The 144179-nt window shown below is 48.0% G+C and overlaps 2 pseudogenes; both read left to right on the top strand.

Annotated features, from left to right (window-relative positions):
* Positions 1 to 7070: 7070 nt before the first annotated feature.
* LOC149343987 (uncharacterized) lies at positions 7071 to 10204 on the top strand (annotated as a pseudogene).
* A 38977-nt stretch (positions 10205 to 49181) lies between these two features.
* LOC149343986 (uncharacterized) lies at positions 49182 to 121866 on the top strand (annotated as a pseudogene).
* The last annotated feature ends 22313 nt before the right edge of the window (positions 121867 to 144179 follow it).

The following is a 144179-nucleotide window of genomic DNA, read 5'->3' as shown; positions in this document are numbered from 1 at the left end:
AACTTCCAATCATGTTGTGCTCTCAACATGATTGGTTCTCAAGGGCATGGCCAGCCCTCCGGCTTCAACAAGGTAAAACCACCCTCTCCACCACAAAATAAAAACAAACACAAATAGACGTTCGTGCCAGCACGTGCGCGAATCGATACCGCGGGGCGGGGAACACCCTACTTCCATGCGCGTTCGCGAGCGGCCGCGTTCCGAAAAAGGAGACGCTTTGCTTTGAGCGCCCCAGCCGCGTTCCTATGACCCCGCGTACAGTAACGATCCCTTACACGCCCTTCCCAAGATTCTACAAAGGGCTAAAATGGCACTTTTAGAATTACAAACAAAAGGGATCGGTGTCTGACACGAAACTACCCTTCGGGTGACATAACAAACAAAACGTACACATTCAAATGCGCGTTTCACACCTGTAAAACCAGCGCATTCACCGAAGTCCAAGCTGTCGCGCTGCGACCAGTTGCACCAACAAAACCAAAAACAACAAAATGCACACGGGCACCAACACAACATCACGCAAAATGCACACTTAAATACACACAGTGGCATGCCTGCCGTGCGCCGTAACACAGCGTCCAAGTTGGTACGTTGCACCCAGTTCACCAGCATGCACACCCGCGTCCTGCTCGACACACACACCGACACTCGCAACTAGAGCGTTCAGTAGCACTCGCACGACGTCCGTAAGTGGCCACATGAGCCTCCTTAGTCGCACCGAGCGTCCTTGTGTGCGTTCGAGCCACTACGCGTCTCAACACAACGCCTAACTGCCACTCGGCTCATTAGGCTGGTGCGACAGCGGGGCGAGAGCTCGAAAGCCGGCGCCCTCCAGGATCAAAAACGTCGTGGTACTCAATGGATCCAAATCCCTGACCACGCGACGCCCTTGAGGGCACGCTCTCTCCGGCGCGCCAGTACAAGCCGCGTCCTGCGTAAGGAGCATAGCTCCTGGCGTCGCCGACTTTCGGCGTGAAAGCCATGCACCTGCCTCTCTCTACTTTGCCTCTCTGTGAGCCATTTGCCCTGTTCCTGCTCGGACGAACATTGACGTTGCCGTTGCCTGCTTGATAGCCATTTGCCGGCTTCGTGGCATCGTCTAACTCCAAGGCTACATGAGCTCCCTCGCAGTCGATTGACCCGAGCTTGCCTTCTGGCAAGTCGCCACGCATTTCCCTGTCCTCAGATGACCTGATCGGACACACATCGGGTGCGTTCAACAACTGCGCGGCGCTTTGCCCGGTCGGCCGAGCAGGCTCACCTCCGCTCTCTGCCTCGGATGAAAGGCTCTTGCCATCAGCAACGCTACGGGGCTCTTCATGCCCTATGGCCGACACAGTGTGCCGTTCTAGCAACGTTAGCCTTTCTCCTGTCACTAGCTCCGTGTCACAGATCGAAATCTCATCCATAGAGCCTGCAGGAATTAGATCACTCTCCTGCTTGGTTTCGGACAATTTGGTCTCGATTGGCCCTAGACCATCAGAATTGGGCTGCTCTTTTTCTTTGCTAGCCGCCCGCAGTGGCGGAAAAGCTGTGGTATTTCCGCGTCCTTCAGGAATCCTGGTTTCACTTCCTGAACCTTTCGCGGCGTTTCCTAACAAAGATGCGTTCCCGCATACCAGCTGATTGCTTTCAGCGTCCTCACTGCTGTTTCCCTGACCTGTGCATGACAAGCATATTCCTTTGTCTTCCAGCATAGGCGGCCTCACCTCTCGGGAATCGGAGCAGTTCTCCCTGGCGGATTGACTGGCTCTTCTACTCTCCTTGATCTGAGAGATCTCGAGCTCTACCTGCTGGCGTCTTGCTTCTATAACCTTCAAGACATACTTAACATCCTGAGGTTCTTCCTCGCGAAGCAGCGCCTTTCCGCCATTTACTCTCGCAAGTTGAGCCTGAAGGTCCGCTAAGCGCGCCTTCGCTAACTTAACCTGGTACCTCACATCGAGTGAGGGCCGGCATGGATAGCCCTCCATACCGCCGTCTGTACTCCTCAACTGCCCTACCGGCTCGAACACAGAGACGTGAACAATGCGACCAAGGAAACTCACGGTTTCGATGCGTCGATCCGCATTGCCAGCTCCTTGACGTCGCAGTCCACCGCCACTTGCACCGGACGCTGCGATGAGCTGTCGCACGCCGCTGGTCCTGTGCACGTTGTCACTTGCTGCGACCCGCCGGTGACCGTCGAGTTCTCGACGCTCTGCCTTCCTTGACCGGACGCAGTCCCGCGTCGCTGGTCCGCTGCCGTGGCCCTTGCCGTTGTCTCTCCGCAGGTCCTTTTTCGAACGCTGCTGTTGCCTGACCGTCGCCTTTATCCCTGAGTTCAATCTTCTTCCTGCGCCGTCTTCCGATGGCCGCAGGATCCTCGTCGACTGCGCCAGTAAAGATCACACAGGTTCTTTCGTCTTCCTTATTGCACCAGAGGTGCCCCGCCAGAGACGGGTTGGTTTCAACTCGAAGACTGAAGCTCTTCGCACCAGGGGTGCCCGTCAGAGACGGTCTTGTGCTCAGTTGAGACGCAGGGGTAAGGCGAACACTTCAACTTTTATGTACAGTATTTACAATAGATACAAGTTCAGGCACTAGAGACAAATTAACGGCACAAAGATACAACACAACAAAAAGGTGGAACTGGCTAATCACTAGGGGAGGCCCCTACTCGGCATAGCCGAAGATGCGTAGCATCTCACCTTAGCCCAGAACCCCGCTTCCAGCTCCGGGGCCCGGTTTTAAAGCCTTAAAGGCCCAGCCCACATTCGGTAACTTCCAATCATGTTGTGCTCTCAACATGATTGGTTCTCAAGGGCATGGCCAGCCCTCCGGCTTCAACAAGGTAAAACCACCCTCTCCACCACAAAATAAAAACAAACACAAATAGACGTTCGTGCCAGCACGTGCGCGAATCGATACCGCGGGGCGGGGAACACCCTACTTCCATGCGCGTTCGCGAGCGGCCGCGTTCCGAAAAAGGAGACGCTTTGCTTTGAGCGCCCCAGCCGCGTTCCTATGACCCCGCGTACAGTAACGATCCCTTACACGCATCAATGTGCTCCCTTTGATAACGTGAATACTTCCTGCAACACAGCCACGCTGCGGAAGTATGCTCGGCAATGTTTTTTTAGCGCCCGAAGCGCGGCTCTATGCAGGCGCGGCCGCGGAGCTGCCGCAGCCCCGCAGTCCCCAAAGAAACGCCCGCACCGCGGCGCTCCAGTCGGCGGAAAATGGCCGCGCCCAGGAGCGGCTCTGGATTCTGGTCTATAGTCACCGCAGGAGATTTTAATTCGCACCAGCTTCTTTGGTCATGGATGGCCACGCATGCAGTGCGCTGCTGCAATTGCGGAGCTGTAACCATTACGCGAGGAACTTATCGTTCAGTAATAGATTTAACATTAGTTACTCGTGGTGTTCGCGTATCTGCATGGTCAACAGAGGACTCGGGTACATCTAGTGACCACTTTCCAATAACTTTTAACATTCCATCATCTCCGCTCAGAAAAGGTGGGGCGATAATAAAATTTGTAAATTCCATTTCGTACAAAAATTAATGTCTGCCTCACTTCCCTCTAAGTTAGTTTGACTCGAGCAGAAAGAGCTCAGCAGACCATTTACTTTCTGCAAGATTCTGTTGAGCATTCTGTATTCTCCGTGTGCACTTCAGCCCTTGACAGACAGCCGCCTCCATGGTGGACGGAGGAATGTGAGAGAGCTTATCGTCATCGCAAAGCTGCCTGGAAAAGCCTTTCTTATAATCAGGAGCCCAGCTAATTGGATAAATTATAAGTTTTTCTCTGCATCTTTCAAACTAACTGTCAAAAAAGCCAAAGGGGAATATAATCAAAATTTAAAGACGTATCTCTCAAGTCCCCAGAATAGGAAGGCTCTATTATGGAGGATTCATGGCGCACAATGAGAACTCTCTGGCCACCAACCGCACTAAGTCTAATAGTGTTGTCTCCTCAGGAGGCTAAGCAAAACCTTGAACGTATCGCTCAGGGGCTGGCTTTGCGTTTCCAGATGCAGAAAACAGAACCTTTACTCACCCTCGCCCGAAGCTCAGACTATACTGAGGTTGATCTGTCGGAGCTCCTGCCAATTGTTTCTTCAAAGCAGTCTGCCGCCCCGGGATCTGATGGGGTTACTGTGGGTGTGTTGAAGGCTTTAGCGCAAGACTTCACCACTCACCTTCTAGGTATCGTTAACGCATCATTGCAAAAAACGTGGATTCCACAGAGTTGGATGATTGCGAAAATAATTCTGCTCTTGAAGAGTGCCGAGAATGGATTTTAATTAGACAATATACGGCCAATTGCTTTAACCTCAAATTTAGTCAAGTTGATCGAAAGAGTATATACATAGTCGCCTCACAAAGCATGTTAATGCCGTAAACGGCCTCAGCTCTGCGCAGATTGGCTTTCGTCGCGATTGTTCCATATGGACCGCGCATGTGGATCTAGGAAGCCGAATCAGACTTTCAATGCGCAGGAGGGAAGTTTCGGCCTTGGTGACACTAGATGTTGCTAAGGCTTATGACAGCGTGGAACACACGGTCCTTCTTAACAAAGTTGGACAGCTACAGCCAGCGCATTACATTTATGCACATGGATTTGTGAATTTTTAAAAGATCCAGAGGTGTGCCGCAAGGATCTGTTCTGTCACCGCTGCTTTTTAACATATTGCTTTGGGACATCCCATTCATCCTAACATTACAGTTTTTGTATACGCAGACGATATAGCTTTTTTCGCCTCAGAAAAGAATATCCATGCTCTTTACAAGTCTTTACAGGCTTACCTGACATTTATCACTTAATGTCAGCAAGTGTGGCATGCTGGTATTTCCTCCAGACACCCCTTTGTACATCTCGCTAGTCTACCGTTCCACCCAGATTCCGCAGGTGGAGTCGGTTAAATACCTAGGTGTTACTTACGACCCAAGTTCGGATTGGAGCCAGCATATTAACAATAATGTTATTATTAAAGGCGAACGTGCTCTACCGGCTCACACGCGTAGGCAATAAAACGTTTGGCATGCGTCGTGACACCTTACTGTTCCTCTATAAGGCTTTGAGACCAACCAATTCTGGAATTCGGCTGTGTCTTGTTCTCTGGTAGCGCAAGCTACAAGCTGCAGCCCTTAGCCTTACTGGGAAGGCGTGCCCTACGGCTATGCCTAGGCCTCCCAAAATCAGCTTCAAATGCTCTCCTTTATCTGGAAGCCCGTATTCCCGATCTATATTCCCGCTTCCAACTAGTCACGGTGCGCACTTTCCTCAGGTCCTTTGACCCGGCCCCCGGTGTTAATACTCCAAATTTTCCATCCGACCCACACCTGTTTTTCTCTATTCATTGGCCACGTAATCAGATTCCGCAAGCTAAGTTCACGCAGAACCTGTTGGCCCCGCTTCAGGTCGCTCTGACCGCCTTGCAACGAGTTGTTGACACGCAGGCTGATCCCGTCTTCTATTATGACTATACCTTTGCGTCCGATGCGAAACACATGCCCGCAAATATCCTCAATGGTCTTCTTTCTGACAGTTTCTGGCTCTTGGTTTGGCCCTTCTTAAAATTCCGAGCAATGTAGCACGGGTACTTACTTATCCTTGCAGACTGCCTTTCAGTTTTAGTCTCTCTCCAAACTTCCGGCACCTCTCTATTGATGCGTTCCCTTAGATTTTTTGTTCCGCGCACAGTAAGGGAGGTCCGCTTTGTCTGGGTGCCTGGTCATTCGGGTATCTATTTCAACGCGGTGGCTGATTTACTGGCAAGGTCAGCTCTCACTGCTCCTGTAATCTGTCCCATACCTCACCTCCTACTGTTGGAGACCTCCTGTTTCCAGCGGTTCCAACATATATCAGCCAGCTTGGGTGATCCGGCTGTGTGAAGTGTCCATGACACTTTTGCGATGCAGAATCCCCCACCTCAACTTGTACTTATGCAGATGGGGGTTCGCTACGACAAACCTTTGTAACATATGTGCAGAAGTTGAAACACTAGACCACTTTCTCCTCTCCTGCCGGCGGTTCGCATTTCAGAGAAAACAGTATTTGGAGGTCCCTCTTTCGATGTTAGGACTCCCTTTGTCTCTGCCAGTTCTACTCTCGTTTGGTGCGACCGCCACGGGATTCTCGTTAAGCAATATTTGCGGCTACCTTCATGATTACATCATTGCAACTAGTCGCTTACCCTGTTAACTCCATATAAAATTCCACCGCATGTCCAAAAGCGTACTTTATTTTATTCCTGCTATATTTATTTTGTTTATTTATTGAAAAATTTTAACAATTCTTATATTTTTTCTCATTTCAATCATTCTACTATTCTAGTTAGTTTTTTTTTCGCCGCGCATATACCACCGCCGTACCTTGGCCAATCCCCCTGCGTGGGTATGTGCCATTTTCATTGGAAGAAGAACAAGGTTGCCATCGTGCAGGTCGTGTTGTTCTTGATCGCCCCGCTTCCTCGCCGACCTCGACGCCATCCCCGACGTCCTCCTTCTACATTTGGTGGAGGTGCGGCCTGATCTCCTTCCCTCACGTATAAGCAAGACGAGCTCGCATGCCTGAAGACGAACACCCACCGGCCGCCCCGATGGCTCAGCCGGTTGTCTGCTCTGGCTCCTTACGCCAGCGCGACCCTGCGCTCTTTAGCGGGACTGACGACACAGACTGCGATGATTGGCTTGCTTCATATGAGCGAGTGAGTTCATACAATATGTGGGACGATGCCACTAGGTTAACAAATGTCCTCTTTTATTTGACCGGCATTGCCAACTTGTGGTATCGTAATTATGAAGCCGATATCACGACATGGGACTAATTCAAGGCTAATCTTACAACCGTGTTTGGTCGTCCTGCTGTACGCAAGTTCCGCGCCGAACAACGCCTGCACTATCGATCACAGCTGCTCGGCGAAACAGTTACAAGTTTGACGCCGAGACAACAAAGATGAAGTAAAGATGAGAGAAGCGGGCGGAAGAAAACGGGGAAGTGTGAATAAAACAAAGGCTAGGCTATCGAGCGGATGCTCAGCTCAGCGCGTCTCAGTTTCAGTCTTTACAATGGCGCAGTCGACCAATGTCGGACCCGGCCAGGACCTCCCGACCCGCCGCTTCTCTTTCGAAGCGGCCGGGCAGTCACACGGCCGGCTCCCTCGGCGCCTGGGACCCCTTATTCCGGCCGAGAACGGCGTCCATGCCTCCTAGGCCGATCACCAGGGAGGAAGTGTTCGCTGCCATGAAGGTATGCACGAGCAACACGGGAGCAGGCAAGATCCAGAACGCACTCATACGCAACCTCTGCGACGAGGCGGTCGACCAACTGACCACCTTCCTCAGCGGCCACTGGGCCGCAGGAACGGTTCCTGAAGAGTGGAAGCATGCAGAGGTCGTAATGATCCCCAAACCGGGTAAGAAACTCCAGATCGAAAATCTCCGACTTATCTCACTCACCTTCCTGCCTAGGCAAGCTCCACGAGCGAGTCGTTATTCGGAGGCTCGAAAGCTACATTGGAAGACGAAGACCTGTACCCCCACAGTATGTTCGGCTTCCGAGCCCACCTCTCCACCCAGGACATCCTCTTACAACTCAAAGAGGAAGTCCTCACCAACGTCCCGAGCGTAGGCGAGAGAACGCGGTTGTGGCCTTTGACAATGTTAGCCACACAGCTGTAATGGGAGGACTCGACAACCTCCACTGCGGCGAGAAGATTCACAGCTACGTGAAGGCCTTTCTCTCTAACCGGACCCCCAACAAAGGCCCACCAAAAGGGTCCGTCATCTCGCCACTACTTTTCAATGTGGCCATGATCGGACTCGCGAGACAACTCGGGAAGATTGAAGGCATACAGCACGCAATATACGCTGACGACGTCACGGTCTTGGTTACCACTGGGTCGCTCGGCCAGAAAGAACGACTGCAAGCAGCGGCTACGAGTCTTGGGAATGTGGCTGCAGAGCAATCAGCGATGCGGCTTTCTTAGGCGACTGGGGCTAGGCGAAACTGCGGAAATCGAGAATCGTACTGCGAGCATACCGGACGCAATTCGCCAGACGCTAAAGGTTTCGCTCCCTTCCCCGGAACATGGGCCCCAACCTGCATGCGGCCCGTAGGGCAGTTCGGGCGAGGTATGTACAACAAAACCTAGCTACAAAATCCACAACGGTATACACGAACGCGCCTCCCCGTATTCAGGAAGCTCACATAACATGGCGGTAGATATTGATTCCAACCTAGAGGAATTAGCTAGCGCCTCAGTCAGGGATTGCACGGTAACCGAAGGGGAGGAGCTGGCCGTAGCTCTAGCGGCGGTAGCCGGTTATCGAAGCAACACGTCCCTTACCATCCTTACAGATTCGAGAGAAGCGTGCCGTAACTACATGAACGGCCGCATAGGTCGCTCCGCGCTCCGGCTCCTCCAGAGCGCGACCCCACAAAAAGTCACACATAGCATTTACAGGGTACCAGGACACACTGACATAGCGGGGAACGAACGCGCCGACGAGGTAGCTCGAGGGTATCGAGCGTCCTCCCAATCGGACGATCTACTCGACCTAGTCGGCCCTACGTACTCAGACATTCTCAACTACTATAAGGGGTACGGATCCGCTATCCGCCGCCTCATCCTGATCTAAATCAACTAGATCACGTGGGAATGCAGTAAGAACGACAGCTTTCGTAAAGAACCGAGTGCAGAAGAGTGGGAGAGCCGCTCTCCAGCGGCGGTCTGGGTTGCCAACAAGGTCTGATCCAGCACGCCCAACGAGCAGTGAAGCTCAGCGGTGCTCTGGAATAAGGCACCGACCCTGTGAGAACAAGGAAGATGGACCTGTTCTTTCTCGTCTGCTACTAGCACAACACCTTTCTACAGCAATAAACGTCTTTTCTACCTATCTACCTTCTCGGCGGATTCGGCCTTGACCCTCCTTCCCGAAGCCCTCTCCACCCTCCGGGAGAGGGCTTCGGGAAGCCCTCTCCCGGAGGGTGGAGAGGGACTGCAGCGCTCGGCCGCAATTCGCTGTCCTCTGGATACACAGTACCGCCGGTACAAATTCCGGAGTTCAATGGATTTTATAACGACGCCGAAGACGCCGTTATAACGACGCCGTCTTCGCGGAAGACCATCTCCGCGCTTGGCACCAGTACGAAGGTTACCGCTACACCACTTGGTCGGCCTGGCCCTCTGGCCGGCCTTCTTGCCGCGTATACACCCCTGGCCAGTGAGCACGACGCCAAACTCACGACGATAAGAGCGCAGCGCCGTCTTCTTCAGGCCTGCAACATCGAGTGGCCCGCGTCTGCAGCCAAACAGTACATTGTCGACGGGCTTCACGATGCCACCCACGCATCGATTATGTCCACGTCTACCGAGCGGCCTCCTTGCATGACACCGCCTGGCGTCGCGGGACCGTTGCTGCCGCCGGAACATGTGCCGCAGCACCACAGCAACGCCGCGGTTGCTTTTCGTGCGGACAACACGGCCACAAGGATTCTCCTTGTGCTGCCCGCCCACGCACACAATTCAAGAATCACCCTCTTCCCTCCCTGCCGGTGCATGTCGATGGCATCGGGAAGTTGACCGCACTGGTTGACACTGGCGCTCAGCGAACGGCATCGCTTGAACGTCATGCACCGGGCCCAATGAGTCAGTGGGACCTCGTATCCTCTGCAAGGCTTGGGGGAAGCGCTGTTCCCGTTGGTGCAGTCGATATCTGCATCCGGACTGAGGCTGGCAGCAAGGTCCTGGTGGGCGTCCCGGTGTTTGCGGGCTTGCCTGTTGCTCTCATCTTGGGCGCAGACTACCTCATGTCCGCGGACGTGGCTCTGAATCGAAAACGGCGAAGTGCAACTGCGCTCGTGCCGTACCGTCCCTGGCCCGCCCGTGGACGCCAAACGTGAGCCTTCCGGTCCTAAAAACCTTGAGTGCCCTGCTCCAACGGCACAAGGCCATTTTCGCGGAGACTAGTGCACAGCTTCCTGGCACTGATTTTATTGTCCACCGCATACGAACCGACAATCACCCGTCTATAACTATTCCGCTGCGGCGCTACGCAGAGCGTGAGCGAACGGTCATCGCTTACCAGGTACGCGACATGCTGGCTGCTGGGGTCGTAATACCCTCTCCTCGATCAAGCCCTTGGGCAGCGGCTGTTGTTCTCGCACGCAAGAAAAACGGCACTCTGAGGTTTTGCGTCGACTACAGAGCTCAATAAGCACGCGATCCCAGACTCTTATCCGCTTTCCCGTATCGACGACACGATTGACGCCGTCCGACACGCGAAATACTTTTATATCAACGTCGCCGAAGAGGATAAACAGAAGACTGCTTTTCGCCTGGTAATGGCTGCGTTATTCTAATGCGCCGTAAAGGTACTCAGTGAACGAAAAGAAATGCGGGCAGCTCATTTCACCCGAACTTGTAAAGCAGTCGCATCCAGGCGTGTGGATGAAACATTGATTGCATTATCAAATCCGGTAATAAACCTTAATAATCCAGTAATAATAATAAAGACGAGAATATCGTCGATCATTTTCACAACACCCGACTGGCCTTCCAGGATACGGGACATCTGTCGCTGAAAGTACTCCGGTGCAGACGCGATCCCAAACGGGAGCCGGAGTAACCAGTATTCGCAGGCGCGCGGAATCACAGGCGCTCATCAGTGTAATTCCAGGTGACGTGCAGTAACCACGCAGGTGTACGTGCTCGCTGTCGTACACAAAGCTGCCTTGGCGCAGGGCTTATTCTTGAAGAGATCTTACACCATTCAAATAGAATTCCATTTACCTGCATATATATAGGAAGCAGATTCTATAGGATAAAATAAGCTTCCATGAGTTGGCCTGTATTCGCTGCTCAATCTTGCTGAAAATGACGATTGTGTGTCAATTAGAAAATGCATCCTATTCCACTTAAATCCGATGGCGGAATTCTACTATGATGCTGCGAAATAAAGTTGGGGTCTTGAACGCAGTGTTATTTGGACCCATCATCACCGAGTGCGCTGGTACTTGGACCACTGTCCCTCTCCATTCGGTGCTTTTAAATGGGGGGCGCAGCTAGCACCATACTGAAGCGTCAGCGTCAATTTCCCTGTGGACATACAGAAAGAGAAGTATATAGAGTTTGGAGCCCTCATGTAAACCAACACCTCGCCGAACTTGCGAAGTCTGCTGGATGTTTGATAATAGCCTACCTAACTTCTCCCTCTTCGTTTAAAAAAATCACTCTCTTATTCGTTATTCCATTCAAGCTATTTCCCTGTGTTCACGTCTGGGGAACGTGACGAAAGTGAACATTGAAATCCGTACGTTTATACCAAAAACGTGTGCTCCATATTTTTGAGAAAGTATACAGGGCCTATTGGAATGTTGCAGACTAAAGCGCTCATTCTTAAGTTTGATGTATTTTCTTCCGGCAAATAAGGTATGCCTTTTAAGATTGGCGTAGCAAATATGCAAAACAAAATTCGCACTATTCACAGAACTGTGACGACAAGTTACGATATATAAGAATCTAGGTTATCAGGTGACATATGTTACACAGCAATGCTCCCAGTTTGAATTTCGCAGTTTAACAACCATCGATCGCATCAAGGCGGGAATGTCGTGTCAATTTCATTTCCTGCTGAAAAAGTGAGGCAACCTTGATGAATGTATTTTCTTGTTCATTTTGCCACATTAGGACCCTTAGACATATTTTGCGAAATATCAGTGAAATTAATATGTAATAGAAGCATAAAAAAATAAAACTCTGTATTCTGTTAGTCGCCTCTCGAGGTGTGCTCAGTCAGAGGAGCTTGGTTGATCTACACATCGTGAGCATTGGCAACATCGACGCGGTCCTTGGAGTGATTGAAGAGATGATGACCAATAATGCCAATCTGTCAAGGATAAGCGCCACTTGTCTTCTGTTCTCTTAGAAGTAGTGTTATCAGGCTGTTGGGCACAGGCCTCGTCAGGCAAAGATGCCTACTGACTGTGTCTACCAGGTGCTGAATGTTTGCATCATCGTCAGGCAAAAGATGCATGTGCTGCAAATAAAAACTGAATCAATGACTGACTTGCTGTGGGTTACAGATATCTCCACCACCTACAAGAGTCGACGATGTACCCTCCAATTTGGGAATGGGCCCCTCATGCACGGTCAGGATTATGACTTCCGTTAATATCTGAGAATGGCGACGCTGGTGGCCTCATTCGAGAAGAAACGCGTTTCCACTTCCTCACGAAGGGAGGGCACGACTTGCATCTAAGATCTGTGAATCGCGGCGTTCGTGACCCCTCGTGCAGCCGCATTTCCACATGCTTCAACATAAAGCGCTACGTGCGACTCATCCACCAAAACAGGCTTGGCTCTTCCCACCAATCTACATGACTCGTAGATGGCAGGTGCCATACGCGTGCCAAAGATTTCGGCTTCCTATGAAAACAGGGAATGGCGACGTTTGTGACTTCCTTCCACTTGGCGCAGAAGGGAGGCCACGGCTCCTCCAGTTCAACAACTGATAATGGCGAATATCGGCTGCTTTGAGAAGACTTGTGTTCCCACTTTCTCTAAAGAAGAGGCGAGCGTGCAGCTGCGCCACATAGAATGCATTGAATTACTCTTCACTGTTTATATAGCTGGTTTATAAAAGCGGCTGGTGGCTGGAGTCCAAGGCCGACGACCAAGGCGAGCAGAAAGGCGGCGATGCTTCAGGGACAAGATGACGATGTACCCAGCACCTCCACAAAATGATACGTGGTGGCAAGTTAGCAGCAGTTAGTAGTGGATCAAGAACGCTACCGAGGAGCTGCGGTGCACACAAGGGCTAACAAAATAGGCTTGATGGCTGGTGAGCGGCCTACCAAACCAAACCACACGATCGCACTGTGAATGTTTAATGACACATCACCGACTACGGCTCTGAACTTAACTAGAACCTTTAACTATGTCAGGGACGTAAGACCACAGGAGGAGATATTAGCAACCATGCTTCCTTCATATTGCTGCGTTTCCACCAGCAGCTGCTGGGGGGCTGTTCTTTGCAAGTCTCGTGCACCTGCGAGTAAAAGAGGCAGAGAAGAATGGTACAGCAAAACAGCGCTGACGGACGGGACGGAATGAGACAGACACATGCGCTGTCTCATCTTCTTCCGTCCCGTCCGTCAGCGCTGTTTTGTCGTACCATTCAACATGAACCAACCAGCCCGAATCAGCCCTCTCTTTGAAGGCAGAGAAGCTCGGCCACGGCCTACTCTGGGTGCTGGTTACGAGCCCCATGGCTACGTAACACTCGTGGAGGTGGATTTGAGATCCCGTGCCTCGGACGCCTCCTCGAAGCGGTTCATCGAGTCCCGACCGACTGCCGCTAGTGTCTACGCCCATACATCGCAGCAGCCGCCGCCTTCACGACCTCGCCCGAGAGTTCGGGCTCCTTCCCGAAGCGGCGCCCACCGACCGCCCCATTGAGCTTCCTCTTATAGCGCCGGCGAGTTCCCCTCATCTAACCCTTCAGCAGCCCCGTGTGCCGACCAGTTTCCATGGCGCTCTTGCTGAAGACGTAGACCACTGGTTCGAAAGCAGACATCTGGCGCTCACACCTCGCCAGCGATCGCTCTGCTTCCACAGCGGCGAGGCCGGCCACCTGTATCGGCGCTGCCCCTACCGCGAACTCGGGCTTCAGGGATTTTGACGTCACGCCCTGCGTACACGGTTCCGTGGGCGACCTCGGCAAATCGAGGAATACCTTGCTGCCGGCAAATTTCACCGAGCGGCCGCCCACGGTCACCCTCTCCCGTCCGCTACTCGTCACCTAGCCGTCGTACTTTCAGCGATACGTTGAGGGGCGGTCGGCAAGCCCACGCAGGGGAATCTGAAGGCGGCGACCTCAGTGGGGCAGGTTGCTGAGCACATCAGTCTGCCAGACAATCAGCGACTACGTCACCGGACTGCCGCTATAACGCCACGTTCTATGAGACGGTTTTTCCGTTGCTCCCTCGCCTCCGTCGCGGCAGCAGCTGACGGAGGGACCGTCGAGCTCTACGTTTCCGTCGAGCAGCGGCGCTGGAGCCCCGCCCCACAGAGAACGCGCCAGTCACAGCGCGAGCTCGCTTCACGTGACCCACCGCTTGTTTGCTGCGACCAAGAGATGGCGCTGGCGCGCGTCGCGGCTTATCGCGGCTTATCGCGGCTTCGGCGGCGGCGGCGATGCGTGGGTGCGCGGGCACGAAGAGCCGGTGTCTGGCGCCTCTTTGGATTAGAACACCATTCCGTCACTTGCGGCCGTGGTTTCCGCCTCCGTCGCCCCCTGCTGTGCCCGGCGGTTCTCAAGCACTTTAATCCTTCTTTTGACGGCCGCTGCTCATTCTGTGGGGAGGTGGCCGACACCTTCCACATGGTTTGGTTTGGGCATGCAGAAAAAATCCTCTCCCCCCAATCACCCCTTCCCCTACCCGAGAGGACTGGGAGGCGGCCCTGCTCAGCTGCCAGGAACTATCGGCCCAACAGGCCCTGGTTCGGCGGACTTGTGTAGCGGTCTCGACCAACGGGATACCGGAATGAGGGACTCCGCCTAGTGTTGTAAGGGGTGAGACCCATTAGGGGCCTCTCCCCGAGCACCTCTCTGTACATTACTAAATAAATGCTTTTCTCCTCCTCCTCCTCCTCCCCCGCGCCGTAGAGGAGGCCGGCTGTGATGAGGTCTTATAGTAGATACAGCAGACTTCTCAATAATGAGTAAGAATTTCTGGCCTGGACCCCAAATTCTTACTGCAAGAAATGTTAGGTGGCTGTTTCGGCTACTTCAGAGATATCTATTTAGCGTGCCGCTTTCTCGGAGTCCGTTTCTCTCCTGTTATCTCATTAGTGCGTTTCATGTAGCTTTACGGAAAATCTGACCAACACAGACAGAGTTCTTTTGGGCTGGGAAGTTAAACAGCCAAAGAAAAAGGTTTCATATTTGTGTGGGTGAGCAATGACAAGGTCTTCTGCGCAAGATAGAAGGAAGTGCAGCGATTTGTGTTTTTCGGGTTTTTGCGTGTCCCCTGTAACCCAACTTAATTCAGATCTCACCTGCACGTTTCACCCGTGAGGGCAGAACTCCCAGCCAATCTTGGTTTGGATGTAGCCGAGTCAGTTGATGTAGTTTATATTTCATCCTTCAACTATTTTAGTGCCGACGCCATTGCTCGCACTTAGGCGTCGTGTATTTATCAGAAGCCGGTTTTTTGGCAGGCAGCTCACCAGCCTACCGAGTGGTGGACAGGTGGGGGCAGCCTGCCCTGCGTGCCCGGCGGCCGCTCAATTAATCGTGAGAGGATGTTCGCGAAGACCAACCTCGATAGCAACCGAAGTCGCATCGATGGGAGCACCTGCCAAAGAAGAGCAGTGGCGCGTCTTGACTTTGCGTACCACTCCTGGTGCAGTGGTGCACTCCCATGGATCTATGGACAGTGCCCAGTTCCGCATATATGGACATTAAACCAATTATCGCTATCCGAACAACTGCCATCCATGAACACTCGATCTGAACAACGAACCCGAAGTGAAAATCGAAGCCAAGGTGAACCATTACTGGCTATATTAACATCGCTGGCTATATTAACATCGACCTGTATAAAAACCACCAGAAACCAGTTGTACTAGGTTACTTCCGCACTCTTGCCGACCAACTTTTCGGTTCTACGATAGCCTGTCTCACTCGTGTAGATATATCTAAATGAGGCGCCTTCACGTCTTGACGACGTAAACGTTCGGTTGAAGAAATGTCTGCTCTTATGTCGCCGAACGAAAGGTGGCACTGTTTTTGATAGATGTCGTTTAGTGTTTAGCAAGATCGTACGGAAGAGTAGCACTAAGAATACCAATGAAAATAAGAAACTTACAAAACCACTGATATATAGTCGTAGATATTGCATGCATAAACGCGTTAATTGGTCCTTACGACTGGGATATGTTTCTGGCTATAGCGTTCGTGGCAGTAGAGTTCGTATTTTGTCGCCATTTTTAAGTAAATGGTTAGGTTATGTGAAAAAAGGATGGTCATGACTGAAAGGAGATGATGCTCTTGGTTACCTTGCCCGTTCTTTCTGCAGTCGCTGAATGAGAGTTCTCTCGGATGCGCTGTCTCATCACTTTTAAAAACGACAAGCACGGCACACGCTATACAATAAGCTTGCAATTGCGTTTGTGCGTTGCTTCCCGCAAGCGGTTCAAGATATCCGGAGCCAACTCTTCCAAAATGTGGTCTTTTATCAATGAACTCAGAGCCCGTCCTTCGACATGTGCACAGGCCACTACAGTTAGAAACTTTCATACCACACCATTTTTGAGGAGTTCGTCGTTTTTGTCATTAAATGGTCAATGAAAAGGGTGTTGAAGGTTGGCTATAAAATGCTTGCAGTACGTAGAGTACAGGCCACTGAGCGTTCATGCCGCGTAGAAGACCTCAAAATTGTGCCGATAATTTACAATAAACTTTTAAGAACTCCCGCTTCCGCGCCTCGGGGCAACCAGCAGTGCCGAGCTTTTGCCCTATTCCGCTCCGCATTGCATCGCGTAGTGCTCTTTACGTCAGTAGCGGAATACGATCATTGGATTGCCGCGCCAGCGCAGTCCAATGCCAAACCAGCTTAGGAGGCGTTGGCTCCACCCCCCGGGGAATTCCCCAGCGCGTCGTCGGTCAGCGGAGGGTCCGAGTGCGTGGAGCCGGCGGACCGACATTTCCGCGTGCAAAAAGTGACGAGAGGAGAAGGAAACGCGCGCAAATGCAGAAATTCAAATTCTGACCACAAATAACTCAGCGTCCACAAAACGCGTCTATAAATGTTTTGCTGGGGGACATTTATTTGTCACGCTGCGTCCTTTAGAATCCCGGGCATGTAGCATCTTTGTTGAGACCGCTTTCACAGCCCCTTTAACTGTATGCAAAACTGTTTGCTCGTCTTGGAGAACAAAATAATTTTGCTTTAATCAATATTTTATCTTTGTTCAGCTATGGTTTGTCTCGTAATACGAATGCAAGTTTGTATGTGTTTCTCAAAATGCCCAGCTTTCAACTTGTATTCTCACTGAGAGACGTGTTAAGATATATATGGTTGAAAGACTTGTATACTGTATAGATGTGCAGGACTGCTTGCTATATACGCGCGAATGATATTTATTGGCGAACTCGCACTTGATACAATCATCATACACCCGTAGCTGTTACGTACCGAGAATTATCGATGAACTTCCCGAAATATTTACTTGTATACGGCAGTAAGGTTGTCATTGTTGAATTGTGCACACAATATTCCCCCTTTTGTCTCCTTGTCGTTTCTATGCAGAGATGACTAAGGGCTGTCTTTTCATTCTCTCATTCGTGCCACTAATGCAGGGCGCTGCCAATCAAGCCAACCTGTGATTATGACAGGGCCGAACTTGTACCTGTGAGAAACGATACTGAAAGGTATTATGAGTACTATTACTGAAGACGTAAGGTCCAAGTATCCTTCGGGAATAAAGCGACGACTGCGTCGTTCTCAAGAGCGCTTTCTTCAACTCGACGGCATCCTCCTGGTTTAACAAGAGTCAAACCACTGCCAAATTTTCTGGGCTCCTGTCTCTAGGATATCTTTCAGCATATTTTTTAGTTCATGAATCCCTCTTTCACGGAGTCCGTATAATAACGTAACAGGCGGGCTTGACGTCCCGTCTGTTCTCCGCCAGGTAGTTGCGTGCAGTGACCCGAACGTTCCACGCGCGCTACCTCGGACGATGAACAGCTGGACGCCCCCACTCCAGCTGTTTTGTGTATGTGTCGTGCGCGCGTGATGGACCAGCGATCGCCCAGATCTCCACGCGCGTACGACTTGTAAATATATATGTATTTTTAACCTGTAGCCGCGCGCGTATGACGGAGAACGCTCGCGCAGATCTCCACGCGCGTGCGCATTGTAAATATGCATTTTTAACCTTGTAGCCGCGCGCGTATGATGGAGAACGCTCGCGCATATCTCCACGCGCGTGCGCATTGTATATATGTATATTTTATTCCTTGTAGATATGTAAATAGATTCGTTGAAAGTGTACTCCTCCCCCTGTCCTTTCTACTGTCCCCTGACCACTTTTCTTTCACTTATACTCGCTGCCTGCTATCCTTTATTTCGCTGCCCCAGCTCAGATGCTTCCCGTCGCGATAGCAGATGCCGGGGCAGCAAATATTCTTTTATCTTCCGTATCAAATGCACAATAAAATAACCACTTACTACTACGCTGGATGTCTTTTGGCCGATCAACTGCTTCCGCCTGCTCCACCTTACGCTCTGACTATAAAGCAGTCGCAGTGGCCGTACACTGCCTCCGTGAGGAGAACTCAGACGCTGATTATTCGCTGTCATGGAGCCAAACGGCAGATTCACCACTCAGGTGTCGTGTTCTGCTCACAACGCAACATTGGATGGAGAGAAAAGCACCAATTTTCTTCCTTTAGTGCTGAGCATATTGTCGAATATCTATTACGATCAGAAGAAACGATTACGATGGATGAACTTCAAAACATATATTTAGTTTTACATACTTCTTAGAGTGCCTACCCTGTTTGGCATTGCAGTAGGGGAGAGGAGTATATAAATCACCATTTGACTGCACTAAACTTGCAAATGAAATAAATCTTTACAGTCCCTACAAAAGCCCCCACTAATACTCCGTGGAGCGGATTAAATTACGGGAGCTACTGCTGCGTTTCATGGCGTGGGAACAACGGGCGAAGACAAAGGAAGCAGGGGACGAAGTCCTTCCGCACTCCTCGTGAGAGCAGTTGATTGACGTCTTTTCTGTGCACTCCAGTCTCTTCTTAGAACCGGCTACTATGCGCAGGTTTTTTTAGTCAGCCAATGAAGCGAATAAATTACAGGTTATACTGCGCAATAATTGTTTCACGTCGAAGGCTTGGATCGAGTGTACCAAGAGGGGCGACCTGTTAGAAAAGTCGCCGACCCAGCTACACGAGGTCTGTTAGAAAACTATGCGACCTTTTGCCGAAGAAAAAAAACTGGCATAACTGGAGTGTTGGAAACCTAATTACCTTCACAGTAGTCTCCTTGGGACTCCACATACTTGTCCCAGTGGTGCTGCCATTGTTGGAAGTACTCCGAAAAAGCCCCTTTCGGAATGGAGTTTAGCTCAGCTGTCGTTGCAGCCATAATGTCCTCTCTTGTCTAAAATCGCGCTCCTTTCAATAGCCTCTTGATTTTGGGAAACAGCCAGAAGTCACAGGAGGCCATATCAGGAGAGTAAGGAGTCTGTTAAACTACAGCAGTCTGGTTTTTCGCCTAAAAAATGTGAATTTAGTGCGAGGAATGTGCAGGAGCATTGTCATGATCAATGCGCGAATTTCCTGTTGACCTCAACTTCGGCCTCTTGCGCCTCACAGCACCACGCAGGCGACGAAGGATATCCCTGTAGTATTCGTTTGGTCAATGTTTACTTTGTGGGGTGCGTACGCGTGGTGTACCACACAGAGGGAGTCAAAGAAAGCAGTCAGCATCACTCTTACATTGCTGCGCACTTGGCGGGCCTTCTTTGGTCTTCATGACGTGGAATGCTGCCATTGTGACGACTGGGATTTGGTTTCCGGGTCGTACCTGTACACCCAAGACTCGTCACCAGCGATTATGGTGTTGATGAAGTCGGGGTAACTGTTTGTGGAATCCAGCATATCCTGAGACTTCAACACGAAGCTGCTTTTGCTCCACCGCGAGCAGCTTCGGCGCGAATGTCGCCGCAACTCTCTCCATGGCGAAATTTTCGGTGATAATAGAATGTGCAGAAAAATTGGGGATGTCCACCTCTTCCACAATTTCTCGGATAGTCACACGACGGTCCCGCGTCACCACAGCGTTCACTTCGGCAATGACCTGGCCATTTCGGCATGTTGATGGCCGACCGGAGCGTGGCTCGCTCTGCACCGATGTGCGACCGTCTTTAAACCAATTGTACCACTGCTTAATCTGTGCGCTGCTCATAGCATTGTCACCGAAAGCCGTCTGAATATTTCGAATGGTTTCCACTTGGCTGTCGCCCAGTTTCTGGCAAAATTTGATGCAGTAGCGCTGCTCCTGTCGCTCCGCCATTTTCCTTGCAATAAAAAACCGACGAGAGCACTGCGCACTGCCTCACTCAAACGCTGCGTGCCAGTGACTGAAGCTGTCGGTAGGCGAGAAAAAATTTGTGCATGCGCACGAAGGTTCAAGGTAGGCTGGTGCAAGCGTGCTTGTTTCAAATCCATCAGGTGTTCGTAAAAAAAATAAATTCGGATACTTTTCAACAGACCTCGTATACTCCACATACCGCATCTGCGGTGACCATTTCACCACAGATGACTTCATAGACACCGGGATGCCTTCGCTGAAGAATACGGCCATTCCTACCGTTCAGCCTACAGGAATTTAAAGGCTGATGTCTCATTGTTTCGCATCGCTGCCAATAGAACACAGTGTTCGCTAACATATATCCGCCGCAAAGTTCATCATTGCTCTAATCATTCATTATATCTTTCGTTCCCTTTGCTAGGTTCGATAATTAGTAAATATACGGACTTTATTGTCTAAATGTTGGTCAATGCTTGTAGAAAGTTGCATTTTTTTTTATTGGTCCCGAAGGCAACTGCAGCCTTTTTCGAAGAGACGATTTATGTTCTTGTTAGCGTTTTGTGCATATTTGTTTTGTTTTAGAACAAGAGCGTGCAGGACGAAATGGATTTTTTTTTGCGTGGTGTCAACACCTTGACCAAAAAATCGCAATAATCGCCTTTTACGAACAGTGCGACCTTAGGTGTTGTGTTACTATATATGATGTATTGAATATGTTGTTCTTGTATTTCTGAACAGCCTATGAACCTGTTGCTCAAAGCTGCTGATGTGCAGGAATCGAGCGCACTATACGTGCCTTTTTAACTCTTTACTTGCGTCTATCTGTCCACAACTCCTGTAGTGTTGTTCGCACGGGTTATGTTTTGAATGACAAACCCGCAGAGCGTATGTGCAGTATTTTTTTGTTCGTGAAATGGTTCCACTGGCATTACCATAAGTTCTTTCTTGTTGCTCTTTGTATTGTTATGTATTTTATAAAAAGTGTGTGATACAGTATTTCTTTCTGTACAGTTCAAATAGTAAGCAAGAAAAAATAAACTATGTGTGAAACTACTCCCTTCTATGTCTGAACCAGAAAGAGGCGACTCAATGATGGCACCAAGTTAAAGTAAGAACAGCTCTGAATTGAATTATTCCAAACTGCATGAACTAATTCAGCTTGCCTAGGTTATTCGAGAAGCTTGGTGGTATTTCTAGTAAACGCCTGCGATCCTCTGCGATCCGAGAGCCTTAGAAATGAAATATTAAAGCCCTTGTTCTCCACTTAGACGATGCAGTTGAACATTTTAATAGCAAGGTATATCAGCATCTAAAGCACTGCTATCGAAACCGAAACAGAGCTGAAGCACGGGCCTAAAATCTCAGAGGACGAAATTACCGGTCTGCCCACCCGCTCCGCGCACTGGCGGCAGTGTAGTAGCTCGGCCGCAGGGCCCTACGGGAGTGTCTGCTCTTTGCGTTACTATGTTTCTCTATGCTCTTACGATATCCCCTCTGTGTCTAATTTCGAGCCTTCCAGTCGAGCTGCAGACTTATCCGTCATTATCACCGGCATGATCAGAAAATCGCTTCCATCGTCTGAGCGAATCGAATCGTATTACAGACTATTCTTGCCCAGTATGCGTCGGTATTTAATTTCACTCAGCTAGCCACTTCACCGTCGCTTCCAGTTTCTTGCACGCAACACCAGATTACCACTGGTACCGCTCAACAAATCAGAGAGAAGCGTTACCGCGTGTCCCAAGCTGAACGAATGATGATCAGCGAGAAAGAGCTAGATGTGTTACAGAAAGGCGTAACCTGGAAGTCCGTGGACTGCTCCTGTTACACTGGTGCGCAAGAAAGATAACTCCTGGCGCTTTTGCGTAGGCTACCGTTGGTTTCAAGAAGAAGGACCTCTACCCGCTCCCGCGTATTCACGATGCAATGGACTGTCTTCAATCGGCGTCGTAGTAGTAGTAGTAAAAACATTTATTTTTTTTTTTTCAAAAGGAAGAGTTAGGGAGTAGGGGGATGGGGATAGATAGATGTGGAGCTACAGTGGTCGGTCTTCCCTAGTCCAGGATACCGTTGGCCTCCACCGCTGCCTTGGCCCTCGTCACCAGCATAAGCTGAGTGCTCGGGTCGGAGTCAGCCAGGAGGGCCTCCCACTGCTCTAGACTAGGGCTATTTACCTTTGGTAGTAAAGGGCTTTTTTCGCAGCCCCAGGTGGCGTGGTATGTTGTGGCGTAGCCCCCACACCACACGCACTCTTTCGCGTATCTGTTCGGCCACATTTTGTGATACATGGCTCTGCTTGGGTACGTGTCTGTTTGTAGTCGTCTGAGCGTGGTGGCCTGCTCTCTGTCGAGGATATCCGCCGGAGCCGAGTACTTCTTGCGCGCTCCCAACAACGCCTTCATTGCCTCCCCGTAAGATTCTGGCGTGCTGAAGGGTTCCACCGGCAAACCCGCCCTCCGGTTCGTGAACCCTCGGACAACGGTGTCTGCCATGAGATTTCCCTCAACCCCAGTGTCAGGGACCCAAATGATGGTGTGCTGAATGTTTGTGTTGTTTGATCCATGTCTGTGTTGTTTTTGTTCGAAGAGGATACTCGCGGCTTTTCGGCCGATCCTACCATCTCTGTACGCCCTTGCTGCAGCCTGAGAATCCGTGGCTATCCAGTAACTCAGTCCCTGCCGATTGGCTTCAGTCAGGGCTAGAGCTATGGCGATCTCTTCCGCTGCTTGTGTTGTCCTTGTGCGCACTGATGCACCAGTAACTATATTCCCATTGGCGTTCACTACTGCTACCGCCCTAGCGTTTTCCTTCGTTCTGTACTTGGACGCGTCAACATACAGAACCATCTGTTTCTTCTTTAGGAACCTGTCCAACTCCAATGATCTTGCCGCCCGTCTTCCTTCGTGGTTCTTCGGGTCCATGTTTCTGGGCACTGGTTTAACCAAGAAAGTGCTCCTAATTTGGCTGTCAATGTCTGTCTTGTCTTCGCCCTCGTCTTCTGCCGGGTATCCTAGCTTGATCAGTAGTGCGCGGCCAGCGGCTGTTCTTTTAAGTCTTTCCATTTGAAATCTGAGCATGGTTTCGCTGTGCTACTAATAAGTGCCGTACACCCCCATGTTCATCAGCTTCTCTGTCGAGGCGCAGGTCATGACGCCTAAGGCTTGCTTATACGCCCTTCTGATGCATGTTTCCATTTTGTTCTTTTCCCCTTTGTTAGGTTGTAGGTACGGAAGCGCGTACGTCATCCTCGGTATGATGAGCGCAGAAGTGATCCGTAACGCATCTCGCTCCTTCACCCCTTTTCTCTTGTTCGTAATCCGGCTTAACATCCTGCATATCTGCTTCGTGGAGTGTTCCAAGAGCTGGATGGTATGGTCTCGTTTGCCTTTCTCCTGCAGCCACATTCCCAAGATGCGAAGCTTATTTGTCCTTCTTACGGGTTGTCCATCTATCTCTAATTCTATCGTTCCCCTGTCCTCTTTATTTTTTGTGAAGTCTAATAAATTCTGATTTTTCTGGGGAGCACTGCATCCCGCTAAATAAAGCAAATTGACCGATCTCATCCGCCGCTCTTTGCAGTATTTCTTGCTTGTTTCCCGTCGATCCTTTTGTCGTCCACACTGTGATGTCGTCCGCATAAACTGAATGTTCTACATCTTTGATGTCTTTCAGTCTCCTAGTTAATCCAATCATTGCTATGTTAAAGAGCAAAGGTGAGATGATGGATCCTTGTGGCGTCCCTCTGTTTGGCGTCGTCTTCTTTTCTGACCTAATGTTGTTGATGCCGATCGTTGCTGTTCTGTTAGTCGTACTTCTAGTCAGTTGACCTGCGCTCTGGGTATTAGCAGATCCCCATGCATCCATCGGAGCAGAGAAGAAGACAGCATTGGTTACGCCCGAAGGACTGTATGAATTCAATTCATGCCCTTTGAGCTATGCAAATTGCCGGCTACTTTCGAGCGGTTGATGGGCACGATAATGCTTGGGCTTCAGTGAGAGGTATAGGTTTGTTACCAGGGTGATGTGATATTTAGGGAAAGACCTTTCGCAATCATAATGAAAAACCAGGTATGGTGCTGCCCTGAGTCGCACGAGATGCACTGACCTTGACCTCCATGGAATTCCACTTTGGTGAACGGCAAACCTTCGTCCTCTGGTTTCTTGTCGACAAGGACGGTATCTAGCCCTGCCCATAGCAGATAGCTGCCGTATGGCATTTCACACAACCACGCTCCTTGAAACATCTTAGAAGCTTTATGGGCGTCTGCTCCTATTTCCGCTGCTTCATCAACTCGTTCATCCCTCGAATCCCATCCTTTATCAAGACGTCCCGTTTGTATGGCCGTCGGCATGTTTGTCTGCCTTCCAGCAGCTGAAGTTTTTCCTCACACCTGCACCTGTTCTGCGCCACTTCGACTTGGCGGCGCCGACTGCACATCAACGTCAGTCGTGTGCGCATCGGCGCTGTGCTTAGCCAGTTCCACAACGGCGCCCAGCACGTGGTCGCAGATGCAAGTCGCACTTGGATAAAATTAGAAGACAACTATACCGCGACAAAAGTCTAGTGTCTCGCAGACGTCTTGGCTGTGGAATAGTTTCGGCCATAACTACATAGATCTGAATTTAAAATTGTTACTCGTTGTGTTGGCTTGTTCGCCCTTGCGATCCTTCTGGTCGACTCTCGCGCTGGGCCTTAAGCCTAAAAGAATGACTTGACTGAGGTATAAGATGCTGATGCCGACTGCTTGTCCCGTTTCCCTCTACCGGACACGGCGAGTTGCGAAGCGGACTTCGATGACTGTTTATCTTCTGTCTTCGCCAAGCTCCTCAGCCTCGAGACTTTTCAGCAAGAACGCAAGGATCCTAGTTTCCAACTGTTGCTCGATCTCAAGCCCGTAGTCTGCTCCTGTTACGCCGCTAGTCATATCGAAGGCGCGCTCTTTAAGAAGAACTATTCACTGAAGGATGCACGTCTGCTTTCCACTGTCCCTTGCAGTCCTCGTGGCGTTGTCCTGCACGCCATGCATGACGATATTGCTAGCGGTCACAAAGGGTTTTCTCGTACATTCCACACAAAGCGGGATAGCTTTTACTGTCCTGAACTTTACAACTCAGCAGTACGTAGTAGGCTGTATGTATTGTCAATGATTTAAGCATCGCATTTCCTCGCCCGCCGACTTGTTGTCACAGGTCAGATGGCCTCACATTATATTTGATTAGATCGGAGTTGACTTGTTTGGTCCCCTTCCCAAGTCTACCACGGGGCAACTGTGGATTATTGTTTGCCTCGACTACTTGACTCGCTGCGTGGAGACAGCTTCTCGTGTGTCTGCCAAAGCAGCAGACGTCTCGTCCTTTTTGCTTCTCGGTCATCCTTCGCCACGCAGCCCCGCGTGTCGTAATTAGCGACCGCGGGCGTCATCTCACTACCGACGTTGTGGAAGGACTCATATGGCTCTGCAACTGGGACAATCGGCATTCGACGTTCAATCATCTACAAACGAATGGTCTGAAGGACCGCATCAAACGCTCCCTCACGAACGTGTTGTCCATGTATGTACCGGCTGACCGTAAGAACTGGGACACCGCGGTGCCGTTTGTGACGCTTTCAACGCAAATACATTACGCCACTGGACACTATTCTGATCCGTCCCTTTCGCAGACCCTTTGCCGTTCGAAGGAAGCGCGACGACCAGCTCGCCTCCGAACGCTCAGGACACAAGTTGGCACCATCGCCCGTTACGACATTGGACACACTGCGGTATATCCAGGTGACATTTGGCTCTGGACTTCGCTGAGTCGACAGCGCCCCTTTTTTTGTTCTCGGTCCTCATTGACGTGAAATAAACAATCGCCAGTCACCCCAGTTAACTGCCGCTCTAGCAAGGCCCAGATTGTTCATGTGGTCCGTCTCAAACGCTGCCGTCACAACGCTGACCAATTCCCTCGAGAACGAGCTTCGACTGCCCCGGGCGAAGGGTCGCGCCGCGCTGCGGCGCTGCCGTACTGCAGTGCAGTGGATTGAAGATGATGGACTCGATAGCCGCCACACTGTGCGGTGAAAGCCCGCCTGATGCCGACTTTTCACACAGGGTTGCCAGAATAGACTTAAGAATCGGTCAAATTTAGCGGGAAATTTTTTTTAAACTCGTAAACGGAGATGAAAAACCTCGTACACAAAAGAAAATTCGAAAGCAATCAAATAACAAGAATTGTTGGCAAAAAGAGCTGAAAAAAAGGAAAATCAGGGAATAACTTGTGAAGATGACTAGAGACAAGGAGAGAGATAGGGAGAAGAGGAAAAACAAAAAGGCAAAGAACACCCATCAGGAGGTCTGTCTCTTCGAAGCCAGAAGAGAACACCCCTCTCTTACATAGTCGGAAAAGGAGGGAAAATGAGAACGAAAACACACCCACAGCAGATGCGTGGAATAGTTATTTCCAAGAGGAACGGGGGGGAACAGTCACCAAGAGTAGACCTCCCTCCGTCGCCCACCCTCGGTGAGGTATATGACGATCAAGACACGGACTTTTCTCTCCTTGTCTCAGAGTATTCATCTCCGCAAAGCAAACCGGCGGAGAAAAGGATCAAGCGCCCTCCGTCGGCCACCCTTGGTGAGGTACATGACGATCAAGACACGGACTTTCCTCTCCTTGTCTCAGAGTATTCATCTCCGCAAAGCAAACCGGCGGAGAAAAGGATCAAGCGCCCTCCGTCGCCCACCCTCGGTGAGGTACATGACGATCAAGACACGGACTTTCCTCTCCTTGTCTCAGAGTATTCATCTCCGCAAAGCGAACCGGCGGAGAAAAGGACCACCCTAACCAGGATGGGAAAGATTGATGTCTCAATCTTTAAGGCACTCACGCAGTCGTCAGTAATTAATACCGGCAATGAGGAAGCAGAAAAACACATCAATGAGTTGTTGACAAACGTCACAAAGCGTGAGATGCTCCTCTTGGAGTCCACTCACGAGGTTGAAGCCCTGAAGGGTCAAATCAAAGGATTAAGGGAACGACACCTCATGGAGAAGGGACCCAATCCGACGGGTTCGTCGTGGAGAGAAGTGGTGGAAAAGGGGACGCATCAATCAGCCCCTCACACCGGTGATTTTAAGAATGCGAATGTACCACCACGAAGCGAAGCAGTTATCCTGCACTCAGAGGAGTTAAATCCCAACGGAGTCGCAGAGCTTGTTCGTAGGAACATGGACCCATGTGCCCTGGGACTGAGGGACGTGACTATGAGACCCTTCAGAGCAGGACTTGTAATTTAATCTGGTTCCAGAGAGACCATCAAGAAGATAGAAGAGGAAGTGGGCAAATGCGAGGCCATTAGGAAAAAGGCACAGCTACGACGACCTAAAACAAAGCTCCCACAGGTGAAGATTGTAGGAATCCCTAAGGAGATTTCAACACCAGAAATAATCCCGAGGATTATTGTCCAGAACGACATGCAATGTGCCGAGGATGATGCCAAAGTTGTCTATGAAAGAGATGGCAAATTGGGAAAAACAGTAGTGTTGGAATTAACAAAGAAAGGCTTCGAAGCCTTCAATGGACGTAGAGACGTGAACATACAGTGGACAAAGTGTCCTCTCTACGCTGCAACCTACGTACCAAGGTGTAAGTGCTGTGCACGCATTGGGCACACAGAACGAGTGTGCAACAACTCACGAAGGTGCATTGATTGCGAACAAGACCATCACGTCAGGCAGTGTAATGAGACGGTATTTTTCTGCGGGGCTTGTGAGGACCCTAGTAGTGCGAGGGAAGAATGCCAGCATTCTTTCTGGAGCTTTACCTGTCCTACATTCCTGGCGGCATAGCGGCATAGGCAGCTGAAACCAGAGCTCTAGTCGAGAACCTTCAGCAGAAGAATTCAAAACAGGCAACATGGCTCACAACTAAAATTCTCCAAATAAATTTAGCTAGGGCATTTAAAGGTGCAAAACACTTAAGAAATTTTCAAATTCAATTTCAACAAGATATTTCATTAATTCAAGAACCATACACATTACAAAATCAAGTAATAGGATTTATGGTGCTTGGTTATGGTGCTCGGCTGCTGACCCAAAAGACGCGGGTTCGATCCCGGCCGCGGCGGCTAGAATTTCTTTGGAGGAGAAATTCTAGAGGCCCGTGTACTGTGCGATGTCCGTGCACGTTAAAGAACCCCAGGTGGTCGAAACTTCCGGAGCCCTCCACTACGGCGTCTCTCAGAGCCTTAGTCGCTTTTGGACGTTAAACCCCATAAACCAATCCAAAATTTTAGCAGGACCTATTAATCCAAAATCAGCCATAGCAGTACACAATGAAAAAAATTCGGTATTTCCCATTAAAACAGGAACAAAACATGGTGGCAGCAAAACTGAACCTCGGTAGTTATCAAGTTTTAATAATAAATTGCTACATACCACCAAGTCAAGAACTAGAGAATACACTTAGTAGCATAAAGGTCTTACGGGACTTTCCCTTTACATATACCCTTATAGTAGGGGATTTTAATGCGAAAAATTCGGAATGGGGAGGAGATAAACATTAAACATTAAACAATTTATTCTTAATTAACGAAAAGCAAAGCCTCCCAACTTTTGAAACCACTAACGGCAAAAGTTGGATTGATTTGACTATGACATCAACGTCCTTGGAATCGCAATTAAAGAACTGGGAAGTACTAGAAGATTATTCGGGCAGTGACCACAAGTACATAGGCTTTGAAATGTTTTCGGAAAAAAAAGACTCACAAAAAAGGGGCGAACTTAATCCTTGATGCTCTTGGAAAGGGTAACTGGATAACAGATAAAGGAAGAGAAACTATCCACACCAAGGAACAGTTGAACAGCATAGTTAAAGGGTATTTTCTGAGAAGGTGGGACGTTTAACGAAACAATTCTCTATGGTGATTAAAAATAGAACAGAAAGAGCCAAGGCCTGGTGGAAGCCAGAATTGGAGATAGAAAGAAAAAAGTAAACGCACACAGAAGACGTTTCCAAAGAGCCCAAGGAAAAATGAGAAATCTTCAAGAAAATATACAAGGAGGCCGTAAAGAAATATTAAAAGAATCTGGATGAAGCAAAAGACAAATCGTGGAAAGAGTTATGTGCACAGGCAGGCAGCAACCCCTTCACGTTACCCTATAAAATTCCTGCTAAAAAAATAAAAACAGCAGTCGTAATACCTAGTGTTTTAACGGATTCAGGAGCAGTTACAAAGTTGGAAGAGGAGGCAGTAGAATTCATTCTTAAGACTCTATACGAAGTCGAGGAGGAATTTCCGAGAGGACAGAGAGGGACTTTGGGAGATGCACTTATGAGAGAGCATGCCCAGGAACCCAGGGTAGTCATTAACGAGGAGGAGGGCCATTTAGACCGAAGTCGTGATTTGGATTTCACTGAAGAGGAGGGCGATTATGTTGTAGCGACACTTAAAAAATTCATCGCACCAGGACCTGACAATTTAAGTACATACTTTATCCAAGAACTGTATAATAAGCAAAAACAGTTCTTCATTAACATTTAACTCGGCACTCAGATTAGGAGTCATTCCGGAAAGTTGGAAAATATCAAGAATAATTTTAATTCCCAAAAACAGAGATAAATTCCATATTCGGAAAAGTACTAGAGAAATTACTGAACTATAGAGCATATTATTTTCTAACTAGCAACAACCTTTTACCACTAAGACAGTATGGGTTTAAACATAAAACCTCTGCAACGATAGCATTAATACACATTAAAGAAATTATAAAAAGAGAGAAAGAAAGCTTTAAGAAAAATAATTATATTGATACGTGGCGGCTAGAAGCAGCAATAGAAACAGCAGAGGTAACTGCTACGCAAGGGACCGACGGCTTGGAGTAGTCTCACAGCACACAAGCTCGCACCTCAGCGTCGTCTTCGTAACAAAACCACTTCGTCGTCCTCCCAGCGTCCGTAGCAATATCATTGGATATAAAAAACGCATTTAACCAAATCAATGAAGAAAACATAAAACCAATACTTCAAAAATTCAAATTTCCTAACAACATCAAGGAGCTAATTCTAGATACTTTAAGGAATAGAACAATAAAGTATGAAACCCAGAACATTAACTTACAATATGACCTCAAAAAGGAATCCCCACAGGGCTCCCCATTAAGCCCATTACTTATACTATAACAGTGAGTGCTCCTCAGGGAGGAGTGCTCAGTCCAACGTTGTTCAATCTCGTGCTAATTGGCCTTTTCAAACAACTACCGAAGACTGTTTCGATATCCGCCTACGCAGACGATATTTGCATATGGACATCAAGTGTCACGCGTCCCCAAGTGCAAGCAAGATTGCAGCGTTCGGTTTCCATTACGTCTGCGTACTTGCGCCGTCAGGGGCTTGAACTTTCGCCAACTAAAAGCGCAACATTGGCTTTCACACGCAAGTTAATGGCGTGGTATCCGGTCACAATCGACGGGCAAATAGTTCCATACGTAACACATCACAAATTCTTAGGTGTTACGATAGACCGTGACCTGTCCTGGACGAAGCACATTTCTGTGCTCAAGAAAAAGCTCGACAGCTTTGCAAGCATTGTGCAAGCATCACCAGGAAAATGTTGGGGTCCCTCTGAGCGATCTTTACTACACGTGTACCAGGCGCTGGTAGTCGGTCTTCTCAGATACAGTGCACCCGTTCTCTCGGGCGTTCTCTCGGGGGTCAGACTATCAGGCCTGCGTGTGCTTGAAAGCGCGCAGGCTCGTGCTTTAAGAGTATGCTTGGGTTTGCCATGTAAAACTTCTACATGGGGCACAGTTTATGAGGCCCGCGCCTGCCCAGCACAAATTTATTTTCAACAGGAGCCACTTCGTGTGGATTTGCGGCATCTGACCAGGCATCGTCATCACCCCCTGACCAACATTAGTGCGGTGCGTCCAGATGCAGCCTTTTCTAGAGCCCTTTGGATGCAGCGCAATGCGGTGCCTTCGAACTACGCGCCACACCAGATTGCGGAGGTGCCACTTTGGGCAGTACCAAAACCATCTATCTATACGGATAACAATCCCAGGGACAACAAAGAAGACGCACATTCCAACAGTCGGACTGAACAGCTGGCGCTGTCATACATTACATCTATGTATACTAACACCCAGCATGTTTTCGTGGACGGATCCGTGACGACCACTTCTTCAGCTGCAGCGGTGATAGTGCCAGGAAATGCCTCATGTCACCGTTTCAGGCTCATGCACAAAACGTCCTCTACGGCAACCGAATTGGCAGCCATACGAGAAGCCGTCCTTTATATTGGTCACCAGCCAGCGCAGCAATGGACTATATTCTGCGACTCGAGATCGGCATTGCAGGTCGTACAAACTTATCTAAAACCAAGGGCATGCGAGCAGCTGGTTCAGCAGATTGTGCTTTTGTTAGCCGAAGCTTTCCACCGCGGCCCTGTCATAAAGTTTCAATGGATACCGAGCCATTGCGGCATAGCGGGAAACGAGCGTGCTGACGCCGAGGCTCGGATGGCACATAGTGATGGTGCTTTCATTGAGATAGCCTTTTCTAGATCAGACATTGGAGCCTTGTTGGCGCATTTAATGCAAGCGGCAATGCAGTCGCACTGGCATGATTCAAGTCAACAGGACCGCGTCTGCAAGCTTGACGCTGGCTCACGATTACATTTGCCATCTATGGTGGTGCGACGTCATGGGACTTTACTTCACCGGCTACGGCTTGGCGTTGCCTACACCAAACACTATCTTCACAAGATCGGCATCGAAAGTAACCCAAATTGCGCACAGTGCCACACTCCAGAGACTATTGGACACCTTCTTTGCGAGTGCCCGAACTATACTGCTGCAAGAAGAACATTGGAGGCGACCGTGAAACAACTGGACTCTCGCCCTCTCTCTGAGGAAACTCTTCTGGGCGCCAGGACGAGACGTTCTGATTGGTGGCGTGTGATAAAGGCCCTGCTCAACTTTTTGTGTGAAACAGGCCTGGATATTCGTCTGAGACTGCCTGTGCACAACCTACATGGTTAATGACATGTGTCGGTGTTTGTGTTGCAGACACCAGTTTTATGAGTTATGTGTGTCTACTAACCGCGATGCGAGTGCCAGTCAGTGTGGTGTGTGTGAGTGTGTGTGTATACATCACCCGTGAAACTCATTGTATTATGCCATCATCAGCCTTCATTCGCACTTTCCTTTTCCTCCTCTTCCCTTTCCCCTGTGTAGAGTAGGAGGCCAGGGCCATGTTACCACCGGCCGACCTCTCTCCACCTTTCCCTCATTAAAATTCATTTCTCTTTTCTTTTTTATAACAGTGAGTGGGAAATCGCGTTTGGAACTGGAAAGAAATTGTGAAGAGGCCCTTAAACAAACTGCAAAATGGGCGCAAGACAACTGCCTTGGATTTAATTATAGTAAGTGCCAATATTTATTAATAGGGAAAAAAATTACCAGAAAAGACCATCTCAAGTTAAATTAAATAATGTTAGTATTCAAAGAGTAAAGGAAATGAAAAGTAATCTCATTAACATTACAATTATCAAAATTTACGGGGACAAATTGAGGAATGGCTCCAAAATAATTAAGACAGATTTACAAAAGAGCGATCGAGAGAATAATTTTCCATGCATCACCAGTGTGGTACACACAACACTCTCATATGATAAGGAAATTAAAGAGTATTCAGAGATTACCACTATAAAAAATTTGTAAAGCCTATAGGACAACACCAAATGTAGGATTAAACATACTGTGCAAAGTTTTACCAACTCATTTAACGATAGAGAAGGAAAATCACCTTTATAACATTATTAATACACAAGATTTTGAATGAGAGAAAACGCTATTAAGGGAGAAGAAATTGCACAAAGACTGGACAAATGGATAGTCCATCCAGCAAAAAGACAAAAAATATCATTTGGAAAACAAATTGAATGCTCAGACTATCAAATCTTCACGGACGGGTCCGAAACAGAATTAACAGTTGGGGCGGCCTTTGTTGTATACGACCAAAAAGGACAAGTAGTACATTCCCAAGAATTTAAACTACCCAAACAAGCCAATAATTTTATCGCGGAGGCTATAATAGCCATTAAAGAAGCAGTAAGGTATGTAATAAGTATTCAGGGCAAGGATAAACATTACAGATCATTACTGACAGCCTTTCAACACTACAAGGACTCAATAACCCACAATCAGAACCACCACAACATTACTTGTACCTATGTGAGAGCACATAGAGGTATTATAGGTAATGAGATAGCAGATCACCTGGCTAATAAGGCGAGAACACAGGGAATAGAGGTTGCAGTACCAATTACAAGAAGATTCCTTAAAACGGAACTATATTAAGCACAACAAAAATGGGAAATATATTGGCAAAATTTGGAAAAGAGACATTGTTTGTCCCTCCAAAACACAAGCGAATGCTGTCTTCGCACGGCGTAAAGTGCACGGAAGTATACATATCAATGGATCAAAACTGTTATTTGATCATTTCATCAAAGACTGTGAAAAAATGGAATTAAGGAAAAAAATAAATCATGTTCTATCCAATAACAGTGCAAGCAATAAAACAGAAAACGCTAACCTACGATTTCGTCTCCGGACGGAGGGGGGAATAAACCCAATGCTCCTAGTGAGCTCTACTAATCCAAAAATGAGCAATGGATAAGATGAAGCAATATGGTTGCATCAACATATCGGCTCCCTTCGGGTTGAGCAGCCCAAATGTGGGCCTTAGACGCAACAGCTCCCTACGGGTTGAGCGGCCCACCCGGGGCGTGCATGACAACGACACCCTAGGGCTTGAGCGGCCCACTACTGGGCCTAACTGTAATGCTCCCTTCGGATTAAGCGTCCACACCGTGGACAATTAAAGAGCTCCCTACTGGTTGAGGAATGGAAATTACACCGTCTGGCTCTCTTGGGTATGGAACTAATAATCATTCCCTCATGGAGCTTCTATCCTCCAGGTTTCTGCGACATACCCTGTCATGAAAAGTATGATCCAATAAGGGCCAATAAAAAGGGGGAAAAAATCTTTCCCCAAACCCCGAGGAGGCATGTTCTGTGGTTAGCGAAAATTTAGTATAAATTATCTTATTAAAAATATATATATCCTTGCGCTGTTATAGCAAATTGAACAACATTGTTGCACATACATTCAGTATTTAAAGAGTGCAAATAAGAAAATATAATAGTAAATGAAAAATATAGGCTCAAACAAATTAACTTAGAAAATTGATTTTAAGTTTACTTCTTTCTTTTTTTTCTCTTTTTCCCTTTTTTATTCTTTTTGAATACTAAACGAAGGCCGCATCCAATAAAGAAAACAGGATTAAGTACCATTTAAGTATCAAATAAATATTTGACAGTATGTTTATAACGAGATAGAAAAAAAAAGCACATTTTTGAAAAGGGAAAATAAAAGGAAAACAACGAACCATAATAATACGGATAACTCCTAATTTATGCCTCCCAGTATTCTCATTTGCAAAAAGCAAAGGAATGTAATAAGGGAAATACAATACCCAATTTATCAAGTTGAAGGCTGGCTGTGTTCTGCGGTGTGTACTAATTGAAATTTTTTAGTGTAGTTTTTCAGGCGAGCCATCCTGGCAGTCAAGAATCGAGCATACCTGGGTCATGAAGTGGATGCCAGGATGAGCGGGACTGGAGACAGAAGAGTGAAGTCGAAACAAGCTACCCATCGTACTAACACAACTCTATTGTGCGTCAAGAAAACAAATCTCTAAGTCAAGACAACTAACAAACAATAAATAAACACCCGGAGGTTGCCCGGCCCGGCCCCTTTCCGGTCAGTGGTTTCGCTGGCGGTACTACTACTCCTTCTCCTCTTTCTTTCTTTGTCTCTCTTCCTTTCATTCTCCAATCTTTTATACTTTCTTTTCTGAAATGCAAAATATTCTATTGGTTTAAGCCCGTTGTGTCGTATGACGGTGCGGGCAGGGCAGTTTTTCTTATTTCCTTTTTAAGCATAAACTAATATCTGTTCAGCGACGTCCCAGATCCTCACTTCTAAATAAACCCGTGCTCGTCCCCGCAACTTCGTATCGATATCCCTTTTGTGCGAGCACATCATTAAGTAATTTTACTAACGGCAGGCACTAGCCTTAGAGCGAAGGAAATTACATTGATTGCGACACTGTAGCGAAGTGAATTACTGCAACAGCATGAGCTACTGCCGCTCTCCATGCTCGGCTTCCGGCCACATTTATCAGCACAGGACGTGCTCCTTTAAATAAATAGGGAGGTCATCGACCCCCCCTTTCGGGAATCCGGCAGACAGGGCTCTTTTGATTCTGGACCTGAAGGGGTCATTCGACAGTGTTAAAAGCAGTAAAATTCTGGAGAATTCGAACGCCACCAAATGCAGCGAGAGAACATGCAGATATCGAAAAAAATTTTAGCATTAGGAAAGCTTACATCAGACTTGTCAATGAAAAATTCGGGCCCATCAAGAGGGGAGTCCGAGGCACATCTGGCCTTAGAGAAAAAAAAATCCCTTTAGCTCAACTCCGCTGAGCCAGGTTATACGGAGCGAAAGTCTACCGAAGCAGTGGCCGATGCCGACGCGGGGACGTTGGCATCCACTGCTCTTCTCCGCCTAAGATACCCGTGCTCCCTGTGCAGCTGCTTCTTTAGAGGTGCAGCCCCAGTCAAAAGTATACAGCCCAAGGGGTTTGCTTCTAGGCTGTTCAGCGGGGCTCCCTAGAACATCTAGCATTCCAAAGCTTGGGAGGATTGAGCACGCGAACCCATTCCTCTTTCTAAAGGTTACGGTCGCTGACGATGCATGCAGCAGGCGCCGCAAGCAAACTCGTTGGGCCGTATCTTTTTGTAGGGGGGTGCGCCTCCCGTTCATCAGTTTCGTCATCTCGACGAGCCCGCTTTTGCGAACGCGGCTTCGTGACGCCCTCTAATGAAGAGATCGCTAGAACCAGCGCGGCGCCTCCAATGCTCAGTCGAAGAACTCGTCCCGGTGACCGGTTCTGGATCCATGTCTTTGCACTATCTAAACTGGCGAGCGCTAGCTTTTATTCAGCAAGAGCGAATCCCGTGGTTAGTCAAGTCACACAACTGGCAAGAGCGAACGGTCGGTCCAGCGGCGGAACGAGCGGTAACAGCTGCGGCAAGTCATAAGGTACGACGTCATAGCCACACCTGCGGCCAGCCTCCAGTCAAGAGGTCAAATCCAAGCGTCATTTCACCTCTTTGCATGCGAGAAGTGTAGCATCCCGCTCCAAAAGCAAATAAATGGCTGAAACCACACATAGTTAGTCGTCTGTATCTTGAGTGCATAAAAAAATAGAAAAAAAATTGACTTCGAGCTTACTAAAATGTGACACGAAAAGAAATTCAGTAGAAACCATTTTATTGTGTGAGGTAAGTAAAATAAATAATAAGTTCATTTGTTTGCTCAGTTACGTTTTCAGGATAACAAAATACTTCAGGTAGCAGTGGCATTCGAGGACTTCCAGTTCCTGCTGCAGCTTCCCAGTTTTTGCCTGCTCTTCGCAGCAAAGCGGCGAAACGAGGACACTGATCCGAACGAAGCTCAAAGCGTTGGCCAACCCGAAGAGACACTCTCAAAGACCCCGTGAGGACAACAACTCGACAAACCAATCGCACGGCTTGAAAGCTCTTTCAATATAGAAAGTGAAGAAAAACGTCACAGGTGCCATAAATAGAATTGAGGCGCCATGATTCTGCGAAACTTTGTAGGTTGACCTTCTTGCTGCATCCAGAAATGCAGAACTCACCCGTGTGCTGTACGACGTCAGTGCACGTTAAAGATCCTTAGGTGGTCGAAACAAACTACTCCAGTGACCTTCACTACGGCCCCTCTTTCTCCGTCTTATTTTACTCCCTCCTTTATCCTTTCCCTTACGGCGCCGTTCTAGTGTCCACAGATATGTGAGACAGTTACTGCCTCATTTCCTTTCCTAGAAACCAATTCATTTTTTCCAAGCTACCTGCCCGAAATGGCATTTGCGGAGCTGCGGTGAAAATGTGATCCACAATGATAGCTGGTTTTTAAGACTAACGAACATAATTCAGCGAACAACCTTAGTTTCATTATTTTTTACATTCCAGGCACTGAATGGTGAAGTAACGAGGAGGATATGCAATCAGCATTTATTTCTTTATTTATTTGTCACGCTGAGTGTGCCGTGCGGCATAAAACGTTGTGTTAGTGACGAACGGTAGAGTACGTTACAAAAAAGCATGAAGCCCAGTTGCGTGTAAAAAGTCACATAAGCTTCGGGCGTAAATGTTTTTCGTTACCCACACGTTCAAAGTAGTCATTGTTTGCAGACAAGCCTGCCTCTTGAACTCGAGCGCGCACCAGTGAAGTTCGTGGACATGTCCACGGGAAGTGGTGGACATTGGTGTCGGAAGCGGGTGCTTCGCAGTGAGGGCATTTTTGCGGCGCAAGAATCTTATCACTTTGCCACTGTTTGCGAACTGCAGGCTTAAGGGCCACTCCGACACGCAACCGCCTCGGAGAGACCTCCTCCACCCGTGATAGGTTGGGGGGAAGGGGGTAGGTATACGGGGGAATAAGAGCACGTGTACGCTGCCTGAGGGAGGCTGAAGATGTTAGATGTGTCAGAAGTGGATCTGTGGCAAAGAGGCAGGTGGAGTTTGTGGAATGTCAGTCACACGAGATATCATGTCAGGTGCGATGCTGTGGACATCTGTGCGAGCTTGAACCCACTGAATGAGTATAAGCACCGGGTAAGATTTAATGTAAGGCCTGGGAAACCCGAAGGGTACCGCGGACTTTCTTTAGATGCTTCACGGCTTCTTGTGAATGGGTACATAGGTGCACCTGGTCATAAGGAGGGTCGTCAGGTAAAGCTGCTATGGCATTTAATATCGCGTGCAGCTCCAAAGGAAGAGATGATGAAGTTTCAGTAGAGTAGGTTTGTCGGCCGTAGAGTTGCGGGGGTGTCGGGCTTATAAAAGCAGTTGATCCTCCTGAACTCCGACTTCTTATGACGAGCAGGCTTGTTTGATGTGATGTGACAGTAGTCCCATGGAGGAGGTTGAGGCGCGAACATCGGACGAAGAGAAACTTTCCGTGCTCTATTGGTTTGTCTCTGGGTAATTAAATCTTCCAGTGTGTTGAGCTGCGCATACTCCTGCAGTGGACGAATAGGAGTTACTCGGGGAAGGCCAGTAATGACTCGCATGGCTTCGTGGTTGAGTGCTTTAAGTGTGGACCACTGTCGTTTAGTAAGTTATTGGAAATGAGCCTAGTATAGGAGCCGAGGTTGAAAGACAGAACGAACAAGTCGACGAGCTGTATCTGAACGGGTACCTCCAGAGCGATTGGCTATCCTGCGGATGAGGCCAAGTATGTTTATAGCACTCTTGAGCATAGCTGACAGCAAAGCCGTGCCCTTGCCTGAAGCATGAACGTGCAGGCCTAAAACATTGGTATGTTCCACCTCAGGAAGTGGGGCATTGTCAATAGAGCACAAACGGAATTGCTTGGTTATTTGCATGTTTGTGTTTTTGTGTAATTGTGGATTGGCTGTTTGTGTCACATGCTTGACGTCTATAAATACGTGTGCGCGTCGAATTAATTGAGCCTTTTGTGACAATGTATGCTCTCTACGTAATGCTCGCCGGCCCATGGTGCGTGGTTGGGTATAGATTCCCCAATCGTTGCTAATCAGTTGTCGGAAATGAAATGGGGTATTGCCGTGTCGTGAAACGATCTTCCCACATGTTTTAGCCATTAAGAGTTGGCGAAATTTTGCTTGTAACGCCAATTTCAGCTTTTGTGCGTTGTTTCGCAGTGGCCCAGGCCGCTCGTATTTTGGTAATGACATTACAGACTAGTGTCAGGAACTGTTTCGAGGAGATTTTCATGTATGACTTTGAAGAAGATTGACGTCTGTCATAAATGCATCGTATATGGTAGCAGCAAGAGCAAACAGCAAATAGGATTAAGCATTTGTCAGAGCGACGACGGAAAGTGTTTTCACTTCTCATTGAGAATTATTGCCTTCATTGTGTTGGCAAGAAAGTTGTGGAGGATATTGAGGGCATTTTGCAGGGAGTCTTGCTGCACCTGAGCTGAGCGATTTGTGGACCAGAGAGTGATATCGCCTGCATATGCTAGAACCTGCAGATTACGAAGGGTGGAGAGACGGTCTATCAGAGGAATGAATGCGATGTTAAATAGAACTGGTGCTAAAACTGAGCCCTGCGGTACACCCCGATTAGAAATGAAGCGGCCTGTGGGTTTACCATTCACGCGGATAGCAAATGTTCGTTGCGAAAGAAAGGCATGACTTGCTCGACAAAGCTGCAAGGGCATGCCAAGTGATGCCATATTGTTGAGAATGGCTGCGTGGAGAATGTCGTAGGCCTTCGTGATGTCTGATGCCAGGACTGTGCGAACGAGACGGCTGTGAGGTGAGCGACGTATCACGTCGTTGGCAAAGCGGTCAAGACCATCCTGAGCGCCGTATCCTGGTAGGAAACCAATTTGAGGAGACGAATATTTCTGATGATGGTCGAGCCACCAAGAGATCGAGTGGCAAGCAGTTTTTCATAGAGTTTACAAATAGTTGGGGTAAGAGAAATCGGTCGTAGGGCTCCAAGAGTTGTGGGTGGTTTTCCGGCATTTGGTATCGGAACAACCACTGAATGTTTCCAATCGGATGACATTTCACTGGATGTCCAGATTTGGTTAAAAATTCTGAGAAGTGAAGTCAATGCCTCACCTTCCAGATTCCGGAATAAGGCATAAGGTACACCGTCATGACCAGGTGCAGTGTTAGGGCGGATGTCTTCAATGGCAGCTATAAGCTCAGCCATGGTGAACGGGCAGGTGATCTGCCTCATGTTTGGGACTGACTGGAACAGGCGCAGGTGAGCAATCATAATTTGGAAAGAATTGAAGGGCAGCTTGCGAAGCGAATTCATCTGGAGAAAGACGAAGGGCAAGGCGAATACTCTCGGCAGTCTTTAACGGACGGCTTGCGCTGCATGGAATGAAACACACGCCGCAAGTGGCGGTTGCCGACAGAGGTGTTGAGTTGAGAACATCACTCTGTCCAGCGCTCGTGCAGAAGGCGTTTAGAATACCTACGGGCTTTAGCTGTGACCTCTGAGCCGATTGCGGTGTACGCATGTATATATTACATTGTACATGTGTCAGTGTAGTGTTCAGGTGTATGTAACATGCTTATGTGTTTCATCCTCATTCATTAATGTATATATGTACACTCTCTATGTGTGCGTATTAATGGCGCCGATGGCATTATATACACTATGTACAGCCTTTGTCAAAAGTTTGGAGCCCAGGAGGTTTGCTTCTGAGCCTCACTGTGTGGTTCGTGATGCATCTCCAGCGCTCCAAATTTCCTCTGGGTAAGGAGATTTCTGGTTCTGCCTCCTTCAATGGGTAGGACTTCCCAGAATGCTTCAGGAGTCCCGCTGCAAGGCTAAGAAGTAAACCCCCTGGGCTCTAAACTTTTGACAAAGACTGTACATATACGGCGCCGCTGGTGGCGGTAGCGATGACGGCAACCAAATATGCGGCACCTGGCGGACGCCGCTCTCATGTGTAAATATCTCATCTCAGCATGTTTATAGACATATGTAAATAGTTCATTGTGTTTAGGTGTTTATAGTGTTTGTGTTTGTTGTGTATAGTGTTGAGTATGCACCTCCCCAATCAGCAGTTCATTTGGTCTAAACGAAACCGGGAGTTTTCGTTGCTTTGATTGCCCTAGGGTGGATATACAACGATGTCTGCATATTGATGAACACGCGGTTAATCTTTTTATTGTTTTCTTATGGTTCAGTATTGCTGTGCTCATCAAGGTTATTTATGACGATGCTGAGGCCCCGTCCATTCCATCCGCCCGGCCTGCCTCGGCTTTAAAAGCTTGGAAGACGCCATGTTGAGATTCCCGCGCATTAGGCTAAGACTTCCACACATGCAGTGTATGTGTGCCACATTCAGCGGCCCTTCCCCAAGATGGAGACTGGCTGGCAAAGAGGTCCCACGAACAAACGTGGCCTTCGGTCGGTCTCGGTCAGGCCTCTTCACCCTGGCCAGGTCATCCAGTGCACTGCCGTGCTTAAGTTCCGGCTAGCTTTGCAGGTAGACGACTCTCTAAACACATCTGCCGAAACAGGCTCACCCTCGTCACTGACACTGCACAAGCAATGCCTATAAGAAACAGCTTAAGCAGGACACCAGCCCTGACCTTACTCTAACGAAGAACGTTTCACAGGCTGATTGGAGACATATGGGTTTTTAAACCTAGGCAGCGATCACTACATACTGTAGATCATCCGAGCACAATCTACGCGCGCAATTTCGATAAAACCGGGAACAGAATTTGACACAAGACAATCCCTGCTACAAGGCGTTGACGTCCCAAATTAAACGGCCCATGGCCCTCAGCGAAAAGCTTCTCGCTGCATAACTTTTAAGTGAGCCAGTCAGTAGCGGAAGGTTCCACCTATGGGAAGCGTATCAAAGTTACTAAAAACGCTTGCTCAAGCAGATCCATAATCGCGCGCTGAAGCGTAAAATGCCGCACAAGCTACAACTCACAATAGAGCATTCTGCCAACCTGACCTCACAGCAACAAAATCAGCTCTGGAACCGCCTTGACGGCAACACCCGGCCACTCCAGCTCCTAACGCACAGAAAACAGCAAGAAAATTACTCTTACACACTGTCGAGCAGCAGGGCGTGGATCGTGATTCGACCTTCATTGTCACCTACTTCCCAATTTTAAAGCAACAGTCCATCATATACCGGACCTCCAAATCAAGTCGTGGATGTTCCCATAACGGAGGCAGAGGTATGGTGGGCTGCACTACAGCAGCTACGCACCACCTCAGTGCCGGGCCTGGACAGCATTACAAGCAACTCCGCAATTTGGATGCAGGACCAAGAACATCCTTCACCAATTTGTGAACGATAATTGGGAGAGGGGCACCTTACCCCAAGAATGGAAGTCGCCCAGTTATGTTCATACCTAAGCCAAATAAACGTCTTATGCGAACACAGGGATCCTTCTGCGGGCACATAAATGTAAGAGCAGCGGCAAGCTCTGAAGGCTGCATGCTTCCTTCCTCCTCCCTTGGTCGCTTCATTGTAGGGTCACCTACCCACTGTTCGATCACGCCGCTGAGAAGCTATACACTAGGTTTTATCAGAGTAGCACCACGGGCGGGGGCCGCGCTGCTCTTGATGGCGACCTCGCGGTCATGCGCTTCTTAACTGGGAGCTCTCCGGGGAAAACAAAAACTAGCAAAAAACAGCACAGGATAAGAACAACAACAAGATATAAATTCTGCAAGCGTCCTTGCTGATGATGCGGTGATGGCTATACCTTTAATAGATAAAGCAACGCCCAGGGACATTTGGAATAGCAGTCGAAATCAACAAAACGAGCTCAATGTCGGTCGCTCCACAACGACCACGAGATGCAGGCTCAGCGCACAGTGGTTCTCCACTCAGTCGTCCCTTCTTGATGGCCAGTAAAGCCTATCTGGAAGCTATATGGATGTCATGCACCATTTTCGGCGCGAGGGACAGCGGCACTGCGGGATCCTTTGACAGAACGGCTCGGGGAGAGCTAAACTAGACGGTGGCAAATCGATTCGCAGTGAAAGCAATGGCAACATCCGAGCCATAGGGAACTTGTCTTTTCCAATGCGAAGGTTAAGCAAGCGAAACTCGCCGAACAAGCCTTCCGCGAACACTTCTCGGGAAGCAGTTCTCAAGGCGCTCAAGGTCCAAAGTTCTGGGATAGCATTCGGAAAGAAGAATGTTGGAGACAGTTTGGTGTATTTTTTTCTTATCAAGAAATAAAACAATGGACATGAAAGCAATGTACGTGACAGTATAAATTCGTCTCATATTTCACAGACCATCGCGCGAAGCGTCTGCGCCTTCTGCTACGTTTTCATTGGCGGCTCCCACCAACGTTACTAGCTGACTGCAGGTCTGCCAAGATCAGCACCGGTCGTGGGCGAGATGTGTGGAAGAACGAGTTGCTTTGAAAATATTTCAACATTTTAGTATTGTTACCATTATACCTGCGCAGTGAAAGCAACGGCAACATCCGAGACAGAGAGAACGCTTTTGTAATACAAAGGTTAAGCAAGCGAAACTCGCCCCACAAGCCTTCCACGAACAGTTCTCGGGAAGCACTTCTCAAGGCGCTCAAGGTTCAAAGTTCTGGGATAGCATTCGGAAAGAAGAATGTTGGTGACCGTTCGTTTTTATTAATACCAAGAAATAAAACAATGAACAAGAAAGAAATGCAGGTGACTGTAATGAAATTCGTTTCTTTTCGCAAGCGATCGCGCGAAGCGTCTGCGCCTTGCGCTACCATTACGCGGGTATTTCATTCGCGGCTCCCACCAACGTTACTAGTTGGCTGCAGGTCTGTCAAGATCAGCACCGGTGGTGGGCAAGATGTGTGGAAGAACGAGTTGGTTTGTAACCGTGTCAACATTTTAGTATTGTTGCCATTATAACCGCGCTAATTGTTGTATTCTTTGAGTTTCATTATGCTGTATTCTGGTATCACTGAAAATGCAACAATAGCTGCTGCGCGAAGGTGTTAAATGGGCATGAAGCCATGGCACTGCCATCTTTGAAACTGGTCATCTTCCAGATAGGCGTCATTGATCTGAGCTGAAAATATTAGCTTCGTTACTTTCACTCTAAATGCAGCTTCTCTTCGGTGCCTTATGCGAGCATTATTTACCAAAGCAACACCGTTTTTTTTTCGAGAACCTTTCATAGCACCAACAGTTGCCCATCCGGTCCAGCCAGCGCAACCGGTCCTTGGACTGGTCCCCAGTTTTTGGGAGTAATGAAAGAGATCACCACCACCATGACACGGATTGTTCTGACCTACTGAGTTTTATCCGGAAGCAACTTACAAAGACAATCAAAATTTCACAAATTAGTCTTTTTCAGCCAAGCATTGTGTAAAAACCTGCATGAAATATCTGTAAACGCCTGATCAATTCTATATTCCGCTTACACGATCATTATACGAGCATGGAAATAATAATGAGCAAGCTAGTTCGTCGCCTATGTCACTGGGAGTCGACTCATAACAGCCATGAGTTGATTTTGTTCGACGTAAAGGCGGATGCATATCGAATTTCCGTTGGCTTCTTTATGTGCAAGACGTACACGAGGAAAATCCCTTAATATTCGCGTAGGGCAGAGAAATTATTTAAAACTGAACTTCTTGTCTCAGCCGTTTGGGTTTGTTTAAACAGCCAAGCAATGGTTATGACGTCACACGTGAGTGTAGGTGTGTACGTCACGTGTTGCATAAAAACAGAAGTATAATCGTAGGGCAGAGAAATTATTTAAAACTGAACTTCTTGTCTCAGCCGTTTGGGTGTTTAAACAGCCAAGCAATGGTTATGACGTCACACGTGAGTGTGACGTCATAACCATAACGTCATGACGTTATGACGTCATAACGTCATAACCAGCCCGCAATGTTCCCCGCAGTCTCCGCTGGTCTGTAATGTTGTAGTTGTCTGCTGTCTGTCGTGATGCAGCACGGTGTGTCGCGACAGGCCTAAGCGGACGACGACGTCGTCATTGTGCCTGGGGCCAACCGTAAGGTCGTCCACAGTTGGACAGAGGATGCACTTGGCCGGGCGGCGACGTGGGCGATGATTAACTCATCCGGGAGAAGACAGTCTACGCCCCTTTTCTCCTCTTCGTGGAAAGTAGGGATGGCGTTTGCCTCTCAAATTTTCGGCGCAGCCTTGTCTTTTAAGCCGGCCACCTGGGTGTTCGGCGTGGTCTTCGACCTGGACAATAGTTAACGCCGTTTTTATGACCGCCTTAAGTAAACCGAGCAGCTCTTGTACGCCTGGGCGCCTTTCTGCGGCTTGGTGGCCCGCCAGACTCCAGGCTGCGGACCCCCTGTCGTCGTCGGTAGTTCAGTAAAATACTTTAGCAAGGCCAGTTCGTGAACAGCTTCTAGAACTCAAGCGCAACAACGACAGCATACAGAACAGGAGAATGGCGGAACATGCGCTTGAACTCTTGCACTGCATGTTGTAAGAGCAATATGGCTGACTACTGCAGAAGCTAGTGCTTGACTTGGAGACACATATGAAAGGACCCATTGTAGAAGAAGAAAGGTAGTTCAGTAAAACACTTACCGGGGTAATTTGGAGCAAGTTGGTGCATACACGTAAGCACATGTACCCTCCTTCCCCCGTTCTACATGCAGTATTTGTCGCGCTTGAATTCTGGTTTGGTTTGGTTTATGGGGTTTAATTGCTCAGTCCCAAAGCGACTGAGGCTATGAGAGACGCCGTAGTGAAGGGCTCCGGAAATTTCGACCACCTGGGGTTCTTTAACGTGCACTGACATCGCACAGTACACGGGCCTCTAGAATTTCTCCTCCAAAGAAATTCCAGCCGCCGCGGCCGGGATCGAACCCGCGTCTTTCGGGTCAGCAGCCGAGCACCATAGCCACTGAGCCACCGCGGCGGCCGCTTGAATTCTAGAAGCTTCACACAGGACTTGGAAGCTAGCATCGAAGCATCGCGCAAATAGAGGCTGGTGCTCAAGGTCTCCATATGCTGTATCTTCGCCCTTCCCTGAGAGAATGAGAGATTGTTCAGCGTAGCTTTTGATTTTTTAACTGGTGAATTTGGAAAACTATAGACAGTAACATCGAAAAACAACTCTGAAAATTAAAAAAATGTGTAACAAAATGTCAAACAAGCGCGGCAGTAGTTCATTGCAGCCTGAGTAAATTTTTACCACAGTGATAAAAGTTTCAAGGTAAAGAAAGCAACACCTAGTTACTTTTCTGGGGTTATAAGTGACCACTGTAATTGTCTCTGCTTTCCGCACTGGCCCTGTTCGCCACCACTGAAGCTGGTATCACCACTTAAGGGTGGCCTTTAGGCCCTATCGTCCCGCCGACATTAACAGGTGTTTTGCAGCGAGAGCTCCACTTCCCGCATACAAACATTGAAGGTTGTCTTATGGCGTAGATATGACCTTGAAGCGGCGTTAATTAATAAAATACAGAAAAAAATTCGGCGTAGGTGCGAATCAAACCCGGGCATCCGACATGCGAGACAGGCACACTTCCACTCCGCCACTTTTTTTTTCTAAATTCTGTGTGTGTATGCAGGGTGTCCCAGCTAACTTGGACCAAGATTAAAAAAAAACCTATTATTCAGAACTCAAATCGAGTGGATGTTGTTAGGGTTTGTCTAAAGTTACAGGACCATTTTTTTGCTCGTCCTACTCGATTAATTAGACGAGATAAATAAATTTTTTAAACATAGCTTGAAAGGTTCAGCCGGCAGTAGGAAAGTTGTGGAGCTCCACAAATATTGTCCAACCCAGGCACTTCCAAAAATACCACGTGACAGCGCGCTCCGAGCGCCCGACTGCGCAGCAGTTACAGTGCCAATCCGTGCTTTTTGAAAACCATCGATCGCTTCGCACCTTTCGTGCTGCCCACGAAAGAGCTTCGCGTTGCGCTTGGTTCGAAGATAAGAGCCTGTAGGTTCAGGCGGCAGTTGAAAGCATGGCTCCCGTTTCTGCGGCGATAATGGTGCTCTCACGCTAGCAAACGTGTGAATCACATTGGTTTTCACGAAGGAAAAATTGCAAATGGATACAGAAGGTTGCTTTATTTCCTGGCCATTCCTCCTCGGCAGGGCCTTGTGCCATAATGCAGTATTGGCACCTTTTCAGCACGTCCGCTGTAGCGTTCTTGCTGACGCAGGACGGTACTTCGCTGCAGGCCTCAGTAATCTCTGCCTTTAGCGCTTCCGGTGTAGTTATAGCTTTCCGGTACCTGCAGTCTTTCACATATCTCCACAAAAAGAAGTCAAGAGGTGTCAAGTCCGGTGACCTTGCAGGCCAGAGCACTGGTCCATGCCGCTCGATCCACTGGCGTTTGAAGGCTTCGTCAAGCCAGGCTCGGTAAAGGCCTGTGCTGTGAGCTGGTGCACCGTCGTGCTGATACCAAGTTCGCTTTAAAAGCGCAAGGGGAAGATCACAGCAAAAATCTTCGACTGGGCTTTTGAAGATGTCGTTTAGGACCGCTGAACAGTGAGCGTGTTGTCAAAAAATATGGGGCCAATTATTCTTCCGCCAAAGATACCACATCACACACTGAATAACCACTGGTACTGGTGTTTGGTCTCCGCCACCCAGAGTGGGTTCGTATCGCTCCAGTAATGTGCATTATGGGTGTTGGCTTGAGAATTTCTCGAGAACGTTGCCTCATCTGTCCAGAGCACTTTGTCAACAATATCCGGTATTTTTAACTCGGATGGAGGTGATACGGATGCATTTCAGACTTGGCTTGATGACTTTGAAATGCCCACCTCAACACTCACATCACGCACGTTGGCATCAGAGTTTGAAGCCATGAAAGCCAAGATGTCTCCTTCAGCCTCTTCACTGATGGTGGTACCATTTCTGTGCCGCGTCCTCTTCAAGCTACCTGTTTCTTTGAGCGTCAAGTAACTCCTCATAATTGTATTTGCGCTAGGTCTTCCCCCACACTGCAAATTTCGGTAAACGTCGGCAGCTTTCCTCTTGTCGCCCCATGCCACTCCGAAGGCTAAAACCATGTTCGCCTTCTGCTCGCTTGAATACGGCATGCTTTAGGCACTGCAAATTCTTCGAAGCGGTTGCACACGGCACGACAGTAATAGACAGTAGAGCTCACATGCATCCAGCCGTTGGCACAGCTTGGAAAGAAAGAATTATAACAAGTGATGCCCCGTCTGGCAAAGGTTTCCGATATCTGATAATGTTTTGTGTGTATTTTTTTCTATTCCGCATTGACTTGAACACTGAAAAAATCTTTTCTTTGCATCATACCGGAATAAACGCTTAATGACGGCGCTTTCTTCCCAGACATCCGCGAGCGGCTGCTTACGGAGCGCTTTTTCGGAGCGCCGTTGCCAGCCGCTGCGGGTAATATCAGAGCCGAGCAAAAGGTTGAAGCCCTCTCTTAAGCGAAGAGAAGGCGCGAAGCGACCGATGTTTTTTACTAAGCACGGATGAGGGCGCTGTAAATGTGGCGCATTCGGGCGCACGAAGCGCGCTGTCACGTGGCATTTTTTTAGACCTCGCGGGCTTTCGCTTTTCCCGAATAAAAACGGACACGTTAAGTCTATGTCGTTGGATGTGCCTGGGTTGGACATATCTGTGGAGTTCCGGAACTTTCCTATTGGCACCTGAACGTTTCAAACCATTATTAAAAAGTTAATTTATCTCGACTAATTATTCGAGTAGGGTGAGCAAAAAAAATGTTACTGTAACTTTCGACGAACCCTAAAAACATTCATGCGATTTAAGTCCTGAAGAACGGTTAGGTTTTTTTAAATCTTGGTTCAACTTAGCTCCGATATCCCGTATATATATGGATGGTTTCATAGGTTAGTTTGGGTTAGGTTGGGTTAGGCTAGGCTAGCTTTTTTTGTTATTTTTCGGCACTATTTAGATGCAATAATGAAAAAAGAAAACAGTCGTGGCGGAGTGAACACAGTCAATCATTTATTTCTGTTGTCACTCCGCCACGACTGTTCTCTTCTATACTTCATGGAAATAGTACCGAAAAGGAAACCCCATGCATGCTTACACAACAAAACACCAGGCCACCATACCCCTGCATTAACCCACCTTCCAAGCATCAAGTCTGGGAGGCGCATACATGCAGATAGGGGAGCCAGCTAGGCGGCTCTTGCAGAGCAGCATATACTCTCCGCACCAAAGCGCGTTTCTCCAGAAACAGATTGCACGCAAAAAGAAAACGGATACTGTAAGGGTGTGATGTCAATGTCGTTCTTAATTGTTCATTGTGTAAGGAAGACGACGGGCATACGCGCAAGCCGCATTGCCATCGCCTGGTGCACGCTTGCCTGACCTCGGACTGCTGTTAGCCCTGCTCCCGTTGTGAAGCTTCGCTGAACAAATCCCACCTTACATTTGGTGCAGGTGCTCGCCCAGGAACTACGCAGCCTAACGCTACCCCCTACCGCGATGCCTTCGACCCACCAAGCCGTACAAGTGAGCCCGGCCGCCGTCGTCTGTGCTGGTTCTCTCCGCCAGCGGGACCCCGCTATCTTCAGCGGCACGGACGACCATGATGTTGAAGATTGGCTCACATTGTATGAGCGGGTGAGAGCATACAACAAGTGGGACGCGGAAACCAAGCTGACCAATGTGATATTATATCTGACGGGCGTGGCAAATCTGTGGTATCGGAACCACGAGGCGGACATTACATCATGGTCCGTTTTCAAAACGAACTTCTCTGAGGTGTTCGGCCGCCCGCCTGTCAGAAAACTCCGTGCCGAACAGCGCTTGCGTGCGCGGTCGCAGCAGGTAGGAGAGAACTTCACGAGTTACATCGAGGATGTCGTCGACCTGTGCAAGAGGGTGAACGCACAGATGACCGAAGCCGACAAGATCAGGCATATCCTCAAGGGCATAGATGACGACGCCTTTCAGATGTTGTTGGCGCGAGACCTGCGCACCGTCGCCGAAGTCGTCACCCTATGTCAGAGCTTCGACGAACTACGCAAGCAGAGGGCTCTGACATGCGAATACACACGAGCATCGACACGCTTGCTGGCCTGAACGATGCAAGAGACCAGTCATCTCTCCTGCCGCAAATCAAGAGCTTCATCCGTGAAGAAGTTGCTCGGCAGCTCTCGCTTATTTCAAGCCATCACGAGCCATCAGCACACATAACTCCGACCCTGAGGCACGTTATTCAAGTCTGCACGAACAAACGTAGCGTTTAAAACAGGACACAGAAAGATGAGGACAGGACAGGTCCTGTTTTAAACGATACATTTGTTCGTTCAGATTATGTATGACCAACTGGCCCCACAGTGTACACTGTTAAACGTTATTCAAGCACAGGTCGCCGAGGCTCTCCGTTGTTGCGCGACCTCGACCACCTACCTATGCTCCGCATCCTGGTCCTTTTCGAGAACCTGCTACTTTTATTCCACCGCCTGCTCATCTGCAAACCTCCTGGGGCACGCCTGATAACATTCGACCGCCAGCTCAACTGGGCAACTCCTGGCGCACGCCTGACAACCGCCCGATTTGCTACTTCTCACGACCACGTCCTCACGACCACGTTCATAAGTTTCCGGTTACTGGTCCCAGCGACAGTATTCGCCTCCTGCAGAGCCGCCCCTAAGCCGTTCTCTGTCTCCTGAGAGCACCGCCTTCTCTGGACGCCGTTCGCCTTCTCCACGTTGGCGCTCCATCTCTCCGATGCGACGGCGTCCCTCGACCACTCAAGAGCAAAACTAGTTGCCGCAGTTCCTGAGGCGAGAACTGCGCAGTCGTCGAAATTTTAAAGGCCTCGTTTGTCTGCTGCTCATTTAATTGAAGTTTTTGTAGAGGGCTTATCTGTCATGGCGCTTGTCGACACCGTTGCTGCGGTTTCTGTCATGGATGCAGCGCTTGGCCGCTCTTTGAGGAAAGTGAAGATGCCCCTTTCTGGCCTGTCGTTACGAACTGCAAGTGCGCACCTCCTCATCCAGCCGTTAGCAGCGTGTACTCCTCGAGTAGTCATAGAAGACATTTTATATTTGGTCGAGTTCATCGTTCTGCCGTCCTGTTCGCATTCGATAATCTTGGGCTGGGACTTCCTATCGCTCCACGACGCGGTCATCGACTGTGCTCGTGCTCAAGTCGAGCTGTCTACACTGCCGAATCCCGTGCAAGAGACTGAAATTTGTGGTGCCCTGTTTCTGTCAAAGCTTTTGTCGCCGACAGTACCGATATTCCTGCATGTTCTTCCGGGATTGTGCCTCTCTCCTGCGACTGCGTTCGCGATGCCAGTGTTATCTTCACGCCGTCTCCTACCTTTCTACGCTGCCATTGTCTGCCTCTGCCTTATGCCCTGCTCACTTTATCCGCCGGCCTCACCGCACTGTGGGTATTAAACCCGTTTTCCAGCCCCTTCGCACTGCGCCGCGGGGAGTGCGTCGGAACCGTGCAGCTCTTTTATTATATTTTCAACCACCCCGACGCTGCCGCAGAATCACCGCCGGTCGCCATGGACGCCCTCAGCTCACCTACTCCTGCGCTCGCCACGTTGTCGACAGATCTATTTCTTCGCTCTATTGACGCCAGTCTTCTGCCAACTCAGCGAACCCAGCTTCTTGCGCACAACGACTGTGGAGCACCGCATTGACACCGGCGCCCATGACCCTCTGCGCCAGCGCCCATATCGTGTTTCCGCCGCTGAACGACGAGTTCTTGAAGAACAGGTAGACAACATGCTTCAGAGCGGCGTTATTCAGCCTTCCACCAGCCCCTGGGGCTCACCAATTGTCGTCGTCAACAAGGATGGCTCCGTTCGATTTTGCGTCGATTACCGCCGCATTAATAAGATCACACGCAAAGACGTCTACCCTTCGCCCCGTATTGATGACGCTCTGGACTGTCTACAAGGCGCGGAGCTCTCGCGTTTGTGACCCCTGGCGGCCTCTACGAGTTTAACGTAGAGTTTTTGTTCGGCGCTGTTTGGCGGTTACGGTGCCTCCTGTTTGCAGTTTCGCCACGGTGTCGTTTACGCCCAGTTTTACCCCGGGAATCGAACCTCATTTTTCCGCAGAAATCGACCGTCAATAGCCAAGCCAGCACTGCATCGGCTGCCACCATCATCGCACGGTGTCATCGTGCGACAGCCACGGAAGACAGCTGCTAGCCCTAGGCGCCTGCGCAAGACCGGAAAAAGAACCTCGCGACGGCACGGACTACATAAGGAGCAGCGGTGCCACACCCCTGTCATAGGAGCGAGCGACTCAGTCATGTCAACATCGCAATTGTACCTGACCGCAACGTATTTTGCAGGTGCGTAAATCTTTCCTTGCGTTTCTTGCTACACTGAGTCTCTCGCGGCTCGCACTATGGGTGAAAAACAGCCTACTACAATCAAAGAGCTTGCTAAGATCTTAAATTAACTTGCGGCTAATATTGTCAACCTGGGAGATGATGTTACAGAAGTCAAAATATCCGTTCAGTTTATGAGTGACAAGTTTGATGCCATTCAAACTACCCTTACTGAAGTCTGCACAGATCTAAAGGATCTGCGGAAGGGTCATGATGGCCTGAAAAAAGAAAATGAAGAACTGAAGGAGGAATTAGCTGACACTAGAGCAGACCTTATTGAAATGAAACAACAGTAGACAAAAAACAACACTGAAATTAAAGGACTGCCACACAACTCCTCGGAATGTCTTGAGGACACTATCCAACTTCTTGGTGAGCAACTAGGCACTCCGATTGAAAGTTCCGAAATTGATGTTGTACACAGGGTACCCACAACAGAAAAAGGAAACCCAAACGCTATCGTCAGGTTCATCAGTTGCTCTTCTCGAAACAAGGTGCTCTGCTCCAGGCAGCAAAAGAGAAAAGGCTAACTGCAGCAGATTTTGGCTTTGAAGGCACAAATCCGGTCTACATAAACGAACATCTTTGTCCAGAGTACGAGATACTGCTTGGAAAGGCCACTCAGCTGCGCAAAGAAAAGCAGAGGAAATTTTCATGGGTATCGCAGGGCAAGATTCTTGTACGCAAGACTGAAACATCCTCAGTCATTCACATTTCACGAGAAGACGATCTTGCAAAGATTGTATAGATTTCATATTCGTGAATGAACTCTCAGATGTTCTCAGTATAGGAAGTAACTAACTGTAATACTGTCTTTATTATTAGCTCAACATAACTTTCAGTATGATGTGATCGCTTTGACAGAAACATGGCTAAAACCAAATGAACATATTAACTGGATTTACCATGGTCTCTGCTCCTCGCCCTAGCACACATAGAGGAGGCGGTGTGTTGTACGTGAAAGAACAACTTGAATACAAAATTATCTCTTCAGTGGATAATCAGACGCAGCAGGAACATGACATATTAATCATTGAACTAGTTAATGCAATAAACATTGCTGTAATTTACCGGCCTCCTAGTTCTAATGTGGGCAAGTTTCTTGATAGTCTGGAAACAGTTTTTGAACAGTTAGCGCGAAGGAATAAAAAGTGTATGGTGTGTGGTGATATTAACTTAGATTTGCTTGGAAGCTCTAACGATGCTTACAGAACACTTTTTGAGTCTTACGGGTTTTCGAACGTCATAACACACCCTACACGCGTTAGTCAAGCCGCTCCCGAGGAATATGCACCCGTCCCACCATGAGCAGCACTGCAGAGCCCGTGCGAAGGCACTCCATCGAGCGTACGGCTCCGGACGCCTTATGTGTAAACGCTGCCTGCACGGGTGATGAAACGACAGCAGCTTCATCCACCCTCCTGACACTACCTCTACCTCCAGACACCTCCCCAGAGGCTGCAGAGGAAGCCGCCATTGCACTTGCTATCACTCGCACGGAAGCCCGGTATATTTTAAATGACTCGAAAACTGGGATTGTAAATTTTGCTCAAGGCCGAGTTCATGTCTCTGCTTTTGGCATGCTGGACTCGCCCGATGCACCCCTGCCCCGCCAAGTGGAGCTGATATGAGCGCCTGTGCACTCCGGGAATCCTGGAAACGAGGCCGACAACCTTTTAGCCCAAGATTCTTTAAACCGGGCTCAGGTGGCCTCGGATCGAGGATTCACGAAAGACGCTTACACATCCAACACACATGCATACCAGTGGGGACTGGGAACATCCCGGTGCTGTGGCGCCACATGCTCTGGGTCGCTCCGCTCCCGCGTAACATGGACATGCCTTCACATGAACGCAGACGACAAGCGCGAGTTCGCACGCTTGAGAGGCTATATGGATCTAAAGAGGGCGTCTACTACGTGGACATCACAGGGCCGTCGCCCGCGGGTTTCTTCACGGCTGCCGTAGTCCACCGGGGAATGAATGTTGATGGGCTATCACGAGCGGAGGAAGTCGCAATAGCTCTCGCTGCCGCCGATCCAAAATCGAAAACGGTTATCACAGACTCTCGCCGGGCCTGTGAACTTTATCTTGCAGGTGTAATATCACCTCTTGCCTCCCAAATCCTAAGACGCGCTCCCGCCGATCCAACACGCCTAAAAGTGATCATCTGCGTCCTGGCCACTAGGGTCTGCGAGGCAATAAGGCTGCTGATGCGGCCGCCCGAGCGCTCACACACCGGGCTCCTCATCCTAGCTCTCCTGGTTCAGAAGCTCATAAACCGGTTCTGCGGTTCCGCGAAATCGTAATTCATAATTGCGACAGCCACCGTTTCTACCCGGCACCTGCCAAGGGGCTGAGTAAGGCGGAGGAGCGAACTCTGCGGCGCCTGCAGACAGGAACTCTTCTCTGTCCTGCCATAGGAAAACACTTTGATCCGAATCTTTCACATGGTGTGGGCATGTACTCACAATCCTCACCTTCCTTCCCCCTTCCCACACCCCACCCGAGAGGCATGGGAGACTGCCCTCCTCAAATGCTCCACACTGGAGTCCCAAAGGGCTCTAGTAAAGCGGGCGCGAGAAAGGGCCTCGTCGTGCAGTGTCCTGTACTAAGGATACCGTTTTCTGACCCTCAGTCTCTTTGCGTATTCAAGTTTTTCACCACCACCACGCACTCATTCAGCGAGCTGACGCAGGTATACAGAGCCTCACGCTAGCTCTACCCCCCACCCCACCCCTCCCTAGATAACACGCAACCCTCTGGCGCTGCTGACTGCAGACACACAATCCCCTCACCCCTACCTAGCCACTATCTTCCCTCCTTCCCCACTCCTGCTTGCGCCCTATGCCCAGAACTCTTCTTCTCTTCCCTCCACATCCTTTCTGTAAGGCTGACCCTCCCCCGCGGGACCTAGAGAACCAAGACCTGGGAGGACTGGAGACCCTGCTGAGCTCGGAGGACCCCGCCCGTGCAGACCATCGCCACCGGCCGGGCTGCCAGTGTTATGGACCTTAGGAACAGAAACACTCTTGAATGCAGTGGGGCCGTGCGGGGACCCTGGGGCGTGCCCCAAATTCCTGTTACAATAAAGTTTTTCTCTCTATCTCTCTGGTGGCGGTCGTCCCTTCCTGTACGGTGCGGTTCGGGTGCGTTCTAAGGGCAAGGCATTGCGCCGAACGTGTCGTGGCGTTCCTCCTTTCCTGTACGGTGCGGTTTGCGTGTCCACCAAGATGACAGAGAATTACTGTTTAATTTCCTTTCCTCAAAAAGCGTTGCGTTCAAAGGGCAAGGCATCGCACCGAACGGGTGGTGGCGTTCCGTGGACTGACTGGCAGCGCTCCAACACGCTGTGGCGTTCCACTCCTAAAGGCGTAGATTAAATGCTAATTAATGACGCTTAGTCATTAATCAGTAATTCGTCATTATTTCGTCATCAATTATGTGTGAGGTAAATCCAGTGGTGACGTCACCAGTGTCACATAAGCAAACTGCTGCGGAAAACGCTTTCGCCTCTACGCACTTTAGACAGTTTCGAACGCGCTGCATATACATGTGTTATGCCCGTAAACATTTGATGCTGAGGTGGTGGAGTGATCGCGGCTTCGGCCGCTTATCTGCTTTTTCAGCAGCGTCCGCTTTGGCGGGCGCGGTTGTTGCTGCGACGCGCGTCTTTTCTTTTTTCTCTTTCCTCTGACCTCTTGATTCTCCTCTATCTGCACGCGGCAGCGGTGGTGGCTCCGCTCGAGCCAGTACGCAGGCCCGTGCTATTTCCTTTTCACTCTTCTCCCAGTAACAACATTTCATGCTCACTCTCGGTTACCGAAAGACGAAGAAGTCAGGGAGCCATCGGGCTGTGGCTGCTCCTCTCTGCCAATCTTTGTGAATGTTTTGTGATCCGTGTTGAACATTTGTGTTCAAAAAGTTCAGATAACCTGCACTGCAACATCCTGGTATGATTCCGGCGATGGGTGTGGCTCCGCCGGTGCCGCACCCGGTCTCAACACCTGAATGCTCTCGTGACATTCCGTCAGGCCCAGCTCAGCTGGTCATACCAGCAGTGCAAGCCCTACCTGCTGCCTCAAACCTGGTGCCCTGCAGCTACCCTTCTGCTCCAGCTGCATCAGGCCCAGCATATCCAGACTCATGGCCATTGAACCACCGAAGCTTCCAACTTAAGCCGTGATCTGCCGCTACCTTCAGGTCAGGATGATTTTTCTGATTCGTCAGATTTTTCTACCACCATCTACATGAGCACTACTGCGAAGTCCCGAGAAGGGTCTGCGAGGTTAATACATGTGCCTTCAAAGCGTCGTTGCAGCTCAAAGCGTCGTTATCAAGTTGGAAAGACTGGGAGGTCGTGCTCTCGTCTCGGGACCCGCCATCGCAGCTTGCTGCGGTGCTTCGGGGTGCCGATGTCATGGAAAAACACCACATGAACGTTCCGACGCAGAGTGCGGTGGTCCAGGGACCCAAGGGGGATCTAAACACACTTGCCATAATAAAGTTTTTCTCTCTCTCTCTCTCAAAGCGGTTAGTTTTGAGTGTAGACACTCCGAACGTAATTCACTCAAACACCTAGGCACAACCTTACAGTTGTCTGGACACCGCATTACCCGCTTTAATCCATTGGCATTGAGGCAAGGATCCGAATCTGTGGCTACAGACGGTGTTCTTCAAGTTCGTCCCAACGAGCGTCTAAACCTTCTGGCAGTTGACACCCGTACAGCGCACGCTACAGATCGCCTTTTGCAAATATAACAAGCATAGATGGAGTTGCCGTTCAAGCCTATGAGCCCCGTCCCAGCAACTGCGGTGTTGGTGTCATCAAGGGTGTCCCCCTGGATCTTCCTCAATCGGAGATTTACTCTGCGCTCCTACAGAGAGCTCCTATCAAATCTGTCCACCGGCATGGCAATTCAGAAAACATCCGCATTGTATTTGCGACATACTCTGCGCCGCAATACGTTATTCTCGGCTATACCAGATACCGTGTGTACGAGTACATTCAGAAACCGCGCCAGTGCACCAAATGTCAGCTCTTCGGCCATGTGGCTAGCGCTTGTCGACGCCTTGCGCTGCTCCCGTTGTGGTGGGAGCCATGGCCGAAATGAATGTGCCAGCGATGACCCCCTTTGTCCAAACTGGGAAGCAGCATGAGGCCTGTTGTTGTAAGTTGGGACTTATTTAGCCGGAGGATAAATAGCATCCGCTGCGAGCAGTATCGATTAATAGCATTAGAGCATCAACTCTTAGCAGCTACAGCTCAGACGAAAGTTAGAATTTTCTAAACGAAAGCACCGAATAAACAGAAAAATACCTACCCAAACCTCTAGCTGTCATGCGCGGGGATACAAGAACTCGAATAATACAGAATATAAGACAGCAAAATCTGCTTTAATTGAGCAAAATAAAATCCGGCGAAGTCGCCGCAGAAAAATATCGCCGGGGAAGAAAGCTCAACAATCGGATATGATAAAGCGAGTCACCTGCGCATTGAGGACACAGTTGAGTTTCCTCCTCTTCCACCGCCCCAAAACGTTGAGCCACCTCCGATAGCGAGTACAAGTCTGAATACTCCACGGCAGCCGCAGTATGCACCCTGGAACCATTCGCGCGAAGGATCTATTCGCCAAAACTCCGACGGTACCAGTTCCCTACTGTGCTCGCTTGTTGAGGCCATCCGCGCTTTTCTTACACCAGTCTCCTCGCGGGTGGTACATGCCATCATTAGAATCCTTGACTTCATTTCACCTCTACTTGCACAATGGCAGTAGCAGTCAATAGACCAGCTACTCTCCCTAGCGTGCAAAGCATCCGTAACACGGCCACCATCTTTCAATGGAATGCCTGCAGCCTTCGTCCACGATTGTCTCATTTCCGACAATTCGTCTCAAAGTACCGTTTCCCGATTGTTGCCAATTCATAATCTCGTCTGCCTACTACTACCATTCGTCTTTCAGGCTATACCGTTCAGAACTCGATGACCGGCACTGACATCAGCAGAGTTCTTTTAGCTGTCCGGAAAGACGTCACCTCCAACCGACAACCGATACGTGCCGAATCACGGAATGAATATCTTGCAGCCACCGTGAAGATCATGAATCTGTCCTTCACAGTGATCGTTGGGTACATAACCCCGCGTGTCGCATTTGACGTTGACCGCCTTCACGATATAGTACGCAGTTCTCCTGCACCACACATCATGCGACTTCACTGCACACCATCCTGCTTGGGGAGGCACCAGATCAACAGCCAGAGGACAACAGTTATTTGATTTTGCACACTGCAACAATTTAACTTACCTCAACAATGGCTAGGCAACTTTTTATAAAGGTGCAAGGTCCAGTCAGTGCCCTTGACATTTCTGATTTCGGCGCATCTGTCGTCTTCAGCAACTTGGAATGTAGACATAGAAACTCATGGCAGCGATCATCTACCTACGTACTATTATTAAGGTTGGTGGTGCTTTTTTAAGTTCACAGGTACGCTACACGAATTGGGATGTTTTTTTCTCACAGTAGAGAAATTGGAGCTCTCACACCTTGATTATGAAAACTTCATTGATGCTGTAGCACGTGCTAAAACGACCAGCACTAAAGTTATAACCCTACCAAATGTGTACTCAAGTGTATATGCTGAATATGAGCGACAGCGAGCAATTCGCCGCAGAGCAGAGAGACGAGCACGCAGTACCAATAACAGAGAAGACATCAGCGTTGCTAGGCGCGCGCAGAAACATGTTCAGCGCCATTTAGTCAGCCCGCGCCATTAAATCCTTTTGAGTGCGTAGCTGTGAATGCGAATATTTGTCGTCTCGACGCAGCAGAGGCTTTCTGTTCTATATAATTGCTCGTTCAACAGCCGTATCGCTGCCACTACCTCCCCAAAGTCTCTTCACCTAACACCGCCCTCCTTGATGAACCGTTCACTATGGATGAACTTCATGCGGATCTTGTAACTACCAATAAAAGATCCTGCCCTGGACCAGATGGCATAAGCTACACTACCCTCTCTCACCTGACAACTAACGCCAAGGTTCAACTCCTCGCAGTTTATAACACCTCCTAGGAGTTCGGCCGCCTTGAAACGTGTTGGAAGCGTGAGCGTGTCATACCTATCCTCCATAGCCCTTCTAAGTTGCGTCGCAAAGTTGATGGAGAAAATGGTTCACTCCCGCTTAACCTGGGACCTGACGAACAGGGGAATTTATCCTCCGACCATGTCTGGTTTGCGAAAAGGACGCAGCAGCATTGACGGTGTTATGGCCCTTGCCAATTGTGTCAAACGCAGCAAAACAGTGCGATCTATGACCATTGCAGTGTTTCTTGGCGTGAAGGGAGTCTTTCACAATGTCACACATGAGGCAATTCACTAAGCTTTACAATCAATTGGCATTACTGGACGAATGTATAACTGGCTCCGTGACTATCTTCCGTCGATTTTTATGTCAACAAGCGAAGGTGACACAGCTCCGCATCAAATATCTCGCGGAGTACCTCAGGGAGGTATACTAAGTCCCACCCTTTTCAATCTCTCACTTGTTGGCTTGAGAAAATGCTTGCCATCGACAATTGAAATCTCCCTTTATGCAGATGACATCTGTATATGGTGTTCCGGACGCAATAGGCGCATTGTGCATGCCCGTCTACAGAGGGCAATAGGCTGCATTGAATCATTTTTAAGCAAGCGCGCTCTCACCATGTCGTCAGATAAAAGCTTAGCAATCGCATTTTCAAGGCGTGATCTTTCGCGCTACGTGCTGAAAGTTGCTGGTACTCCAATACCGTACCTCACAAGCCATAAATTTCTGGGGGTAACATTTGACAGGTCACTGTCATGGTCCCCACATGTGCAAGAGATGAAAATCAAGCTCTGCTCTTACGCCTCCATTTTTCGTATGCTCTCCACGAGCAGAAGAGGCTGTACTACATTGTGTAGGATTCCGCGCTCCAGTCTCCCAGCTCTGGAGGGTATTTCGCAAACAAATATTAAAATTTTTGAAGGTATGCAAGCTAAAGCCTTGCGAATCTGTCTCGGCCTTCCCAAAAACTCCTCCACAATGGGTACTCTAGCTGAGAGCAGACGTCTATCGGCATGAGTGCCGTTAACCCAGGACCTCCTTCGTGCCCAGGTGCGGTTTGTGGCTCGTGTACCAAACCATCCACTCGCTGAGTAGTACTGCATGGAGGAAATTTGTAACATTCCCCCATCACAGTACCAGCGTCCTGTCACAAACTTCACCGCACCTTGGAGGTATGCAGCATGGCAAATTAAGATCACAATCCCTGGCATTAAAAGAAAAACAAACACTTCCAATCCTGCACTTAAATAGTTTGCGCTTGAGGACATTCATAGTTGCTACAATGCGTACCGCCACATCTACACTGATGGCTCTGTCACGTGCTTATCATCAGAGATTGGCGTCTGGATTCCGTCAACGTGCACCACAATTTCAGCGATACTCAGTCACCGCACCTCGACTACTGCTACCGAGCTAGCTGCTTCTGCGTGTTGCATTTTCATTGACTCTCGTGCTGCATTACAGTCGATAAACTCATCAGCAAGCCTTCAGGAGCAGATCGTCGATGACTTGGACAGGTTACACACCAAGGCTTGTGAGTTACGTCACCGTGTTGTGCTTCAGTGGTTACCCGCTCACTACGGCCTCGCAGGCAATGATAGTGCTGACGATGCAGGAAGAGCGGCGCATGGCGACACCTCCTTGTTCCTACCCATTCTCGTAGTGATGGCGCGAGACTTCGCGCTAATAAATCCTAGCAGATGCAACGCCACGCAATTTAGATACACGTGACTGTAATTGCCTGCACCGAATTCGTCTGGGCGATATCTTTACAAAATTCTATCTTTACAAAATTGGTGTATCAAGTAGTAGCCCTCTGTGCCCGACATGTGGTGTGAGCGAGGATATTCAACACTTGATCTGCCACTGCCAAATCTTTAATACTCATCCCAAGGCACTGTTACGTGCTTTAGGACTTCGTCAGGACGACCATGTGCACCCGGAGCATGTCCTTGGACCCTGGCCTGATGCGACTTGCGCTGAGCGAGGGACAAAAGGTTTCTTAGTTTTTCTAAAGGACACGCGTTTAGTGGACATACTTTGATAGTCATTTAAGGGACACGGTTTTAGTGGACATACTTTGATAATCATGTGTGTTTGTGAGTGAGTGTTGAGTATTTTTGATGTCACCTTTTTTTTCTTCCTCTCTCTTTCACCCTCATCTGGAGTAGCATGCCAGGCCTATAACCAGGCAGACCACTCCATTATTCATTAAAGTCTCTCTCTCTCTCTACTCTCGGTTACGGGAGAGGCAGACATTTTTGTATTCCTGCTTTCTTTAGGAAGTAGCCTCCAGCTTCAGTTGAGTCTTTCGTATTGGGCGGTTAGGTGCGCTTCCATCATTTCCGTTAAAGGATTATAACAGTCCTAATTGTAGTAGTTTTTCATTTGGGGTGCGTTATGCACCTTTGCTTTGCTCTGAAAGCTCCCGCTCTTCATCCGTTTCGCAGCTTAAAGCGCTACAAAGGAGTCCACTGTCGACCCGCCGCGGTGGCTCAGTGGTAAGGCGCTCGTCTACCGAGCCGGAGTACCCGGGTTCGAACCCGACCGCGTCGGCCGCGTTTCGATGGAGGCGAAACGCGAGAGGCGCCCGTGTGCTGTGCGATGTCAGTGCACGTTAAAGATCCCCAGGTGGACGAAATTATTATTGCGAAAGCAATATTGCGAGCACGAAGTCAACTCGAGCGAAATTGAAGCAGTGCTATTGGAAATTCTTACGGGACGAAAAGAGGAGCCGAGCGTGTTCCTCTTAAATATATTCAGTACCTCCCAGCAGAGAAACGTGAGATTCAGGGTCCTCTTTCGCAAAACGATTAAGGCAGCCGGGACTAACCCCTTGCTAATTAGTCGGTGACTTTAATGCCGCGCACCCGGTAAATACACCCCCGTGCGTGCTAAGCACGTAACAATATAATGCCAACCGTTTGCAGCAGAACATTCCGGGTGATGTTGTGCGATTCAATGTTTTCTTCGTGCTCTCAGATGGTACATTATGGCAGGCCTGTTAGATAGAGCGGCATACAATCTGTTATGGTGAATATACTGCAGTAAACGAAAACAAATTTGTTGTACTGGTAGAATAGCATGTTTTTTGTATAAGGGTTCTGTAGGTAAATCTGGCGGTCTCCCATATTAGTTTTCAATGGAAGTTACCAGATCGAGTGGTTGCCCAAATGGAATAAAAAAGACATCATCCAGTTTTGCTGAGATCTTCCGCTAAATTTAAAACATGCACATTCCATGAAAGATAGGCCAAGTTTATTTGCCATCAACCAATTCTCAAACCTATTTAAATCATCATTGACCCTTGTTGCTAATCCGGGCAAGGAACATGCTATTGAAAAAGGCATTTAGTTATGTCATTAGTATATATTATGAATAACAATGGTTCTAGAATTGATCCTTGGGGAACAGCTCGTTTTATAATCACACTAGTAGTGGAAGAGCAATGTGAACTTGCACATACTGAAGCCTGTTATACAAATAACTTCTTAATAAGTCCAGACGTATACCAGGCACTGCATAATCCGCCAGTTTTTGTAATAAAATGTCATGTTGAACACAGTCGAAGGCCTTTCGAAAGTCAAGTGGGCTCGGCGGCACCGATCGGCGCACGATGCTGAATTGTGTGCTCTTCGTTCTTCAGGTATTCCTGGCGGTAGGCTCACCCGGCGATGGCATCTTTCCACCACCCTCGGGCCGATACACTTTACCAACTTCAACAGGACACGCTGCAATGTTCCGCCCGGTCATCATGCTGGCACTAAAGCCGACAACGCAGAAGCACGTGGACGATATCCCCCGGCTGGATCACGATTTCGGTGCGACATCCGGGACACCTGCGTCATCCGGGACTTCGTGGGAAGCCTTTAAAAGAAAGAGCCAGCACAGCGGACGACTCAGTGGGCTCGGCGGCACCGATCGGCGCACGATGCTGAATTGTGTGCTCTTCGTTCTTCAGGTTAGTGACAAATGGTCCAATGTCAAATCTGTAAAGAGCAATTGCGTTGGTCTTGTTGTGCTGCCGAGCCCGCAGTGCTTGTTGTGCTGTTGCTGTGAAATGCTCTGTGTAGCCAAATTGTTGCTGAAGCTCAGCGGTGACGTAGAGGAGAACTTCGGTCCGGATAAATTGGATGAGATACACGCTATGGTGTCAGAGATTAGGGCGTCACAAATTACTTTACAAAATGGCTTGCAATGTGTGGAGCGTAGGCTGACCGAAATGGAAGCATCACTCGCCACATTGAGGGAAGACCATGAAAGGGTAAAGGAATGCGTGAAAGCAGTCAGCGACATGGAAAAAGAATTTACACATGTACACAGGAAAATCGACGATCTAGAGAATCGTAGTCGAAGGAATAACTTGGTCATCTTCGGTTTAAAGGAAGGCGCTAAAGAAGACAGAGCAGCACTGGAAGAAGCAGTCATAGAAGAGACATTTAAAGACATTCTGGGCATCCAGGTCCGTTCTGTAGAACGAATTCACCGAATTGGTTCTAAAAATGCCCGTCGTGAACGACCAGTTATCCTGCGATTTTACGATTTTGCCGAAAAGATGGAAGTATTGCGCAATTGCTTCAAGTTGAAAGACAGTGCAATATCGATATCAGAGGATTTCTCGGCAAGTGTCCGAGAAACGCGTCGAAAGTTGTGGGAATCATCTAAAATCGAGCGCTCGAAAGGCGATAAGGTAGCCCTAGTGTTTAACAAACTCAAGGTTAATGATGATATGTATGTGTGGGACGACACAGAAAACAAGCGAATTCTAGTGAATCGAAAAGAAAACACTGTCAACGGCAATACAAGTGAGCAGGACTGACACAAGAATACTACAGCACAGCTTACAATTTTAAGCTTTAATGCCAGAAGCGTTGTCAATAAAACTGATAAATTAGAAGAACTTTTGCTGTTGTATTCCCCCGATGTGGTCATAATCACAGAAACATGGTTGCATTCCAGTATAGACGATCATGAAATAATCCCTCCCTCCTACTCGCTACTTCGTTCAGATCGTGATGGCCGGGGAGGCGGGGTGGCGATTGCCATTAAACAAAGTCTGACATTCCACCAAGACCCCGGAATAGCTAATCATGAAAGTACTTGGTGCAATTTAAGATTTAACGAATCTTCGATATTAATAGGTGCCATATACAGACGCCCTGGGGAGACTGAAGATTACGCAAATGCATGACTTCTTACATAGCAAAGTCAACGACCGGACTAAACTGTTGATAAGTGGGGATTTCAACCTTTCGGGAATTGATTGGGATACAATGAGAATTGGAAATAAAGAAGTGCGTAGCTGTGAGCGGCTCCTAGATATAATGTTCAGTCTCTCATTGACACAAATTGTTAAAGAACCTACTCGAGTGCAAGGAAACTCCCACGCAATTCTTGATCTTGCCTTCCTGTCAGAATCATTAAATCCAGTAATAACAATAGAAGAAGGTATCTCTGATCACAAGATGCTTGTATTAACATGCTGTAACTTCAGCGCGGGTAACAAACGCCGTAAAAGTTCTTCGATGAAAGCAGTGAAAGACTACAGCAAGGCTGAAGATGAGAGTGTAATAGACTTCCTTGACATAGCGCTAGATGATTTTTCAACCGGAGAATCCCGAGGACCAGTGCCCGTAAACAGCCTGTGGGTAAAACTAAAGAATGCGATTGCGCACTGCGAATTCAACTTCATTCCGACAAGACAGAAAAGAATTAAACGCAAAGATCCGTGGTTAACACGTTCAATAATTCACCTGAAAAGAAAATTGCGTAGAAAGAGAAAAAGAAAAGGCAATAGATTAGAGGTGGTTGCACTGTCAAGTCAACTGAGGTTGGAGATCAGGGCAGCAAGGAGGTTATTTTTTACCGACACATTAGCAAATTTCTTGAAAACACAACCGCAGAAATTCTGGCGATATTTGGCGGAACCAAGAGACCACACCAGAAAATTAGAAATTGCTGGCATAGTCGTCGAGGACGAACACGAAATAGCCAATTCCTTCAACACGTACTTCCAATCAGTTTTCACGCGAACAAATGCGGTAAGCATAGCTGAGACAACTTTTGATTCTCTGATGCCCGAGATAATAATAACTGAGGAAGGCGTGCTAAACTTACTTCTGCAGGTTGACACGAAAAAATCATCCGGCCCAGAATCCCAAATCTGTTTTTGAACCGATATGCGCAGCATATATCCCCTTTCCTGCATACAATATTCATCGAGTCACTGAAAACTGCCACGCTCCCTGCTGACTGGCTTCGCGCGAAAATAATACCCATTCATAAACACGGAAACAAATTAGTAGTTGACAACTACAGACCAATATCGCTTACAAGTGGTTGTTGCAAGCTTATGGAGCACATTATTAACAAAGCAATTATGAGTTACTTGGAAGAAAACACCTTATTGAATCCGACCCAACACGGTTCCCGAAAAGGGATGTCCACAGTCACGCAGTTATTAGAAATAACGCATGACTTCACGAGAGCAATCAATTCCCGAGAACAAGTTGACAGCATTTTTATTGATTTTTCTAAGGCTTATGACCGTGTTGTGCACTGTAAATTAATTCACAAACTAAAGCTCCTTGGCATTAATTCGGAAGTAATAGCATGGATAGAAGCTTATCTGTCAAATCGCACCCAATATGTGGTTATAAATAATAATGAATCGGAGAACCTCGAAGTAGTTAAGTATTTAGGGGTAACACTTACACGCACAATGAAATGGGATGTACATATTAACAACACCTGTGCAAAAGCGTTTAAAACACTAGGATTTTTACGAAGAAAATTAGGCAAGGCTCCTCCTGAAGTAAAACTTAAAGCCTACAAAACTCTAGTCCGACCAATTCTGGAATATGGTAGCATAGTCTGGAACCCGCATCAACAGTACCTGACAGATTCCTTGGAAAGGGTGCAAAATAAAGCACTACGATTTATCTACTCGAAGTACTCCCGGTTTGAAAGTGTCAGTGCTCTTAGAACACAAGCAGGCATTCCCACACTTGCGAGCAGGCGTCGCGTTGCCGCCATGAAGTTTCTTTTCATGCTTTACCATGGGTCGCTGCGTATCAACAAAGATCAGTATCTGCAGCCACCACACCGTCACACTAAACGAAAAAATCATGATAAGCACATCCGGCCATACGTCACACGGTGCAATACTTTTAAGTTTTCTTTTTTTCCGTCGTCCATAGAGATTTGGAATTCATTGCCAGGGGATGTTGTTGACGACGATTCTGTGTCTAGCTTTGTCAATAAGGTAGAATCTTTGTTTCACCCAGTGCCATAAAGCGGAAGCTTTTTTATTCTTTTTTCTTTTTTTTCCTGCTCTTTTCTACCGTTTGATTTTGGTTGGAATGATGTTCTGTTTCAGATAACAAGTTCTAGTGTTAATATATTTTACAAAGTGTTGTACATTGTGAATACCTTTGTAACCCACTGTGTGTATAGGCCTGTCAAAGGCTTACAGTATTGCTAAATAAATAAATAAATAAATAAATAAATAAAAGAAAGAAATAAACCAAGAGTGTGCTTCCGACATTCAATACTGTCAATTATATTTTCTCTTTAATGGTTAACAATGCATGTTCCATAAACTTTTTTTTCCTGAATCCATATTGCGAGCTAGTGATAATACTGTAATTTATGAAAGAAGGTTTCGAGCCTAATATTTATTACTCCCTCAAGCTTTAGATAACAATGGCAATATAGATAGAGATCGGCCGATAGTGATATTTCATTTGTTTCCACCTTTATGTACCGGGACACACACAAGCTATTTCATTTGGGAACGTGCCGGTTGTAAGCATCAGATTAGCAATGTACATTAAGACATCACATGTGGACATTGCCACGTGTTTCACGGGAGAAGCTTTAATATCGTCATGCCTTGCCGATGAGTTGTCTTTTATGATTAAACCAGCTACTTCAGTGGGAGTTACAGAATAGAAGGTGATAGAGTTTGATAATGATGTTATTATCCTTGAGTTTTACGTGAGATTGGTTCATTGCAATCAGCACTGCCCAACCAAACAAAACACTGATTCATTGCTGTTGCTAAATCAGAGCCAGTCATTACTTCGTTTGCTGTAACTATTTGTGATAATTCTTGGAACTTTCTTGGAGTCACTGCGTATTGTCGAAGAGCGCTGAACATAGTAATCGGATTTTGCAGTCTTCAGTTCTTTACTTAAATTGTTAGTATGTCTGGTTTCAATAAATATGTTGTACATTTTATTCCTGGTTTTAATTTTATGTGAAACGATACAGGGACCCATGTTTGTGAAACTACACAGCCCCTATTAGAATGTTGCAGACTGAAGCGTTCATTCTTAAGTTTTATGTGGCGTTTCAGACCTGTGCTGGCACATTTTGACAATCGCAGGTCGAAATGAAGAACTAAAAAATTGAGGACAAAATAGGATAAATAAGATATAGATTATTTAGGCGACAGATATGTTAAACCACAATGCTTCTAGTTTGAATTTCACTCCGACATTGAGAGCGTTAAGGCGCGAATGTCGAGTCAATTCCATATTCTGCTGCAAACTTCAACAAGACCCTTAGCCATATTTCTTAAGACATCAGCGATGTGATATATAATCAAACCATAAAAACATAAAACTCTGTGCAAAGCGGTGCAGTGAATATAGAATGATGTGCAGAATATATGTTGCGAATGGTCCTCTCGAAATGTCCCTTAGTCCTTTTTTCTCTTACAAGTGGTGACATCAGGCTGTTGCCTTTGTTACGGGGGGCAGAGGCCTCCTCACGGAAAGATGCCAACTGTGTCTGCCAGCTGCTGAAAGTCGCAATTTGCTGCTAATGAAAACTGAATCAATGACTGACTTGCTGCGGGTTACAGACATCTCCGCCACCTAGAAGAGCCGACGATGTAAACTCCATACATCAGTTGGGGATGAGCCCCTTACGCATCATTACACTTCCGTTAATACCGCGAATGGCGACGATCATGGCCTCATTTGAGAATAAACTTGCGTTTCCACTTCCTTACGCAGAGAGGGCCCGACTTCCGTCCAAGATCTGAGAATCGCGGAATTCGTGACACCCTCGTGCAGCTATATTTTCGCTAGCGCTAATAGAAAGCGCTACGTGCAAAACTCGTCCACCTAAGACAACAAACAGGCTTGACTCTTCCCACCACCCAGCAGTCGCACCAACTTACACTTCGCCTCTTTTATCCCCAAGACTGCTAAGGAATGGAACCACCTTCCCACTTCCATCGCCTCCATTACAAACGCCGACTTGTTTAAAAATGCTGTAATTGATTTTACTTTGTAGTGCTGCGTTACCTGTTCTGTTTTTGTTGTGTATCACCCACTCCTCTCTGTAATGCTTCGGCCCTGAGAGTAAATAAATAAATAAATAAATAAATAAATAAATCTACATGACCCGTACATGACAGGTGCCATACGCGTGCCAAAGATTTCGGCTTCCCTTGAAAACCGGGAATGGCGACCTTTGTGACTGCCTTGGAGAAGAGATTTGTGCATCCACTTGGCGCAGAAGTGAGGCCACGGCTCCTGTTCAGCATTTGAGAATGGCGAAGGTCGGCTGCTTTGCGAAGACGCGTTTCCACTTTCTCCAAATGGGGGGGGGGGGGGGGACAAGCGCCCTCGAACTACCCTAAGTCGACCGTCAGTGCAACCTTCTGCCAGGCAAAGATGATGACTGCCGATGTAGTCTGCGCAGTCGGCGCGCTTTCGGGATTTCACAGCTCAGTGAGAACAAGACGTCTTGGAAAATAGTCGCCACTCCCTTAAGGCCTGATATTGTGTATCACACGCCTACAAACATCTGCATAAGTGACGTAGGCGGTGACCGTTACAACTGTTATCGAGCTACAGAAATGTGAATTTGCGAGGTGAAACGCATATTCCTCCAAATGACCACACATCATTACAATGTTCAGCTTAGTGGCGACGCGCAGCGTTCGCTGTTTCTGAAGAGGGTGCTCAGGGCCTCTTCGATTTCTTGCTCGAAGTACTACAAGCGTGCCACACAGCGCGTAGATCCACCATGGCGCGGCAGGCATGGAGGCCTCGATGCGGCAGGTACTTGGGGTTATTTTTTCCTTCTCTGCTCTTGCGCGCATGTTCGGGGAGAAAAGAGTGTGCGTGAGGGCCAAGCACATCACTTGCCTTTTGCAGCTGGGATCAGAAGATGGAGTACTACAGCGGCTATTCACTAAAGAAACTGCGGCCATTTGTAAGACGTATGGCCAAGCTCACCCTAGACGCAGCTGAAAGTGAATACAAGGTGCGTATATTTCTGCCATTTGTTCGGCACAGAGATTTTTTTTCTGGGAATTGGAGATAAATTGATTACGCAGAAAGCTATAGCAATTATTCTGAAGTTAATGATGATATCGTTGATCTTGTGTTAAAGTTTACCTTCGTTGCTCCTTGTCCTGCGTGTGTTTGTCCTGTGTGGATCCGTACGACAAGTATAAGGTAGACTGGTATGGCAACGTCGGCCGCTTCTCGAAAACCAAAGCGCCGAATCTTCGCCTGATGGCAAGCGGAATCTTGCAGACGCGGCTAAAACTGCGAACTGCCGATAGGCCATTGCTAAATACTCCTGTTAGTGCTGCTGCATGCTATAGAGGCTAAAGGCTGGAAACCTTATCGGTATTTATTTATTTATTAGAGATACTATCAGTCCGGTCAGGACCAAGATAGGAGTGATACAAGGTACAGATTACAAAGGCGGAACACGACAAACAAAACACCAGCACCATCCAGTCGGTGCCAAGTTTGAAAGCCTATCGAGCAGTGCTCTGTGTAGCATGCCATTTCACTCTTCTCAGTTGATGTACAAGCGGTTAGAGTGCGATTACTGTATTTGGTTTTAGCTATATTGACATTACTTTCTGAAAAAATAAAGTTGGAAGCAAGTTTTACCTTGCATTCTGTGACAACTTTCTTACCTCGATAGTACACCTGCAGATCTTTTGCGGGCAGTGCATTGTTGCGCAATTGTTGGCTCTCTGGCCCATTTAGTTCATTCCGAGCGTGCCGCCTTCCTGTTCTTGCCTCGAAGCCATATATGTTCCAGCAATGGCAATCTTCTTCCTCCGGGAGGTCGTGCAAGGGCAGCTGGTACTACTGGGACATAGTTACTTCACTGCAGTCCATCTCCGTCAGGTCGTAGCCTCTTAAGGAATGCGCATCGTTGATGTCGTGACGAAAGCGGGAGTAATGACTACCAGGAATGTAGTGCAGAAGATTGGCGAAACTTTTAAAAATTTTGTGTGCCAACTTTAGCACATTCGCAGGGTGAGGAATGTATGAAGCCAAGTGTTTTTACCAATGAGATTTCATCTCTAAAGCAGCAGTTTGAAATAACGGATGAATAGCGCTACCTGGAGCTGGGGTGCGCGCAAGGGCTAAAAGAAGGCTTGACCGCTGGTGAGCGGCTTGCCAAACGGTTCCTCGGCTTTGGAAGAGCCGCGGTCATTGAAATCCAATATGTGAGACTAAATAGCAGTGGTATCTGTAGAAGGAAAAGGGCCTTAGAAAACGCGCTTTTTTAATTTTACAGTGCCCTATTCGCAAACGAAAGGAGTTCGGTCACTATTACTACGATTGCACAACGAAATGTTCGGCCGCAGTGCTCCCTCCGGAAGCACACACCTCAAGCTTATTTTTGTATATGTGCAGCCTTCTTTCGGAACGGAAGCGAGGAGCGTGGGTGGAAGACAGCATCGCACCGTGAACATCACCACGTGCCTGCCCCACATTCTGCCGCACGGAGACAGGCGCTAGGCGACTGTGCATCTGCGAACCATCTGACCCCAACCTGCGGTGGTTATAAGAATGCCGCGCGACGACCTCCGACCAGTTTGGCGGCAGTGCTCCGGAAGCACGCATCTCAAGATTATCTTTCTACAACTGCCGCCTTCTTTCGGAACGGACGTGAGGGGCGAGGGTGGAAGACAGCATCGCACCGTCAACATCAGCACGTGCCTGCCCCACATTCTGCCGCACGATGACTGCCACACGGCGACCGCGCATTATCTGACCATCTGACCCCTACCTGCGTTGGTTATCAGAATGCCGCGCGACGATCTCCGACCAGTTCGGCGGCAGTGCTCCGGAAGCACGCATCTCAAGATGATTTTTGTATATCTGCAGGTGAGAATAATCATCTGTGTTGTTTATTTCTATACTTCTCTGCACTGCTGCCGAACTTTTGAAGTCCGTCTTATTTGAGGAGTGCTCATCTTTGGGACAATGACGAATGGTGCAAAAGTTAAGCTAAGGAGTTTGATAAGTTCCGACGGGAACTGTGCGCTTAAATCAGATATTTGAAAGACAGTGTATATGTATTTGTATGTACGTTTGGGTTTAACGTCTCGAAGTAACTCCGGCTATGAGGGACGCCGTAGTGAAGGGGTCCGGATATTTCGACCATGGGGTTCCTTAACGTGCACTGATATCGCACAGCACACGGGCCTCTGGAATTTCAGGCGAAATTTGGCCGCCGCATCCGGGATCGAACCCGCGTCTTTGGGGTCAGCAGCCGAGCGCAGTAACCACTGAGCCACCGCGGCGGGGTTAAAGGTAGTGTTAAAATTTGCTCGGACAGATCGGATGCAGTGAAAGATATCCAGAAAGATGTCAAGAAACTGAAGCATGACATGAAAAAAAAAAGCTGGTAGAAAAAATCGTGAACTGAAAAGGAAAATGAAAAGCTAGGGTGGATGAACTCGAGCAATAGCAGATTAAACAACCTTGAATTTAAAGGTCTGCGTGGTGAATGTGACGAAGTGGATGCAAAGAAGGAAATCCCCAAAAACCTAGTAGTATTTATTGATGACTAGGACATCGACATATGTCAAAAAGTGGATACGGCCAAATCACAGGGCAAAAATGTTCGCTTCACGCGCAGGAACAAACATAATGACATTCTTGCGAAAGTGCGCAAGACCGAGCTCACGACACACACCCTTTGCTACGATGGACGGACAAATGTGTATTTGTCAATAAGCACCTCAAGCGCAAAAACCAGGAACTGCTCAGGGCCGTTATAGCTCGCAAAAAGATTGTTGACTGGTAACTTGTGCAGACCAGCACCGGGAACGTACGGAAACATCGTCCATCATGCGGATTGTATCCTCGAGTGACGTTGCCTAGATGTCTGCCGGTGATAGCATGTCTTTAAACGGGGAATTTTTGAACAGTGCAATCAGCTATGACTGCTTTTTTTGTATCGCCATGTAACTTAAAACGCATCTTGGGGAAGAGAGTATGAAAACTCTGCCTTTAAAAAGTTTCCATATATATACATGTATGCTTGATCACTCTGAAGTAAATGTGGCGATTTTGCTTCGCTTCTAAACATTTTTGGCTTTCATTTTGACGTATTGATGGTTGTAGAGCCATGGTTCAATGATGATTTTGCGTTTACGCTAGCTTCCTTTGAGAGACTCTATTTATTTATTTACCCTCAATGCCTACGAGGCGTTCCAGAGGGGGTGGCTACAGGGGTTGAATAACATTACATAACCGTGTGGCGGCATTGGCACGCTGCGGATGCGGAGGGGCACGTTCAAGTGTGGTCGATCGACGCGCCGCCCATGCAGGAGACAGCATGCGTCAGGCGGAGAGGCGCAGTCGCGCCAGTGGAAAATTTTCTAGTTCACTTTAAGTTTCTCATGTAGGAGTAGCTCCCCGGAGAAAGGATAGGAACATATATTTCATGACTTCCTTCTGCGAAGATTGATTAACTGTGGTTTTGAAAATGATATAAGATGGTCAAACTTTGAAAGAGGCACATTCCGAGTCAAGAAGCCATTATCCTCCGTAAAGTATCATTCCCGGCCCAACCAGAGCCTTCTTAGGGTGACTCATGCACTGCCATGCTCGCTTGCTGGTGGGGACAAACATGGAGGTTCATATCACTCAGAGACTCTAACAGAGCCTGATGTGGAAAGCTGCTGTAGAGGTACTGTTCATTCGGAAGTGGAGCCCCGCTACCTGATTATTCCAAGTTATACGATCGTATATAAGTTAAAATGTTTTTGGCGCTGTCTACGCGAGATGGCATCAACGTCTCTTTCCTCAAGCTCTGCAACAGGAACCGCAAAGCACGGGCTAGGTCACCGGAAGGGGACCGCCTGTGACCTCCCCTCCTATGTGCACGGCATATATTACGCTACCTGCAACGCGACCGCTTGGAACAGAGCACAATTACACGGTCAAAGTAGGCCAAGGGAGGTCTTATGGAGCCCTCAGCGGAAGTCAATGAACGCGGACAAGGAGGCGTCGCGCACATCGACTACCAGGCAATACGGGATTGGAAGCCCTCGCCGTTGCTCGATACGCCTGAACTAGAAGAGGACTGGGAGTCGGAAATTATACCAGGCTGCCCGGTCAATGTGCCCAAAGTTAAGCCATATTTGCAAAACCGAAATTTGAGGACGAAGCACGAGAGGCGGTGCTATTACAAAGAACTGTTGAGGCAGCACCACGAGCGGCAAACAACAAATGGATGGTTAAATTTGAAATATGAGCCAACGTGCAGCAGCCGTGATGAAAGCGCTGGTTCATCCATAGTGCTCTCCAGCGGAGACACAGCCGCATGCAGCACCACCGGACGCCAGAACACACCTCGCCTTAAGGACGACGACGGGAATAGCTTTTCTCCTGGAGCCGAAAATAAGGCGGCGTTCACTGATCAAGCAAGTAACATGAAGCCAGCGCATTCGAGGAACAGGGATTGGCGCGTCGACGTCAACAACGGTGGCGAAGCCTTTTCCTTGCCTTCCCGAGCCCGGGATCGGCGTTTCTAAGTGTACAGAGCAGCAGAAAAGAGACAACATTCACTAAACGTTCGTCACATCACAAATTGTTCCAACCTGCCTCTTCGTATACAGTTGCTGTCTCCCTTCCGTGGCTGTGACCACGCTTACAGACTTTGGTGTCGAAGGCGCCAAAGGTATGTTGTGATGAATGCTGCAAACGCAAGGACCTCAGAGATGGAGGAATGTAACTGTGTGAGAAAGTGCTGGTTACTATTGCTCATGGGGCATTTATTCATCGGGGGGTGGAGGAGCTTTGCTACTGCTTTTTGTGCTGTTATGAAAGTCAGCTAGTTTTGTCCTAACTGCGTTTCAAGTGTTTGTAACAACTTTTTGACCATAATAAAGCATTGTTGTTTAAGTTCATATTTTCTTTATACCCGGACAGAAAGGCGACGATCTTGACGAAAATGCAACATTCCTGATAGAGCGTCAATTTCCTATGGCTAGCCTCATCCATCATACACAGCTTACACGTTCACTAAAAATAGGTTTAAAAAGTGGTTAATTTTATAAATTTCACTAAATACAAAGAAAATGTAAGCTGTGTTTGGCTAAGAAACATTCATTCAGCGAGGGACAATACTCTTCACTGCATACGTCACCGCATCGTTGTCTGGCCACAACAATAGTTAGTTTTAGCGCAACACGCAAGATGGTGGCGCACGCTAAATTAAGAGCGCGAACAACAACTTTCGGTGAGCGTTTGCGGACCGTTGCGCAACAGGCGCTCAGTGGACATAAAACGTCCAGGTTCAGCCCCGTTTGGGCAAGTACCTCGCGCCACCATAAATTGGAAAAAAATGCTGGCCTGCGGGCCCGCGAGCTCCCGAAACTCTGTGCCGAGAGCGTTCCGACCTATACTCGCGCCGCAGGGTGCTGGCCTCGTCGGGGACGCGGGGCTCATGTTCGGCGTTCTGAAAACGCGACCGTCGATGCCCAAGGACGCTTCCTTCCGAAAACGCGCGGCTTGGTGGCGGGGACACGGCGTTCGATAGCGCGACCGTCAGCGCCCAGGGACGTTTCCTTCCGAGAACGCGCAGCTTGGTCACGTGGACATGGCGTTCGAGGAAGCGGCAGTCAACGACGGGAGTCTTCCTCCAGCAGCGGAAGAGAGCGGCTGCTCGGGGAGCCAGTCTACCTTCCAGGGGCCTGGGGTCCTCTTTTCCTCTAAATAAAGACCCAATTGCTAACCGGCTCCGAGTCCGCAGCCCGGGATAAGGACAAGGCTTGTGGACAATTGCTGACGAGAGGGCGTCTTTGAGGATCCAGGGTCAACGGAGCTCCGCTACGTGGCTCAGGGAGTCACCTTCGTCGCAGCGCGGCGTGAAGGTGAAAACAGCTCAAAGGCAACCTCGACGATCTGGGATCGCCGGACTTGGCAGCTCCTGAAACGACTACGTAATGCCAGATGATCTAGAACTGGGTTTCACCTGAGGAATCGACTGCATTTAATGTCCACTGACTGGGTGTGTGGGCTGCTGATGTTGGCAGCTGAACTCGGTTTAGAGGTAAACCAAATAATGAGAAAGCCAGAGATTCGCCATGCAATAGAAGAGGTGGAGTTTTAAGAGGACTAGGTAACGAATTCTTGGGAAAATATAACGCCGAGTGGAGAAGTAGAATGAGCGGAAAAGAACAGAACAGCGACGGGTAGCAGCCGAGCAACAAGAGGAACAGGAGAGGGAGTTGAAAAGACTGCAGCTTGAGGTTGAGATGCTACGAGGCGCAGTGAAGAATGAAGGTGCGTAACTTCGGCAAAAGCGGAGAATGAGAAAGCAGAGTGTCAACAACATGCAGAAGAAGAAGAAGGTAGTCTTCAAGTGTGCCAGAAGGCAGCAACAGGCAGAGCACAAGCGCATATTGGCAAAAGTCGACCAGAGCACTGGCGAGGGAAGCTGGGATGTGACGCAATCTGAGCTGCGAGTACGACACAGCTCAAAATTTCTGGACAACTTTTAAAGTATCTGCGAGGTGTCTAAATTGGACAAAGGCATTTGGAGCCAGATGTTAGCGTCCCCTTTGCCGCCTCAGCCTGCTAATGTCGTACTGAGCCTGTCCGATGAGGATATGGATGACTACGGAACAGTCCAGACAAAACCCGCTAAGCATCGCAGTGTCGCGGAGTGTAAGATATCAACGCTGCGAATGCGAAACGGGCGCGTAATCGGCTCGGGTGGGAACGAAACGCGACAACAATAGAGAGAGGTTCCGAAGAGGCTAGAAGAGAGCGCTGCCGAGCTGCATCGACGCGAAGCTCGGATAGAGAAACCAATGCAAGCGCCTGGCCAGAACGAAGGAGCAAAAAAGAAAGCGAGGCACGTGACACCAGAGCGTCAGTCAATGCATATCTATAACCGGTAAAGACGAAAGGCCGGAAAAGGGGAACACCCGGCCCGACAGCTTAAGGGAAGGCAGGGCATACCATGGCCGAGTTGGATAATGAGAGGGCTCTAGGTGGACTAAACCTACCTCGATTCCCTCCTGATCGACTCCACGTGGACGGCGTAATTCAAAGCAAATTGAAATGCAATGCTCAACGGAATAATTAAATTCTGTATTTAGGGTGTTTTCGCGTTATTTTTGTCGTTATTTAATATTTACATTAACGACATAATAAATATTGACACCACTGCCCAATTCATCATATACGCTGACGACACTAGTCTGGTTTTTACATCTGGTTGTGCAAGGGACCTGTTGGCTCTTGCGAACGCTGCTTTAAGGGAACTCAATCGATGGAGTTCATTGAATTCACTGTCTATAAATAAAAGCAAGACAAAGGCTGTACTTTGTCAACCTAAAAACAAAAATGTCCACATTGACGGCCATTTCCAAATGGGTTCCTCGGTTATCAACATTGTGCCATCCATTAAGTGCCTCGGGGTCGTATTTCAAGAGAACTTACTTTGGAATCTTTGTACAGCACCACGGTGTCTAACATCACAAAGCTTTATCTTTTGCAGAAGAAAGCAGTGCGCGCTATCGCTAATTCCTCATATGACGCTCATACGCAGCCTCCTTTCAGTGCCCTTAACTTACAGCCGGTCACCTACGTATATCGTAGTATTTTACTCAAGCGTTTCACTACTGAGAAAAACCAGAACACCAAATTCTTCGAGCATTTATCTCTATTGACAATGAGTGCTAACATTTACAACACACGTCACAGAGACACATGGTACGTTCCTAAAACGCGCACTAACTACGGTAAACAAATGTTACGCCACGCACTGCCATCTTTGTTAAACTCATTAGAAACTTAATAACAACGTATCTCTCCTTTTATGGGCTCATTGTGGATTCGTTCTTTTGTTTTCTTTGCTTTGCTGTAGAATACACTGACGCCATGAATGTCTAACCAATTTTCTTTGCTTGTTAGTAACTTATTATTTATGTTTGTGAATTTCAAAGCTATTTTAGTTGTATAATTTTATGCTTTATGCTTTCTGCTATTTAAATCCTTTCAGCATTCTATCATTGATTTTTTTTGGCCGTATGTATTTCTGTTATAGCATAGAATGTTATAGAATGTTCACTAATGCTTTTTTTTCGTTTATCCATTATTGTATCTTTTCGTTTATCCATTATTGTGCATAGTGCCATTTCTGTAGGGGGTACAGACCCCGTCAAGCCAAATCCATTTGGCTTTTTGTCTGCACTCCCGTCATCTGTACATGTATAGATGCAAATAAACTTGAAATGAAAAAAAAATTGAAATTTTCATATAATAAATATAGAGATCTAGATGCCCGGTAAAAATTATAGACCGGTTGGAACTTCCCTTCTTGTCTGTTCAAAATATTTCTCCACTTACGATACAATCTTCTAGGAGTATTCCGCGTGTAAGCAAGATCGGCGCAGTGGGTTGCGCTTAATGAAGTGACTGTGATAAGGCGTCCGGTCGCAACCATGTTCTGCCCAGCTTTGTGAGGAACAAAACCAAGATCGTTTAGAAAGCTCATTTTCGAAGGGAAATCGGGTTGCAGGCCTATCAATTTTTAAGAATTTCTTTCCTGGGTGCTAGGGAAGTATATATTTTAAGGTTATCAGAGCTTTTTTGTTTTTATGTAGCTCTCATACGGGCGATTTTTGTCGTTGATGGGTTTTATATACTCTGCATTAACCCATGGCTTGTGAGCCTTTCGCGGCAGGAATTTTTCTACGAAGGGAAAGCAGCGGAAATGAATACTTATGCTATGTCGGCAATATCGCTGAGGAATACATTGTCCCACTGTGTTTTACATATTTCAGTACTAAACTGCTGCAGAGTACGATCATTTATTTATGTTTCGATACCTAATAGAAACCTAACCGGCACGCAAGGTGGCGAGCCCCGCGGCTGCTCATTCTTGTTCTCTACGAAAAAATACACGAGGAGGTTTCCTGGAAAACCGCATTCAATCTTATATATTTCGTGAAAAGATAAAACATAAACCATTCAAACATATCGCTCCGAGCCCGGACATTTGAAGGGGTGATCATAAATACGGCCCTTATTGCTCAAAACATTCGGGCCCCTGATAACTACTACTATCAAAGGTGAACGCTGCTCTTGCATAAACTGATACGTGCGATACCAAAGATAGAGCCAATCCTTTCGTCTTAAACACAAGGAAAGCTGCTGTTCCCGTCGAACCACTTCAGCCCCCGACATCTGGCCTGGACGCCTCTGAACATCTCCTGGATTAGGAACGACAGCCAGAAGCGGGGACCGCGGGCTCTGTTTCGAAGTGGCGCCTCAACACCGCAATTAACCGAAGCCAACGAGAAAACGAGCACCAAGTGCAGTTGAAGAATGACGGCAGGCGTACGGGCGTCGTGTGGACACCAATTGAATGTACGGGCGTTTAAATTCATATCAGCTATTTAGAGATCTTCGATGCGTATTTGTGCTGCGTGTTTAACGATGACACGCCCAGCGCATGCTACTGTGGAATAATTGCTGCGCTTACCACGACACAATATATCAAGAGCTGGATTTATTAGGCCTCCACAAAACAGAAATGGTACTTTGCTGGAAGGCTTCTCAGTGTAAAGCAAAATGCCTCAGGAGGTATTACTATTTTCATTGCGATATTTTTGACAGGCGTATGCAGCATTGACCGCATATTACACATGTCACCTTAAAAACCATACATGGTGATTAATAACCGCAGCAATGAGCCAATTTCAACTGTCTTCAGTAAACCTGAACCGGTTAGAGCAAGGCCCATTGATTAGAGATAAGTGCGACTACAGTAATGGTCGCCATTTTACTATAACGCTTTATCCCTTGTTGCCTCATCCCACAGGCGACCACCCAACGTGGGCATGAAACAGCGTTCCGGACACTGTTCTCGGACCCGAAGAGAGAATTCATCCGCGTGCTCAGCGAAAGACCGTGGGGCCACGAATTTTGTCGCTCAACCCGACACGTATTCGACCTACCAAATGCCGGACAATGATGCTGATGACGAGATATTCTTGCAAGAGGTACGTACCTTGTATTGCTTTCAAAGAGGCTTATCAACTGATCAGTCTGTGAAGAAAGACTAGTAAAAGAGACTTCCCCTATGGTACGACGTTCTTACGGCGATTGGTGCGGGTCGACGAAATGGTCCAGCAATACTGAGCCACAGCGCATTGTGCAATGACTCTTGTCTTTTATCTGCTTTTTTTTTTCAGATGGTCGCGCAAGAAAAAAATTAGCCAATACATTATCCTAATACTGCTCCAATAATAAACAACAAAGCTGTTAACTGAATTCTTTGACGCGGTATCTTGCTGAGAAATTTAAAACAGAAATAAGCAATACTGACAATATTTCGGCGAATATGAAAAAATAACAAAAAAGAAATCATTTCTTCCGGTCTGTGGACTTCTCCGCCTTTTTATATTGGGCCAGTTATATTGATATTGTGCGTACGGCTAGAAATGGAATTGCAGCTTTAGACCAGTATGATGAACCGGAAGTTGCTCTCCCTCAAGCAGCAAGCTCGTACAGCGATAATCTGTAAACTCTCTTCTTAAAGCTACACACATCTGTAAGCCTTGGAACAGCGCTCTCAATGTCGCTCTCCAATTATCTTGCAAATCTGCTCGCACGTGTCATGCAAATCATGAGGAAATAATAGGCGCGAGGTGCACAGGAGTTGTATATGTTTGTTAGTTGCATATATTATGTCTATTTGTCCTTGTGCCAGTGTGCTGGTTTATAAACTGGACTGATTAGACTTTGTACAAAACGAAAGTAGAGCCTCTAGGTGGCAGCCGAAATTCAGACTAGCACTCGAGTTGTCAACCTTTCCACGTGAAACTTGGTAGAGGGCGGCAGTTTGGCTTGACGACGTTGTAGATTCTCCATTATCCCTGACCCCATAAATGTGCTGGAGCAAGATGAGATTGCTTTTGGGCATTAGGTGTGGCATTATTATTGCAAAATTAGTTCTTTGATCTCGTCTCTTAGAATGTTCTTGTTCATTTCTCTCCATTGCTGACAAAATGGCCCGTCGAACCTGCATTTTTGAGCGCAAAAAAGGTGGTGGATCGTTCGATACGGGAGCGCAATGTTCACTGGCTGATCGGGACGTCCAACGTGCTGCAGTTCTTGCCGGAGACGCTTTTTCTGGCTCTCTCCCTCGCGGACCGCCACTTACGGCTAAGCAAAGCTTCTGCCATTTACATTTGAACAGTGTTCACAAGAAGCGGCCAAAAAAAGTGTAAACGAAATTTCAGTGTGATAAGATTGAATGCTGGCATGCATAAAAACAAATTTGGAATTGAATCAGGCGAATGATGCCCTAACGTTATATTTCACATGAAATCGATTTGAGACTTGCATCATACAGAACTCGAAGGTGTTTCCGTGCGTATAATACATTTGTTTCATTTGCAGTCTTTTCCTATGTAATTCTTTCTCTCAGTTATTGTAAGTGCGTGTGCTATAGATTGTACTGTTCCGCCTTCTGCGTTCGTAAAGAACCAAGCTGTGATACACTTAGTCATACTAATGGTGCTTGTTTTCAGTTTTTGGCGGCGCGATATGATGTCGCCACTGCTAGTTGGTTGTCGTACTTAAGGATGCTGCAACTTCCAACTGCGCCCCGCACTTATGACATTAACTGGTAGCTATGGTTGTAGTTGCCAGGGTGCAGTTGTGTGTCATTTAGAGTGTTGGAAGAATCTGTAGGTGTGTACAAGCTCTGCTGGTAGCTATGAATGAACTGTCTTTTGACTGTTCCGTCCTCTGCACGGCGCAAGCGCCAGATGTAGCTGCTGTGGGCAGCTTGCCTTGTGTGTTGCGGTCACATTCTACGGCTCCTACCTCGCATCGACTAAACGAACGGGAGAGACCACGGAGAGAGAACTATGCGACATGGAAGAGAACATTTTCCGGCCGTCGATTGGTCTCCCTCAACCTGCCATTGCCCCTGAACTTCCTGCGTCGCAACTACAAGGCTGCGGAGGTATGTATGTGCACGGTATGCCTCCGGATCTATTCCTGGCTATTCTCAAAAATTTTTGTAAGAATGCAACAGGGTGCAGGTCTTGTCAAGGGCTTGTGCCCCCCCTCCCCTTTCAACACTAAACCTGCCCTCCGGATGTTGGATGAAAATAATTTGACTCTGACATCATCATAGGAGTGTTCATGGAGATCACGGCAATGATAGGTATCCATAATGCTCTTCGGTGCAGAAAACCATGCCAGTTCACAAATTGTAGTAAAACGGCTAGTTGAGCGAGTTGGTGCATACTTGAAGAAAACAGAGCAAAACAGGGACAGTTACATATTTCATTGGCTTTTACGACTGGAAGTGGTAGTGAATTTTTTCATATTGAAGCATTCTTGAGGAATTCGTAAGCGGCACGCTATGATGAGCATCCTCATGAACACATCGCGTACCGCTGAGAGAGCGATGACGGCGTCGTCGTCAAAATAACGCCCACGGCAGCTACGCGACGATGCGCCCCAAAAAGCTGCAAACAAGCGATGCACCTCAAAGCAAAGTCTCTTGCACAAAGTGCATGGTGCCCCCACACCAGAGACTGCTCTTGTACTAATTTAAGTTTGGTCATCCATGGGCTCGAAAGCCCTCCCATCGGGCGTGGCGGACTGATCCACTACTGCCACCTCGTTGGTCGTGTGTGGGTCCAACCCACGATCTTTGGATAGGCGGGGTCGCTACTCCCCGTGGTGCACCTCCGCAATACGCACCCCTGCCAGGCGCCGAGGCGTCCCTGACTTCGGGTAATCTCTTCGTGCTTCGCTGCAAGCGGGGAGTCCGATTCTACTAGCTTGAATGTTTCAGAAAAACAACCTCAGTTCTGCGTCTATGTTTGAAAATATCACTCTCTTATTCGTTATTCCCTTCTGAAATTGTCTATGGTATTTATGTCCGGGGAACATCGACGAAAGTGAACTTTGAAAGCCTAAGTGTATTGCAAAAACGAGTGCTCCATATTTTTGTGAAACTATACAGGCCCTATTAGAATGTTGCAGACAAGCGCTCGTTCTTAAGTTTGATGTCTTTTTCTTTTCGGCATGTGCCTCGAAAGACTGGTGCAGCAGCTATTTAAGCACAAAAATCACACTATATTATGGACCTGCGCTAGCACATTACAACATCTAGATTATGATCTACAAGATCTAGATTATGAGGTGACAGATATGTTAAACCGCAATGCTTCCAGTTTGCATTTCAGTCAACCATCGAGAGCGTTATTAAGGCGGGAATGTCGGGACAATTTCACTTTCTACGAAAACCGTGAGGCAACCTTGATGAGCGTATTTTCTTATTTATATCACTGCAAACTTTAGGACCCTTAGCCATATTTTGTGAGATATGAGTGAAGGTGACATATATTCGAAGCATAAAAACAAAACTCTGTGCAACGAGCTACACTGAATACAGAATCGTGTGCAGAATATATGTTGCAAACTGTTGCTGTGCTCTTTGCCTAATTTGTTGGTCGCCTATCGAAGTGTGCTCAGTAAGAGGAACTTGGCTGATCTGCACATCTTGAGCATTGGCAACATTGACGCAGTCCTTGTGATGATTCAAGAGATGGTGGCCAAGGATGCCAATCCGTCAGTGATAAGTGTCACATGTCTTCTGTTCTCTTGCAAGTTGTGATTGAGGCTGTTGCCTTTGTTACGAGGACAGAGGCCTCGTCAGGGAAAGATCCGTACTGTGTCTTCCAGCTGCTGAAAGTTGCTATTTGCTGCAAATAAACGACTGAGTCAATGACTGGATTGTTTGTGAGTTACCGACATCTCCGCCTCTTACAAGAGACGACGATATACCCTCCAATACATCAGGCCTCTTACGCATGCCCAGGATTACGACTTCCATTGATATCTGAGAATCGCGACAATCGTGGCCTCATACGAGAAGAAACTTGCGTTTCCACTTCCTCGCGCAGGGAGGGCACGACTTCCGTCTAAGATATGTGAATCGCGGCGTTCGTGACCCCCTAATGCAGCCGCATTTCCACTTGCTTCAGGAGAAAAGCGCTACGTGCAACTCATCCACCTAAAACAGGCTTCGCTCTTCCCACCAATCACATGACCCGTAAACGAGAGGTGTCATACGCGTGCGAAAGATTTCGGCTTTCTTTGAAAACTGGGAATAGAGACGTTTGTGACTCCCTTGGAGAAGAGATTTGTGGCGCAGAACGGAGGCCACGGCTCCTGTAGCGCAATCTGAGCTGCGCCACATAGAATACATCGGTCGGCCATCAGAGGAGCCTTCTTCAGCCTGGAACCTTCTGCCAGGCAAAGATGAGACTGCCGACGTAGTTAGTCTTGTCCAGTCGGCGCACTTCCAGGATTTCACAGCTCAGTGAAAAGACGTTTTAGAAAACATTTTGGAGTCACCACTCTCTGTCGACCTGATATTGTGTATCACATGCCTACCTACAAATATCTTCTGCATAGGTGACGCAGGCGGTGACCGTTATAACTTTGAGAAGATATTTACCCAACTCGACTGTTTTAATTGACAGAAATGTTAGGCGGATGTATCGGTTACTTCAAAGATCTCTATTTAGCATGACGTTTTCTCAATGCCCGGCTCTTAGTATCCTTACCAGAGCCTTCCATGTAGATTTCGCGGAAAATCTGACCAACGGAGACACAGTTCTTTTGGGCGTGTTTTTCGTGTAACTGAAATTAGTTCAGCTCAGCACTTTTCTTTTTTCTGCTTCGTGGCGTTGAGTGTCAATCAGTTCGGGGATTTTGTCTATATTGGCCACGAACTTGCGATTTCGCTGTGGCGGTGCTCCAAGGACGCACAGAGACAGACTTTCAGCCGTTACCTAAAAACCGTCGCAGATGGTGGAAGCCGCGCCATCTGGCATGACGTCACACCGCGCGCCTCGCCGTGCAGCCGCCGCCGCCGTTTGGTATGACGTCACACCGCTTGCCTCGTCGTTGCGCTCGCCTCCGCTCACTTCGCCAGCTGTTCGCATGCCTGATAACATGTCGGAGGACCGAAAAGGAAAGCTAGCGTGCGCCGCAGCGTTGCAAGATGCGCGGACCCTTTGAATATGTCGTTCCGGCATTTGCGTGTTTCAGCTGTAGCGTTCCAACACTTTCGGCTGAGCAGAAAAAAATATCGTAACCGATTTAACGAGTCTTTACCATTCAAAGGATATTGTTTGTAAGGCTCACCTCGTCGCGTTGTCGTTACGCTTTCCACTGCAGGAAACAGATGGCGCCGCTGTCGCCTTACAGGGAATAAACTGCGTTTGCGGGTTTTGGTTCACCGATCTCTACGCAAACGATTACGTTTACGCACCATGTACCGCTCAACTAAGTAATTACCATTGTAGAACTTGCTACGATACAAAAGTTACCATATAAGAAAGCTCTGAGTGCAGTTTCACCGCAAAGGAGCTAGCTAGCGGCTGAGGCGGGAAAATGTTTGAAAATATTCACGATAAAAACGCACAATACTGTATATAAGCCATAAATTCTATAGAGAGGCTACTATATAGGCAAACCGCTGAGAGAGCCCTGGGCGATCGGTAACCGATCTAGCATGGCTGCGAAAATGGACACTGAACGGCGCGTGGTTGCTGAAGCGCGGGTTAAATTTTTCAAGTTCAATGAGCGCGTGTCGATAGGCAATGTTCATAAATTTATTTATAGACAGTCAAGCAAAATATCTATAGGCCACCTTTAGACAAAAAGCCTACTGAACACAGGTCTGTAGACTGTCTATTAAGATTTTCTATGGTCCATAGACAGTCTAGTGCATAAATCTATATAGATTGTCTAAAAGACTAGAGTATAAGATTTGTCGAGGTAATCTGGAGAGGTCATTGACAAGTGTGTTTTCAAGGGCTTGTGCCCCCCCCCCCCCTTCAGCGCTAAACATATACAAAATGCTAAACGCATAATACTGTATATAAGCCATAAATTCTATAGACAGGGGCTATAGGCAAACCGTTGAGAGAGCCCTGGGCGACCGGTAACGGACGTAGCATGGCTACGAAAATGGACACTGAACGGCGCGCGGTTACTGAAGCGCGGTTTAAATTCTTCAAGTTTAACGAGCGCGTGTTGATAGCCTATGTTCATAAAATATCTACAGGCCACCAAAGTCTACTGAACACAGGTCTCTATTAAGATTTTCTATGGTCCATAGACAGTCTAGTGTTAAATCTATAGATTGTCTAAAAGAGTAGTCTATAAGATTTGTCGAGGTAATCTAGAGAGGTCATTGACAAAAGTGTGGCAAAGGCTTGTGCCCCCCCCCCCCCCCCTTCCAGCACTAAACATGCCCTCTGGAAGTTGGATGAAAATAAATATGACTTCGGCATCATGAAGACCACGGCAATGCTAGGTAACCATGACGCTCTTCGCTGCAGAATACCGTGCTAGTTCACAAATTTCAATGGATTTGAGAACTAGTGCTAGTGAATTTTTGAGCGCAGCTCTCAGGCGCCCGTTTGTGCGTTTCGCGGCGTCGCCGTTGTATGGAGCGGGAGCTTGGAAAGGAGAAAGTAAAATCGCAACCTCCTCCCCTCCTCAGCAACCGGCGGGGCACTGGGGGGCGAAGAAGCTGTGCATAGCAACCGTGACGTCACATAATAGCGGGAGAACGAGCGCGTGCGCGTCGGCGGTGGCAGTTACACCGCTGCTCGCTCGCCAGACGTCTCATTGCAGTCGAGTGAGTAAGACGCCTGGCTCCGAAGCGACCCAGTGATTCCGTGCCAAGAGGTTCGGGGAAGCGGCAGTGGGTTGACCAAAAACTTTTTCCCAAGCACACTTTAGAATTTCCAAAGTGTCTTTGGTATTTTTTTGAGGAAAGAAAATACGCAGTATCTGCTCCCACAGCTGCAAACCAATAGAGCGGGGCTTGGAAATCAGAGGGTAAACTTTGTAAATTGGCTTTTCAGGAAAGGAAATGCGCAGTACCTGTCTCACACATCTCGGTGGACACCTGAGCCAGAGGGAAGGCGCATAACTGCCCTCTTGGAACAGTGAGCACCTCATTTGTTCTTTAAGCTACGTGGCGCTAGTGACAGATGTGCGCTGCAGGCTTTGGCATTGACAACGTTGTGCCCGAAACGCTGTACCTGTCAGGGTGGCAGGGTAGGTGGGGACTTTAATGCAGATATAAAGACAAGCGGGAATTTCTTACCACTTACCTGTTTGCGCGGCTTGGTGTACAGCCAATACAGCTAAAATGTACGCTTCGAAGCATACATCAAGCTGAGTCTGTTGGCACGATAGATCCGAGCAGTGCACCCGGCCCCACAACTGAGACCCAACCCATGAGACTAAGCCTGAAGGAGGAGAGTGCGCTCTCAGCTGCCTGGAGGACATCGTTCAGCAATTATCTACTTATACCAGCTCCGCAACTTCCGCTCTGCTTCGAAAATCACCGCAGTCGCCTTCAGCATTGCATGCGTCAGGAGACCTCAGACGCCGATTCTTCGTTGTCATGGAGCCAAACGGCAGAATAAACCTTGAAGGTGATACCTCAACGTTGCCTGCAAAGACACGCAACCAACTTTTTTTTAGATTTAGTGCTGACTGCGTTAGGCCATATCTACTACTTTCAGAAGAGACTCCGATGGATGAATTTGCAAGTATATCTTGAAACCCTCCATAGCTATACAGCCACTGCAAAACAGATCACAGCACAAACCTGAAATTAAAGTGGAACAGAAAAATCTCTCCTTAGCTCCCCACAGCGGAGCCACCTCCGTTTCTTACAACGTAGCGGTTGTGATATTTTCTGTTTCCTGGTGGCGGAGGTGAGAGCAGCTTGCAGATTCGCTTGAGAGGCAGGGACATGGGCTGATTTTCGTAGAAGATCAAGTGGTTTGCTGCGATACGCTTCTTCGCTACGGTCAGTTCCCATTCTGCACTCTGCAGCGTGAAACAATCTCGCTATTGCAGCCGCCGGCGAGTCGCTACATACGCGATGCAACCGATGGTGGTAAGCAGTTTCTAGAATGCGAACGAAAGCGCTGCCTTTATCAAGTAACAAAAATATTCAAGGGCGCATTCCATTGATACTTAAACATCAGCGACTCCAGCCCGCGGATTTTAGCGGCTGATCCAGGGTTTTTATGGGTCTTGCCACAGTTCGCACATACGGCGCGGCTCCTCAGGGAACTGCTCGCTGCTGGCCAGCTATAGACAGCGGAGACTGTTCTCGGTGAGTAGTTGTAAGGAGATAGCGCCACCCAGCGTCGTTTGTGAGGAGAAGAAAAAGCACGAGGAGCGCGTGCGGAGGGGAACGCCGGGACAGGTAGAAGAGGATTACGTGGCAGAGAAGAGAAGAGCGCGGTGGGCGACGGACGTGAACGAGTTCTGCTGGCTCCCCGAGTTCCGGGCTTGGGCCTCAGCCGCAGACGTCCGGGCCACCAGACCTGGACATCCATCGACGAGAGCCTCAACCACCAGGTCCAGGCGCCACTCTTCTCCGTCCATCCGTCAGCTGCTCGACACAGGCCGCCTCTGGTGCCTACGTGGCCTTTCCGGGATACCAGACCTGGGAACCGTGCTTGGAGCTCACAGACGCTGACGCTTCGGTAGCGTTGCATCGACACTGGAACGCCCAGAGACTCCCTGACTGCCCGACACCCAGCCAGTCCTCCCCGCTCGATGCGCGTATGAGAGACAAGTAGTGTGCCTTTCCTTTTTGACTTTCTTTTTCCTGTATTTTTCGTAAGCATTTTGTTCTGTTCCCCCGTGTGTTTTTCCCGTGTGTTGTTGCGTTGCTCTTGTTCCTTTCCTTTTTTTTCACGCCCATACTGAAATTGGTATCCTTTCCTATAAAAGCCACCTCGTGTATTGCTTATACCTTTGTGTTTGTGTAAAATACAACCTGCAATCTTCCACATCCTCACAGTAGTGAGCGAAATGAGAAGGAAACAGCTTGCGCTGGTTACCACATATATCCAAATGCATACATTTATGGTCTGCAATGCAGGGGATATCCCCTACCTTATAGAGCTGTCGTGACGCCTCGCCCATATGAGCCGGTTCAACCAGGTCCTCGCCTCATCGAGCTCGTTAGTAGAGCGCTGCATCTGCGTTCTGAAAGGGCGTTTTCGATGTCTGGAGCATCCGAGAGAACCGAACTACAGCCCAGCGGAAGATGACAGACGGCATTGTCAGCGCTTGTGTAGCGTTGCACTATTTGTGCCTGGACGCCGACGAGCAGCCTTTGTACCAAGCCCGGACAGCAGCGACGGCGGCCAGGTGCAACACAGTGAGCCCATGGAAGGTAGATAGTGCGCTCTCTCGCCAGAGAAGACCACTTTTTCGGCGCGCCGGGTCTATGCGAGACTGCCAGATCGCTCCCTTCGGCGTCGACCGATTCCAGCATGTTGCATATGTTTAGCTCGAGTCGTCATACCCAGTGCGAGCTGGGTAATGAATAACGCGGCTCTATCTGCGTCACATAAATTACTCGATGCACAGTCACAGTTTGAGCCGGAATGTAATATAAGATCAGGCCGACCCTGTTTATGGAATGGAATTTTACGCGATGTAAAACTGAACTCAAGGCACAAATGCTCTCGACCCAGTGGACATACATTCCTCTCTCTGCAATTAACCTATAAAGGACAGAGAGACTTTATTATGAAGTCTTTTATCTAGTGAAGGGTATGTTAGGGCCCTAGGTAAGTTCGGAGGAAAGATTCTTTAAAGGCTTGCAAAACATTTGCGAGAAAATTTGCAGGTTACGTTCTAGTTAGAGGAGTGTACGGATGGGAAAGCTGTGCGTAACAGACACCAGTATGACTGAGCGAGGAGAAACCACGCACCACACGATCGCACTGTGAATGTTTAATGACACATCACCGACTACGGCTCTGATGCGTTGTAAGCAAGGTTAGCTGCGTCAATTCAGTGGGAGACAGCGAAAGCAGCTTTTTGAAATTGTAAGAACAAAGTAGATATTAGCAATCATGCTTCCTTGATATTGCAGAGTTTCCACCAGCAGCCGCTGGGGGGTTGCGCTTCGCAAGTCTCGCGCACCGGCGAGTGAAACGGACAGAGAAGCTCTGTCTCCTCTTGGCTTGCTCTCCGGTGCCGTCCAGGTCAACCCCCCATTAAAGCCTTTCAGTTACGAGCCCCAATGACTACGTAACACTGGTGGAGGTGGATTTGAGATCTTATGCCTCAGACCTCTCCTCGCAGCGGTTCATCGAGTCCCGACGGACTGCCGCTGGTGTCTACGCCCATACATCGCAGCAGCCGCTGCCTTCACGGCCGCGCCCGAGAGTTCGGTCTCCTTCCCGAAGCGGCGCCCACCGACCGCCCTATTCAGCTTCCTCCCATGGCGCCGGCGAGTTCCCCTCATCTATCCCTTCAGCAGCCTCGTGTGCCGACCAGTTTCCATGGCACTCCTGCTGAAGACGTAGACCACCGGTTCGAAAGCAGACATCTGGCGCTCACACCTCGTCAGCGGCCGCTCTGCTTCCACTGCGAGGAGGCCGGCCACCTGTATCGGCGCTGCCCCTACCGCGAACTCCGACTTCAGGGATTTTCACGTCACGCCACGCGTCCACGCTTCGGTGAGCGACCTCGGCAAACCGAGGAATACCTGCCCGGCAAACTTCACAGAACGGTCGCCCACGGTCACCCACCCTCTCCTGTCCGCTACTCGTCACCTAGCCGTCGTACTTTCAGCGATACGCCGAGGGGGCGGTCGCCAAGCCCACGCCGGGGAAACTAAAGGCGGCGACCTCAGTGGGGCAGGTTGCTGACCACATCAGTCTGCCAGACAATCAGCGACTACGTCACCGCACTGCCGCTATAAGAAGAGGCACCCCGTCAAGCCTGTCATTACTGCACGCAGGAGCAGCGGTAGGCAGTGGATAGCCGACGCACAGATAACTTTTCGTCCCCCGCTGTGCAGATCTGCAATCTGGTCAACACCCAAACGAAACCGACGTCCCGAAGACCACCGCGTGACGACACCGCTCGATTCCGTGACAGCGATACCGCCGCAGCGTGATTCCGTGACTCCGAGCCGGTGCCGCCAGGTCCTGCTCTACGTTTCCGTCGAGCAGCGGTGACGGAGCTTCGCCCCACGGAGAACGCGCCAGTCACAGCGCGACCTCGCTTCACGTGACCCACCGCTTGCTTTCTGCGATGAAGAGATGGCGCTGGCACGCGTCGCGGCTTAGAGTCACTATCGCGGCTTTGGCTGCGATGCGCGGGCACGAAAAGCAGCGAAGAGCAGCGAGCGCTCACCCAAACTCGATTGCCCTTGTCCGGCGCCTCTTTCGATTCGAACACAACTCCGTTCCGTTGCGGCCGCGGTTTCCGCCTCCGTCGCCCCCGCGCCGTAGAGGAGGCCGGCTGTGAGAATGAGGCCTTAGTAGATACAGCAGACTTCTCAATAATCACCAAGAATTTCAGGCCTGGACTAAAAAGTGCTTTTTCGTGGCCCCTGTAACCAAACTTAATTCAGCTCAGTCGCTCGTGTCGCCTCTTGTTTCTATCTCTCGTCCTGTGTATCGCGCTGCTTTAAGATGAATCCGTTCCAACCTGCCCAGTTTTCGGTTCTCGTCAGTACCTCTTTCTTTTTTTCCCCTTCATTGTGCTGAGTGTCATTTAGTTCGGGGAGTTTCCTTAGATTCACCATAGTGCATGACAACATAGGTGCTAGAAAGCAATGGAATAAATTCGTGTGGTTGTACAAGAAGAGTTCTATAAAGCGGTGGACGTTTCTCATATCGCAGAGAAGTTTTTCGAGCGCCCTAAGGACCAGTAATATCTGGATGGCTATATCACCTGCACGGTTTTCATGTTTTCACCCGTGAGGGCACAACTGGGGGCTGAATTCCTATGTACTACATAAAAAAGATTCCGCTTTCGTCTCCAGCTAATCCTGCTTTTGCTGTAGCCGAGTCAGTTGATGTAGTCTATATTTCATCCTTCAAATAGTTTAGTACTGACGCCATTGCTCGCACTTAGGCGTCGTGTATTTATCGCAAGCCGGTTTTTTGGCAGGCAGCTCACCCACTGGTGGACAGGTCCGCAGCCTGCCCAGCGTGTCTGGCGGCCGCTCAATTAATCGTGAGAGGATGTTCGCGAATACGAACCTGGATAGCAACCGAAGTCGCATCGATGGGAGCACCTGCCAAAGAAGAGCAGTCGCGCGTCTTGACTTTACCACTGCACCAGGAATGGTATGCAGACTCCCATGGATCCATGGAGAGTGCCCAATTCCGCATATATGGACATTAAACCAATTATTGCTATCCGAACAACTGCCATCCGTGAACACTGGATCTGAACAACGGACCCGAAATGAAAACCGAAGCCAAGGTGAACCATTACTTGCTATATTGTGAAGGACTAGAAGACGACGAAGCGGGCAGTGGCATGGGCAGGAGCGCTCGTGCTAGGCTCGCAGACATTAAATCATATCGCCATCGGTCATGGAGTCCTTTCTTCATCGCTTGCCGTCACGTAACAATATTACCATTGATCTATAGAAAAACCGCCAGAAACAAGTCCTAATAGATTACTTTAGCACACTTGCCGACCAACTTATTCGTTCTACGATAGCCTGTCTCACTCGTGTAGATATATCTAAATGAGGCGCCTTCACGTCTTGACGACGTAAACGTTCGGCTGAAGAAGTGTCTGCTCTTATGTCGCCGAACGAAAGGTGGCAGCGTTTTTGATAGATGTCGTTTAGTGTTTAGCAAGATCGTACGTAAGAGTAGCACTAAGAATACCAATGACAATAAGAAACTTACAAAACCACTGATAGATAGTCGTTGTTATTGCATGCATAAACGCATTAATTGGTCCTTACGAGTGGGATGTTTCTGGCTAGCGTTCGTGGCAGTAGGGTTTGTATTTTGTCGCTTTTAAGTAAATGGCTTGGTTATGTGAAGAAACGACGGTCATGACTGAAAGCAGAGGATGCTTTCGGTTACCTTGCCCGTCCTTTCTGCAGTCGCTAAATGAGAGTTCTCTCGGATGCGCTGTCTCATAACTTTTAAAAACGACAAGCACGGCACAGGCTACAATAAGCTTGCAATCGCGTCTGTGCGTTGCTTCCCGCAAGCGGATCCGCCCCTTCCAAAATCTGGTCTTTTATCAATGAACTCAGAGCCCGTCCTCCGACATGTGCAGAGGACACTACAGCCAGAATCTTTCATACCACACCATTTTTGAGGAGTTCGTCGTTTTTGGCATTAAATGGTCAATGAAAATGGTGTTGGAGGTTGGCTACAAAATGCTTGCATGACGTAGAGTACAGGCCACTGAGCTTTCATGCCGCGTAGAAGACCTCAAAATTGTGCCGATAATTTATAATAAACATTTTATAATAAACTTTTAAGAACTCCCGCTTCCGGGCCTCGGGGCAACCAGCAGTGCCGAGCTTTCGCTCGACTCCGCTCCGCATAGCATCGCGTAGTGCTCTTTACGGCAGTAGCGGAATACGATCATTGGATTGCCGCGCCAGCGCAGTCGACGAAAAACCAGCTTAGGAGGCGCTGGCTCCACCCCCACGGGGAATTCCTACGCGCGTCGGCGGTCAGCGGAGGGGCCGAGTGCATGGAGCCTGCGGACCGACATTTCAGCGTGCAAAAAGTGATGAGAGGAGAGGGAAACGAGCTAAGGCGCAGAAATCCAAATTCTGACCACAAATAACTCTACTTCCACAAAACGCATCAAAAAAATTCTGCTGAAGGATATCTGTGACGCTGCGTCCTTCAGCGTCCCGGGCATGTCGCATCTTTGTTCAGACCCCTTTCACAGCTCTTTTCTTTAACTGTACGCAAAACTATTTGCTCGTCTTGGAGAATAAAATAATTTTGCTTGAATCAATATTTTATCTTTGTTCAGCTATGGTTTGTCTCGTACTACGAATGCAATTTTGTATGTGTTTCTCAAAATGCCTAGCTTTGAACTTGTATGCCGTATAGATGTGCAGGATTCCTTGCTATGTACCCGCGAATGATGTTTATTGGCGAGCTCGCACTTGATACAATCATCATACACCCGGAGCTCTTGTGGACCGAGAATTATCGATGAACTTCCCGAAATATTTACTTGTAATACGGCAGTAAGGTTGTCATTGTTCAATTGCGTACACAATAATATTCCCCTTTTGTCTTCTTGTCCTTTCTATGCATAGATGGCTAAGGGCTTTTCATTCTCTCATTCGTGCCACTAATGCAGGGCGCTAAGCCAACCTGTGATTATGGCAGGGCCGAAGTTGTACCTCTGAGAAACGATACTGAAAGCTATTATGAGTACTATTACTGAAGACGTACGGTCCAAGCAAGTATCCTTCGGGAATACATGTGCCCCATTGTGGTTCAACGTCTCTGCAAACAAATTTCTCACAGCGCTGCGAAAGCGACGACTGCGTCGTTCTCAAGAGCGCTTTCTTCAACTCGACGGCATCCTCCAGGTTTAACAAGAGCCAAACCACTGCAAAAATTTTCTGGGCTGCGGTCTCTAGGAAAACTTTCAGCGTTTTTTTTAGTTCAAGAACCCCTCTTTCGCGGAGTCCGTATAATAACGTAACTTTTTTCTCTCCATTATTATTGCGTTACGCGGTGTGTGTACCATAGCTTACATTTGGGAGTGAAAAAACAAAAATCCTTCTCAATTTGTGCGAGGTACCTTGGCCATGGTTTTGGTCACCGACTTGGCTCAGCACGATTACCACATCTCTCCATTCGCAGATCGTGTGGTGAAGCCCTGGCAGCAAAACGAACTACTAGTACGCTTGGATATTGCCACCACTGGAGGCTGTGCACACTGCACAATCAGTTCGCTTTGAAGTGGACACCTCAGGGTTTGTGCGCCCCTCTAATCGTTAGTATTGCGCGGCTGGGTGGACCGAAAATGCAGCTGGGATCTGCGCTTCGACGACTACGTCGTCTGCTGGCACGATAGTGCCAAGCAGTGCCTACGAGCCCAGAAGCGCGACCCAAACCGTGGGACCATGCATCAAAGGTCGTGAAAGGTTGTCTGGATGTCTTTTGGCCGATCAACTGCTTCCGCCGGCTCCACCTTACGCTCTGACAATAAAAACGGCAGATTCACCACTCGGGTGTTGTGTTCTCTCACAACGCAACATCGGATGGAGAGAAAAGCACCAATTTTCTTCCTTTAGTGCTGAGCATATTGTCGAATATCTATTACGAATAGAAGAAACGATTACCCTGATGGGTATTACAATAGACGGCGTGGTAAAATAAACAGTTGACACCAAACTCAAGCATATAATATTCACATGCAACAAACATATCACCCTGTTTGGCATTGCAGCAGGGGAGAGGAGTATAAATCACCAATTGACCCCCCCGAAGTTCCTATTATGGCTAACCGTGACGGCAGCCATCCACCTGTCCACCTGCGAGCACGTCTGAGACGGGTCTGCCACACAGCCTGGACGGCTCCGAACAGGTAAGGCTCCGGCCGCCTCTGCGCGAGCCGCGCATGTTATCTGGTGCGGCGGACGAGGACATACAGTAGTGGATTAAGCACTGCCAGCGTGTGAGCAAATATAACCGCTGCGACAAGCCGATGCAGCTGGTGAACGTTGCTTTCATCTTGCAGGCACCGCGCTTTTATGGCTTGAGGACCATGAGGACGCGCTTTGTACGTGGGACAGTTGCGGACGAGCTCAAGCAGTGCTTTGGTGACACGTTGTGGAAAAAGAACAAGGCGGCCGAACAAACACTTGCCCAACGAGCGCGGCCACCTATTGAGACTTGCACAACATACATTGAGGATGTGCTAAAGCTGTGCACCACTGTGAACTGCACCATGACATAAGAGGTGACAGTCGGCTACCTCTTGAAGGGCATCGACGAAAACGTGTATCATTTCTTGATCACAAACAAATGACCACCTCGCCACTTCGTCTGGCGTTATTCGCCACTGCCGGACTGAGGCACTAGAGACCCGCCGCATTTCCCCTAGTATGACCGTCTTTCTAACGTGCCCACAGTTTACCAGCGTGGATTTTGCTGGCAGTGACGATCATGCTTCCTTTCATCCAACGTGTCGTCCACGACGAGCTCAGCCAACAATTTCAACGCCGTGGCGATGGTCCCGTCTACAAACGCATGCTCGCTCCAGGCTCCGCTCCCTGAACCCCGAGTCTCGTGGGCCAGAGAGGCCTACCCTGGTCCCCGCACTCTTACCGACCAAGGTCGCGCCTCAGAATCTCCAAGGCAGCGGTTCTCCCGCTGCTCCTAGGACGATCACTGTTCTGCGCCTCACAGCTCTCCCCCTCTCCACCAACCCCCCTCCCCCTCGAACGACTTCCCAGTTTCCTACGCACCACTTGAGGCTCAAATTTGCTACCGTTGTGGTCGTCCTGGACATATTTTCTGTTACTGTCGGTCATGACCAACCACACCGCCTTCTTCGTACAAGCATCTGCCGGACCGTCCCTCGCTGTACATGGCCTCCAGTCCTGGAACCCACATCGTGACTAGCTGCCAAGTGAAGACCGACTTTCCCGATCCGATTCGCCGTTTCCGAACGCAGCCTCACCACCGCGCCCGCAGCGAGGCCGTTCGCCATCGCCTCGTCGTCGCTCTTCACCAGTACCGCCAGAATAGTTACTGCGGCCGATAGAAGTGAGGTCGCGGAACGGTCGACTTCCCCACTTCCTCTGTGTGCGCTCTGTGGCTTAAATACTGTTACTTTAGTGTACACCGGTGCAGGTCGGTGATGAGGCTTTCTTTCATAAAGCACTTTGGACAAAAAGTAATGTTTGCTTGGGACCAGAGCGCTGGTTTTCGTGTTGTTGGGGATGAAACCTTGCACCCTGTTGGTATCCGCTTTGTATCAGTTTCGAGGTATTTCGAGCGAAATTCGACGTAATTATACTCCTCTCCACGCATGATTTTAGGTATTGATTTCTTACGTGAATGCACGCCTCATGGACTGCGGGGCTAAAGAAATTTCTCGCCAGCGCAATGAGCAGTCTACTTTTGTGGATGATTCACCCGACCGCAGTGACGGTGCTTTTAATGTCATGCAAGATGTGCGTTTACCAGCCATGGCAGCAATGTTCGTTTCTGTTCACTCTTCGTACAATCGTACGGGAGGGAACCTGCCACTTGTTTGTTGAGTCAGATGTGCACAAAGCCGTGAAACAAAACGTTCTCGTTCCCCGGGCCATTGTTGCCAGAGCCGCCGGTTGTGCAAAACCGTGGATAGTGAATGCTTCATCAGAACTTGTTTTGATCCCGTCGGGGCTTAATCTCGCTCGATTTAATGCTCATGACGCACTTACCATATAGAAACATACTTATGTAAAGAGCGGACACTCAAGTCGTTTCGCGGCCGAGCAAAAAAGGGTCTGACCATCCGCCAGGTGGCTTATGTTTGCTTCCACTCTGCTTCAAATGTCGACAGCTTATCACACGTCGACCGGGTTGAATCCAAGCGTTCCAATTCCATATAGAAGTTGGTGCTGCGCTGGTCATGTGCCGCCGGTCACGCCCACCTCACCGCGCTTTTGAACGCGTCGCCTCGTTTTTCGTGTAAGTCGTTTCATATGCTGCGTGAACTTATTTCACGTGCAGCATATATCCGTCGTGATCCATCCGTGGCATTTCTTCGAAGGCGTAATTTTCCAAAACTCACTCACCACACGTTCGGTTTAAAACACAGAATTTATCGATGGCTCGCCCGTATCGTAACACAAACCTTTTATATGGCGTGGGTCGAACAGTGCAATGCACATTTGAAATCGACCACGTGAACATACCTTTGTTCCAAGGCAAGTTGGTAGTTTTGATTGTGATCGGTCAGATCCTAATCGGGCCTCAATATGCCCCGATCGCGTTTCAGCCGTCGTTAAGAATAGTTGACTGTCATTGGAGCATCGGAATCAAGCTGCCCGATTGCGTTTGAACCGCTATCAGGAGTAGTTGATTGCCATCGGAGCGTCGGAATCGAGCTGCCCGATTGCGTGCAAAACCTACTATGTGCTTTTTATGTCATAGAGTGCTAGGAAGCGAACAGCAAAAGAGAACCCTTAAATATAAACAAAAAAATGTTTTAGACTGCAGTACAAGAAATGGTAATACGTTTTATTCAGGCATAATTTCACAAATCTGCGTTAATACCGCCGACATGATGTGTTTAAGGGAATTTCAAGTGATCGGCATTGATAGGGACGTTTTTTAGCCATAATACCAAATTAAAATATTTTCTCTGGAAAAAGTAATATATAAGGACTTTTTTCTGCCAACTTGGCGAATTTTGTTGGCGGTTTCGTACCTACTTAGTCATATCTGTTGCGCTAGGGCAGCTCTTACTTCCGATCCTTGGACCGCTATATCAGGATCATTTTCCATCGCGATTGAAAATTTGATCCCGGTCGAGGGCTCGATCACAATAGAAAGTGCCCACGTGAAGGGGCGTAAGATGCAGATCCTGCGATCTACGCAATCATTACAACATCACTGTAAAATGAAAGCTAACCACTGGTTCATACTGTATAGGTACAGTCCGGAAGGAAACCATATAGACAACCACTGACAACCGTTACTGCTTTGGAAATTTTGTGCTTGAGGTTTTGTTTTTCTATATTCTCAAAATCACAACGAGCCCAAAAGCTTAATCACACACACACACACATACAAACGAGCAAATTACACTCACCCTGAACGAAGATAAGCCAAACCAAACACCGACTGAGAGGAAACATCGCTGATATGTTAACATGCTTGTCTGCAAACATATTATAAACAACTGTCATCAGCGAGTTTATTTTTTGTTATATTTTTTGCTGAGATATAGTTCTCTGCCGTTTTGTAGAAGCCCCCACTAATACTCCGTGGAGCGGATTAAATTACGGGAGCTACTGCTGCGTTTCATGGCGTGGGAACAACGGGCGAAGACAAAGGAAGCAGGGGACGAAGTTCTTCCGCACTCCTCGTGAGAGCAGTTGATTGACGCCTTTTCTGTGCACTTTAAATAAAATATAACACAGTGCTGCCAGTCTCTTCTTGGAACAGGCTACTATGCGCAGGTTTTTTTAGACAGCCAGTGAAGCGAATAATTACAGGTTACACTGCGCAATAATTGTTTCACGTCGAAGGCTTGGATCGAGTATACCAAGAGGGGCGACCTGTTAGAAAAGTCGCCGACCCAGCTATACTCCACATACCGCATCTGCGGTGACCATTTCACCACAGATGACTTCATGGACCCCGGGATGCCTTCGCTGAAGAATACGGCCATTCCTACCGTTCAGCCTACAGGAATTTAAAGGCTGATGTCTCATTGTTTTGCATCGCTGCCAATAGAACGCAGGGTTCGCTAACATATATCCGCCGCAAAGTTCATCATTGCTCTAATCATTCATTACATCTTTCGTTCCCTTTGCTAGGTTCGATAATTAGTAAATATATGGACTTTATAGTGTACATGTTGGTCAATGCTTGTAGAAAGTTGCATTTTTTTATTGGTCTCGAAGGCAACTGCAGCCTTTTTCGAAGAGACGAATTATGTTGTTAGCGTTTTATGCATATTTGTTTTGTTTTAGAACAAGAGCGTGCAGGACGAAATGGATTTTTTTGCGTGGTGTCAACACCTTGACCAAAAAATCGCAATAATCGCCTTTTGCGAAGAGTGCGACCTTAGGTGTTGTGTTACTATATATGATGTATTGAATATGTTGTTCTTGTATTTCTGAACAGCCTATGAACCTGTTGCTCAAAGCTGCTGATGTGCAGGAATCGAGCGCACTATACGTGCCTTTTTAACTCTTTACTTGCGTTTATCTGTTCACAACTCCTGTAGTGTTGTTCGCACGGGTTATGTTTTGAATGACAAACCCGCAGAGCGTATGTGCAGTATTTTTTTGTTCGTGAAATGGTGCCACTGCCATTACCATAAGTTTTTTCTTGTTGCTCTTTGTATTGTTATGTGATCCAGTATTTCTTTCTGTACGGTTTAAATAGTGAGCAAGAAAAAATAAAATATGTGTGAAACTACTCCCTTCTATGTCTGAAACAGAAAGAGGCGGCTCAATGATGGCACCAAGTTAAAGTAAGAAGAGCTCTGATTGCATTATTCCAAACTGCATGAACTAATTCAGCTTGCCTAGGTTGTTCGAGAAGCTTGGCGCTATTTCCAGTAAACGCCTGCGATCCTCTGCGATCTGAGAGCTTTAGAAATGAAATATTAAAGCCCTTGTTCTGTGTCGAAGGGTCGCGCCGCGCTGCGGCGCTGCCGTACTCCAGTGCAGTGGATTGAAGATGATGGACTCGATAGCCGCGACACTGTGCGGTGAAAGCCCGCCTGATGCCGACTGTTCACACAGGGTTGCTAGAATAGACTTAGGAATCGGTTAAATTTAGCGGGAAAATTTTTTTAACTGGTCAACGGAGATGAAAAACCTCGTACACAAAAGAAAATTCGAAAGTAATCAAATAACAACAGTTGTTGGCAAAAAAAGCATAAAAAAAGGAAAATCAGGGAATAACTTGTGAAGATGACTAGAGACAAGGAGAGAGATAGGGAGAAGAGGAAAAACAAAAAGGCAAAGAAGACCCATCAGGAGGTCTCTTCGAAGCCAGAAGAGAACACCCCTCTCTTACATAGCCGGAAAAGGAGGGAAAATGAGGAGAACGAAAACACACCCACAGCAGATGCGTGGAATAGTTATTTCCAAGAGGAACAGGGGGGAACAGAGTCACCAAGAGTAGACCTGCCTCCGTCGCCCACCCTCGGTGAGGTACATGACGATCAAGACACGGACTTTCCTCTCCTTGTCTCAGAGTGTTCATCTCCGCAAAGCAAACCGGCGGAGAAAAGGACCACCCTAACCAGGATGGGAAAGATTGATGTCTCAATCTTTAAGGCACTCACGCAGTTGTCAGTAATTAATACCGGCAATGAGGAAGCAGAAAAACACATCAATGAGTTGTTGACAAACGTCACAAAGCTTAAGATGCTCCTCTTGGAGTCCACTCACGAGGTTGAAGCCCTGAAGGGTCAAATCAGAGGATTAAGGGAACGACACCTCATGGAGAAGGGACCCAATCCGACGGGTTCGTCGTGGAGACACGTGGTGGAAAAGGGCACGTATCAATCAGCCCCTCACACCGGTGAATTTAAGAATGCGAATGGACCACCACGAAGCGAAGCAGTTATCCTGCACTCAGAGGAGTTAAATCCCAACGGAGTCGCAGAGCTTGTTCGTAGGAACATGGACCCATGTGCGAGGAAGTGGGCAAATGCGAGGCCATTAGGAAAAAGGTACAGCTACGACGACCTAAAACAACTCCCACAGGTGAAGATTGTAGGAATCCCTAAGGAGATTTCAACGCCAGAAATAATCCCGAGGATTATTGTCCAGAACGACATGCAATGTGCCGAGGAGGATGCTAAAGTTGTCTATGAAAGAGACGGCAAATTGGGAAAAACAGTAGTGTTGGAATTAACATAGAAAGGCTTCGAAGCCTTCAATGGACGTAGAGACGTGAACATACAGTGGACAAAGTGTCCTCTCTACGATGCAACCTACGTACCAAGGTGTAAGTGCTGTGCACGCATTGGGCACACAGAACAAGTGTGCAACAACTCACGAAGGTGCATTGATTGCGGACAAGACCATCACGTCAGGCAGTGTAATGAGACGGAATTTTTCTGCAGGGCTTGTGAGGACACTAGTCGTGAGAGGGAAGAATGCCAGCATTCTTTCTGGAGCTTTACCTGTCCGACATTCCTGGCGGCATAGCGGCATAGGCAGCTGAAACCAGAGCTCTAGTCGAGAACCTTCAGTAAAAGAATTCAAAACAGGCGACATGGCTCACACAACTAAAATTCTCCAAATAAATTTAGCTAGGGCATTTAAAGCTACACTTAACAAATTTTCAAATTCAATTTCAACAAGATATTTCATTAATTCAAGAACCATACACATTACAAAATCAAGTAATAGGATTTCCTATTAGACACAAAATTTTAGCAGGACCTATTAATCCAAAATCAACCATAGTAGTACACAATGAAAAAATTTCGGTATTTCCCATTAAGCAGGAACAAAACATGGTGGCAGTAAAATTGAACCTCGGCAGTAATCAGGTTTTAATAATAAATTGCTACATACCACCAAGTCAAGAACTAGAGAATACACTTAGTAGCATAAAGGAGGTCTTACGGGACTTGTACATATACCCTTATAGTAGGGGATTTCAATGCGAAAAATTCGGAATGGGGAGGAGATATTACCGACGTAAATGGTGGACTTCATAACATTAAACAATTTATGCTGAATTAACGAAAAGCAAAGCCTCCCAACTTTTGAAACCACTAACGGCAAAAGTTGGATTGATTTGACTATGACATCAACGTCCTTGGAATCGCAATTAAAGAACTGGGAAGTTAGAAGATTATTCGGGCAGTGACCACAATACATAGGTATTGAAATGTTTTCGGAAAAAAAGAGCAGGTAGTAAGACGCACAAAAAAGGGCGAACTTAATGTCCTTGATGCTCTTGGAAAGGATAACTGGATAACAGATAAAGGAAGAGAAACTATCCAGACCAAGGAACAGTTGAACAGCATAGTTAGAGTATTTTCTGAGAAGGTGGGACGTTTAACGAAATAACTCTCTAAGGTGATTAAAAATAGAACAGAAAGAGACAAGGCCTGGTGGAAGCCAGAATTGGAGATAGAAAGAAAGTAAACGCACACAGAAGACGTTTTCAAAGAGCCCGAGGAAAAATGAAAAATCTACAAGAAAATATACAAGGAGGCCGTAAAGAAATATGAAAGGAATCTGGATGAAGCAAAATACAAATCGTGGAAAGAGCTATGTGCACAGGCAGGCAGCAACCCCTTCACGTTACCCTATAAAAATGGTGCTAAAAAAATAAGAACAGCAGTCGTAATACCTAGTGTTTTAACGATTTCAGGAGCAGTTACAAGGTTGGAAGAGCAGGCAGTAGAATTCATTCTTAAGACTCTATACGAAGTCGAGGAGGAATTTCCGAGAGGACAGAGAGGGACTTTGGGAGATGCATTTATGAGAGAGCATGCCCAGGAACCCAGGGTAGTCGTTAACGAGGAGGAGGGCCATTTAGAACGAAGTCGTGATTTGGATTTCACTTAAGAGGAGGGCGATCATGTTGTAGCGACACTTAAAAAATTCATCGCACCAGGACCTGACAATTTAAGTACATACTTTATCCAAGAACTGTATAATAAGCAAAAACTTCTTTATTAACATATTTAACTCGGCACTCAGATTAGGAGTCATTCCGGAAAGTTGGAAAATATCAAGAATAATTTTAATTCCCAAAAACAGAGAGAATTCATGGATTGTCGCAAACTCTTTCCGACCTATAGCTATAAATTCCATATTCGGAAAAGTACTAGAGAAATTACTGAACGATAGAGCATATTATTTTCTAACTAGCAACAACCTTTTACCACTAAGACATTATGGGTTTAAACATAAAACCTCTGCAACGATGGCATTAACACACATTAAAGAAATTATAAAAAGAGAGAAAGAAAGCTTGAAGAAAACTAATTATATCATTGGATATAAAAACGCATTTAACCAAATCAATGAAGAAAACATAAAACCAATACTTGAAAAACTCAAATTTCCTAATAACATCAAGCAGTTAATTCTAGATACTTTCAGGAATATAACAATAAAGTATGAAATCCAGAACTTTTGCAGACGATATTACTATAACAGTGAGTGGGAAGTCGCGTTTGGAACTGGAAAGAAATTGTGAAGAGGCCCTTAAACAAACTGCAAAATGGGCGCAAGACAACTAACTGCCTTGAATTTAATTATAATAAGTGCCAATATTTATTAATAGGGAAAAAATACCAGAAAAGACCACCTCAAGTTAAATTAAATAATATTAATACTCAAAGAGTAAAGAAAATGAGAATCCTGGGAGTTATTTTTGATGAAAGCTTGTCATTTTTACCGCACCTAAAACGCGTGCAAGAGAAAGTAACCTCATTAACATTACAATTATCAAAATTTACAGGGACAAATTGTGAAATGGCTCCAAAACAATTAAGACAGATTAACAAAAGAGCGATCGAGAGAATAATTGTCTATGCATCACCAGTGTGGTACACACAACACTCTCATATGATTAGGAAATGAAAGAGTATTCAGATATTACCACTATTAAAAATTTGTAAAGCCTATTGAACACCAAATGTAGCATTAAACATAGTGTGCAATGTTTTACCAATTCATTTAACGATACAGAAACAAAATCACCTTTATAACATTATTAATAATAAACAAGATTTTGAATGGGAGAATAACGCTATTAAGGGAGAAGAAATTGCACAAAGACTGGACAAATGGATAGTCCATCCAGCAAAAAGACAGAAAAAGTATCATTTGGTAAACAAATTGAACGCTCAGACTATCAAATCTTCACGGACGGGTCCGAGACAGAATTAACAGTTGGGGCGGCCTTTGTTGTATACGACAAAAAAGGACAAGTAGTACTTTCCCAACAATTTAAACTACCAAAACATGCCAATAATTTTATAGCGGAGGCTATAATAGCCGTTAAAGAAGCAGTAAGGTATGTAATAAGTATTGAGGGCAAGGGTCAACATTACCAGATCATTACTGACAGCCTTTCAACACTACAAGGACTCAATAACCCATATAATAACAACTTATTCATTGAACAAATTAGGACGCTAGTTAACGATCAGAAACACCACAACATTACTTGTAGGTTAGAGCACATAGGGGTATTATAGGTAATGGACAGCAGATCACCTGGCTAATAAGGCGAGAACACAGGGAATAGAGGTTGCAGTACCAATTACAAAAAGATTCGTTAAAACGGGGCTATATAAAGAAGCACAACAAAAATGGGAAATATATTGGCAAAAATTTGGAAAAGAGACATTATACATATCAATGGATCAAAACTGTTAAAAGTATTCCAAACCATTTTCCTACGAATCACTTACTGACACAGGCAATTAGTGGACACGGACGATTTCCATTTATAGATAACAAAAAATGTCCGTGCGGAAAAGATTCACAATCATTTCATCATTTCATCAAAACTGTGAAACAATGGAATTAAGGAAAAAATTAAATCATGTTCTATCCAATTACAGTGGAAGCAATAAAACAGAATTAATCAAAAACAAAAAAGCCTTAAAGATAATGGAGGAAATGACTCCACTTGTAAATGAAAAAATCCTCTTAGCATCAACAAACAGAAAACGCTAACCTACGATTTCGTCTCCGGACGGAGGGGGGATAAAACCAATGCTCTTAGTGAGCTCTACTAATCCAAAAATGAGCCCTGGATCAGATGAAGCAATATGGTTGCATCAACATATCGGCTCCCTTCGAGTTGAGCAGCCCAAATGTGGGCCTTAGACGCAACAGCTCCCTACGGGTTGAGCGGCCCACCTGTGGGCCTTACGACAACGGCTCCCTACGCGTTGAGCGGCCCACCCGGGGTGTTCATGACAACGACACCCTAGGGCTTGAGCGGCCCACTACTGGACCTAACTGTAATGCTCCCTTCGGGTTGAGCGTCCACATTCCCTCAAGGAGGTTCTATCCTCCAGGTTTCTGCGACATGTCATGAAAAATATGATCCAATAAGGGCCAATAAAAACAGGAAAAAAATCTTTCCCCACATCCTGAGGAGGCATGTTCTGTGGTTAGCGAAAATTGAGTATAAATTATCTTATTAAAAATATATATCCTTGCGCTGTTATAGCAAATAGAACAACATTGTTGCACATATATTCGGTATTTAAAAAGAGTTGCAAATAAGAAAATATAATAGTAAATGAAAGATATAGCTTACACAAATTAACTTAGAAATTTGATTTTAAGTTTATTTCTTTCTTTTTTCTCTTTTTTCCCTTTTTTATTCTTTTTGAATACTAAACGAAGGCCGCATCCAATAAAGAAAACAGGATTAAGTACCATCCCAGTATTCTCATTTGCAAAAACCAAAGGAATATAATAGGGGAAATACAATACCCAATTTATCAAGTTGAAGGCTGTGTTCTGCCGTGTGTACTAATTGAAATTTTTGAGTGGAGTTTTTCAAACGGGCCATCCTGACAGTCAAGAATCGAGCATACCTGGGTCATGAAGTGGATACCAGGATGAGCGGGACTGGAGACAGCAGAGTGAAGTCGAAATAAGCTACCCATCGTACTAACACAACTCTATTGTGCGTCAAGAAAACAAACAAATCTCTAAGTCAAGACTAACAAACAATAAATAAACGCCCGGAGGTTGCCCGACCTGGCCCCTTTCCACTGGTTTCGCTGGCGGTACTTCTCCTCTTCCTTTCTTTGTCTCTCTTCCTTTCATTCTCCAATTTTTTATACTTTCTTTTCTGAAATGCAAAATTTTCTTCCTTCTTTTTTATTCATTTTCTTAATTTTATTGCTTTAAGCCCGTTGTGTCGTATGACGGTGCGGGCAGGGCAGCTTTTTCTTATTTCTTTTTTAAGCATAAACTAATATGTGTTCAGCGACGTCCCAGATCCCTCGCTTCTAAATAAACCCGTGCTCGTCCCCGCAACTTCGTATCGATATCCCTTTTGTGCGAGCACATCATTACGTAATTTTACTGATGGCAGGCACTAAGAGCGAATGAAAATACATTGATTACGGCACTGTAGCGAAGTGAATTATTGCAACAGCACGAGCTACTGCCGCTATCCATGCTCGGTCGGCTTCCGACAGGGCTCTTTTGGTTCTGGACCTGAAGGGGCCGGCCATTTGACAGTGTTAAACGTAGACTTGTCAATGAAAAATTCGGGCTCATCAAGAGGGGAGTCCGAGGCACATCTGGCCTTAGAGAAAAAAAATCCCTATATCTCAACTCCTCTGAGCCAGGTTATACGGAGCGAAAGTCTACGGAAGCAGTGGCCCATGCCGACGCGGGGACGTTCGCATCCACTGCTCTTCTCCGCCTAAGATACCCGTGCTCCCTGTGCAGCTGCTTCTTTGGAGGTACAGCCCCCGTCAAAAGTATACAGCCCAAGGGGTTTGCTTCTAGGCTGTTCAGCGGGGCTCCCAGAACATCTAGCATTCCAAAGCTTGGGAGGATTGAGGACGCGAAGCCATTCCTCTTTCTAAAGGTTACGGTCGCTGACGATGCACGCAGCAGGCGCCGCAAGCAAACTCCTTGGGCCGTATCTTTTTGTAGGGGGGTGCGCCTCCCGTTCGTCAGTTTCGTCATCTCGACGAGCCCGCTTTTGCGAACGCAGCTTTGTGACGCCTTCTAATGAAGGGATCTCTAGAACCAGCGCGGCGCCTCCAATGCTCAGTCGAAGAACTCGTCCCGGTGACCGGTTCTGGCTCCATGTCTTTGCGCTATCTGAGACGGCGAGCGCTGGCCTTTATTCAGCAACAGCGAATCACGTGGTTAGTCACGTCACACAACTGGCAAGAGCGAACGGTCAGTCCAGCGGCGGAACAAACGGCAACAGCTGCGGCAAGTCATATGCTATGACGTCATAGCCACACCTGCGGCGAGCCTCCAGTTAAGAGGTCAAATGGAAGTACCATTTAACCTCTTTGCATGCGAGAAGTGTAGCATCCCGCTCCAAAAGCAAATGGCTGAAACCATACCTTGAGTGCATAAAAATAGAAAAAAATTGACTTCGAGCTTACTAAAATGTGACACAAAAAGAAATTCAGTAGAAACCATTTTATTCTGTGGGGTAAGTAAAATAAACAATACGTTAATTTGTGACTTGTGTAAGCACCTTCCTTGGTGAATTTGCAGCGGTGTGTCAGCACCTTTATCATACCTGAATGCTTTCGAGGGTAGCTCACGTCTATGCAGAATTGTTTGCTCTGTCAAGTTTTCAGGATAAAAAAATACATCAGGTAGCAGTGGCGTTCGAGGACTTTTAAGTTCCTGCTGCAGCTTCCCAGTTCTTGCCTCATCTTCGCAGTAAAGCGGCGAAACGAGGACATTGATCCGAACGAAGCTCAAAGCGTTGGCCAACCCATAAGAGACACTCTCAAAGGGCCCATGAGGACAACAACTCGACAAACCAATCGCACGGCTTGAAAGCGCTTTCAATATATATAGTAAGTGAAGAAAAACGTCAGAGGTGCCATATATAGAATTGAGGCGCCATGATTCTGCGAAATTTTGTAGGTTGACCTTCTTGCTGCATCCAGAAATGCCGAACTCACCCGTGTCCTGTACGACGTCAGTGCACGTTAAAGGTCCTTAGGTGGTCGAAATTACTCCAGTGACCTTTTCACCACGGCCCCTCTTTCTCCGTTTCTTCTTTTACTCCCTCCTTTATCCTTTAAGCCCACAGATATGTGAGACAGTTACTGCCTCATTTCCTTCCCTCGAAACCAATTTTCATTTTTTCCAAGCTACCTGCCCGAAATGGCATTTGCGGAGCTGGAGTGAAAATCTGATCCACAATGATAGCCGGTTTTAAGCCTAACGAACATAATTCAGAGAAAAAGCTTAGTTTCATTATTTTTTTACATTGCAGGCACTGAATGGTGAAGCACCGAGGAGGATATGCAATCAGCAGTTATTTATTTATTTGTCATGCTGAGTGTGCCGTGCGGCATAAAACGTGGTGTTAGTCACGAACGGTAGAATACGTTACAAAAACGCATGAAGCCCGGTTACGTGTAAAAAGTCACATAAGCTTCGGGCGTAAACGTTTTTCGTTACCCACACGTGCAAAGTAGAGTCATTGTTTGCAGACAGGCCTGCCTCTTGAAGAACTGGAGCGCGCACCAGTAAAGTTCCTTGACATGTACACAGTAGGTGGTGGACATTGGTGTCTGAAGCGGGTGCTTCGCAGTGAGGGCATTTGTGCGGCGCAGAAATCTTGTCACTTTGCCACTGGTTGCGAACTGCAGGCGTAAGGGCCACTCCGACACGCAGCCGCCTGAGAGAGACCTCCTCCACCCGTGATAGGTTGGGGGGAAGGGGGTAGGAACACGGCGGGGCAATAAGAGCACGTGTACGCTGCCTGAGGGAGGCTGAAGATGTTAGATGTGTCAGAAGTGGATATCTGGTGGCACATAGGCAGGTGGAGTTTGTCACACGAGATATCATATCACACGAGATATCATATCACACGAGATATCATATCACACGAGATATCATATCAGATGCGATGCTGTGGACATCTGCGCGAGCTTGAACCCACTGAATGAGTATAGGCACCAGGTAAGATTTACAAGCAGCGTGTAAGGCCTGGGAAACCCGAAGAGTACCGCGGACTTTCTTTAGATGTTTCATGGCTTCTTGTGAATGGGTACATTGGTGCACCTGGTCGGTAAAGCTGCTATGGCATTTAATATCGCGCGCAGCTCCAAAGGAAGAGATGATGAAGTTTCTTTCAGTAGACTAGGTTTGTCGGCCGTAGAGTTGAGGTGGTGTCGGGCATATAAAAGCAGAGTTGATCCTCCTGTTGGGGTTATGGCGGCCTCTGTGTAAAGAGTGCAGATGTCATGTTGCGTAGAAAAACTTTGTAGTAACGGCGGTGAGAAGAACTCCGACTTCTTATGACCAGCAGGCTTGTTTGATGTGATGTGACAGTAGTCCAATGGAGGGGGTTGAGGCGCGAACATCGGGCGAAGAGAAACTTTCCATGCTCTATTGGTTTGTCTCTGTGTAATTAAATCTTCCAGTGTGTTGAGCTGCGCATACTCCTGCAGTAGACGAATAGGAGTTGCTCGGGGTAGGCCAGTAATGACTCGCATGGCTTCGTGGTTGAGTGCTTTAAGTGTGGACCACTGTCGTTTAGAAAGTTATTGGAAATGAGCCTAGTATAGGCGCCGAGGTTGAAAGACAGAACGAACAAGTCGACGAGCTGTATCTGAACGGGCACCTCCAGAGCGATTGGCTATCCTGCGGATGAGGCCAAGTGTGTTTATAGCACTCTTGAGCATAGCTGACAGCCAAGCCGTGCCCTTGCCTGAAGCATGAACGTGCAGGCCTAGAACTGGTATGTTCCACCTCAGGAAGTGGTGCATTGTCAATAGTGAGCACTAACGGAGTGTCTTTGAAACTACGGCGGCCAGCTTTATTGCCCCATGGACATAGCAGGACTTGGCGAGGTTGAGAGAGAGGCCAGTGTTGGCAAGAAAGTAGTGGAGGATATTGAGGGCAATTTGCAGGGAGTCTTGGTGCACCTGAGCTGAGCGATTTGTGGACCAGAGAGTAATATCGTCTGCATATGCTAGAACCTACACATAGGAAGGGTGGAGAGACGGTGTATCAGAGGAATTAATGCGATGTTAAATAGAACTGGGGCTAAAACTGAGCCCTGCGGTACACCCCGATTAGAAATGAAGTGGCCTGTGGGTTTACCATTGACGCGGATAGCAAATGTTCGTTGCGAAAGAAAGGCATGAATTGCTTGACAAAGCTGGAAGGGCATGCCAAGTGATGCCATAGTGTTGAGAATAGAGCTGTGTGGAGAATGCTGTCGTAGGCCTTCGTGATGTCTGTTGCCAGGACTGTGCGAACGAGACGGCTGTCAGGTGAGCGACGTATCACGTCGTTGGCAAAGCGGTCAAGACCATCCTCAGCACCGTATCCTGGTCGGAGACCAATTTGAGCAGACGAATATTTCTGATGATGGTCGAGCCAGCAAATGATTCGAGTGGCAAGCAGTTTTTCATAGTTTACAAAATAGTTGGGGCAAGAGAAATCGGTCGTAGGGCTCCAAGAGGTGTGGTTTTCCGGGCTTTGGTATCGGAACAACCACTGAATGTTTCCACTCGGATGGCATTTCACTGGATGTCTAGATTTGGCAAAAAATTCTGAGAAGTGAATTCAATGCTTCACCTTCCAGATTCCGAAATAAAGCATAAGGTACACCGTCAGGACCAGGTGCAGTGTTAGGGCGGATGTCTTCAATGGCAGCTATAAAGCTCAGCCATGGTGAACGGGGAAAGAACTGAAGGGCAGCTTGCGAAGCGAATTCATTTGGAGGAAGACGAAGGGCAAGGCGAATACTCTCGGCATAGTCTTTAACGGACGGCTTGCGTTCCATGGAATGAAACACACGCCACAAGTGGCGGTTGCCGACAGGGGTGTCGAGTTGAGAACACCACTCTGTCCAGCGCTTGTGCAGAAGGCGTTTAGAATACCGACGGGCTTTAGCTGTGACCTCTGAGCCGATAGCGGTGTACGCATGTATATATTACATTGTACATGTGTCAGTGTAGTGCTCAAGTGTATTAAACATGCTTTATGTGTACACTATGTATATATAGGGCGCCGCTGGTGGCGGTAGCGATGACGGCAACCAAATATGCGGCACCTGGCGGACGCCGCTCTCATGTGTAAATATCTCATCTCAGCATGTTTATAGACATATGTAAATAGTTCATTGTGTTTAGGTGTTTATAGTGTTTGTGTTTGTTGTGTATAGTGTTGAGTATGCACCTCCCCAATCAGCAGTTCATTTGGTCTAAACGAAACCGGGAGTTTTCGTTGCTTTGATTGCCCTAGGGTGGATATACAACCATGTCTGCATATTGATGAACACGCGGTTAATCTTTTTATTGTTTTCTTATGGTTCAGTATTGCTGTGCTCATCAAGGTTATTTATGAAGATGCTGAGGCCCCGTCCATTCCATCCGCCCGGCCTGCCTCGGCTTTAAAAGCTTGGAAGACGCCATGTTGAGATTTCCGCGCATTAGCCTAAGACTTCCACACATGCAGTCCATGTGTGTCTCATTCAGCGGCCCTTCCCCAAGATGGCGACTGGCTGGCAATGAGGTCCCACGAACAACGTGGCCTTCGGTCGGTCTCGGTCAGGCCTCTTCACCCTGGCCAGGCCATCAAGTGCACTACCGTGCTTAAGTTCCGGCTAGCTTTGCAGGTAAACGGCTCTCTAAACACATCTGGTGAAACAGGCTCACCCTCGTCACCGACACTGCACAAGCAACGCGTATAAGAAACAGCTTAAGCAGGACACCAGCCCTGACCTTACTCCAACGAAGAACGTTTCACAGACTGATTGGAGACATATGGGTTTTTAAACCTAGGCAGCGATCACTACATACTGCAGATCATCCGAGCACAATCTACGCGCGCAATTTCGATAAAACCGGGAGCAGAATTTGAGACAAGACAATGCCTGCTACAAGGGGTTGACGTCCCAAATTAAACGGCCCATGGCCCTCAGCGAAAAGCTTGTCGCTGCAGAACTTTTAAGTGAGCCAGGCAGTACCGAAGGCTCCACCTAAGGGAGGCGTATCAAAGTTACTAAAAACGCTGGCTAAAGCAGATGCATGATCGCACGCTGAAGCGTGAAATGCCACACACACACTACAACTCGCAATGGAGCATTCCGCCAACCTGACCTCGCAGCAACAAAATCAGCTCTGTAACCGCCTAGACGGAAACACCTGGCCACTCCTACGTCCAGCTCCTAACCCACAGAGAACAGCAAGAAATTACTCACTCTTACACACTGTCGAGCAGCAGGGCGTGGATCGATCGTGATTCCACCTTCATTGTCACCTACTTCCCAATTTTAAAGCAACAGTCCATCATATACCGGAACTCCAAATCAAGTCTTGGATGTTCCCATAACGGAGGCAGAGGTATGCTGGGCTGCACTACAGCAGCTACGCACCACCTCAGTGCCGGGCCTGGGCAGCATTACAAACATGGAAGTCGCCCAGTTATGTTCATGCCTAAGCCAAACAAACCTCTTATGCGAACACAGGCCTTCTGCGGACACATAAAGAGCAGCGACAAGCTCTGAACGCTGCATGCTGCTGTCCTCCTCCCTTGGTCGCTTCATTGTAGGGTACCTACCTACCCACTGTTTGGTCACGCCGCTGAGAAGCTATACACCAGGTTCTATCAGAGTAGCACCACGGGCGTGTGCAGCGCTGCTCTTGATGGCGACCTAGCGGTCATGCGGTTCTCAACTGGGAGCTCTCCGGTGAAAATACAAACTAGCAAAAAAACAGCACAGGATAAGAACAAGATATAAATTCTGCAAGCGTCCCTGCTGATGATGCGGTGGTGTGGCTATACCTTTGATAGATAGATAGTCGACAAAAGCAACGCCAATGTCGGTCGCTCCACAGAGGCCACGAGGTGCAGGCTCAGCGCACAGTGGTTCTCAACACAGTCGTCGCTTCTCGATGGCCATTGAAGCCTATCGGGAAGCGCTCCTAGATAGATGGATGTCATGCACCATTTTCGGTGCAAGGGACTGTGGCACTGCGGGATCCTTTGACAGAACGGCTCGGGGAGAGCTACAAACTAGACGGTGGCCAATCGATTCGCAGTGAAAGCAACGGCAACATCCGAGACATAGCGACCTTGTCTTTTCCAATAAAAAGGTTATCCAAGCGAAACTCGCCGCACAAGCCATCCGCGAACAGTTCTCGGGAAGCAGTCCTGAAGGCGCTCAAGGTTCAAAGTTCTGGGAAAGCATTCGGAAAGAAGAATGTTGGTGGCAGTTTGTTTTTTTTTAATACCAAGAAATAAAACAATGGACATGAAAGTAATGCAGGTGACAGTAATAAATTCGTTTCATATTTCACAGACCATTGCGCGAAGCGTCTGCGCCTTGTGTTATCATTACGCGGGTATTTCATTCGCGGCTCCCACCAACGTTACTAGTTGGCTGCAGGTCTGCCAAGATCAGCACCGGTCGTGGGCAAGATGTGTGGAAGAACGAGTTGGTTTGTAACCGTGTCAACATTTTAGTATTGTTTCCATTATAACTGCGCTAATTGTGCATTCTTTTGAGTTTCATTGTGCTGTATTCTGGTATCACTGAAAATGCAAGAATAGCTGCTGCGCGAAGGTGTTAAATGGGCATGAAGCCATGGCACTGCCATATTTGAAACTGGTCATCTTCGAGATAGGCGTCATTGATAAAATATCTGAGCTGAAACTATTTAGCTTCGTTACTTTCGGTCTGAAAGCAGCTTCTCTTCGGTGCCTTATGCGAGCATTATTTACCAAAGCAACACCGTTTTTTTTCTAGAACCTTTCATAGCACTAACAGTTGCCCATCCGGTCCAGCCAGCGCAACCGGTCCTTGGACTGGTCCCCTGTTTTTGGGAGTAATGAAAGAGATCACCACCACCATGACACGGATTGTTCTGACCTACTGAGTTTTATCCGGAAGCAACGTACAAAGAGAATCAAAATTTCACAAATAACTGTCTTTTTCAGCCAAGCATTGTGTAAAAAAGCTGCATGAAATATCTGTAAACGCCTGATCAATTCTATATTCCGCTTACACGATCATTAATGCTACGAACATGGCAATAATAATGAGCAAGCCAGTTCGTCGCCTATGTCACTGGGAGTCGACTCATAACAGCCATGAGTTGATTTTGTTCGACGTAAAGGCGGATGCATATCGAAATTCGGTTGGCTTGTTTGTGTGGAAGACATACACGAGGAAAATCTCTTAATATTCGCGTGGGGCAGAGAAATAATTTAAAACTGAACTTCTTGTCTCAGCCGGTTGGGTTTGTTTCAACAGCCGAGGAATGGCTATGACATCACACGTGAGTGTAGGTGTGTACGTCACGTGTTGTATAAAAAAAGAAGTGTAATCGCTGCTTCTTTAGTTTTCATTTTGGCTGTTGAAACATGCTGGCTATAGCACTGCAGGGAATTAACAACAAAGCAGCGTTTATCGAGGAACGTGGCTGTGCATGGCTCTTTTACGGGCAACGCGCTTGCGCGTCCCATTAAGGGCAGCCCGCAATGTTCCCCGCAGTCTCCGCTGGTCTGGAATGTTGTAGCTGTCTGCTGTCGGCTGTGATACAGCATGGGGTGTCGCGACAGGCCTAAGCGGATGAAGACGTCATCATGGTGCCTGGGGCCAACCGTAAGGTCCTCCAGAGTTGGGCAGAGAATGCACTTGGCCGGGTGGCGACGTGGGCGCGGATTAACTCATCGGGGAGAGGAGAGTCTACGCCCCATTTTCTCCTCTTCGTGGAGATAGGGACGGCGTTTGCCCACCATCTGACTTTTCGGCGCAGCCTTTTGTCTTTTAAGCCGGCCACCCGGGTGTTCGGCGTGGTATTCGACCTGGCCAACAGTTAACGCCGTTTTTATGACCACCTTAAAAGCAAGCCGAGCAGCTCTTGTACACCTGGGCGCCTTTCTGCGGCTTGGTGGCTCGCCAGTCTCCAGGCTGCGGACCCCCTGTCGTCGTAAATAGTTCAGTAAAACACTTTTGCAGAAGCTAGTGGTGGACCTGGAGACACATATTCAATTCAATTCAATTCTTTTTATTATCATTTCTTCAGCACAGTACATATCATGACTGTCTGGATCCTTAGCCAAAGGCTAGTTATGGATCCATGCAATAAAAGCAAAGATATTAGTGAGGACAAATGCTCTCTATATGCATGCCAAAATAATACACATAAGAATGGTGGAAAAATGCAAAGCGTACAAGCAAGAGCGTTCAAATTACAGAAATACAAGAGGGCTCACTACAAAAAAAAATAGAAGAGTGTGCAAAAAACATGAAGGCAGGAACAGCATTCTATATACAAAATAAACGCAGTTGCGTTAGAAGTGATTATTCAATGACATATAAATGGCAAACCCAACATAGACACTACAGAGAATAATAAGAAACAATCACAAAGCGATTTGCATTGTAAATCAGGTAATTATTTGTGACAGAAAAAAGGTCTTCAGTGAAATATAAGGATTAGACGTTGCAAAGACTGCAGAGGGGATTTTATTCCAAGTTTTTACCCCTTGATACTCGAAGCGGCGCTGGACATAGTCATTGCGAGATGTAGGAACCAGAAATCTTCCCTGTGCTGCTGAACGGCTGTTAGTTGGGGCTCTATGGAATGTGTTCAAAGGAAAGGGGGAGGTGCCGGAGAGGACTCTTAGTACGAGTAGTGCAACGCGAAAATCTCGAAGCTGCAATGCCGGCATTATTTGGAGTCTAAAAAACAAAGGGCGAGAAGGCGTATACGGTGTTGTACAAGTCATTATTCTCAGTGCCCGCTTCTGCAGGCGTAAAACAGGTTCAATGTAAGTGATGTAAGTGAACCCCCATGATTCTATACAGTAAGTTAATTGGGATTGGAAAAAGCTAAAGTATATTGTTTTTAGTGTGTGTATTTCGAAATGTCGCCGAGCTTTGGCCAGAACGAAACATGCATAAGATAGTTTGCTGCGCAATTTTTCGATATGCGGTTTCCAGTTTAATGCAGCGTCTAAGATTACACCCAAGTACTGAATAGTTTTAACTTCTTCAATTTCTTTATCTCCTATCGATATTGCGGAGCAGGTATTCTGGTATTTTTTATAAGGGGATGCAAATATAACATATTTAGTCTTGCCTATGTTCAAAGTGAGTCTATTTGTTAAAAACCATTTATTGACTCTTTGAACTTCTGAGTTTAAAATATGCTTGGCTGTTTCAACGGAGTTAGCAGTCACCAACAATGAGGTATCGTCGGCGTACATAATGGCACGGGTATTTATTAGGCAATCGGGTAAGTTGTTTATGTAGAGTGTAAAAAGTATAGGCCCCAGTACTGAGCCCTGCGGAACACCTACGGAAATAGGACGCGAACTTGACGCGTGTTCGTCAATAATAACACACTGCCGTCGCCCAGTTAAATAGCTTCTAAATAAATCGAGTGATACACCTCTGAACCCATATCGTTCTAGTTTCTTGCATAAAATATCGAGATCCACAGTGTCGAATGCCTTCTTAATATCCAGGAATACACCAACAGAAATATTGTTATTATTGAGTGCTTCATTGATTGAGTCAGTTATAGAAAGCACAGCCGTGGTGGTCGATCTAAATTTCTGAAAACCATGTTGGGACGTTGACAGAATTGCATTTTTAGTCAGGAATTGCGTAATTCTTTTAGCCAATAGTTTTTCGAAGAGAGTGTTGATACAGCTAAGGATTGAGATCGGCCTATAGTTTCCGAGTTCATTAGGATTCCCACTTTTGTAGATAGGGACTACCTTGGCGAGCTTCAAAATATCAGGATAGATGCCGGACAGAAACGCTTTATTAAATAAAGAGGCTAAGGTGGCAGCTAGGACGCCACTGTTGTTTTTAATTATGGAAACCGGAATACCATCGAGATCCGTGGCCTTAGTGGCATCCATTGAATTAAGTGCACTCATTACTTCGTCACTGCTTATTTCTATAAAACCGAAGGTCTTTTCAAGATACTCAGGAAGAGAAGGTTCGTCTGTGAGACCCATACTTAAACGTAAATCAGCACCCACTGAGCAGAAATGATCGTTAAACTGATCTGATAGCAGGTGTTTATCTGCGGAAAGGGCCAGGTCAGGAAGTATTCGGTTTGATGAAGTAGGCTGAATTATCGAGTTCACTGTAGCCCAGAGTTTCTTAGAATTGCCGGCGCATGCGTTTATTTGGTTACTAAAATATAGCTTCTTCTGTACACGCATGGTAGCAACAGCTTTATTTCTATGAATCTTATACTGAGCACTATAATATGCGTTCCCTCTGTTTTGTTTCATTTTGGTGTGCCAGTGATCGCGCGTTTTTATCATGTTTAGCACAGCTGCTGTCATCCAAGGGCACACTGGATGTGTATAGTACGTTTTTTTCTGCGTAAAACTACAATCATTTATCACAGCTTTAATTCTATCGACAAGGCTGCAGCAGTGTTCATTGGCATTCATATCGGCGAGGTCTGCAAAGCTCATTTCAGAAAGCCTGAGTGCGCATTTTTGATAGTCAATTTTCTTCCTATGTTCGCACGTGCTGTCAGAAGTTCTACGTCTATCTCTATCGTCTACGCGGTATAAGAAGGCAATCGCGAAGTGATCTGCCACTGCTGTATCATATGCCCCAGCCAAATAACTAGGTGGCACGAAATTGCATAGAACATGGTCGAGGCATGTCGAGCTGGAACCTGCGATTCGGGTCGGAGTAGAGATAAGATTCGTAAATCCATATGAAAATAACAAGTCAGTGTATTCACTGTGGTTGGCACCTAAAGTATCAATATTAGTATCGCCGACGATGATTGCTTTTTTGTTCATATCGGTTACGTGTATAAAAACAGATTCAAGATCATTCACAAACTTACTGCGATCTGCGTGGGGGGCTCTATAAACAACACCAACCATGACACCTTCAAGTTCAACAAATAGAAATTCCGAACTGCTACTGACGGATGCGTTAAGAAACGGACATTCGCAGTGTACAAGGGCCTTTTTAATGTACAAACCTACCCCTCCCCCTTCATTGTTCGAAATGCGGGGACGGGATAGAAATACATAATTGGGAATGTTATAGCTTTCACCGGGCATCAGCCAGGTTTCCGTAATGGCTATAACATCGTAAAGAAAGCTGTGCTCTGCTAGAAACGTACAAAGGCCGTCAAAATTTCTAGCTATGCTCCTTACATTGCAATGCAGTATGGGTGCGTGATTCATTTGACGTGAAAAATTTATGAGTGGTTCGTACAGTCAGCATTTTGAGTGAACTAGACTATAAGGCCGAGGTCGGCCTCAGTAGAAATTCGGATCACGTCCGAGTTGTCTGCTTTTCGCGCCAAGATCCGGCCACGAGATACCCATGTATACTTCCAGTTGTGAAGTTTCTTCGCCGCTATAGCCCTAGCAAGCAACAATTTATACTCTGGGCAAAATGTTCGTTTACGAACACGGATGTTGATCCAGAAATGCCAAGCTCCGATGTGATTAAGCGAGTTTTTTTTGCCGATTCGAGCAGTTTATCACGGGCATCACTTGACCTGAACTTAACGATGATATTTGATTTGTTCCTGTCTTTTGTTGGCACTCGATGCACGAGGTCAATACCGTTCACCGTTATTTCTGCTCCAACCTTCGTGGCAAGAGCGGAGACAATGCCTGTCAGTGACTCGCTGTCAGTAAGTAGGGATGCCTTTTAACTCGAGGTTAATTCTCCGACTGTACTGCTGAAGTTCAGTTAGCTCTGCTCTAGTACGCTGCAGCTGTTTCGAAAGTTCACTGTTTTCATGCTGTAGATAATTCTGCTCTTCCTTAAGCTCGCTGAAAGGATATGAAAGGACCCACAGTAGAAGAAGAAAAGTAGTTCAGTAAAACACTTACCGGGGTAAGTTGGAGCAAGTTGGTGCAAACACGTAAGCACATGCACCCTCCTTGCCCCGTTCTACATGCTGTAATTGTCGCGCTTCAATTCTAGAAGCTTCACACAGGACTTGTTCAGCGTAGCTTTTGATTTTTAACTGGTGAATTTGGAAAATTATAGACAGTAACGCCGAAAAACAACTCTTTGAAAATGAAAAAAATGTGTAACCAAATGTCAAACAAGTGCGGCAGTAGTTCATTGCAGCCTGAGTAAATTTTTACCACAGTGATAAAAGTTTCAAGGTAAAGAAAGCAACACCTACTATAACATGTACAGGACCCGTGACGTAACACTGATTACTTGTCTCTGCTTTCCGCAGTCGCCTTGTTCGCCACCACTGAAGCTAGTATCACCTCTTAAGGGTGGCCTTTAGGCCCTATCGTCCCGCCGACATGAACAGGTGTTTTGCAGCGACAGCTCCACTTCCCGCATACAAACATTGAAGGTTGTCTTATGGCGTAGGTATGACCTTGATGCGGCGTTAATAAAATACAGAAAAAATTCGCCGTAGGTGCGAATCAAACCCCGGCATCCGACATGCGCGAGATTTCAAAAAACCTAACCATTCTTCAGAACTGAAATCGAGTGGATGTTGTTAGCGTTTGTCTAAAGTTACAGGACCATTTTTTTGCTCGTCCTACTCGAATAATTAGACGAAATAGCTTGAAAGGTTCATTCAGCCGGCAGTAGGAAAGTTGTGGACCTCCACAAATATTGTCCTACCCAGGCACTTGCAACGAGTTAGACTCAGCGTGGTAAATTCGCCTTGCGCTTGGTTCGAAGATAAGAGCCAGTAGGTTCAGGCGGCAGTTGAAAGCGTGGCTCCCGTTTCTGCGGCGATAATGGTGCTCTCACGCTAGCAAAATGCATGCGGAGGAACGATGACAATCCGATGAGTTCGAATTTGGGAGCAAGACCTCAACAAGCAAAGACGTATTATAACAAGCTTGATAACGTCGTGTGAATCACATTGGTTTTCACGAAGGAAAAATTACAAATGCACACAGAAGGTTGCTTTAATTTCCTGGTCATTCCTCCTCGGCAGAGAATTTGTAATTTTGATAGTACTTACGTGCGTTTTCCACGTCGTACAAGAGTTCACAGAGATGGCTCTTTTCATGGATAACGGTTGCAGAGATTTTCGCTGTGATGTCTGTCTAACGAATGTGTTCAAACAAGTAGCCATCTGCCTTTAGCGCTTCCGGTGTAGTTTAGGTACCGCTGAGCAGTGAGCGTGTGGTCAAAAAATATGAGGCCAATTATTCTTCCGCCAAAGATACCACAACAGACACTGAATAACCATTGGTACTGGTGTTTGTCTCCGCCACCCAGAGCCAAGATGTCTCCTTCACTGATGGTGGTAGCCTTTCTGTGCCGCGTCTTCTTGAAGGTACCCGTTTCTTTGAGCGTCAAGTAACTCCTCATAATTTGTATTTGCGCTAGGTCTTCCCCCACACTGCAAATTTCGGTAAAGGTCGGCAGCTTTCCACTTGGCGCCCCGTGCCACTCCGAAGGCTAAAACCATGTTCGCCCTCTGCGCACTTGAATACGGCATGCTTTAGGCACTGCAAATTCTTCGAAGCGGTTGCACACGGCACGACAGTAATAGACAGTAGAGCTCACATGCATCCATGCCCCGTCTCGCAAAGGTTTCAGATATCTGAGGGAATGGCGACGATCATGGCCTCATTCGAGAAGAAACTTGCGTTTCCACTTCCGCGAATGGCGACGATCATGGCCTCATTCGAGAAGAAACTTGCGTTTCCACTTCCTTACGCAGAGAGGGCCCGACTTCCGTCCAAGATCTGAGAATCGCTGAATTCGTGACACCCTCGTGACATTTTCACTAGCGCTAATATAAAGCGCTACGAGCAAAAACAACAGGCTTGACTGTTCCCACCACCCAGCAGTCGCACCAACTTACACTTCGCCTCTCTTATCCCCAAGACTGCTAATGAATGGAACCACCTTACCGCTTCAATCGCCTCCATTACAAACGCCGACTTGTTTAAAAATGCTGTAATTGATTTTACATTGAAGTGCTGCGTTACCTGTTCTGTTTTTGTTGTGTATCACCCCCTCCTCTCTGTAATGCTTCGGTCCTAAGAGTAAATAAATAAATAAATAAATCTACATGACCCGTACATGACAGGTGCCATACGCGTGCCAAAGATTTCGGCTTCCCATGAAAACCGGGGATTGGCGACATTTGTGACTGCCTTGGAGAAGAGATTTGTCCATCAACATGGCGCAGAAGGGAGGCCACGGCTCCTGTTCAGCATTTGAGAATGGCGAAGATCGGCTGCTTTGCGAAGGGGGGGGGGGGACAAGCGCCCTCGGACTACCCTAAGTCGACCGTCAGTGCAACCTTCTGCCAGGCAAATATGATGACTGCCGATGTAGTCTGCGCAGTAGGCGCGCTTTCGGGATTTCACAGCTCAGTGAGAACAAGACGTGTTGGAAAATAGTCGCCACTCCCTTAAGGCCTGATATTGTGTATCACACGCCTACAAACATCTGCATAAGTGACGTAGGCTGTGACCGTTACGACTGTTATCGAGCTACAGAAATGTGAATTTGCGAGGTGAAACGCATATTCCTCCAAATGACCACACATCATTACAATGTTCAGCTTACTGGCGACGCGCAGCGTTCGCTGTTTCTGAAGAGGATGCTCAGGGCCTCTTCGATTTCTTGCTCGAAGTGCTTACAAGCGTGCCACACAGCGCGTAGATCCACCATGGCGCGGCAGGCGTGGAGGCCTCGATGCGGCAGGTACTTGGGGTTATTTATTCCTTCTCTGCTCTTGCGCGCATGTTCGGGGTGAAAAGAGTGTGCGTGAGGGCCAAGCACATCACTTGCCTTTTGCAGCTGGGATCAGAAGATGGAGTACTACAGCGGCTATTCACTAAAGGAACTGCGGGCATTTGTAAGACGTATGGCCAAGCTCACCCTAGACGCAGCTGAAAGTGAATACAAGGTGCGTATATTTCTGCCATTTGTTCGGCGCAGATGCAATTTATGGAATAACAGAATGTTATGGTGCTCTGAACTTAATGATGATATCGTTGATCTTGTGTTAAAAGTTTACCTTCGTTGCTCCTTGTCCTGCGTGTGTTTGTCCTGTGTGACCGGTGTGTGTTTGTCAAGAATATTTTGTGTTGTGCTCTGTTCCAGGCTTTGTACGACAAGTATAAGGTAGACTGGTATGGCAACGTCGGCCGCTTCTCGAAAACCAAAGCGTCGAATCTTCGCCTCATCGCAAGCGGAATCTACTGATGAGCATGCTGTCACGTCCGATTACACCACAGTCTGCTGACACGGCTGGCCTAAAGGCTAGCCTATCGAGCAGTGCTCTTTGTAGCATGCCATTTCACTCTTCTCAGTTGAGGTATAAGCGGAGTGCGATTACTGTATTTGAGTTTAGCTATACTGACATTACTTCCTGAAAAAATAAAGTTGGAAGCAAGTTTTACCTTGCATTCTGTGACAACTTTCTTACCTCGATAGTACGCCTGCAGATCTTTTGCGGGCAGTGCATTGTTGCGCAATTGTTGGCTCTCTGGCCCATTCAGTTCTTTCCGAGCGTGCCGCCGTGCAAGGGCAGCTGGTACTACTGGGACATAGTTACTTCACTGCAGTCCATCTCCGTCAGATCGTAGCCTCTTAAGGAATGCGCATCGTTGATGTCATGACGAAAGCGGGAGCAATGACTACCAGGCTTGTAGTGCAGAAGATTGGCGAACCTTTAATCAATGAAAATGAGAGGAATAAGAACCAGTGATATATATACACGGTCAGAGAATAGTTGAAAATTTGGTGTGCCAACTTCAGCACATTCCCAGGCTGAGGAATGTATGAGGTGCGCGCAAGGACTAAAAAAAGGCTTGACGGCTGGTGAGCGGCTTGCCAAACGGTTGCTCGGCTTTGGAAGAGTCGCGGTCATTGAAATCCAATATGTGAGACTAAATAGCAGGGGTATCTGTAGAAGGAAAAGGCCGTCAGAAAACGCGCTTTTTTAATTTTACAGTGCCCTATTCGCAAACGAAAGGAGTTCGGTCACTATTACTACGATTGGACAACGAAATGAAAGAGTGGTTAGAGAGTAGTGCGAAAGCATCTCACTAGCAGTCCTGAAAAATCCCATGGGTCTCTGAAGCCTCCACCCTTGATCATTTCAGTCCGAAAGCACTACTAGCCTCCCACATCGCAAAACCCGAAAGTGGACGTCAAAGCCTCTCACAGTACCTGCAGAGAAAAAATATCGCCGTGACGGGGCTTAGAACCCGCCGCGGTGTGTTTGCCGGCGTGTGCCACCGAACCCGCGTTCGGTAGCAGTGCTACAGAAGAACGCATCTCAAGCTTGTTTTTATATATCTGCAGCATGCTTTCGGAACGGACGTGAGGAGCGTGGGTCGAAGACAACATCGCACCGTGAATATCTGCACGTGTCTGCCCTGCCCTCTGCCGCACTGAGTCAGGCGCACGGCGACCGCGCATTACCTTACTTACCATCTGACCCCACGGTGGTTATAAGAATACCGCCCGACTACGTCCGACCAGTTAGGCGGCAGTGCTCCGGAAGCACACATCTCAAGCTTATTTTTGTATATGTGCAGCCTTCTTTCGGAACAGAAGCGAGGAGCGTGGGTGGAAGACAGCATTGCACCCTCAACATCAATCAGCACGTGCCTGCCCCACCTTCGGCCGCAGGGAGACAGGGCGCATCCGCGAACCATCTGACCCAGCCTGCGATTGATTATAAGTATACCGCGCAACTACATCCGACCAGTTCGGCGGCAGTGCTCCCGAAGCACACATCTCAAGCCTATTTATGTATATCTGCAGCCTTCCTTCGGAACGGAAGCGAGGAGCGTGGGTGGAAGACAGCATCGCACCGTGAACATCAGCACGTGCCTGCCCCACCTCCGGCCGCAGGAAGACAGGCACACGGCGACTGCGCATCCGCGAACCATCTGACCCCAGCCTGCGGTGGTTATAAGAATACCGCGCGACGACCTCCGACCAGTTCGGCGGCAGTGCTCCAGATGCACGCATCTCAAGATTATCTTTGTATAACTGCCGCCTTCTTTCGGAACGGACGTGAGGGGCGAGGGTGGAAGACAGCATCGCACCATCAACATCAGCACATGCCTGCCCCACATTCTGCCGCACGATGACTGACTGCCACGCGGCGACCGCGCATTATCTGACCATCTGACACCCTACCTGCGGTGGTTATCAGAATGCCGCGCGACGATCTCCGACCAGTTCGGCGGCAGTGCTCCGGAAGCACGCATCTCAAGATTATTTTTGTATATCTGCAGGTGAGACTAATCTGTGTTGTTTATTTTTATACTTATCAGATATTTGAAAGATAGCGTATGTATTTGTATGTACGTTTGGGTTTAACGTCCCGAAGTAACTCCGGCTATGAGGGATGCCGTAGTGAAGGGGTCCGGATATTTCGACCATGTGGGGTTCCTTAACGTGCACTGATATCGCACAGCACACGGGCCTCTAGAATTTCAGGCGAAATTTGGCCGCCGCATCCGGGATCGAACCCGCTTCTTTCGGGTCAGCAGCTGAGCGCCGTAACCACTGAGCCACCGCGGCGGGGTTAAAGGTAGTGTTAAAATTTGCTCGGACAGATCGGATGCAGTGAAAGATATCCAGAAAGATATCAAGAAACTGAAGCATGACATGAAAAAGCTGGTAGAAAAAAATCGTGAACTGAAAAGGAAAATGAAAAGCTAGGGTGGATGATGAACTCGAGCAAGATCAGATTAAACAACCTTGAAATTAAAGGTCTGCGTGGTGAATGCGACGAAGTGGATGCAAAGAAGGAAATTCCCAAAAACCTAGTGGATACGGCCAAATCACAGGGCAAAAATGTTCGCTTCACGCGCAGGAACAAACATAAATGACATTCTTGCGAAAGTGCGCAAGACCGAGTTCACAACACACACCCTTTGCTACGATGGACGGACAAAGGTGTATTTGTCAATGAGCACCTCAAGCGGAAAAACCAGGAACTGCTCAGGGCCGTTATAGCGCGCAAAAAGATTGTTGACTGGAAACTTGTGCAGACCAGCAAAGGGAACATAAGGAAACATCGTCCATCATGCGGATTGCATCCTCGAGTGACGTTGCCTAGATGTCTGCCGGTGATAGCATCTCTTTAAACGGTGAATTTTTGAACAGTGCAATCCTCTATGACTGCTTTTTTTGTATCGCCATGTAACTTAAAACGCATCTTGGGGAAGAGAGAACTCTGCCTTTAAAATGTTTCCATATATATGGCTACGCTAATTCCTGCCAACGAATTAGTTCTTCATGTCTAGGACGCTGGAGAGTGTTTGCAGGAAGGCGTCAAATCAGAACTTGTACCCAAGGCCTAAGGTATTTGTCAAGCACTTTGCTACCAGGAATGGGGATTATAAGTCTTGCTTGTGTGTCTTCTCCTTCGCTATGTAGTACATCCATAATTTCCGAAATGTTATCTTTCTTTTTTGAAAAAAGACCCCTGCTTCGTTCCGGCCTGTTTTCAAAGAGCAATCATGTTTAGTAAGTGTTTCAGCCACCGTGCTAAACCATCCTCCGTGGAGGCCAACAAGGGGGGACAGGTCAGGTACTTTTAAAAAATCCCCACCCACGCCAGTTGTACACAGTAACTCTAACCAAATATGGCGTAGCGCAGGTGGCTGGGACACATGAGGTTAACCCTTGCCGCCTGAAAGGAGGAAAAATCCAAGAAAAGAGAAGGAGACAGGAGAGCTGCGAGAAAGAGATAGGAAAGAGAAAGAAAGAGGGGAGGATAGGAAAAGGTGACTGCCGATTTTCCCCGGTCTAGTGAGGCCGGACGTGCCATCTACAGGAACCTGGGGCCAAAGTGGTTTGTTGCCTCCGCCGAGGGGCCTTGGAGGTCCAAACGCTCGGCATCGGCTCAACCACCAGAATCCCCTTTTCCCCGAACACAGCGATACCACGCACGGCTAAGCGCGGATGATCTCGGTTTGTGGTGACGCACTGCTCACCATCATCCCCCTGCGGGGATGTCCCTGCGGATGCTCAGGAACCCGTGGTTTCGCAACTCACCAACATCTGCTGCACGCTGCAGATGCCTCTGCGCGGGATCCTCAGAGAGCGGGGACACCATTGAAACACAGCGCGCTACATCAACATCGTCAGCAATTCTTGAAGTGTCAGCAAAAGTCGAGTTAAAAACTCCGTTGCTATATCATCTGTACTTGTGACCAGGGTGTAACCACAGTAGAGCTCAGAGACGCGCTTGGCACTCACGTGACGATGCTCATCAAGCAAGGCCTGCCTACAGGTTTTCTCCAATATGCGGAAAACGAATGCGGCAGAGGACGCCAAAGCACACAGTAAAGCTGAAATAATAAATAATAATAATAAATAATAATAAAGCTGTAATAATTGTACAGACCATGCGACGCCTAAAAGAATCGTCCACATATTGCACACCTTTCATCAATATTATAACCAACATTGCCTTGTTGAAAGACTTCTAAAACTCCATTTAAAGCGCAGAATCTCTGCATTAAAAAACTGCATGGGGGCTCACTAAGGCTTAGTGGCTCTTTATTATGCGAAAATAACGAAGAGGGCACAAATGTGGACACTCTTTATTACAGAACAGTGAAGAAGAAGAAGAAGATTTATTTCCACCATGTACATACAGTACACAGATGGAGGACGAAATTAAACTGCATTCGATAAAGGATAGAATATTGTGTTAGACAATTAAGGAAGTTGTTATTAGTCCGTACATTAGTTTAGTCCTACGTAGTTTCGTCAGAAAAAAAAGTACACAGCCAAAGATGGAAAGTTACAAAGCAGACGGCAAGTTTTGCGCCTCCGCTTCCTTGCTGCCGGATTGTCGTGCGTTTTTGCATAATATGCTAGGACAACAGAGAAAGGCACAGACGTGCACTTATTATTAGAACTGCTAGATTAGAACTGATTTCTCTGGCACGTAAAAAAAAAACATTGCTAAAAACACAGAATACAAGCAAGTTTGAAAGGAGATGTAAAGTTTTGCGCCTCCGCTGGGTGTGCCGCATTGTCGGCTGCATTGGCACACTGCAGTAGAGCCGGACAGTGGTGGTACGTACTCGAATACTATGAGCAAGTGGTAGTCTACGCGTGTCCAGTATTTTCTTCCACAGCAGCCGATGAGCCACGCTCTTACGAAGAAGAAATAACAGCAAATTCTTTGAACATGACAGGGCCAGAATTCTCGATGTGTCGAGGCGTGCAGGAGATGCATGCGACAGATACGTTGGGCATCAGTATAAGCACAGCAAGATCCATTCGAGTGACCGACAGAGAGGCGTTGAAGAAATGCTTAACTTCGAAGAAATTCGAAGCATTGATCGATTACTGGATGCGTACGGCTGCATGATGAAGCTGGTGACTAGGAGGCCGGTCGACCGCAACACAGATGACGTGATACGCACCCGAAAAGCATATGCGCAGTGGCTGCAGAGTGACCCCACTTGTGCAGGTTTTACGGCGATGAGACTAACTAATATGCAGGTTTTACGTCGATGAGATGGTGTTCGAGGAGCTTCGGCCGTAGGTTAAGGGACAGCCAGCAGCAGTGCAGACGACGACTGCACCAAAGGAGCAAACCTTAATATGTTCAGTGAATTTTTGAGCGCCTTATCAGCGCCTCTGTCAAAAGAGAAGAACCTGGTGCAGAAGCGGTATGCTCCCTCTCACAGCCATGTGGAACAGGCAAGCCTATAGCCAGTCAGATGGACTCTCGATCAAGCGACTGCTTCCTTACAGCCCGTTTTTTAACCCTAGAGAGGAAGTGTTTTCGAAGTTCAGGTCGGACGTCAAAGCTTTCCTCAGCGAGCGGAGCGGCATGGCGCTCATCACTCTGCCCCGAATGACTAAAAGGGGGGGCATCGGCACAGTTTTTTACTCGACGCTGCTCAACACTGCACGCAGCAAATACAGCGGGTAGGGTTGAGGAGGTATAAAAAGTGCAACATCACACTTTCAGCGACGCACGGCCTCTTCTGTGCTTGTTAGTAACGTGCACAGCTGCAAAATAGCCGTCAGTAGCCATTCTTGACTTAGGCTTTAAGTTCCGGTGTAGCTTTGCTCAATTTGTTACTCCGATTCTATGACTCGTCCCGCCTGAAAGAACTCTACTTTACACTACTCCCTCTTGTTTCTACTAGTAGTGCTCAATCGTTATCAGAACCTCCCGAAAACATTTATCATCGGTCGCAATAACATGAAAACAGCCCACAGTATGAAAACAGTATAAGGGCCGCAACTGGCATCAGCCTGCAGATGCAGCGCATATGAGAACCGGAAATCAGCAGCCCACCAAACATCCTGAAAACGTCCCCTCAAGGCTTGTAACACATCCTCAATAAGTCCTGATAACGTCCTAGGTTGGATTGTCCTGGAAACGTCCTCAGAACTATGTCTTCAAGTCATATGAGTGGGTTTCGTGGTCCTCAAGAGACGCCGTAGTGAAGGGCTCCGGAAATTTCGACCACCTGGGGTTCTTTAACGTGCACTGACATCGCACAGTACACGGGCTTCTAGAATTTCTCCTCCAAGGAAATTCCAGCCGCCGCAAAAATTGCCGGCAAAATAATACATGTAATTTGCATTCTCTCCACCTGACAACCTCTTGTAGAAAATTAATCCGTAAATTGCTGCACGCGCAAACCGCATTCACGCAGAAAAGTGAGGGGCCAGTCCGGCTCGGGCACGGGTTATGCAATGTCGTACTGAACCTTATGCCACACAGCCCGCATCGCTGCGGGTTCATTCTGAGTGAAAATCGATTCTAGGGGGCCTGGGGCCCGTCTGCGTGTTGCTGGGCAGAGAAATTTCGATAAATAGTTTGCATTTCGACATTAAAAAAGTTGTTCTTATAAAGTCAATCATTCCGTAATATTTATGGCCTCATAAAAATCGCATACTGACCGCAACATCCTCATCGTCATTATTGTGTGCGGCCAGTTTGCATTCAAGCCAAGCCAAAGTCAGCGAGAAGTTCACCCTTCTAATCGAGAGCGAGTAGTGTAGGAGTTGGCCGGGGCCACCTTCTCGCGGAAGAAGATGCAAACCAAAGAAAAAAATAAAAGCGTTGGAAGACCTCGGTCAGGCTGCAAACGTGCCGAATAACGTGTTCGTTTCAATCGACGCAGCGAATCTAGACACAGCCCAAAAAACCAGCTGTTCAGCGAAGAAACAGACGACACGTCGTATCTTTCGTTTCCAGACGCCGCCGGCAAAGATCCGTAGGCGCCCTGTTCATTTTGTTTGTAGAGATGCGACTCAGCAGAATGCGTGCGCCCAACGTTAAGCGCGAACTAAGCCAATCTACCAGCACAGGAGAACAGTGGGGAAAAAATGATAAAGAACCCAAGAATACAGTGCAGGAAGGGCAGGGCAAGGCGTTTCAAATGTCTGCGGCGCTCGCGTTCGGGCGTATGCGTCGGCACGTTTCCGACCGTCCAGCAGGCTGCGGCCTCAGGTCTCCCAGATGCATGCGATACGCCTATAAAGCGGGCGATGCGCTTGTTCGCATAGGGCTTCAGTCCCACGCGCTACAGAACACACATATTGGCGCCTCTACCCAGGACCGCCTTGTGGATAAGACGACACAATACAGCCTGGTCTGCGTGCAGTTCCACACGGCTGCGAAAGCTTCTTTGCTATTGTACAAGAGACCAGAAGACTCGGACCCTCCGTGGTCCTTTGCGTCCACCGCCTGGTCTCAGAGTCCAAAGGCTTTTCTCTCCCTACCTTAAGACCTAGGGGCCAATGGCGCAGTGCGGAGGCGGCGGCACACGCTATTTTGTTCCCCGCAAAAATAAAAAAAGAGGGCAAGCTCTCCTTCTTAGAGCGGTCCCTGAGTGATCTTGTTTGTTGATATGGCCTGTATGGGGATTAACCCCGCAGCAAACGAAACCCGCTCCTGAAATGCTACGGTTGGCTTTTGGAAGTTCTCGCCGCCTTGCTTTGTGCACAGCGGCTCCCCCTCAAGGAATTCTGGACAAAGCAAATTACAGCTGGTTCCCTCCTCTTGGTCGGAGAGTGGGGGGCCTGTAAACCTTAGAGAAAAGGCAAAGAGAGGAGACGCAGAGTTGGGGAGAGGGATGGCGGGAAGGGGCCAGTGGTCGAACTGAAGCTGTGGAGCGATGATCTGTCCTTCTCAAAGCGGCGACGTCTTAACGGGTGTCCCTTTTGCAAAGAGCGAGGGATTTCAAAGGGAACCGCCGTCGGAACTGAGCTGAGCCGATACTCCTTTTGCGTGCGCGGTGCGCGTGGGAGATATCTGCGCACTGCTCGATGAATGCGCTGGAGTCGTTGGCCGTAAAACCGTGTCAAAAGCGACGAGTTAACGAAGCAGCGTCGTTCGGCCAGTACCTCCAGCATTGTGAATGTGTGCGGCCTCTAGTTGCAAAAGGTTTATGGCGACATTTACGGTGCTACGGCTGCTATCAGAAGAGAGCGAAGGATGGGCCTGCGGTCTTCCTTATGACCGCATCTGTGGACAGTGCTAATAGGGGTCTGCATCGTTTCGCTGTGTCGCGGTGTGGGTCACCGTGTGTGCAAGAATCTGACGCTCTTAATGTAGCGCTTATTGCAACCCACATGTGGAGGGGGTGCACCTCTTGATTTGCTCTTGCAGCATATGTGCACAGGAGAGAAGGTGCCCCTGTTTACGGTGTAAGCACTGGTGCGGGCAAAGGGTGCATTGATTTTTTAGCCTCTCCACCCAAACGTCCGCAACGCCGACTCGCGCAAGACGCAACATAACACAAGTGACTCACTCGCACGTATGCGTGGTTGTGCGCAAATCACGGGTCATGCGTGGCAATTTCGCCGCACAAGGAAACGACGCACTGCCTGTGCTCGCTGCGTGGGCCAAAGCTGATCCTGATCAATTGTCAAAACAGTGAAACCAGCTTCAGTGTTAATTGTGTGCGTAAGTAAATATTTTTTGCCATAGAAGACCATTTTCCTCAGGTTGATGGCAAGGTTTTCGGCGTAAGCCTCAAGCGTGGGCAGTATATTCCGGGGTCGTCGCAAGATGCTGCCACGTCGTTTTTGAAAGTGCTCCGCAGCCACAGGTTACAAACTCCGAAAAATATCGAGTGACCTTTCCTAAATGTCGGGAAGACAGTACCGCCGTTTACGTGTAGAAGTTGGGATACATGTTGCAGTGATTAACTTTTTTTGGCAGTTGCTCATGCTGAAGGGCAGTGCTCCAGCTTGCTCACATTTATATTTCTGTAGGGAGCACTGAAGTTCAGAAGAGACGTAAACAGCCCGGCATAGCGCTGGCGGCAAATAGCAGTGAAGAAAGTGAAGGGTTTCAATACATTTTCAGGATCATTTGAGGGCATCCTGAGGATAAAGAATGTCCTCAGAAAAATATCCTCATTATGTCCTCAGGATATTTCAGTGTTGTCCAGGAGGCTTGGTTCCCTCGTCCGATTCCCAATGTTGTGGCCTCGGAGCACGCCACAATGGTTGATCATGTAGTGTGCGACCAGTGGAATCGCCACGGGCGCATCTGAAGATCCGGGCAGAAAGCAAGGACCCGTGCTCCGAGAATGGCCTGGGGAGCGTGAGTACCAACCACCTCTTCGGCCAAGCAAAGGTTATAAACCGCTGTGGCAGAAATACACCTGCCTCATTTAGACACTTGCTACTTGACCTTCACAGCGATCGCTACTGCCCCGCGGGCGAGCTCAAAGAATGCTGGCTGATTAAAAAATACAGCCGCGTGGAACAATGCTTTGCGGGGGACGAGGATTACGCTGACAGAGTTCGAACCGGGCAAGGTCTGTCTATGCTCTTACGCCGACCAAGATGTCGAGCTGGTGACGTACCGGGATTCTGGCAATGAAAACGATGGCGCCTTCCTTCCTCATTGGCTGGCCAACCCAGCACCTCCACCAAATGTCACGGCTTGACGTACAGGCCGGCGGCGAGAACAGATGAGGACAAGGGGCCCAGAAAAACAGGCAGGTCCGCCAGCAGCAAAGTCGTAGTCGGCGCGCGGCGATTGCTGTGTGTGTTACAACGTGTGAGTGCTGTGTCAAGTTGTGTGTAAAGAAGATTGTGATGGTGGGAAATAGAGTTGTTGGAGGTTAGTGAAAGAGGCCTAGTAGTGGAGTGCACTGAACAAGATGAAAAAGCTCAGCATAGTTGACAGCGGAAATTTGCCTTTCGGCGTTACGCTCTGCCTCGACAAGCCGTACATGCTACTGAAGGACGTGGAGGCGACTGACGGCTTTGTTAACGGTGTGGTAGGCACTCTACAAGAAATTGGATATGACCCGGATGCAAATGTGAAGAGGATATGGTTAATGTACCCGCCTAACGTCGAAATGGTGGGTCGCAAGGTGGAACGTACCGCATGGTTTATACGTATACGTTAGAGCCACCCGCAGAAGTTGGTTTGGTTTGGTTTATGGGGTTTAAGGTCCCAAAGCGACTAAGGCTATCAGAGACGCCGTAGTGGAGGGCTCCGGAAATTTCGACCACCTGGGGTTCTTTAACGTGCACTGACATCGCACAGTACACGGGCCTCTAGAATTTCTCCTCCAAAGAAATTCAACCGCCACGGTCGGGTTCGAACCCGCGTCTTTCGGGTCAGCAGCCGAGCACCATACCACTGAGCCACCGCGGCGGCCCGCAGAAGTTGGTTTACGTGGCTTTCAGCGCGGCGCCACAAGCCTGTACATCCTCTTCATCACAAAAAAAGATGGCGACAATCGGTTACACTGCGCACGGCAGGTGCGTCGGTATGCTCCGAGAATCTGCAAACGAGTGCCACTACAAACTGCGATTCCAATTCGCAGCTGCGACCAGACAACTTGGCCAGGAACGAAACGCCGGTGTGTGTGTGTGTGTGTGTGTGTGCGCGTGTATATTGTGTGTGTGCGTGTGTGTGTGCCTAGGCGTGGGTGACTTTAACAAGGAGCCTACAAGTGACGCAAAGTTTGTGGAAGACGCGAGCCAAGATTTCGCATAGTATTATGCGATAAGCAACCTAGTCAGACAACCAAGTGGGTGTGGTGTATAGATGTTTAAACCACGTCATGCTACTTCACGGACCATCGACAGAAACAAATGCTTGTGTAGCAGTGGAAGTACGACAACAAGTGAACATTCATCTTTTGTACACATAGGCGTCAAGCCCGCTGCCAAAAACAATTTGACCCATGGCTGGGCAAGGCTATTTATTTGCCCGGAAGCAGGCTTGTGATATGTACATTAGCTGTATAGCACAGCTTCCCAAGCCTGATAGAGACGACATGTATATGACCCTGGCTGCGGCGGTCGCATTCCGATGAAAGCCAAATATGCTAGAAGGCTCGTGTACTGTGCGTTGTGAGAGCACGTCAAAGAACCCCAAGGTTATCGAAATTTCGCAAGCCCTCCACAACGGCGCTTTAGGGCGTTAAAGCCCGATATAATATTGTTGGCTAAAAAAACGGAGTGCCTGCAACCTGCAATGTGACTGAAGTGCTGTCTTTATTTATATGGCAATGACAAGAGGAAATTAACGAGGTGATAGGCGAGTACAACAAATAGTGCAAACAGGATACGTGCGGAATATGCTCTTGGAATGGTAACGCTGAATTCCCGTTATATTCCAGGCACACATCTTGTTACATGCAATTTAGCTGCTTAAATGAAACACAGAAATTTTTTTTTTATTCCCCGTTTCTTATGGCGTACGCTAGATGCAGTTCGGCGGCAGTGCTCCGGAAGCACGCATCTCAAGCTTATTTTTGCACATCTGTAGCCTTCTTCCAGAACGGACGTGAGGAACGTGGGTGGATGTCAGCATCGCGCCGTCAACACCTGCACACACTTGCCCTGCCCTGCCTTCTGCCGCACGCTGACAGTGAGACAGGCGCACGGCGACTGTGCATCACCTGACCATTTGACCCCTACCTGCTTTGGTTATAAGAATACCGCGCGACTACGTCCGACCAGTTCGGCGGCGGTGCTCCGGAAGCACGCAACCCAAGCTTATTTTTGTACATCTGCAGCCTTCTTTCGCAACGGACGTGAGGAGCGTCGGTGGAAGACAGCATCCATACTGAACTGCCATACTGAAGTGGCACTCGTACTCGGAGTCAGACATTCTCAACTTCAAGCGCTCTGTGTTGCGGTCGACCGGCCTCCTAGTCACCAGCTTCATCATGCAGCCGTACGCATCCAGTAATCGATCAATGCTTCGAATTTCTTCGAAGTTAAGCATTTCTTCAACGCCTCTCTGTCGGTCACTCGAATGGATCTTGCTGTGCTTATACTGATGCCCAACGTATCTGTCGCATGCATCTCCTGCACGCCTCGACACATCGAGAATTCTGGCCCTGTCATGTTCAAAGAATTTGCTGTTATTTCTTCTTCGTAAGAGCGTGGCTCATCGGCTGCTGTGGAAGAAAATACTGGACACGCGTAGACTACCACTTGCTCATAGTATTCGAGTACGTACCACCACTGTCCGGCTCTACTGCAGTGTGCCAATGCAGCCGACAATGCGGCACACCCAGCGGAGGCGCAAAACTTTACATCTCCTTTCAAACTTGCTTGTATTCTGTGTTTTTAGCAATGTTTTCTTTTTTACGTGCCAGAGAAATCAGTTCTAATCTAGCAGTTCTAATAATAAGTGCACGTCTGTGCCTTTCTCTGTTGTCCTAGCATATTATGCAAAAACGCACGACAATCCGGCAGCAAGGAAGCGGAGGCGCAAAACTTGCCGTCTGCTTTGTAACTTTCCATCTTTGGCTGTGTACTTTTTTTTCTGACGAAACTACGTAGGACTAAACTATGTACGGACTAATAACAACTTCCTTAATTGTCTAACACAATATTCTATCCTTTATCGAATGCAGTTTAATTTCGTCCTCCATCTGTGTACTGTATGTACATGGTGGAAATAAATCTTCTTCTTCTACTTCTTCACTGTTCTGTAATAAAGAGTGTCCACATTTGTGCCCTCTTCGTTATTTTCGCATAATAAAGAGCCACTAAGCCTTAGTGAGCCCCCATGCAGTTTTTTAATGCAGAGATTCTGCGCTTTAAATGGAGTTTTAGAAGTCTTTCAACAAGGCAATGTTGGTTATAATATTGATGAAAGGTGTGCAATATGTGGACGATTCTTTTAGGCGTCGCATGGTCTGTACAATTATTACAGCTTTATTATTATTTATTATTATTATTTATTATTTCAGCTTTACTGTGTGCTTTGGCGTCCTCTGCCGCATTCGTTTTCCGCATATTGGAGAAAACCTGTAGGCAGGCCTTGCTTGATGAGCATCGTCACGTGAGTGCCAAGCGCGTCTCTGAGCTCTACTGTGGTTACACCCTGGTCACAAGTACAGATGATATAGCAACGGAGTTTTTAACTCGACTTTTGCTGACACTTCAAGAATTGCTGACGATGTTGATGTAGCGCGCTGTGTTTCAATGGTGTCCCCGCTCTCTGAGGATCCCGCGCAGAGGCATCTGCAGCGTGCAGCAGATGGTGAGTTGCGAAACCACGGGTTCCTGAGCATCCGCAGGGACATCCCCGCAGGGGGATGATGGTGAGCAGTGCGTCACCACGAACCGAGATCATCCGCGCTTAGCCGTGCGTGGTATCGCCGTGTTCGGGGAAAAGGGGATTCTGGTGGTTGAGCCGATGCCGAGCGTTTGGACCTCCAAGGCCCCTCGGCGGAGGCAACAAACCACTTTGGCCCCAGGTTCCTGTAGATGGCACGTCCGGCCTCACTAGACCGGGGAAAATCGGCAGTCACCTTTTCCTATCCTCCCCTCTTTCTTTCTCTTTCCTATCTCTTTCTCGCAGCTCTCCTGTCTCCTCTTTTCTTGGATTTTTCCTCCTTTCAGGCGGCAAGGGTTAACCTCATGTGTCCCAGCCACCTGCGCTACGCCATATTTGGTTAGAGTTGCTGTGTACAACTGGCGTGGGTGGGGATTTTTTAAAAGTACCTGACCTGTCCCCCCTTGTTGGCCTCCACGGAGGATGGTTTAGCACGGTGGCTGAAACACTTACTAAACATGATTGCTCTTTGAAAACAGGGCGGAACGAAGCAGGGGTCTTTTTTCAAAAAAGAAAGATAACATTTCGGAAATTATGGATGTACTACATAGCGAAGGAGAAGACACACTAATATGCAGGTTTTACGTCGATGAGATGGTGTTCGAGGAGCTTCGGCCGTAGGTTAAGGGACAGCCAGCAGCAGTGCAGACGACGACTGCACCAAAGGAGCAAACCTTAATATGTTCAGTGAATTTTTGAGCGCCTTATCAGCGCCTCTGTCAAAAGAGAAGAACCTGGTGCAGAAGCGGTATGCTCCCTCTCACAGCCATGTGGAACAGGCAAGCCTATAGCCAGTCAGATGGACTCGCGATCAAGCGACTGCTTCCTTACAGCCCGTTTTTTAACCCTAGAGAGGAAGTGTTTTCGAAGTTCAGGTCGGACGTCAAAGCTTTCCTCAGCGAGCGGAGCGGCATGGCGCTCATCACTCTGCCCCGAATGACTAAAAGGGGGGGCATCGGCGCAGTTTTTTACTCGACGCTGCTCAACACTGCACGCAGCAAATACAGCGGGTAGGGTTGAGGAGGTATAAAAAGTGCAACATCACACTTTCAGCCACGCACGGCCTCTTCTGTGCTTGTTAGTAACGTGCACAGCTGCAAAATAGCCGTCAGTAGCCATTCTTGACTTAGGCTTTAAGTTCCGGTGTAGCTTTGCTCAATTTGTTACTCCGATTCTATGACTCGTCCCGCCTGAAAGAACTCTACTTTACACTACTCCCTCTTGTTTCTACTAGTAGTGCTCAATCGTTATCAGAACCTCCCGAAAACATTTATCATCGGTCGCAATAACATGAAAACAGCCCACAGTATGAAAACAGTATAAGGGCCGCAACTGGCATCAGCCTGCAGATGCAGCGCATATGAGAACCGGAAATCAGCAGCCCTGACAACACCAAACATCCTGAAAACGTCCCCTCAAGGCTTGTAACACATCCTCAATAAGTCCTGATAACGTCCTAGGTTGGATTGTCCTGGAAACGTCCTCAGAACTATGTCTTCAAGTCATATGAGTGGGTTTCGTGGTCCTCAAGAGACGCCGTAGTGAAGGGCTCCGGAAATTTCGACCACCTGGGGTTCTTTAACGTGCACTGACATCGCACAGTACACGGGCTTCTAGAATTTCTCCTCCAAAGAAATTCCAGCCGCCGCAAAAATTGCCGGAAAATAATACATGTAATTTGCATTCTCTCCACCTGACAACCTCTTGTAGAAAATTAATCCGTAAATTGCTGCACGCGCAAACCGCATTCACGCAGAAAAGTGAGGGGCCAGTCCGGCTCGGGCACGGGTTATGCAATGTCGTACTGAACCTTATGCCACACAGCCCGCATCGCTGCGGGTTCATTCTGAGTGAAAATCGATTCTAGGGGGCCTGGGGCCCGTCTGCGTGTTGCTGGGCAGAGAAATTTCGATAAATAGTTTGCATTTCGACATTAAAAAAGTTGTTCTTATAAAGTCAATCATTCCGTAATATTTATGGCCTCATAAAAATCGCATACTGACCGCAACATCCTCATCGTCATTATTGTGTGCGGCCAGTTTGCATTCAAGCCAAGCCAAAGTCAGCGAGAAGTTCACCCTTCTAATCGAGAGCGAGTAGTGTAGGAGTTGGCCGGGGCCACCTTCTCGCGGAAGAAGATGCAAACCAAAGAAAAAAATAAAAGCGTTGGAAGACCTCGGTCAGGCTGCAAACGTGCCGAATAACGTGTTCGTTTCAATCGACGCAGCGAATCTAGACACAGCCCAAAAAACCAGCTGTTCAGCGAAGAAACAGACGACACGTCGTATCTTTCGTTTCCAGACGCCGCCGGCAAAGATCCGTAGGCGCCCTGTTCATTTTGTTTGTAGAGATGCGACTCAGCAGAATGCGTGCGCCCAACGTTAAGCGCGAACTAAGCCAATCTACCAGCACATGAGAACAGTGGGGAAAAAATGATAAAGAACCCAAGAATACAGTGCAGGAAGGGCAGGACAAGGCGTTTCAAATGTCTGCGGCGCTCGCGTTCGGGCGTATGCGTCGGCACGTTTCCGACCGCCCAGCAGGCTGCGGCCTCAGGTCTCCCAGATGCATGCGATACGCCTATAAAGCGGGCGATGCGCTTGTTCGCATAGGGCTTCAGTCCCACGCGCTACAGAACACACATATTGGCGCCTCTACCCAGGACCGCCTTGTGGATAAGACGACACAATACAGCCTGGTCTGCGTGCAGTTCCACACGGCTGCGAAAGCTTCTTTGCTATTGTACAAGAGACCAGAAGACTCGGACCCTCCGTGGTCCTTTGCGTCCACCGCCTGGTCTCAGAGTCCAAAGGCTTTTCTCTCGCTACCTTAAGACCTAGGGGCCAATGGCGCAGTGCGGAGGCGGCGGCACACGCTATTTTGTTCCCCGCAAAAATAAAAAAAGAGGGCAAGCTCTCCTTCTTAGAGCGGTCCCTGAGTGATCTTGTTTGTTGATATGGCCTGTATGGGGATTAACCCCGCAGCAAACGAAACCCGCTCCTGAAATGCTACGGTTGGCTTTTGGAAGTTCTCGCCGCCTTGCTTTGTGCACAGCGGCTCCCCCTCAAGGAATTCTGGACAAAGCAAATTACAGCTGGTTCCCTCCTCTTGGTCGGAGAGTGGGGGGCCTGTAAACCTTAGAGAAAAGGCAAAGAGAGGAGACGCAGAGTTGGGGAGAGGGATGGCGGGAAGGGGCCAGTGGTCGAACTGAAGCTGTGGAGCGATGATCTGTCCTTCTCAAAGCGGCGACGTCTTAACGGGTGTCCCTTTTGCAAAGAGCGAGGGATTTCAAAGGGAACCGCCGTCGGAACTGAGCTGAGCCGATACTCCTTTTGCGTGCGCGGTGCGCGTGGGAGATATCTGCGCACTGCTCGATGAATGCGCTGGAGTCGTTGGCCGTAAAACCGTGTCAAAAGCGACGAGTTAACGAAGCAGCGTCGTTCGGCCAGTACCTCCAGCATTGTGAATGTGTGCGGCCTCTAGTTGCAAAAGGTTTATGGCGACATTTACGGTGCTACGGCTGCTATCAGAAGAGAGCGAAGGATGGGCCTGCGGTCTTCCTTATGACCGCATCTGTGGACAGTGCTAATAGGGGTCTGCATCGTTTCGCTGTGTCGCGGTGTGGGTCACCGTGTGTGCAAGAATCTGACGCTCTTAATGTAGCGCTTATTGCAACCCACATGTGGAGGGGGTGCACCTCTTGATTTGCTCTTGCAGCATATGTGCACAGGAGAGAAGGTGCCCCTGTTTACGGTGTAAGCACTGGTGCGGGCAAAGGGTGCATTGATTTTTTAGCCTCTCCACCCAAAAGTCCGCAACGCCGACTCGCGCAAGACGCAACATAACACAAGTGACTCACTCGCACGTATGCGTGGTTGTGCGCAAATCACGGGTCATGCGTGGCAATTTCGCCGCACAAGGAAACGACGCACTGCCTGTGCTCGCTGCGTGGGCCAAAGCTGATCCTGATCAATTGTCAAAACAGTGAAACCAGCTTCAGTGTTAATTGTGTGCGTAAGTAAATATTTTTTGCCATAGAAGACCATTTTCCTCAGGTTGATGGCAAGGTTTTCGGCGTAAGCCTCAAGCGTGGGCAGTATATTCCGGGGTCGTCGCAAGATGCTGCCACGTCGTTTTTGAAAGTGCTCCGCAGCCACAGGTTACAAACTCCGAAAAATATCGAGTGACCTTTCCGAAATGTCGGGAAGACAGTACCGCCGTTTACGTGTAGAAGTTGGGATACATGTTGCAGTGATTAACTTTTTTTGGCAGTTGCTCATGCTGAAGGGCAGTGCTCCAGCTTGCTCACATTTATATTTCTGTAGGGAGCACTGAAGCTCAGTAGAGACGTAAACAGCCCGGCATAGCGCTGGCGGCAAATAGCAGTGAAGAAAGTGAAGGGTTTCAATACATTTTCAGGATCATTTGAGGGCATCCTGAGGATAAAGAATGTCCTCAGAAAAATATCCTCATTATGTCCTCAGGATATTTCAGTGTTGTCCAGGAGGCTTGGTTCCCTCGTCCGATTCCCAATGTTGTGGCCTCGGAGCACGCCACAATGGTTGATCATGTAGTGTGCGACCAGTGGAATCGCCACGGGCGCATCTGAAGATCCGGGCAGAAAGCAAGGAGGACCCGTGCTCCGAGAATGGCCTGGGGAGCGTGAGTACCAACCACCTCTTCGGCCAAGCAAAGGTTATAAACCGCTGTGGCAGAAATACACCTGCCTCATTTAGACACTTGCTACTTGACCTTCACAGCGATCGCTACTGCCCCGCGGGCGAGCTCAAAGAATGCTGGCTGATTAAAAAATACAGCCGCGTGGAACAATGCTTTGCGGGGGACGAGGATTACGCTGACAGAGTTCGAACCGGGCAAGGTCTGTCTATGCTCTTACGCCGACCAAGATGTCGAGCTGGTGACGTACCGGGATTCTGGCAATGAAAACGATGGCGCCTTCCTTCCTCATTGGCTGGCCAACCCAGCACCTCCACCAAATGTCACGGCTTGACGTACAGGCCGGCGGCGAGAACAGATGAGGACAAGGGGCCCAGAAAAACAGGCAGGTCCGCCAGCAGCAAAGTCGTAGTCGGCGCGCGGCGATTGCTGTGTGTGTTACAACGTGTGAGTGCTGTGTCAAGTTGTGTGTAAAGAAGATTGTGATGGTGGGAAATAGAGTTGTTGGAGGTTAGTGAAAGAGGCCTAGTAGTGGAGTGCACTGAACAAGATGAAAAAGCTCAGCATAGTTGACAGCGGAAATTTGCCTTTCGGCGTTACGCTCTGCCTCGACAAGCCGTACATGCTACTGAAGGACGTGGAGGCGACTGACGGCTTTGTTAACGGTGTGGTAGGCACTCTACAAGAAATTGGATATGACCCGGATGCAAATGTGAAGAGGATATGGTTAATGTACCCGCCTAACGTCGAAATGGTGGGTCGCAAGGTGGAACGTACCGCATGGTTTATACGTATACGTTAGAGCCACCCGCAGAAGTTGGTTTGGTTTGGTTTATGGGGTTTAAGGTCCCAAAGCGACTAAGGCTATCAGAGACGCCGTAGTGGAGGGCTCCGGAAATTTCGACCACCTGGGGTTCTTTAACGTGCACTGACATCGCACAGTACACGGGCCTCTAGAATTTCTCCTCCAAAGAAATTCAACCGCCACGGTCGGGTTCGAACCCGCGTCTTTCGGGTCAGCAGCCGAGCACCATACCACTGAGCCACCGCGGCGGCCCGCAGAAGTTGGTTTACGTGGCTTTCAGCGCGGCGCCACAAGCCTGTACATCCTCTTCATCACAAAAAAAGATGGCGACAATCGGTTACACTGCGCACGGCAGGTGCGTCGGTATGCTCCGAGAATCTGCAAACGAGTGCCACTACAAACTGCGATTCCAATTCGCAGCTGCGACCAGACAACTTGGCCAGGAACGAAACGCCGGTGTGTGTGTGTGTGTGTGTGTGTGCGCGTGTATATTGTGTGTGTGCGTGTGTGTGTGCCTAGGCGTGGGTGACTTTAACAAGGAGCCTACAAGTGACGCAAAGTTTGTGGAAGACGCGAGCCAAGATTTCGCATAGTATTATGCGATAAGCAACCTAGTCAGACAACCAAGTGGGCGTGGTGTATAGATGTTTAAACCACGTCATGCTACTTCACGGACCATCGACAGAAACAAATGCTTGTGTTGCAGTGGAAGTACGACAACAAGTGAACATTCATCTTTTGTACACATAGGCGTCAAGCCCGCTGCCAAAAACAATTTGACCCATGGCTGGGCAAGGCTATTTATTTGCCCGGAAGCAGGCTTGTGATATGTACATTAGCTGTATAGCACAGCTTCCCAAGCCTGATAGAGACGACATGTATATGACCCTGGCTGCGGCGGTCGCATTCCGATGAAAGCCAAATATGCTAGAAGGCTCGTGTACTGTGCGTTGTGAGAGCACGTCAAAGAACCCCAAGGTTATCGAAATTTCGCAAGCCCTCCACAACGGCGCTTTAGGGCGTTAAAGCCCGATATAATATTGTTGGCTAAAAAAACGGAGTGCCTGCAACCTGCAATGTGACTGAAGTGCTGTCTTTATTTATATGGCAATGACAAGAGGAAATTAACGAGGTGATAGGCGAGTAAAACAAATAGTGCAAACAGGATACGTGCGGAATATGCTCTTGGAATGGTAACGCTGAATTCCCGTTATATTCCAGGCACACATCTTGTTACATGCAATTTAGCTGCTTAAATGAAACACAGAAATTTTTTTTTTATTCCCCGTTTCTTATGGCGTACGCTAGATGCAGTTCGGCGGCAGTGCTCCGGAAGCACGCATCTCAAGCTTATTTTTGCACATCTGTAGCCTTCTTCCAGAACGGACGTGAGGAACGTGGGTGGATGTCAGCATCGCGCCGTCAACACCTGCACACACTTGCCCTGCCCTGCCTTCTGCCGCACGCTGACAGTGAGACAGGCGCACGGCGACTGTGCATCACCTGACCATTTGACCCCTACCTGCTTTCGTTATAAGAATACCGCGCGACTACGTCCGACCAGTTCGGCGGCGGTGCTCCGGAAGCACGCAACCCAAGCTTATTTTTGTACATCTGCAGCCTTCTTTCGCAACGGACGTGAGGAGCGTCGGTGGAAGACAGCATCCATACTGAACTGCCATACTGAAGTGGCACTCGTACTCGGAGTCAGACATTCTCAACTTCAAGCGCTCTGTGTTGCGGTCGACCGGCCTCCTAGTCACCAGCTTCATCATGCAGCCGTACGCATCCAGTAATCGATCAATGCTTCGAATTTCTTCGAAGTTAAGCATTTCTTCAACGCCTCTCTGTCGGTCACTCGAATGGATCTTGCTGTGCTTATACTGATGCCCAACGTATCTGTCGCATGCATCTCCTGCACGCCTCGACACATCGAGAATTCTGGCCCTGTCATGTTCAAAGAATTTGCTGTTATTTCTTCTTCGTAAGAGCGTGGCTCATCGGCTGCTGTGGAAGAAAATACTGGACACGCGTAGACTACCACTTGCTCATAGTATTCGAGTACGTACCACCACTGTCCGGCTCTACTGCAGTGTGCCAATGCAGCCGACAATGCGGCACACCCAGCGGAGGCGCAAAACTTTACATCTCCTTTCAAACTTGCTTGTATTCTGTGTTTTTAGCAATGTTTTCTTTTTTACGTGCCAGAGAAATCAGTTCTAATCTAGCAGTTCTAATAATAAGTGCACGTCTGTGCCTTTCTCTGTTGTCCTAGCATATTATGCAAAAACGCACGACAATCCGGCAGCAAGGAAGGGGAGGCGCAAAACTTGCCGTCTGCTTTGTAACTTTCCATCTTTGGCTGTGTACTTTTTTTTCTGACGAAACTACGTAGGACTAAACTAATGTACGGACTAATAACAACTTCCTTAATTGTCTACCACAATATTCTATCCTTTATCGAATGCAGTTTAATTTCGTCCTCCATCTGTGTACTGTATGTACATGGTGGAAATAAATCTTCTTCTTCTTCTTCTTCACTGTTCTGTAATAAAGAGTGTCCACATTTGTGCCCTCTTCGTTATTTTCGCATAATAAAGAGCCACTAAGCCTTAGTGAGCCCCCATGCAGTTTTTTAATGCAGAGATTCTGCGCTTTAAATGGAGTTTTAGAAGTCTTTCAACAAGGCAATGTTGGTTATAATATTGATGAAAGGTGTGCAATATGTCGACGATTCTTTTAGGCGTCGCATGGTCTGTACAATTATTACAGCTTTATTATTATTTATTATTATTATTTATTATTTCAGCTTTACTGTGTGCTTTGGCGTCCTCTGCCGCATTCGTTTTCCGCATATTGGAGAAAACCTGTAGGCAGGCCTTGCTTGATGAGCATCGTCACGTGAGTGCCAAGCGCGTCTCTGAGCTCTACTGTGGTTACACCCTGGTCACAAGTACAGATGATATAGCAACGGAGTTTTTAACTCGACTTTTGCTGACACTTCAAGAATTGCTGACGATGTTGATGTAGCGCGCTGTGTTTCAATGGTGTCCCCGCTCTCTGAGGATCCCGCGCAGAGGCATCTGCAGCGTGCAGCAGATGGTGAGTTGCGAAACCACGGGTTCCTGAGCATCCGCAGGGACATCCCCGCAGGGGGATGATGGTGAGCAGTGCGTCACCACGAACCGAGATCATCCGCGCTTAGCCGTGCGTGGTATCGCCGTGTTCGGGGAAAAGGGGATTCTGGTGGTTGAGCCGATGCCGAGCGTTTGGACCTCCAAGGCCCCTCGGCGGAGGCAACAAACCACTTTGGCCCCAGGTTCCTGTAGATGGCACGTCCGGCCTCACTAGACCGGGGAAAATCGGCAGTCACCTTTTCCTATCCTCCCCTCTTTCTTTCTCTTTCCTATCTCTTTCTCGCAGCTCTCCTGTCTCCTTCTCTTTTCTTGGATTTTTCCTCCTTTCAGGCGGCAAGGG

This window comes from Amblyomma mixtum, chromosome 5 (genome assembly GCF_055824585.1).
Source record: "Amblyomma mixtum isolate Tamu chromosome 5, ASM5582458v1, whole genome shotgun sequence".
Classification (NCBI taxonomy): Eukaryota; Metazoa; Arthropoda; class Arachnida; order Ixodida; family Ixodidae; genus Amblyomma; species Amblyomma mixtum.
The sequence above is the reverse complement of the archived record's forward strand: the minus strand, read 5'-3'. Positions and strand labels throughout refer to the sequence as shown.